Raw genomic sequence first — 144,179 nt, forward strand, 5'->3', positions numbered from 1 at the left:
CTGGGATAGGCTGCAGCCCTTGTGACCCTTAAGAAGACATGCGGTTAGGTAGATGAATGGATGGATGGATGGGAATAGAAACATACAATAGGCTAGGTACACAATAGTTGTGCTGTCTCTCCACTGGCATCCTTAACCACTTGTTGTGCACTAAGATCCAAGATTGAAACAGCTTTTTCTCTATGAGATTGTATGCCTTGCTTTATATGCTGCGATACGCCTCCATTTGCAGCTCAAACTAATTATTATTTAAACTAAAATTCCCCAGAAATGATTAGACAGCCCTGCTGATGAGATGTTCATTTACCATTGTATTAAGTCAAATTGTCATTTCAGCCATCCGATTTACATCAAAAACACTTGTCTCCAAACTGTCCATGCAGCATAAAGCCCAATGCTGTCAGCACCGCTGTTGTATGATAGTATAACGAGTGTTTAAGGTGGTTTTATGGTGTACTCTGGATGCCTTAAGACCGGAACACCCGACTCAAACCTCTCTCTAACTTGACGCTGCTGTCAGCTCGAACATATCAGTGGGGTGCAGCAAATGCGCGTAACTGCGCATGCCCGTCCGAAAGGTTCCGGTTTTTGCCGGTGATAGCCGAGGCCACCACCCACTCCGTCGAGCGAGCAGAGCTGTGGTGAAAATGATCACGTACATTGAAACGCACGGATTTCGCTTTAATTAATGACCTCAGTGCGGGTTAATCACGTCATATGTAGGTACCTCATTGAACAAACTCATGTGATTTAATTGGGGTCATCCCACCTATATGATTATGTGCCCTAAACACAGATAGTAGTATAGATTTACATGATAGAAATACAGTGTGAAGTAAAGGCTACAGTAGGACACATCATACTATAATATATATCAATTTAAATTGTTCAATGTCAACCGGATGCTGGGTGAAGGCACCCAACAGGGCAGAACTGTGTTGCACATAATTTATCTCTACTAAAATCCGACCAAACAAAAACTGGACCTACTGTAGGTACCTGCCTGATTTCCCCTGCAGCGCCACTGGGCGGCGCTGTTGCTCCACACCAACATGCTCTGCAGGCTGTGGCTCCTCAGGGTCTGTCGCTGTCCACGGTGCTGACACTCAAACCATCGTCTGGAAATGCACGACTGGTTACAATTAGTTAGAATTACAGTCCTGAAAAAAATGGTCTTATTCTGACACTGAGTGTCGTCATGGGAGATGACGAGGCACAAAAACGTCACTGTCAACTCATGCATGTGCATCACAGTCCCTCCATGTCTCTGCAGGCTTATTTGTGCATTTCCCATTAGCATGCTGAATGAGTTTTATTTACAGCTGCAGTGTAGCAGCGAGTGGGATCCAATCTGTTTCCCTGTAGTGTAGTTCTAATTAATGGTGCACAGGCATGTAGCAGGTTTTTTGAGGGGCAGATAGAGGACAGTTTACAGGATGCAGTTTGTTTCACTTTCACATTCCAGCAGCTCTGAAATCACTAACATCACCACAACTCCTGATGGTGGACAAATAGGCTTCAAGCCTTTCATTTATTTATTGACTTTGCAGCTGTTTACTATTGTGATTCATGTTTCTGTGTGGCATTCTCAGGTTTACTCTCTAGTACCACTTTGTGGTCACATGTGGCATTAAACACCTGATTTCTTAACTATAAAGTAAAGGCAGTTTTTAAAGGGGCAGTAAGAACTTTAAAACCTTTTCTTGAATGTACAAGCAGCAGGAGATGTAGCTAAAGACAGCATCATTCAAATTTATGTTTTGTTTATAATCTAAATTGTTGTAAATACAACAGTGATTAAAAAGATCTCTCAAATAAAGAGCTATAATGTAATGTACCACCTGGATTATCTAAGCAGCCTCGCACTGGATAATTACTGCATGGATGATTATTTTTCAGCTGCAAGCAAGTTATTTAACAGATGCAGTGAGTAGCTCCTCATTTCTTAAACAATCATATCTGAAGACACATCCTGTTGTTGTGGAAAAGATGTTAACCTGTTTCAGAAGGGTCAAATTATTGGCATCAATCAAGCAAAGATAACATCTAAGGAGATTGATGAAACTACTAAAACTGGGTTAAGAACTGTCCAATGGAAGAAGGTCATGTGGTCTGATGAGTTCAGATTTACCCTGTTTCAGAGTGATGGGTGCATCAGGGTAAGAAGAGAGGAGGGTGAAGTGATGCACCCATCATGCCTTGTGCCTACCGTACAAGCCTGTGGTGGCAGTGCTATGATCTGGGGTTGCTGCAGTTGGTCAGGTCTAAGTTCAGCAAGGTTGTGTGCCAGATGATTTAAGAATGCGGTCAGAAATGTTGTGACATTGCAGAAGCTTATTGAAACAATGCCACAGCGAATGCATCCCATAATCAAAGCTGAAGGCGACCCAACAAATTATTAGAGTGTGTGACTTTTTTTTTTTTTTGGATGGGGAGTGTCTGTCACAACACATACTATTATAATACAAATAGTACATTTAGCCATTATGTTTCTGCTGGCTTTGTTAACTCCTTACACTTACAGTGTTTTGTAAGAGACCTCAGAGCCTGGTGAGGTAATCACAAGTCATTTACACTGATTAACCGCCCTGCCAACCAAGCACAGGCGTCCCTTATGGTCGTTTTGTGCAATTATGCTCCCTTTGAACAATCACGTCCTTTAGAACTCCGTAGACAAATTCACAGACATGTGACGAAGTAAAGAGAGCGTGTTCAAAAATATTCAAAAATTCAGTACAGTCAGTTACGCTGTGTGATGTTAGGTTGTGACCATCAGGGGAATGTTGAACAACAATAATGTGCACGACCGAGCTGCAAGGAGAAAGAAATGGTTGAATGAGAAGAAATGTGATGCTTTAGGATGACTTGAATCGTGCAGAGATGCTGTGGAGGCACCTGAATCCGCCAGTTGATGCAAGGAAGCTAACCAACAACCCCTTAGGACACTTTGTCCTCTGTTTTAGCATTCTATATTTCTCTCTGTCAAAATGAACACTTGAAAGAGTGGATTCCTCTCTTTGCCAGCGTGGGTATAGTACTCGTATCACGAGGGTTTCTGGCATGGCTCAATGGGTAGAGCATGACATTGAAACACAGCTGAGTCAAAGGGTTTAATTGACTCGAGGTTCAGCTCTCCTCATGAAGCACTTTGGATAAAAGCTTCCACTGATTGGCAGATGTTTGCAGTAGAAAAGAACATAATAGGAGAGCAGAGTGGGTACCCAGCACAGGGAGCAGGAACCTATACTGTTATTATAACATTACACAGCGAGGTGTGCAGCCGTTAATCATCAAAGGGAGGCAACCTTTACCACGAGGACTGTTGTTCTGCTGCTCTGTGGTTGGATATCGCAGTGGGCCTGAAAGACGTGTTCAGCCAAACGGCGATGAATCCAATTTAAATGCAGTCACCGTTTCACTTCGCCCCAGCCACACTTTCAAAGCACCGGTTCTGGACAATGCTTCATGGCTTAATGGTGCTTTACAGCAGAGCATGGTCCACTGGAGACAAGGCTTAAAGCGAAGGCATTAACAAGTAAGACACCCGTCCACGCATTAGAATAATATTTTAATAAATAAATAGCAGCATCACACAAAAGAAAAAAGAAAGAAAAAGAAAATGTACATTGTGTGGATGATGCACAATCATTGTATGAACTCCAGGTGTATCTGTTGTAGACAAATATACACAATTGAAATGGCGTAAAAAAAAACAACACAACCACTGCATAACAGAAGAAGATTCAACATATAGAAAGATAGCTAACACACGAGCGTCAGATCGTGCACGAGCGAGACAAACCAGACGACTGCGTCATCAGACGAGTTCAATGCCTCATTGACGTTGGTGTTCATTGACGTTGGTGTTCATTGACGTTGGTGTTGGGGACGCCTGGTTTGTCCCGCTCGTGAACAACCTGCAGCTCTGGCTAATTTCAGAGCTGTTTACAGACAGGGTTGCACGCTGGGGAAGACAGGTGAGGCCGCAGTGAGGCTATGAGCAATACATTTGGACTGTATATTGCCTTTTGGTTTGCCTGCATGAAACACATACTGACGAAGCTTTTTTTTGCATTTGAATTTGACTTCATTGGTGAGTTATTATTTTACACTTTCCACCAATAAGTCATAGTTTGAGTGGAGTGGAAGCTTTGCCTGTCCACTCTCTGCTGGACCTCAGAAAGTTTGACATTCACTGTCCTGCTTTAGAGATAGATGAGAACATCAACCCCACAGTGATGCCTCTGTGTTAAATATTAGCAGCTGGTTAAACAGTGGGAAGAGATACACTCTGCTTAGTCCAAAGGTCTACCTGTTAACACTTCTAAAGCTAAGGTCCTTATAAAACTGCTGGGTTGTTGGATTTAATGTTTTTATTAGTAACATTTACAAGTGTCATTAGGTGATTTTTAAAATATCTTTGGACATAATCAGGCTACTGTAGCTGTTCCTCCACCTCCAGTGTCAATGCTAATCCTGGCGTCAGTGTCACCTAAACAGACATATGTGTGGTGTTGATCTTCTCATTTAATGCTGCAAGAAAGAGTGGGTTCCCTAAAATGTTTCAGTAGTCCTTGATCCTTACTGATATTCTGACTTTTTCAGAATATCATATCATATTTCTGCATAAATAGCCTCTATATGTTTTTGGAATATTGTGCTATTTGTGCATGAATTTCTATTTTTAAGCTCATATATTGTTAGCTTTTTAAACAGCAAAAATCTGTTGCACAATGGCAGGAAAAGGTATGTGAACCTTTTGGAATTAGATGCTGTTTTGTGTTATCATTTTATCATTTGTTAATACTCTCCACTAAGATAAAGATCATATCACATTTTGTGACAAATGAATGCAGAAAACCGCCGAATTTGTAAAGGTTCACATACTTTTTCTTGCCACTGTATGTTACACAGCATACCTTGCTGACACAGGTTTTGCACACTGCATAAAAAAAATTGTTCTGGAGGGGATAAACCCAAATCGCCAATCTATAAATGTATTAAAGTGAAACTCTGTCAATAAACAGCTCCAACTATTTCTACACACGCCAGTCATGAATTATATTGTTAGTTGAAATTCTTCCACACTTTCTCAGAGTGATTGCTTTCCTCTGTCTGCACCATGAGCCGGACGAGACTGGCATCTGCAGGGACAACCCAATTCAATCCATTGTGTCATACAATCGATACAAAACCCAGAAAAATTACTAAATCAGTCTCAGATAGCGATTTGAGCCCTGCCCCATACACACACAGGTACATGGGAAACGTACAGTTATTACATTGTGACTTACTGACTTGGCTGGTCTGGCTGCAGTTCTTGTTCACGTCCGGATGTATCAAACACACAACACATTCAACTACTCCGTCTACATTTTCCCCCTCATGTTTATGTTGTTGCTGTTGGTATATAAGGACTAAAGGCCTGCATGCTGTTTTCAATATGCATTATTGTTTTTTTTTTGTTCTTTCTTTCCTCCCTGTGCTGTTTCGTTCATTTTAAATTATTTGGAGAGAGAGAGAGAACAAAAAAAAGAAATAAATAAAAATAAAAAACATAGTGAGGCAGAGAGGACCTTTTGAATGACACTTCAAACATGCACAATATTTGCAGGTCAAACCACACGTGTTGGTTCGCCCACATTAGCTCATGTAGACCCCTTCATGTGAAGAGAAAAGTGGTGCAAATGACCACGGTGTAAGTCTATAGCATACAAATCGCGGACAACTTATGCAGAAATGCATATAATTAGAACGAAGTGACTCCCAGTTGTTGTGTTTCATTCTAATTGTACGCAGATATGGCTGCAGACCTCAGGCTCCGGGTTGAATTGGTCCAGTGCAGGCTTTGACCTTTATTTGATGTTGGGTAAAAACGTCGTACATTCAGGTGTTTTTACCGAAATGAAATGAAGTGAAAAGCCTAATATTCAAGCCATGATTGTGAGATATTGACACTTTCTGACTTTCAGACTCGAGTATGAGCCAAAATCTAAAAGAACAGCATTTCCCATAATGCATCTGAACTGGACACTAGACTCTCTGCCTTCCACAGTTCTGTCAACTGAATAACCACAGAAGTGGGAATGCCCCTTTAAGTGATCCATTGAACGGTCACTTTTCTCAGTGTATTTTCTTAAAGACCTTTAGCTCTATTGAACTAAACCTACAAATCATCTAAATGCATACAGTTTCTGTTACATCTACTATATTAGCTCCTTAGAATTTGTTGCTAACTTGGCACCACGACCTTTAACATTTAAAATCCACACAGCATTTTGACTGATGAAGATGGAGCGTGAAAGAATCACTAGGTGTCTGCGAGATGTCGATAAAATGCGGGATGAGGGAGGACAATAAAATCAGAGTGAGTGACAGAGCTGGGAGGGTTACTTGCCTGTCTTGATAGAGTCCGAGTCCGTCTCTTAGTGTATTGACTTTCTGTCCATCTTATGCGACAGATGAAATCTAAAGGTATTTGCTCACTCTGATGTGCTACCTCAGGCTAAACCGACTGTGAGGTAGTCAGAGATCAAAGAATCTCATTTAGAGGATTTTACCATCAGATTAAGGATCAGAACCGTTTGGACATACTGCTAAACCTTTTTTCTTACATAGACACCTCAGAACACACATGTAACTGTAATCCTGTCCATAATAAAAGCTCTTTGACAAACATGCTAATACATCAATAGTCTTTCTTTCCTCTTTGGCGTTCTCTGTACTGTCTTAGCAAATGTTACCCTGAAGCATGACAGAAAATCATGGAGGTGACTAATGGCCGACCTTGAATTCAAATCCTTCATTTGAAAAAGCACAGTTAAGTGAGAGAGAACGTGCTGCTCGTTCACAAATGTCTCCTCAAGAGATGCCTTAAAACCCACTCAGCCGGGACTTATGGTTAGAGATGACATGAATATGCTGACATGTAATCTGATGCATGTCATGTAATGCGTGTTTTGAGTAGGTCGTTCACTGTTTAAAGTGTACACAGGAATGTCATTGATGCATATAGAGTATTAGCAGGCGTTCATTATGTGTAGTGTAGGGAAATAAAAACCAGCTATCCAAAGAATGAGGTTAAATCCTTACTTACTGTACATATACAGTTGGTTTCACTATCATACTCTCAGTACTGGTATATTCTTGATGGCCACAATGATTTGAACTTTTCTACTAATGTTTTATTTTAATTCATGTGTTTTTAAAGAAATTCTGTGTGCGCCAAGGAAAAAACAAGACAAACAAGTGAGGCGATCGATACCACCACATCTGGTAAGGTGGGTTTTATATAGTTTAATGAAGGTGACTCAGTGGTAATGACGACTAATCAATATGGCTGATGTTGTCTTTTCTTCCCTCTAAGGCTGACATCTGAGGAGCACTGGTGCACTCCTACTAAAAACTACTTTCCACTCTCTGCTTTCTGTCATTTTGAACTGTATTGGTTGTTATTATACTTCAGAGGGTGGGTTGGTAATTCTTTCAGAAATGGTTGTGTAGCTTTCAAGAGAAGCGAGAGCCGACAGCTTTGTTGGACCAAAGGCCTGCGCCATGGTTTTTTAGCTCTTTTAGCCCCTTCTTCGATTCAAGGGGAGTGACCTGTCTGCGTCATATGGCCACCAGATGGCACTGTGAGTCCGCCTGAGACCAGTGGTCCTTGTACATTCCTTCATCTCAGTCCTCTCAGACAAACTGTGACTGCAGCCTTGAAAAGTTTCATTTAGAGTAAAAAAAGAAAACAAAAACATTTCTGTCTACGGAATAGTTAGATTATACATGCTGGAAGGTTCATTCACATAGGTTTTATGACTGTTGTCGTCAAGTTTGACTGGCAAAAAATAGATTTGGTTTAGTTTGCTCGACGTGGAGAGAATCCACTCAAACCAGAGCTCAGACTGCATTTTGACTTTGTGTGAAGGCTTGAAGTCGTAGCTTGACCCCGTTGACCTCAGCGGTTGGTGCTTGACTCTGTAACCTGCCTTTGTGGGACTCTCTGGAGGGCCACTTGTCTCTTTACCAGGCTAACAATAAGAAGGTTGCACTGTTTTACATCATTCTTCTCTGTATCTCAACCAAACCTTAGTCCCCCTGAAGTGCACGACACTTTGCAACCAATGAGCACAGTTACATATAAATAAAGGCCTTCATTCTCTATTGATGGTATGAAAACCAACATTTCAGCACACAAATAGAAAACAAACAAGTGGAATATTGATTTTCGTTCCATAACTGTAGCAGAAAATCTCACTTTTCACCCTTTAAGTAACTTCACAGACGTTTCTTACATACTGATGTAAGTAGTGCACTTCTGTGAGGGGATAAGGCCTCGTCCCTTTCCCAGTAAGAGAACCCACTGCAGGTCTACAGCTGAAACCAATCACAAGGCTGTAAGATCCAAGCACCAGCCCGTCAAAACGCTTCTCAGTCCAGCATCTAGGTTGAAAAGAAAACATAACACAGCAAGGAGCATGCAGTCACACGCTGCTGGTGTGTTCCTTGGAAGTGGGGCTGTAGCTGATGAGGGACAACTCCTGCTCCAGCTCTGTTTCCGGCTCTGTTTCAGAAAGCATGCCGACGTTGTGGCATTCGGACATGCTTTGCGACACCATTCCGATTTGTGTCCCGTCATCTGTCGTGTCCTCTGGGTCCACCGTCAGCCTCCCATTATCCCCTCTGCCTCCATTACGACAGTTACTATTGCGGTCCACACCTGCTTTACCATGACTACCCATCAGCAGGGGGGTAACAGAGTGCGATGGGCACGGTGGGGGGACCAGAAGGGTTTTGCAACTCTGTCCAGCAGCGTTGGCCCCGAAGTTATATCGGCACCTAATGTATCTGGAGAAAGCTCTTCTGTACGTCTTATTGAAGAGGGTGTAAACTAGAGGGTTGACTCCGGAGGAGATGTAACCCACCCAGACAAAGACATTGAAGAGGTCATGAAGCAACGACTTGTTACAGGAGTCCTTGCACAGTACAAAGGTGACATTGGTGATAAAGAAAGGACACCACATGATGAGAAAAAGGAAGAATACGATTCCCAGAACCTGAGGGAAGGGAGGAGAGTACAAAAGATAAATGAAGGAGAAGGAGACAGAATGACAAAATGTTTTGTTTTTACATGAAATCACTAGTACCCAAAACTGCTCTTCCCTTCAACAGTCAGTTTTTTGGGTGTCTTGTTTTATGGTCTGCAGCCTTAATGGCTCACCTGTCTCATCGACCTTGTTATGATTAGGAGCAGGTTGTCAGTGAAAAATACATTCACACAGCACACAGACAAAGTTTCCAACTAGCTAGTGAACATGTTGGAGCATCGAGCTGCCATACATGTTCTTATAATAAAACAGAGAATGATGAGACACGTAGCAGCTAAACACCCAAATGTGGTCCAGTGTCTACGGGGTGTCGAGTAGGTTGTTTGTTCAAGTAGTGAACAAATGCTATGTCTGCAAAATTTAAACAAGAGAAGAGAGAACAAATCTGAGGAAACAATAGATCCCAGCTTTCATATTTGATGCTATGGACAAACTCTGGTTGGTACCACACATAATAATAATAGCAGAGATTGATGCAGCTACCTCTGAGTGTATTTGTTCATATCCCAGCTGTTACATCACTTGCCTGGGAGACCTGAAACAAGTGCACCTTAAATCAGAGGGCACACACTCTGGCTCAGCTCCATCCTTTATTCTCACCTTGGAGGCCCGCTTCTCATTCTTTATGGCCTGCATCATTCCCCGTCGCCCGTGGCCTCCTGATGTGTCGCTCCGCCCTTGTCCCGCGGCTGGCGAGCTGAGCTGAGACGCTACCTCAGAACTGGGAATGATGCTTATGCTGTCTGATGTGGAGGCGCTGAGCAGTAGGCTGGGCTCTGCTCCCTTCAGACAGCTCAGGGTGTTTCTTCTGCTCTGAGGGGGTGGGGGCTTTAGCTCTGTCGGAGGGCAAAAAGATGGACCATTCAAAGATCTACATTACTGTATACTGTGTGTGGACAGTGGAGATAAACACCTGATTTATCAACAGTGTAGGAAAAATTAATTGTGTGCAAATCCACAATTTAGCTTTTGTCTGACATTAACCGGCCGTGCAATGCAAAACTGACTCCTTCTACCTTAGTACCAGGAAAAGTGTTGCAGATTTTACCCTGGAAAACGACCAGTGAAAGCATGTCCATTTTCGTGTTAACAAGGCTGCTTGACATTTTGCAGGGAGGAGGACAGGTGAAAAGGTTAAACACAAGGAGGATGTTTCATTCCCACATTTCTATGTTTGGGGTGGCAGAGGATAAGGTGAAAAATGGGTATAGACTGCCTCTTCATGCTCAGCCTGGAATCAGGAACCAGCTGACAAATTGATTTGACAGATAGCTGCCGTCTGCTCAAACCCACAGTCATAAACTACTGCTTAGAATTGATCTAATACGTCCCTTGGGCTGGGCTAATTTCATGTTACCAACTTTTGTGTTCCTCAATCGACTCCTTAAAATAAGTGCTTACAAATTGACTCTATTTCTAACAATTAAGACATGTTGCACTTTGTGTATCTTTAGATTGGTAGGCTGTGTTAGGCTACAGAGCTGATGTTTTTTTTTTTTTACTGTGCATCAACCAATTATCCAGCACATGCTGATTAAGGTTAAGATCTTTGCATTTGCATTGCATACATTATTGTGTACTTTATTTTAGGTATATGATACTCATTCTTGCATAACTAGGTGCACAGGGTGCACATCATTTATATTTTTCTTGTCACTTGTGTCATGATCTGGCTTATATTCTGTGCTGTCTTCCACTTCTAACACTACATCTGTTTCACCATGTCCTCTGTCCACAAAAGGAGAATCCCCATGCAAAATCAGTCGTTTGATCGCAGTGGTGCCACAGAATGAAATGCGAGCAATGCCCCGACAAAGCTTTATATAGCACAGCTAAGAAAAAGGCACTCTATATGATTGAAACAGTGTTGTAGTTGACTGCCAGAGCGGCAATATCCTCAAAGGTTATGGGTATAATATATGGTATACCAGGGAAGGGTGGTTCTTATGGGGTCCTCCAGGAAATGCAGGCATTGAGGTAAGCTCTGTGTTTGTGCACAGTTGCATGTGGGTCTGGGTAACTGGCAATCTGTGCGGTTTGATTGATGGACACGTTCCTTAACTCTCAGTATTATGCACCTAAATCTAGTGTCACTCATTCCTTTGCCAAATTGGTCACTAAAAATTTACTGAATATGGTCAAAATAGATTTTTTTTAATATTCACACTATCTATATGGAGAATACCATGAAGTCTTGGGTAAATCAGACACTTTTAAGACATAATATTATCAGAATATTTCTAAATCTGTGAAATGTAAGTAGAGCAGGAGGGAGGGAGTGAAATGTAGGTTGTTACTGCTGCTGTGCTATAATGTGCTGTAGTACACTGTAAAAAAAAAGTAAAGTAATGTTTAAAACTGTGGGTCATTGGCAGGTTTTGTTTGTATTACCTATATAACTTGTAACGCCACAAATTATGTAATATATTTAATTATGAGATTCTACTTTGCTTTGGAAATATTGTACCTAGCACCGATTAGTGGGACAGCTAAGCAATAGTTGTAGCTTATATTACTTACAACAGTACCACACACACCAACTGAATATGTGGCGAACAGGGTCGTTGTTATGGTTTCTGTTAAGCTCTTATTATACTAATTAGCCAAAAAAACATTTCCATTCCCCTCTCTGACCTTTTCCAATTACAGACCAAAAGTCTTCTAGCTTGAGCAGAAAAGAGATAAATAGAAAAAAAAACCACTTGAGAAAAACTAATAATAAAGAGAATAAAGTGGGTATAGAGGTTGATTTTGTTGCTGGGCTGCTGTGGGACCATCTTTCATTATTAAAATGGAAATATGCAGAACTCTTGCTTGTACTTCAAGAGTTAACTATCTATTTTCTAATGATTGTCAAGGCCTGTGAAGTGATTAAAATCACCAGAATGGGAAATAAAAAATGCCAACATCAGGGGAAAATCATAATAAGGAGTGAAAAAAGCTGCTACAAGTTGATTCAGTGTTTACCTTGTGAGTCTGGTGGAGCGAGTGTGATCTGAGGAAGGTGGAAGGTGCTGGGTGGAGGCTGCAATGTATTTGTCATTGCTGGTGTGTGCAAAGGCTGCTGGGAGGAAGTCTTTGCCTCGTATAGGAAGACAGTGGCCTGCCTCTGGAGCACCTGCAGAGGTGGAGGACAGAAAGTGAATAAAGAAAAAGAAGAAGAAGCAGTGAGCTGTGTGGGTGGTAAAGAATAAGGAAGGAAACACACTGACATCAGGACAGAACTGAGGAATAGTTTGAAGGTATAGGGGCTCTCACACACACACACACACACACACACACACACACACACACACACACACACAGGTACGTCTACCTGTATGGTGAGGCAGTATGTCACCACCATTATGACGAGTGGGATAAAGAAGGCCACGAAGGAGCCAATCAGCATGAAGCGCTCCTCGTTGAGGACACAAGTGCCATTGACGAAGACCTTGTTCTCGTTGTGGAGGCCGATGACTGGGATAGGCATCGATACCCCTAGAGAGGAAGATCAGAGGGAGACAGGAGTCGGCGTCTGTCATTCTTTATTACTTTGTTGAGAACTTTCCCTTTGTCGTCCTTTTACTGGTGGAAGACGCCACTTTGAATCCAGAACTTAATAGCTTGTTTCCTTGCTTATGAACATTATTGATCTTTTGGTAGTGGTACAAAAATATCACAATCATTTGCCAGCTGGAAATAAAATATAATCTAAACCAACAATCGTCATATGGATTCCCTCGACTTATTTATTTTTAAAGTTTTTGTGATCACTGTAAAGCAGCAAAGGTCCTCCTCTGTCTTCACATGCGTAGGCAACGTGAAACTCTCACTTCTCAGCAAAGCAGCCTTTTAGTGGAAATTATTCTTATTATCAAAGAAGAATCTGAGCAGTCATGCACATTCACTGTGAATGTGAAACACACAGTCTGAGTAGAAAATTATATTTACATATCAGTATTTGTACTTATTAATAGCCTTAGAATCAGAAAATAATTCGCTTCATCCATGATAAATAATTGGAGGCTGGGAAACCTTCTGCACACGTGTGGTGTAAAGAGGTTAAAAGGCTAACCATGTAATCTCAGTATAATCATCTCAAATATGACTTGGGACCTTTATTGCATCTTGTGCCTCTCTATGCTCTGGAAAAATCATCGTAAAAGAAATACTCCCATCACCATTTTAAGGTAATATTGTAAAGGATGGACTTCATTATGTCTTGTTGGTAAACATGGATAGTACTATTATGGTAATCACCATCAATCCTAATGACAAACCACCTGTTTCTACTTATTCTTCTGGTTAAATTATGTTAAACTAAACACTGAGACCCAAATTCACTACCTGAAAACACAGAGTCATTTTAGAGCAGTAGTCATAACGCACAGCTTTAGTTATGACCAGCCAGGAATACATTATATACATTTTTAACATAACCTGACATTAATTTGGGCTATAGATTGCACGCCAGAAAAGACAACGCTTATGAATCAGTATGCAGTTTAGAGTTGTATATATCACTGTGTAATGGGTGTTTATAGCATTATAACAGCCCCTGTGATTCAGTTAGAGGACGCTGCTGATAAAAGACCGGGGTGAGAACAAGCCTTTGAGAGCCGAGCTTATTTTCTGAGCTATTAATACGTATCTAATAACACTAACTAATGTGCCGCTTTTAAGAGCAGAAAGTGTTCATTGACCTTTGTTTCAGAGAAAGGGAGAAGGACAAACGCTTGAGGTTTCACAAACCCCTAAGCTCCTGGCAACAGGAACATTCAGACACGTTGGGACATCTCATTCCTCTGTGAGCTCCGTCGCGCCCACAGTGTCGGTTGGCTAATTCATTTAAGTGCAGGGTACATTGTTTTCTCTTGCACAGCTGGCGACCAGACCAACATCAAAATACAATTTGTTTCCCTCTTCAATCTCCCCAGTCATACTGGCTCAGCGTGTGAAGGAGACTTTAAAGGGCTGGTTCACCCAAATTGTAAAAAAAAAAACAGTAGCTATGATTCCTTACATGACATAATTCCAATGAAAACCTGCATGAACCTGAAAAGACTAATACCTGGATTCCTTTGTTATTTGGGTGAACTGATCCCTGAGGCCTATGACGGTGTTTACATTGTCACTTTTGAAAATCACAAGTTATACTTCAAGCTGAGCTGTTTAAACTATTCTCAAAATGCAGCATATTTAACTCCCTCCGGTGATAAAAGCAGTTATCTGCTCAAGCCACAGCTACTCACCCACTCTGTAAATCTACAGAGTGCACAACATCCAGTACACGAAAATGCGGTGAGCAGTCTCTCTGTGGCAGATCGCAGCATGGCTAAGCTGGAGAGGCTGGGCTGCTGGAGGAAGATTATTGTACCCGCAGAAGGAGATCTGCGAAATCATCAGGGTACGAGCTGCTCGGAAAATGTTTCCTTGAGTGAATGAGTGATAAACGCTGCTGTAAACCAAATAACCAGCAGCATACAGGCGAGCTGTAATGCAAGGCCCCAGCTATGTGCCTAGAGAAGTGAGGAAAAACATGGACAAGTGCCACAAAATATATCACAGCAGTGCAGTGGTTAGCACTGTCACCTCACAGGAACACGGACCTGGGTTTAGGCCTGCTGCCTGGCTGTAGCTCTTCTACAGCATGTCCTGCACTTAAACACCGCACACAATTCACTGATAAATCTAAATTGCCAATAAGTATGAATGTTGTCAGCGCTCCCTACCCATCAGGATAAGTGGTATTGATAATGGATTCACAGTTTGTATAAGACTCCGCACCCAAGCTGTGAATGTATAGACATATATACAATCGACCTAAAGGTCCGGAGGGAAACAACCTTAATCATACACAGTGGACAGCAAGAATGATCTTCTGTTGGGTGTTTCGTTGCTAATCCTTCAGCATTGATCACTGTAAGCCCTCTTAAACCTCAATCACAGCAGCATGTAGCGGTGCAGAACCTTCACAGGGGTCAAGAAAATGCCTGAAGCAAAGCAGGGGATTTCTTATGATTCAAGAGCAGCCAGTTGTGAAGGACTGCAGAGGAAGAGGGAAGGAAGTAAAAGTCTACCTGTTATCTGGAGGTGTCAATCATCTTGATCTGAGCCAAGTCATTTCTCACAGTAAAAACTACTTCAGAGAAAATGTGTTTTTCTTTGTTGTTTTGATTTGATCCAGGGAACTATGTGTCTTACATGCATCAAATGGAAGACCCTGTTGTTCCAGCCTCCTATCGTACAGAATTAATGTGACTTTAGGGAAAGATTGTTGCTTTTAATTATTCTTAATTAGTTTGTTAGCTAATTGTAGCCACTAGAACTGGACATACAGAATGAAACGCAGTACGATCGCAGCTGCATCAACTTTTTATTTATAAGACTTCTTTCTTTCAAAAGCTGCATAATCTTGCTTTAAGGCAGTTTTGCAAGTGCTTGGTGACAGATGTTCTTGAGCAAATAAAGATGCATGACGCGATGATACGGCACTTGAAACTGGAGAGCCTAATTGTAGTTGTTCTAAAATGCATATTATAGCCATATGCTGTTTTCTTAATTGAGGCCAGTCAGGTGAATCTTAATGAAAGCTGCAATTCACATCACGGATTTCACGGTTTCAATTTGACAGGCTGACAAGCAGCGCTATAGAACAGGTAGCAAGGCTGTAGTAACACAGTGTAGTGCAGTGGTTCTCAAAGGGTGGGACACGTTGCCACTAGTGGGCAAATGCAGTCATGAGAGGAGGGACACAATGAACATGCATCGTTTTTGTTTCTGTCTTCATTAAACTTTTCTTTGTCAAAACAAAGCAACACACAAACACAGGTGCCTAAATATATGTAAATTAAAACCATAGCAGTTAAGGGACTGGGAGGAAAATGTGGAACCATAGTGTGAAACGGATTAACATCAGCCTGTTAATTGCAGTGGAACATCACAGACTAAATTTCACACAGAACACCAGTCGTGTATGTAGCGGGCATAACAACGTCAGTGGATACATTTGTGACACGGACCAAAAAAACAAACAAACAAAAAAAAACTAAGAAAAAACACAGCAGACAAAAACAAGACAGATGGGAGGCCTAATCAACCAAAAGCCAGCCTCAAGGGGAGTGTGATAAAACGAAACATATCCTGCTCTTGGATTCACGGTGGGTATAGTGGAGCCAGAAGAGAGAGCCATGTGCGCTTGGTGTCATAAACTGCTGGCGGTGGACAGCATGAGATCCGACAAATTAAGACAGTGAAGCTGTTTTCACATATGAACTCTGGACAATGGCTGGAGAATCTAGTCTGAACACTGACCACAGTTTCTCTTTTACAAACTGTATACAGCACACAAAAAGGACATTGTCCATGTCAGTCTTGCTCTCACTTGGAGAAATAGTTGTGGTGGTTTAGCTACAGGGTGGCCCCCTGGACACGGCGTGCTAGAGGCACAATGCCACAAGAAAACTACTACACCGAGACAGTGTTTACAGCGCATTGAAGCTGCACCAGTCGTATAATAAGAAACAATGCATTATGTATAGAATTCTGATTTCCTGAAGGGGGGAAATGCGATACAGAAACAACACACCCTGTCATGCCAATGAGCCGCTCAACGTCTTTCAAAGAAAACTGGCAGAAAACCTTCAGCATAAAAATCACATGGTAAAATTTGCATCAGTGAACAGCAAAGCACAAATGGCTTCATTCTAAGTAGCATACAGAATTGGCCAGTGCAAAAACACACACAAACACACACTCAAACTTTGACAATCACAGTATACTGTATGCCTGTAAATGTGAAACTAAAGCTGTGGTCAACAACGGACCAAGGTAATTTGTGCATGACCACTACTCTGCATTTTAAATTTGCCACAAAAGAGGAAACTGTTGTGTCTAGATTGGTACTTCACTTTAGTTGAGAGCAGTTGCATCTGTTTCAAGTGGTCTGAAGAGGAAAAGACAGAGAAGCAACCCACATCTAAAAAGAGGCAGAAAAGCTTGTCACGCTGTATTAATACATCTTCTGTTGGATGTTTCACTAATCCTTTAACACTGATCGCTGTAAGCCCTCTCAGACCTCAATCATGACTAAATGTTATGGCGCACAACCTCTTGAAGGGTCGTGCTCCACAACGGGCACAGGAACACAGGTGCTTCTTATGATTTTTCTGGTTTTGAACGAGTGCAGAGAACGAGTAAAGCAAAACCTCCTGGTATCTGGAGGTGTAAGTCAACTCCAAATTTAATAAAGCTTTCAAAAAGGCAGCAACAACAGTTAGAAAAGGCATCTCAGTAGTGGTGAGTCCAGCTTTTTCTGTGTACCTGCTGTGGTCTAACACCTACATGTATGTGCATTTCCAAGCAGGTAGGACTGCAGTCTTATATTTGTTGTATAAAATAAGTTCAGCAGATTTTATAGGAGCTATTAACTGGTGAATTAATATATATGAAAATTCAACGAAAATACCTGGTTAAGACTATTAATTCAGTCTGATTTTAATATGAAAATCCTTTTGACACACAAGTGTTACAATACTTGAAAACTAGTTAGCAAGCAGAAGGGAAGAAGAGTCAGAACTGATGAAAATAGTTGCAACGTACAAATAAAAAGGACCCACATTATAACATAAAAGCCACCCTGCAGTGTTACCTGCACCCATTTGATGGGGATCTTGGAGTACTTTATAGAAAAGGTTAGGCCTGATGACCAGATGTGGGATCCACTACCTTTAGGCTGGCATAATAGTGCGACTAGACTATAGTAAGCATTACTTATTGTCACGCTACACTTCTTCCCATTATGAAATTAATGTACATTTTGTAACAGGAAATCACTTAATATGTCAAAGATCTTCCCTTCCCATTGTAGTGCTCTGCAGATGGGAGCAGCTCCTCTATTTCCTTTGTGTTGTGAGACAATAGAGTCCATCAACAGTACACTTCAAAGTCAAGTGTTTTATTAGTATGCAAATAGCCTTTTGTGGAGGTACTTAGAATACCTTTATCAGGGTTTTAAGTGTGTACATACTGCATATTCAAAATTTGCTTAGAATTGGCACATTTGCAAAAACCTCTATTTATTCATGTATCTCAACACAAGAGGCCAGCTGTGGCTAATTTGATATAGCAAATGTTATCTTCAATAATGGGGTTGTTTACTTTCAGCCAACTGAACTTTTGTCTGTGATTTAAGGAACTGATTTCATTTAAAGAAATAGTAGAAAGTTCAGTTGCATTAAGTACCTCATAGGAGTCCCAGTAAATTGTTATTCTAAATATATGTTAAACCACTCAAACTAAACAAGGTTTTTGGACTAATGTAATGCATGAACCAAATGGATGTTAGGCTAATGATACCCTCAGTCACTCCATCTGTATGTGTGTGGGTTTATGTGTGTGTGGCGGTGTGATGGTTAAGCCAGGGAAGCTCTCTCAGTCTCAAAGGGCACAGTCCAACATCAGCTGAAGTCTAAGGTCAGACAGACAGAGGGAGGGCCGAGTGAAAGAGTCATCCGAACACTTTCCTAACTCTGTTCTGCGGATAATATCTCTTGGCTCCTGCCAGTTGCCATAAATTGTGAGATGACAATATTCATTCATTTGCATGTTGTCATCTGATAGAGGATGAATATGAAAAGCCCTCTGGCAATTAGTAAAGTATATGATGCAAATGAGTTCCAACTGTAACAATGAGCTGCGAGGCGCTTTGAGCGTCAACAAAACTGAGGTGTGCTGGTTGGAGCTTTTCAGAAAGTGACAGAGGATCCCAAAAAGTCACCACAGTACATTTGATACCAGCCATTAAATTGCTAACTCTTTATGTAGGCATGTAGAGGTGGACAATTTAACAGGAACACCATAAAGTTAAATAAATCCAATAAAACACCAACAAATCCAGCATCACAAATGACCATAAGAGTAAATGAACCCCTCTCTGGCATAATGACAAAGAGTATTTTGTTCACCTGTGCTTTATCACAAGTGGGCATGTTATCTGCAAATGTTCTCATACAAGGTGTTTTCATTTTTTCAGTCTGATGCAATTCAAATAGAGGCCAGTAATTCTTTTTCAAAGATTTACCAAACAGAAAATAAAAACAGAATATCCAAATCAAAAAAACACTGTCCACAGACCCATTAACACCACCTAAAAGTCATTTTACCACATATTGAACAGTTATTCAATTTTCAGTGTTCAAAAATACAATTTTACCTGATAGTAAAAAGAGCAGCAGTACGTTTGGCTATGTATTAGATGATCATAATTTTCTGGCAGACAATTTGTCAGACAAGTGGAAAATCTTTGCTGTGAGCACTACAAACAAGATCCAATTCACCAGTACTGTATTAGCATGGAGGCAGAAAATTATATCTAAGCAAATCAAACCGAACGTAAGGGTTACAAACAGTGCCAGGGGATACATTGTACATGTGTGTTGCATTCTGACCTATCGATATGGTCCAGACAGCTGCAATCTTCATCATGGCTTTCGTTCTGGAGTTGAAGCGGCTGTGCTCTATTGGGTTGCGGATGGCGACGTATCGGTCCAGAGAGATAGCACACAGATGCATGATGGAGGCAGTGGAGAACAACACATCCAGGTAGATCCAGATTGGACACAGAGCATTAGGTAGAGGCCAGACATAATCTGGGGGAACACACAGAGAGAAGTGAATGACAAAAACAAATATGATTTTTCTGCCGTTAAATTTTTTTTCCATTGAAGTTGATGGTGTTTACTTTGAAAGCAATAATGAAAATGTGTTCAGCCTGATCTGAGGGCCTGGCTGAGAGAGTGACAGACATCAGGGCCAGCAGACAATGAAGGCTTAGTATGCTGGTGAGGCTGATTAAACTTTAATTAATTAGAGTACATCAAAGCAAAGCACATTTAACAGACAATAAATTCACCACGTCCCCAAAAAAGATCAGGTTTAGGTTTAAAATTTGATTTGATACTTTACTATAATTAGGATTACTGGGTAAAGGTGTTTGCATGACAAGACGTTCCCTTTGTTTGTCATATTTGATCGAACACTAGGAAGAAATAAAAGCTATTCAACAGCATGTCTAACTGTTTCACAAGGACAGTGTCTGGACTGTACATATAAATAGATATGAGGTATGGGGTACACTAACGAAGGATTGTGTTTGGTGTGTTGGTGCTGGTAGAGAGGTGGCTGGTTGGAGGACCTTAGAACAAATAGTTGAGCCTGTTATTGAGAGGGTGGCCACCCGATAACCCTGTAGACACGCCTGCAGTATCAGATGGACACGCTCTATCTATTTGGTGGCTTGTGTTATTGGTAAAACAAGTTATTTAGAGGGCTGAGAAGCTTAACATGTTAAGTCACGTCAAAGTATGAAAGCTTGGAACTATCGAGGTCTAACAATTCATTTTTGGATTTAATCTATTTCCTGTTTTTTATTAGTTGATTCCTCTTTTGGTTAATTTGCTAGTAAGTTATAATTAAACAATAATCATGCCTCAGCCCTACATTTAACTGTGTATTTTAGTTATCATTGCCAACAGGAAGGTAAAGCTTTCATTCTGACTTAATTAAAGACTGTATGAAGGCTGTTTTGGTGCAGGGTTACAATGCATACTGATAAATATAAGGAATATGAGAATAAATATGTGATTGTAGCTGTATGGCTTATTTTCTGAAAAATATAAAAACAAAGATTGATTTCCACACTACTACACACGTACTTGGACAATTCGAGTAATTAAATGAGGTCTGTATAAGTCTTGACTGTAGTTTTCTAACAACAAACATCATTTATGTTTTTAAAAGTATAAAATATGTTTTTCAACATATAAATATAACCAATGAATAATGAAGATCCAGCACGTTGTCCTCAGATCTCACACCATTTTATTTAGCAGATATTTTGATGCAGGAAAGAGCCTTCCAAACCAACAAATGAGGAGGCGATAACTTGTCGGCTTGAAATCCTTTTGGATAAAAACCATTTAATGAACAAAATGTTCTGGTTGTGAGCCTGAGACAGCATAAGGCCTCCAGTTCTCCTCTTTCAAAAAGTACCACAGCTTTTATTTTTAGCTTGGAACAAAGTTCTTGTGTGTATTGTATCTCAAACACAAACACATAAAAGTCAGTAAGAAGCTTGAATCATATATCAGATCACTTTGACCTTTGAACCAAACAGCTAATGCTAATGGCAGCATGCTGGCATGCTCATAATGATGATGCTAACATACAGAGATTTAGCAGGTAGAGTATATAAACCACAGCATTGGAATCAAAAGGTTGGGGATATTCAGTGATGATAAATAATATACACATTCATATTCATGAGGGGAACATGTATACCAAATTGAAAACAATCCTTTATTAATCTCAATCTAAATCATAATATGGACTGATCTGATTCGAGGATCACCAAAGAGTATGGATCCTTACTGTTCGATAACAATACAACAGTCTTCAAACTGATAATGTTGTGTGTGTCATTCTGTGCCTGCAGCTATTTACTGTATATGAGCAGTTCTGTCTTCACAGAGAACAAGACCTACGTCCAAGCACACACACACACACACACACACACACACACACACACACACACTCTTTCACTCTTTCATTTCATCGCTGAGTCGTAGGACAAGCAGCACGTATGTGTTGCATGTGGAGTGAATCACGCACTTGTTTGTGTGTGTGCTGAGTGGGAGGCAGCTTGCATAACTTTTTGGAGGTCAAACACTTATTGGGGGCACTGCATGAAACACACTCTTTCTCTCGCACACATGCACACACAATGACACAAGGTGTTACTTAGCTGGCTACCGGGTGCATCACATTTTTTGGTAAATGCACGGAGAGACTCAAATCTACTCTGAGTGATGCAGATGAACAGTGGCTATAAAATACTTAACTCACAACGAATCAGCAGTTTGGGATCATTTTACACCTTTAGTAACATATTCAGTTGAGCCAGGGTTTTGTTTGACAGTGCAGAACACAGGAAGGTTGACATTCAAGCATGTAATGGAATGAGGTAGTGGTAGGCTAAAGCAGGGATCTGAAGGAGTTATTAATTGGTTGGACTCTACATTTAAATGCACTATGACTTATTGGTTTTCAAGAAGGAGGTGTTTTTCTGAGGCAGAGGTGTAACACAAGTGTCTGTCTATTAAGGGTAAATGTTTCAACTTCGTCTGTGCCCTTTTTGAAGTTACACTTCTCTAAAATGTTCCAAATATCAATGGATTTCTAGATGGACTGACATTTCAAGCAATACACTTAATACTTCACTTGAATATCTGACTATTGTTCTCTGACCACCGTATTCAACAGCAGTACACTAGAATATGCAGCACCATGGCTGAGATTATATGGCTTAGGCCCTAAATGGTTTTTAGCAAGGCATGTGGGATTTTATTTTTGATTGACTGAATAAAAAACAGATCTCCCACCTCCCCTCCTTTAGCTCAGCCCTGTCACTGGAGCGGCCAGTAGGAGATTTTCCAGCTTTCAGTCAGCAGTCAGGCTAAACTGAGCCAAGCAAACAGTACGTGCAGTATCTGTTGGGCATCTCTAAAGGAAGCAAAGACAGTTTTGTGACAGTAAACTGTGTTTCAGAAATACTAATAGTGATAATTATTATATTTTTTATATTGAACAATATGTACTTTTGAAATATTTCTTGAATGAAACATGACCACAGACATTTATAATGGACACTTAACCCAGAGCAGCCCTTCTTCCAACGCATAAAGTGAACAGTTTTCACTTTACAATCATTCATTATACAATTTGTCGTTCTATCCTGTGTAGTGTACTTTTAACTTCTTCTGCATTATGCTACTTTAGAAGGCCCTGATGAACAGACTATAGTGCTTGTTAGCCTCTTATCTTGATAGGCAATTAGCCCATAAAGATTACAGCTGTACTGGAAATGGTACAATATATTATGATATGGTGCTAGCCGTGGTCATGATATAACTGCTGGAAAAGCCACGTGCTGGCCTATGGTTGAGCTGGTGGACCAGCATAGTTTTATTGATGAAATACTGTACAACATGCAGCCTCTTCTTTAATTTCACAGTCTTTGTAGTGTCAACTTCCTTGATCATTTGTGTCTATGTATAAGAGAATGGAAAAACAATGTAAGCCTACACAATATTTTGAAATTTATTTTATTTTAATTTCCTGGTTTTCTGACTCCACCAATATTGTGGAATGCATGAATGTCGCCTAATGCGAAATGCTCACTCATCTTTGAGATGGAAAACAAGCCTCACACTTCATGCTGTCATGTTGTGTTTTTGCTTGTATAACATGTTCTAGTGCAAGGATCATTAACTTTCAGAGCTGAGGTATTAATATAGCCTGTATCACAGTAACTGGAGCAAATGTGCAGTTATTCATTATAATTTAGAAGGTGTGTTCTGTGAACTTATGTAAGTCTGGGTTCTTGCTGGTATCATACAGTTTTTGGTTGAAGGATGGCAGTAAAATATCAACTAACCCCGAAACAGACGAGCAACATTCAATTTATTGCACCATTTCGCTCTTCTTCCCCCTCATTGTATTTCATTTTACAGTCCCGCTCAGGCTGCGACAAGTTGGTATTCTTTCACAATTCATTAAAGGAGAAATGACACATTCACTGTCCAGCAAGAAGTCCAGCATCTGCGTGTGTCTCTGTGTGTGTGACACTGTAAATCATAACATGCAACTTGCCGGCAAGTGTGTGTTTTTGCAATTAGGGTTCAATGCAGAGAGATAGCCTTCAGCTGGCCTTGAAAGTCACACACTTCTAGGCTGTTTGTTTCTATGTGTGTGCATTTAAGTGTGTGTTTATGTGTGTGTGTTTTACTTTTAGTCTGTAAGCACTCATCCTCCCCTCTCTTGCTTTTGTTTCCGCTCTCACTCTCTTACCTTATGTGTGAAACATTTATCTTCATAACGTTGTTTTTGTTTACTTAAGGTTTGAGGCTTAGATATATTCACTTGTTCCTTTTCTGTTTATGTCACACCTGCAATTATGAACAAATTAATCACTTCATATATTACCAGTGTTTTATTATCACTTATATTCTTAATCACAGTGCAAACAAAGAGCCAAGTAAGGAAAGTAGCCAAATGAATGTAAATTACACTCATTTGAAATGATAACATATTCCTCTGCCTTTTATGGCCAAGATAACATTTTGAATAACTGTCAGATTAGTGTTGAAATGTAAAATGGATTTGGAAAGTTAACACATTATCTGCGATGAAACACATTTTCCAGACATTTTGTGATTGCGGGAGATCAAATGGTATTTCATCATGTTCCCTTGTCTGTCAGAGAGCAGCGTTTCAGCGGAGGAAAAGAAAAGGGTTCAAAATGAGCTGGATTTCCGCTACAGTTGGGTCTGCTGAGGAGTTCAGGAGCACAAATTCACAGTTTAGTTCGCTGAATATTGTAGATCCTAACACGCTGTTTGATGCTCTGTCTGGATATCTGCATTTTTACTCAGCTACATATTAAACCACCAACAAGATACAGCATTCTGACTACATTTGGGTTAAAGAAATCCCAACGAGAACAACATCAGTGGAACAACAAGTGCTGCTGCCAAGTGACAAAATGACAAAAGTCGGCAGTTTTCCATTAAACCTAACCACGTTGTATTTGGATGATGATGACAGATAAAATAACATGTTTGTGTTGAGGGCTTAGAGGGTTTAGAAGGAACATGAAAGCATTAAAGAACAAATGTTTGCAATGTGAAGTAGCTGAGAGGCTACATCCTCTCTGACATCTCAACTCTCACAGCAGAGAAATGCACTGATTTAGCTTTGCACTCCTCTCACACTGTCAGACTCCTAATGGACACTTAAACAAGGATCAAAATGAATGCAGCTGACCTGACGCCTACGTTACCTGCAACGCAACCACTGACAGTTCCACTGGAAGTTTGAATGCTTCTTGTCTGTAGTGGCTAATGTAGCCTCAAGCTGAGCTGAGGAGTGGCATATACTGTTCAGATAATCAACGTGACTTACTTAGACTTCTGCAGACCACCTTGTGCTGGTTTCGGTGGTAGCAGCACAGATCTGCCCCTTTCTCCATCTTCATTTTTTTGTTATGTACATATACAAAATGCTGATGACATAAACCGAGTTCTGCGTATACATGGAAGACAGTTCTGCATTCATCGGGAGAAAGCTACTCTGAGAAATCAGGTTCCCCTGATCCACTACCCTAATTACAGAAACCAGGCTTCTCATTTACATAACAATTAACAAATCAGCTTCAACACAGTCAGCTGTAACCTGATTATTTAAGTGCACATAATGCAATGTAATGCAGAATGATGAGGCAGTTAGCAGGAGTTACTGGAACTGACCATAAACTTCCCTCTGTAGTGTGTGCGCGTTCGCATATGTGACATTTTTTGCAATGTTTACATGAATTGAGGGCAAATTGAGGTCATGTGAATTAGGTTATGTTTATGGTTTGATGGTGTGTAAACCCAACTAGAAATCAATGAGGACAGAATAACACAATTTTCCGTAATTATCTTATTTGATTTAATCAGGATGATCATAAACATTATTCCTATCCAAAAAACATTTAGTACTTCATTAGATGATTTTTAAAATCTGTTAATCTGCCTCTTGTGTTATTTGTGTGTTTGTGGTCATTCCAATTAAAGAAATTCCAAATTGACGAGCTCTGTGTGTGTGTGACTGTGCGTTTGTGAGCCTAGCAAGTGTATGCAAATAAAAAATTTGCTAAATTACCATCCACATCATCTTCCATTATAATTGCCTTCATCATCATCATCATCATAATCATTGTCACCACTGTTATTGCTATCATGCGAATGATTCACTGCTGATTTAAATTGTGTGAGGAAATTTCATGACGTGCCTGTCTGTGTGTTTGTGTGTGTGTGTGTGTGTGTTTGTCTGGCCCATCAGTCCGTCAGCCATATGGATCAATGCAGTCAAGTATCCCAGTGTGATGAATAACACTGCAAGTATAGATCCAGGCTCTAGTCAAGTGTGTGTGAGCATCTCTATGTGTGTGTTTGCAGGGACTCGCATTACTTTGCAGTTATGTATAAACACACACTGAGTGGCAGATTGTTATGTTCGTGCAGATGTTTGTGAAACAGAGAAAGGAGAAAACAGACTTATCAGCACCCCCCCCCCCACACACACCCCACCCCTCTCAATATGTGTCTAAGTTTGTGTGAAACATTGATTACTGCAGTCAGCAATCAGCACCAGCAGAAGCTCGAACTACCAGACAGACACAGAGTTAGTGAGCGAATGTGTCCATTGACCATACACAGCCCATTAAGCAGCAATCAACCTTCCCTGTCCTGTTTAGCATTCGTGAGGGATGCCTGACAGCTACAAAGCAGAGAAGCAAGTTTGACGCAGCCGTGCTGAGGATACAAAAGAGCTGCAGGGCACAATGTATGAAGACTATAGAAGGCATAAAGATTTCATGTCAGCACTCTTCACCCTCGATTTATCTTCATCATCATCATCATCATCATCAATTATATAAATAAAAAAACCTACAGAATGGTGAATGATTATAAAACTACAACACATTATTTCAACGTAATTTTTAATTTAGGGGGCCCACAAAAGTCAGGTTTAAAAACAGCTGTCTAAAGTAAAGCAGCAGAGGCTGACCTATGGATCAAGCACTAAAAAATACAGAATACTATATTTCCCATAATGCAAATAAAAGATCAGGGAGTTTGGAGTGAAACCTGTGAGCTTAGATGACCTCTGTAGCCTGTTTCTTTTTCTGTTGCTTGAAGCCCAAGGCTATATTGCCTACGAGTAGTATAACTCACGTCTCACTCACTGTAAAGTGTGGAATGTCCTGTCAAAGCAACTAAGGGTTTTATTGACAGGTTGTAGCATTAAATTAATATGAACATGAGAAAAAATAGACTTTGGAAATTCTACATCAATACATGAATAGATAGAATTCAGCATGTACATATTTTTTTCTAAGGCGATGTCAAGATCAAGACGTACTTTACAAAAGCTATAGAATATGGAAATTACAGAAAGTACTACAATTGAAAATTGATCCTTGTCGACACATTCAGTAAATGTTTATCCTATTTGTGATATGAGTGTTAGTCCTTTGTTCGAGTTTAACATCCATACAGTACATGACAAACTTACACAGTACAGTATGTCATGGTCTCTGTATTGCCACGTCAATAAAAGAATTACCCACATTCTCAATATCTCAAGTTAATCAAGCCAACTAATGAGTTCTTGACCTGTCACTGATCCATACTTGAACCTTTTAACCCCAATTCATCCGCCCACCCTTGACTCTTTCTGTTATTTCTTCTTTCTCGTGATGACAGTGTTAAAAAATGCCTATTGGTAAACTATTACACGTCACAAATGCATTTCTGCACTTTATCACTTATGCGTGGTAGAAAACCTGATGTCCCTCGTAGCACATTACGTATCTCAGTTTTGATGAGCTTAAATTAATGAAAATGTCAGCATAATCATTGTAATGTGCACAAAACATGGTCTTTTCTTGTACGGGTAGGAGTCTAGACAGTTTTGTTGGCCTGCTGTGATAATCACCATGTCAATGTGTTCATACTTCTCTCGAAATCCCAGACGAAATAATCAAAATGCTTGTATAATGGGCTCCAAATGGTCCCAGATACATCATCCATAGATACATTCAGGAAGAAGTGCTAGAATTTCTTGGAAGTCTGTAATGTGGACAATGACGGGGATTCAGAGGAACACAGCCTTTCTTATATTTAACGTTTTCACTCAACATTGGAAAAGACATTAAACACACAGCCTACGATATATAACCCGCCATCTTATTAAGCTAATGTGGGCGTTGACACAGAATCCTGGCACAGATATTGTAAGCAAGAACAGCAGTTGAGAGCTGGTATGATATTGCAATTATCAAGTTGGCATCCTCCGGCTTCTGAATCAGTCATAAAATGACAGTGTGCAATGTCTCAGAGAAGCAATAATTATTTCAATAACTGCACTGAAAAATGTTTTGAAATAATGGCAGCGCGCATGCCACAGTGCGCTGGCAACAGCTTGTGAGTGGGTGGGTACCCAAGATCACGGGTAGAAATTGGGGGAGACTGCTTAAATATCAGATGAGACCAATATGTGCCTTTTTTCTTTCTATGAAAAAACTAAATTGATAGTAATACAAACATTTATAGCAAGTTGGATCATGTGTTCTGTTCATTGGATATGTTTTCTTGTATGGTATTGAAGAGAAGTCTCCCTTTTCCCGTTGCAGGTATGTTTATTACTACTGTATAACTATACCAACTATAACTAAAACCTGTTCCAACACTACACAATGTCTTATGAGCTAAAAATGACTGAAGGGATTTCTGTTTTCATATTTACAGCTCATGATTATATACACATGTAGGGATAGTGCAGGCTTGTTCAACATCATCTCCCTGTTCCTGGGACACTTTACTCATGTATATTATATTACCAGCCCGGCCCTGCATACATTTTTTTATGAAACTGAACTTAGAAATTAGTTAATTACAAGGTTAAGAAAATAATGATTGTTTTTGAGTAATGCTATAATTTATAACAATCACATAGAAATAAAGAAGGGAATTAATATTAGTCCAGCTGTGGGAGGCAGCAATTCAATAAACTGTGCTTAGTCCGCTGAAAAGACTTCAAAGCAAGTATTATGAGGGTTCAGTCACCGTGATGCAATTCAGCCCTGACAGTTCACCAACACAACACAATTGAAAAGCCGGCCATTGCCAGTGTGGTGAGAGGAGTACTGGGTAATTATAGCTAACTGGCACAAGGAGCACTCTTGCTGGTGCACGAGAGATGTAAGGAGTATAGAAAAAAAGGCATTTGCCTCTTACTCATGTGTGTCGCTAACTTGTGTTTCGTGTTGTGTTTTGCAGGTTCTCATGACTCACCATAGAGGATGTTTATGAGGGAGATGGGCATGACCAGGATACCGACGAGCATGTCCGCCACAGCTAGTGACCTCAGGAAGAAGTTGGTAGCATTTTGGAGTTTCTTCTCCAACGACACTGCCAGTATCACCAGGATGTTGCCACCTATCGTAAGTGCAATGATGATGAGAATAAGCAGCGCAGGCCAGTTTTTCTCTTTAATCATCGTGCTGGTGACAGACTTCTGGGTGAAATTGTCCAGACCTGCACTCATGGCTGCCACACCTCCACCTCCAACATTCCCCCATGACAGGGTTTGGTTCACATCCATGGGGTTGTTGCTTGGCCAAGCCATCCGACCTCCAACCTCCAGAGATGAGGTGGTTGTACCAAACCCACCAAGGAGAACCCTCGCTGGGCCTCCCATCACAAAGACAGAGCCTTACCCTATTGGAGGTTGAGAAAAGGGTAGACTCCCTTGTCAGCAGGGGTAAGAGCAATGAAGGCAGAGAGCTTGACAAAGCATTGGGGATTTTCTGATGAGTTTTAAAGTAGGCCTATTGCATTCTTAACCAACAGGACATCATTTGGTGGGGAATGACAGGGAAAGTTAAACAGAAGATAGGGAGCAGCTGGCTACAGGTGTTCTGGGGTTTATATTGCACTCCCATTAAGTCTTGCTAGCTGTAAACATCCTCAAATTGTTCAGTAAGAATTGAATCTTCCATTTCTTGCCAGTAAGCTGTTGGCAATGAGTTCTTAGAGTGTACACTGAGCCAAAATGTCCTGTGTTGCTTCTTGGTGATCAGTCACTGTCACCGCCTGATGTGTTTAAGAGTCCCTAATTTAAAACAAAAAGGAGGTTGTCCACATCCATGGCTGGTGGTGCATGCGGTCTCCAACTCTCCACAGAATTCTTCTCTCGACGGTAAATCTCACTTCAAGGTGTTGCAAGTGACTTTTCTTCTTTCCGATCAGAGTTGAAGATCAGCTTGTTCTGTGAAAGAAATCAACAACAGGCAACAAGAGATCAGATTATCCACTATGTCTTCACATGTATTCATCTTTTCAACCTTCTCTTCATTTATACCACATTCTTTGCAGTCATTCCTTTGTTTTATTTCCCTGTAATTTGTTGTTACATTGTTAATACAGAAATTGTATATACCTTAACAGTTTCAGAAAATATTGTTCAAAAAGAGTTTTAGCTCATTACTTAATCTGGGTGTATTGTACTATATGAAGTGATGAGTGTGCTGTTTGAAATGAACAAATTAAACTATACCAAGTGTTTGCCTGAACACATCCACATCCCCTCATCAGCAATGCAGCTTCTGATTGGCCATTTCTAGACAACTAGTCTAGACAGGACCCCAGCCTGTTTCAAGATGTAGAGACACACTGCCATGTTATCTTCACCATTTTTCATTTCATCGATCTGTGTCTCAATAATGGACCGGTCGAGTAAGCTGCAGAGAAACACATTTCTTTATGGAATGAGGGAATTTTATCTTAAGGCACTAAATAAACAACTTTAAAGGGTACAAATGAAACAGAGGCTTTATTGGCTGTCCTCTTTATTTACCCTTACTACTGCTAGGTGATTTAGCACCTCATAAGTGTTTTTAATGATAGGGGGAGTCACAGTGTATGCTTGTACGCATTTGTAGGTGCAGAAGAGAATGTGAAGTTAACATCACACTGCTGTGGGGGGATGAAAACACAATATCATGCTATATATAGCATGCTACACAATCTGTTTACCCGTGGTCGAGATTACTTGCAGACTTCTGTTTTGTTTGGCTAATAGATTTACGCAAAGGTTGCTTAACAAAAATTATTGTGAATAATGTATCAGCTGAGTATGCTTTGAGGATTTTACAAATCCCTAAAAGTTTTTCATTGGCCACCAGCAAGATTTGCTAATTCACAGGCCAGCAAACAGCATCAGAAACACAGCATGAGCATCACAACATGGTACATGTAAATTCAACACAGTGTGACGTCACTTTCACATTCTCCATATTGTAGCAAATACAACAGTTAGTTGTATTCACAGTATAGCAACTGTAAAGCTACTTTTCAAGCATCACAAACACAAGGTAAAAAAGATGCTGTGTGACTGAATAGTGACTAGATAGTGTGAGTGCACATTGGAGACAAAAGCTCCTTTTACACAACCCATTCGAGGTGGAGTTACCGTGCTAATATGCTCCCTTACTGAAGGAGGAAGGCAGCATACCTGCTCCGGGGATCTGTGCTGACCCTCCTTAAAGTTTGCCGCACCAACTGTGTAAAAAAGACCCGAGGCGGCGATTGATATGGGGGTAAGGGTGTGAAATGTTGAAGACATTGTTTCTCCTGGGAGACTCACAGCATTTCAACACAATTTCTGCACTTAAGTACAGTGCTCATATAACATGACACCATCAGTCCTGGCTACTGTACTTCAGTGAGAATACTCTAACCTGAGACAGAGGGTAGAGTTCAGGTGGGAAGCTGAAGTGAAGGCTTGTGGTGATTTTGGTTTAGTAAGACAGATCTTGAAAAATGGTGAAAACCAATAAAACACTTTAGAATGCGTGGGCGCGTGTTTAAGAATGAAAAATGAACGAGTATTTGTGCTTCCTAGTGTGTCCGTGATTGTGTGTCCAAGATAAAATGCGAGTACATCTCCAGACGGAATCAGGCCTCCAGCTGAAATGGTTTAGTGGGCGTTGAGTCTATGATAACATCAAGCAGCACAGAACAGGCACTCTTAATGTGCGTGTATGTATTTTAGTCATTGCTATAAGCTCAATAATACAACTATTGCTTTGTATTTCTTCACTCTGCGCGGGCATGTTAATATCTGCATTGTTTAATGTGAATCTCTTGTACCTCAGTTGTGTGTATTAATTTGTCTGTGTTTTCCTTTTGTTTGTATAAATGTGTATGCATATATTGACTGCCTAGGTGTGATTATGGGCAAACATTATGATTCATTCAGATTATTTATCTGGGTGTGTGGGCAGACACATTTGTGTGTTCCTGCCTGTGTTATCTGCAGCATCCTAGAAACGACAAATTATAACGAGCTGTATGCCGCCTCTTCCAAAACAACCCAAAGTGTATGACCTTCAGAAGTGACTCATATGACTGTTTTCCTGATCTGCAACCTCTGTAGTTAAAACATTAGCTTTTAATTTTCTTGCCAAGATTTAACCGAAAGGATCAATATCACTCTTGTGCCTAAATATCAACTTATTCATCTACGCAGAGTTTCTGTAAAGCACTTCTGCTGGTTTCATAGTCGTCACTTGATTCTCTAAAATGTTAATGTTTTATGAAACACTGCTCCACGATCTGCTTATTTACTACAGACGTCAACACAACAACATTCTCCTTTTCACAGGTGAATGAGGACTATAGTCAAAAACTCAAGAGACAAAACTTCCTTTTTAATGAATCAAACTAAAATCTATTTGTGTCTATAGAATTATGCTAAATTTCTATTCTAACAAGAATCTCCAAAGAAACTAGAAAATGTGCAGGAAAATGGTTGTATATGAATTAAATGTTCAAGATGTAACAGCTTTGGTCCATGTGTGTCTACACAGGAAGTGTTTGGTACCAGTACAAAGTGTAGGAAGTGCTCAGAGCCCATCACACAATCACTGTGGTTATGTGTACAAACGCAGCAACGCAACTCTTTTATTACTACTAGTCAAATGTTTGGTTAAGGTTGGGCAAAGGAAGCTACTATGCTAAGATTAGAGACACTAACACTGGCTGGAGGTTGGTGATGTTATGTGAATCACAGCCTTCGTTGTAGTCACGTCCACATCATGTTGTGCGTCCACATATTGTACCCTTCTTCCAATTAAGAAGCTCTGCAGCACCTCCTTCCTCATGTACTTTATGTTGATTGTGTCTTTTTTCCCGGTGTCATGTGCTATTGCGCTGCTACAAAAATAATTGCCCCCTGGGGGCAATAACGTTATTGATTGATTGATTGATTGATTGATATTTTGGAGGAAAGTCATTTTTCACATAGCTACAATATGTTTCTTATCAAGAAAAAGCTTTTGATGTTTGACCATATTAACACATATACTGAGAAGAAAAGTGTCCAGTGTTTACTTACTATGCTATTCCTGTGTTAAACTCAACTTGTTGAGGCATAAGAAGACAGTATCGTTACTGCTCTTCCTATATATATGATTTAGATGCTTTCCATCAATTATAATGCAGCTGTAACCACCAGTAAGTTCAGTTGCACAGAGCCTACCAATCAGCTTTGTTTAATTCAGTCCAATTAGGACACCATTTAAGCTTCAAAAAAAACAGCTTAAAGGGTTTTGTTTTTTGAGAAACAGGATGCTCACAGTTGACACATCAGTATCTTCAGCAGGCTACAAACCATGTTTTCTATCAGGATTTATTGATTATTTGTCTTGGTCATGTCAGGACTTTCAATAAAACAGTAGAGCAGTGTGGTTTATTAAAACGGAGGCCACTGATACAATGAAATTACACTAAACAACATTTTAAAAAATGGATAAAATGAAATGAAGATGAGGATTTACAGTATTGTGTACATTTACATCTAGGAATGAGCATGCGTGCGATACACCTCTAAACTGCTGAGTGTGCAATAGACAGGGTGCTTTTTATCTCCTCTGCTCAGAAAGACTATAAGCAAAGTTCACAAGAAACTAAACAGCACTGCGGGAGAATGATTTAAGTGGTCTGATAAGGCAGCAATGCATCACAGGAGTAGGATAAGGTAGATAATGGTGAATAGAACAGTGAGGACCAGTGTGAAGGTTAGATGTAGAAAGGATCTGAGCGATAGAGAAAAAGTGACTGAGACGAGAGGAAAGAGACAAAAGAAAACAAATTAAGAGGTAGAGGTAGAGAGAGCCGAAGCTACACGCTCACACAAATCTCTCATCGCTACAGGACAGGAAGTCATTATCCTAACAAAACGCTATCGTTTCCTTTTTAATCATCTCATTTCGGTCTTGAACCTGGCTTGAAACCATATAGTTCATTAGCATTCAGCCTAAGATCAGACGCAGCCCGTGGAGTGAGTGCATGCATGTCTCAGCTACAACCAATCACATCATCTGTAAATTATAATTGGTGTTGTGATGGTAAAACATTTTCCACCCCATTTCCTAGAGAGAGTTACACATATACAGCTGGAAACTCAGGAAGGATCACACCGCCAAAGCCTAGTTAAGGCACAGATGTCGCTTTGCTTTTCACCACAGGGACAAATTGCTGCTGCACTTACGTTTGTTTAAGCCATTTCTGCTCTGCAAGATAAAACAGTATAGGGTGGCAGGGAAATGGAGTGAGGGGATTTTCTCCTTATTGAACTGCCCTACAAACAACGCTAACCTCTTTTATTTGTGTCGTTCGAAGCTTAAAATCCAAGGGTGTATATTTCATGTCCATAAACACCAACAGCCAAATGCTGTTAAATGATTAAATACCAAGTTCTGTAACAACTACAATTTGTATCGGGGCAGCAGATCATTTGTTTCTCAGTTACACTGCCCACATTTTTGTTTCTTGGGACAAAATCAACAGCTACTGTGCTGTAGGTTGGTGGAACAACAAAAGTTTTTTGTTTATCCAATGTTTACCTATGATGTTTTATTGCACAGTTTTGCACTATTTCAAGTTTTACCTATAAAATTATTATTATTATAGCTAGTGTTGTATGATTAGTAGTTGAGTCTCCCAGTCACCATCAACAGCATCAGGGTGCAGATTTGTAACGTTAGTGGGTTCAACTACTTTTAGAACTATATGAGAAGTGGTTTCAATCAAAAATATACATTTCATATCTTTTTACCAGTGCGTAGTGGAGAGAGGCTTCTGGGAGGCTTCGGAAACATGCTGCAGGGAAATCAGTGAATGTCATTGTTAGTGGCAGGGATCAGCTCCAGTGACCATGGTCGACATACTCAAGTCTGTACTGATAACTGGAAAGTGTTGTTTTCATATTTCAGTGTTATTGGCACCCTTAAATGAACATTTCCTTTAAGTCCAAGACCTTTGAACAAATTGAGGTGGTACGGTTAGAACAGACATGCCGGCAAAAATTGTCTGTGTCGAAAAGATGTTAAAATGTAGTTTCCCTCCATCCATTGTGTGAACCACTTATCTTGTTAAGGGTGTCAGGGATGCTGGAGACGATCCAAGCTGCAGAGAACACCCTGGACAGGTGGACAGACTATCTCAGGGGTTTACAGTACATTTAGAGATATACAACGGCAGATAGCCATTCACAGCTTAAGGCCATTTAGGGTTACCTCTTAACATAACCTGCATGACTTTGAATTGTGGGAGGAAATGAGTGCACCCGAAGGAAACCCGCACAAGCACATGGTAAAAAGTGACAGTTTATTTTAGGGTAAGTTAGTAAACACAGTTGCCAAAGAAATAGTGCAAGTTCTAGGCATGAACTGTACAGAAGTCATGTGTTAGAGCTTATTGGGAGATGGAAATAAAACTCCCTGCATTTTGTTTTAGGACCACATCAGTGTGTCTGATGATGCAAAGAATTTTTTATTTTTTTTTATTTCTTAAAAGGTTTAATAAACATCTCAGTTAAAAAAATCTGAGTTTTCTGTCTATTTTTTGATTTGTTGGGTTTAATTGAACTGACTCAACAGTTGGTTCACGGTTGCGATATCACACAATACTGTAGCACTATATCTTTTACTTTAAAGCTTAGACAATGGCACCGTGAGACACAGCACAACCACTACAGGCATCCGCAACAAGTGCTGTGCTGCATTGCAAGTGCAACTTTGAAGCTACTTCACTCAGAAATATTGAGCCCTTTGAGCTCTGCTGGTGTTACGTGGAAATGTGTGTGTTTTACAAAGCGATAAAGGTGCTGAAAGATAAAGAGTGACTGTCAGAAAAGACAGAGAAGGAGGCAGCGAGAGAGGGGGAATGTAGATTCACCAATAAAGTAGTAAAAAGAAAACGAGGAATATAAAGAGAAGAGACCACTGTCATCCCACTATCAGTAAATTTACTCACTTACTTCTCATGGTTCCCAATCGATGTGCTTGACCTTTTCCCCTGTTTTCCATCACCAGCGGCTGAGACCCGTTCCAACATTCCCTCTCGCTTTCTTTCCCGCTGTATCAATCTGTCCGTTGCCTGTCACTCCACACCTCCTGAGCGAGGGATCAGCATCATCCATCTACCTGCAGAGAAACAGAGAGAAAAGAGAAAAAAGAAGAGACTTTGACTTTTGATGCTCTTTTGTGGAACGTTTCAGATCCAATCTGAGGCAAAAAAAAGTGACTGAAAACCTCCTGAAACCACAGTGACTCCTACACACTCACCCACACAGCAGCAGCAGCACAAGTGAATGTAGCATTAATCTTCGGTTCTTTCATCCAACACAAGCACCCTGACAAGAAAACCGACACTCCAGATCCACACGGTTTGAAGTGACGTTTCTCAAATTACGTTATGATTTTATTTTACGTTTTCCTTACTGAAATGTATAATCCATATAATCCATACCAGTATGTCTCACTGTAAACAGATACACATCGGTTATTCCATTGTATTTCTGACAAAGTAGCTTATTGAGTCAATTATCTACTCGTGCTGTCACGTACAGTTTTGTTGGCCTGCAATGTTGATGCTAATTATTTTTACATCAAAATTCATCCTGTATATAGTGATATTGGTGAGCTTGCTCGCAAAAATGTAACAGGCGTCTGCATGTTTGCTGCCTAAAGCTTACTCAAATGGGATTGTTGGGTTTTTTGTATTTTTGTATCATTTTTTTGTATAATTATTCTCTGTAAGGTCTTAAACCTTAAACACTGTTAAGTGCCTTGAGATAACTTCTGTTGTGAATTGGCAAAAAAAATAAAAAATAAAAATATAGTATAGTCTTTGTGTTTCACATCTATGGTCTATCCACAGAGCTGAATGTGACAGTATTAGGGAGCTTGATAGATTTATTCCTCTAGTCTCTAGTTTCCCTTTAATCTTTGCTACAGTAAATTACACAGTTCCTTTGAGTACAAATCACATTTTTGACTAAATCTTGAGCATATTCTTTGACTAAATGTGAAAATTATATATGGTAATATCCCATAATTTGCCAAGACGTTTTGTAAATCAAACATGACTGTCAGTAGTAATTTGACAGAACTAGCAATGCGGTCTGTCTTTCACATGAATATAAATATAAATCATAAATATCATACTGAGCCAGGTTATTTCAGAGCAATAATGTTGCAAGACATTCAAATGACATAGTGACAGTAATAGCCAGCCTGCAGAAATGTGGAGAGAAAGTGTCCTGATGTCTAACAGCAATACTGTTTGGCTCAGATCTGGCATATGAGTTACAGTTTAGACCCTGGTGGTAAGTAGTGCGGGTTCAGTGTTTGGATGATGATTGACTCTCACGGGGTCATTTTCAGCAGCGTCGGCAGATGAAGAAGGTGATGAAGGTGAAGATCATACTATATCTTCCCAAACATTAAAGGCCCCAACAAGGCTATTACATGGCTATGTACATGGATTCCATCAGAAGAGGCCTTACATCACCGAGTGAAATGATCTATCTGATTGCACTGGCCTCCAAAGACCCCAGGATTATGTATGACCCCAGAATGTAAGGAGCACTTTCTGCCTTCCTTAAAACAGTGATTCGTTATCAAACATTTACAAAGAGCACTGAAAAAAACCTTCAAGATGTTCCGATGAGAGGAAGTAGCAGCTGCGGGGGAAAGAAAAAAAACAAGACAATAGACCGTGAGGAAGAAATAATGGGAGCAAATTTTCATTAGAGCAGGGAAAGTCAACATCAGACATAATGAAACTGAGAGAAAGAGTTTTCATTTTATTATTTTCTCAACAGATGGGCTAAATAACGTGTCTGCAAGAGGTATTAAGACAAAGAGAAAAGAATATTTTCATGCCAGATAGACCTGAAAGAAGATCACTGCTACTGTTGCTACTTAGCCCACCTTATTGAAAACTAAACACTGGGGAAACAGTAAGCCTAGCTTTGTCCAATCTGTACAAAACCTAAGGTTTAATTTACACTTCTATTAGTTAAAAAGCTCAGCTAAGATAACTGGCTGCTTGTTGTAGCCTCATATTGAATGTACAGTGGCATCGATCTTCTCAGGTAACTCTCAAAAAGAAAACAAGAAAGTCAATTTCCCCAAATGTCAAAGCACTGCTTCAACAATAGATGTTTCATGATGTGAAATATTAGATTAGATTAGATTTCTGTTAGCAAAATATCACAAGGTAGATCAAGAATCTATGATTAAAAAATAAATTCCAATTCCAATAAAACTATTAAAACAACTGGTAGAAAATATAAGAAACTACATGTTTTATATTAATAATCTAATCTTGGCATTTCCTCTTGAATGTATTCATGTTAAGTTGGTTGAAATGTGCTGATTTTAATTTAATTTAGCTGACATTTCAGAAATTTGAAAAGTGAAGTGCAACAGTTTCACAGGACATAAGTACGAAGATGTGATGAAACAAACCAGTAATAACATTGATGTAGAGTGAGAGACTGAGGGATACAATAGACAGAAGGTTGAGTGTGTTTAAGGAATCAAAGCTGCAAAGTTTATTCTCTGCTGGATGAAGTAAAGGCCATTAACACAGAGCTGCACTGATTATGTGATTCCACATAATCCTCCCATTTGCATGTGTGTGAGTGTGTGTGTGTGTGTGTGTGTGTGAGTGTGTGTCGGAGACAGAGAGTAGGAGGGATGAGTGAGTGGGATGGTAACTCAAAAGACTTCCAGTCTGTCAAGTGTAACTTTGGATGTATATGCAGTACATCTGGCTGTTTCTGTGTTTATGAGTGTGTATCAGTGTGTGTGTCTGTGTGTGTGTGTGTGTGTGTGTGTGTGTGTGTGTGTGTGTGTGTGTGTGTGTGTGGGGGCACATCAATGTGTCAAAGGCATTACAATGCAGCGTGTATCTAGCCGGGCAGATAACAGATCGCAGCGTGTTCGCGCGGAGACACAACGGAAAACAGAACAGAGCATTCTTTAAATCAGTCGCAAGTCTCAAGATTATACAGAGTACACACTCACACGCATACAAAGCCAAAGAAGAAGAAGAGACAAGTCTCTGGGCACTGCAGAGAGACAGAGACAAGAGAGAGCGGGAGAGTATAAAGACAGGGAGAGAAATGAATGGTTGCGAGGGAATGACTGCACCGGGAGTAAAAGAAGGGAGTGCAGAAAAAGAAAATTAATGGATCTCGATGACAGGGTTTACTACTATTACAGTACAATTTAAAAAGAGGACAAGAATAAGAAGTGAGGGAGGAACCAAAGAGGGTGGGGATTTACAGAAGAAAGCGAGGACACAGGGCGAGTCAAAGGGAGAAGAGGAGGACACAGGAGCAAAGAGACAAGAAGGAAGCAGGAAAGGAAAGAACTAAGGAGACAAGGAACAAATGACAGAACAAAACCAAAATGACTGGGAATGAAAAATCAGAATAATAAAGGAGAGGGGGGCTATGAAGTGTTAAGACAGAAAGGAGGAAAAGGTGAAGAAAGTATTCGGTGTGCTATACTATTCAACAGTATCTGCCTTGACATTTGCTGAAAATGTTATTCAATGATACACAGTTGGAATATTTTAAATTCTCATTGCATTTGAAATGACAAAAAACTTATGCAAAAGACAAGACAAGAACATTGTTTGGTTTTCCCCTTCATTAATGCGAAATTCGACCTAACCACAAATACAAAAATGTCCCCATGTATGCATATACAAACACATGTTGTTGTTTGACCCACTAAAACTGCATTTAGCTACATTTAAACATTGTGGGCATCTTTACTAAAACTCAGTGGGACGTTAAGGCATCTTTGATCCCCTTGGAGCGTCTCAGTATTAATAAAACCTCTTACTGACACCAGCCCTTAAGTCCTGTTTATCTAGTATTATTTACCTGGAACACAAAAGTACTGTCTGTGATCTATTTAAGCTGTGTGTATTCACCATCAGGTTTTAAAGGCAAGATCATCCTTGTTCTATATAATCCAGGTAAAATCAACTAACAGATTGAGTCAACACATACTGTACTGCAGCATATTTTAACTTCATGTCTCACACCTTCACCGAATTTCCTTCCGTCTCTCTCTTTCCTTTTTTTTGCACATTTCCTGTGGTGTGAAATCAACTCATCCACATGTCTCTTTGATTTGGCACTGTCAATCATAAAATACACTGCTCAAAAGTAAATAAATAAATAAATAAAAAGACACACTTAACACTTAATCATCCCAGTATAACACGGAGTCAGTTAAACTTCAGGGATATCAACCTGTCCATTTAGGAAGTGAAGTGATTGTCTTGAAAGGTTCAACAATTAAGTTGCAACAGGAACATGTTACTGAAGCTTGGCATGTAGATGTCTACAAGGTCCTGAGACTTGTAATGCCACAAAATAACCTAAATCACCACTGTGGGTCTTTCTGATTAGGTCTAAGCTACTCGTTGTAAACCTGGTAAACAACACAATAAAATGCTACATGGGTGAAACATGATGTGGGCATACCGTATTATTAGCTTCTATTTAAGTTGGGCTGGTTTCCACTAACATCTGACAACTTCATCCGTGTGCTTTTGTGCTGTTTTCACAATCTAGGTTCTACAGCTGTCTCTTTTTGTTTGCTATTTGACCGGTGACTTCATACTTTCATTTTTCTGCTGCTTGCTGCAGCAGTACCAAAACAATGAGCTGAAAGATGCTAAAATGCACCATAGATCTAAGGGGAACTACAAAACTGGATGATTAATGTCTATAGGTTCATCACAATGTGCAACCTCTATCATTTAGGAGTTTTGCAGTGTTGGGGTATGTGATCAATTACAACCACTGATCTTGTTCCAACATATTTTTTAGCATAGCATTTATTATGTATCCCTCCTCTATCATAATCCATCAACCAGTTAACAAAAAGAAATGCACTCGTATTTTCAGAATGAGCTCATCACAATTTAGTTGGTAACTCCAATATTTTCTTAGGGACAGTTATAGTCTCTTTTCTCCCTTGAGGATTTAGAGGAGCATTGGGTGAACAGAACAGAAATCAAGGACAAACCTGTTATAAAACCTTTTTGAGATGGTCAAATTTCTCTGTAATTGCCTGTATTTTACCATGTCACCCTGTTAGTGCACCAGTTTTTGTGCCTGTGCTGTTGATGCATGCACTGTGCTTTAATGAAATTCTTGACAGCAGCATAGCACAGGGGGTTATAGGCATGCACTTCCACACTTAAACACACATACACATACAAGAACTGACACGGAAGAGGAAACGTATTGTGCACACACTCAAAATGCTGCACATTCAGCTGCATTACTCCCTTTTCCTTTTTCTCTTACACACTGTTGGTGTCATAACTTTTAGGCAAAGCAAAAATTAGTCAGCATCAGTTGCTGCAGAAAAGCAGCTGTGCATCCCTACATACATATCGTCTTGTCCACATTTACTCCAGGCCTCGCTTCTTTCCTCTTTTTGACTGCATCACAAAACAGGACTTCAATCTGCATTTCATCTGCGAATCATAATATTTCAAAAGAGAAAAGCCGGGTGGCAAAATTCGTTCCAATTTCCCGAGTGTTGCAAAGCCAACATTTACATTCTCATGAAAGCAGAAATTGTCACTGTCAATGAATAAATTGTATTATAAGCGCAGATGGAATTGCAACTGTTAAATAAATTATGATGATGGCTTGGAGCAAGAGAATCTATGAAGACTAATTGTATAAGAATTTTAAAAATGGCTAAAAGTCCTTTGGAAATGTGTTCTGTCCACAAGCGCCTGCAGAAATGTTAAACCTGCTTTTGCACGCATACGCAAGTCTTCCTAGAGGTTATATATACTTCAAGTACTGCATTAACATATTGCGGAGAGCATCCGTCCAAAAAAAACTACACTAGTTGACATTAGAGCACATAAACATTTTAAGTTATATTAAAGACTTTTTAAAATGTAATGTTTCAGAAAGGGTTTTTGTTGATTCATTATTTCAACCCACCTCATGTAAGCCGCCTGCGTTTTCTTTCTTGACATTTCTAAAGTTCAGCGGCAATCTGTCTAGTGTCTCTTTCTATCTGCGGCTTAATTAATCTCTTCCAGCGGGAAGGCGCTTCTAAGATTCACAATTCATGTTCACATAATACCTCTTCCCTTTGTGTTTATTCACTTGTTACAGTATGTGTCTCCCCTGCCGTCGCTCTCACTCCTCTTTCTGTCATTTGCTCCCTCTCTCTCAGTTGAATGATACTGGCTGATCTGTTTCTGATTAATAGCCAAATGGCCTTTCAGAGAACATAATGAGTTTCTCAACAAGTAAGCTTATAGCAGTGAAAAATGCTCCATTTTCATTACCTCACTTATCGCCTCTGAATGACATTTTTTCATTTCTTCTCTATTCCTGTATTCACTTGTTTACCTCTGTGTTCACTGCCGCCTACCTTCATCGTTTTGTTTCTCTGTGTAGAGTTCGGTATACAAATTGCACGGCTAGACACAAGTTGTATGAACTAAACAGACATCAACGTGTCTTCAAAATAATTGACAGACAAATGAAGCTGAGCAACTAAGTCGCACTTTTGCAAAACTTTAGAGTTTGATGTCTGCAATGCTCTCAAAAAAGTCACTGAGACGTGTTTACCGCTGTGTGAGGAGACTAATTGATTCAGGTAGCATTCAGGACTTTAGCTGTGACCATAGTTGTTGTTGTGCTGATTCCCCTTTCTATGATGTGCCACACATACAGTCACATACATTGTTAATCTGTCTGTTAAAATCCAATCCATGCAATATTTCCCCTGACATTTCTTTAGATTATAGGTATTTTTGTATTTTTTTTTTACCTGGATGATGTATTTTCAGCCAAGCAGCTTCCAATCAGAAGCTACACAGCTGCTTATTGGCTGAAAACACATGATCCAGGTAATCAGCAGAGTGAGGGACAGGAGCAGTTGGAAAAAAAGCAGGACGGTGGGCATTGAGGACCAGGGTTAGGAACCACTGCTAACTAAATGTCTAATGGTGGCTGCAGAGTTATCTATGACCAAGAAATTAAGAAAACTCTGAACATAAAGTTTGAATTAATGTTTGAATCTCATGTTCACAAACCTTACTAAACATACGATATGTGATTGTGCTGGAGAACACGGTTAATCTTACTGCTTTCCTATCACCGTTTTAGATTCTATGACTCGACCAAAACCTACTTATGGATAATTCTAACACTGATCCAATGAAGAGCTATGATTAAACCTTGAAGGCAGCTGAAATGGTCTAATCAGACAGAATGGTCCACTGAAAGCCAAATGAAATATTGAGCATTTCTGCTTGAAAGAAAACCATAGTGAATGTAATTAAACAGTAGATGAGTTTGTACAACAGTGTGCGAAATGGTAAAAAAATCAAATTCAGTGAAACCAATACACATTAATCAAAGACAGCACAAGTTTTCAATCCCTCCATGAATCCTCTCATGCTTCCACTCAGCTCTACCATATCATCTATCAGCTACGCTGTGGTTCTCTAGCCCACAACTCAACTGTTTTGGTTCGGTTTCAGTGCATAATAAACTAATTTTCATCGGGTGGACAGAAACACGACTCAAAATGAATGCTATTGTTTCTGCTGGATGTGTACATATTTCACCATATTAACTTAAAAGATAAAATGTCAGTGTTGAGTTTGCAGCAAGTTTTTTACTGCCCCCAAGCGGCCTGCAAGATTTAAGGATAATTACAGTACTTTACATTGTACCTTCATTGGCATCAGTAGTAAGTAACTACTAACACAGGGAACATGGCAGCATCACTAAACACTAGAGTTGTTAACAGAGCTTTTTAATCAGAAAACAGTTTCAGCTCTGTTCAACAATGCTAATTTTAGCATTCATCTTGGTTTTTGTTTTTGAAATACCTTTGGCTTAATTTGATTTACATTAATGTGATGTCACTATTATAACTATATAGTGAATGCTGTTATTAAAATACAAAAATGAAATCTCCATTTTACCGAACCAGAATAATCGTGTTGATTCAACAGATGCCTCACGCAAAAAGGAATAAAAACATAAAGGTACACAATGCAACACAATTTACAGATGACGCAGATCTCGCCTTACACAACTTTCAATTCAGCATGAGGTTAGGCAGGACGTCCTTGGCTTTTTATTCAATGATAATATAGTCAACAGTGAGCAAGTGAAAGGAACCAAATACAGTACTGTATGTCTACAAAGTGTGAGTGTGTGTTTATGTGAGCTTGCCTTCTGCACAATTTGTTCCGCATCCATGAAAGTTTCTCTTATGCCAAACAAATCACAAGGATAAAAGCTCTTTGACTTGAAGACTTTTATAAGGCTGCCATGTGTGCATGTCCATTGTGATTATGTCAGTGTTCGAGTTTGTGTGTGTGTGTGTGTGTGTCTCACGTACATTGTGCTAAAAGTGCACAGAAAGCTTATCAGGTTGCACACAGCTGCAAGGTTAACAGCTCTTTCATGCTAATTCTGCTGTAAATATCTGGCATGTGCTCTCAAGCACAACGTAGATTTGATGTGTGTTTGATGTCTGTGTGCGTATATAAACCCAATTACTTTTTATATATATTCAAGTTTGTCCATAGAATACAAATGAGGCAAGTGGCATTACCTTTTTGACACACACACACCCACACACACACAAACAGAAATTCCTGCAGTGATAAACAAGAACAATAAAAAACAGAAGAAAAAGATAGATACATTTTGTTCCTACACAGGGAGCTTATATCATAACATTATTATCCCCAGTTACAGTGATTATGCCAAGGCTTTACTTCCATCTATTTATCTTGTTTTTACATCCCTTTTTTTAACTACTTCTTTCCTTCCTCTATTCATTCAATGCCCTGTAATGTTCTTCTTCTTACTGGATAAGTAAAAATGATCCTTTTTGCAGATGACACTGTCCTTGTATATGAACACAAACACAAGTAAACAGCCTTATTTGTAGCTTCCTTAAAATTAATTGCAGCTTTATCTACAGGTTTTCAAATGATTTCAACCCACAAGAATTTATTCCTAATCTACATTGTAATCTGTAGTCTTTATCTAGTAGCAATTTAAAAACATAAAAAGGCACATCAATCTAAGATGCATGTTCTAACCTTTAGCCCAAGCTCGTGACAATTTTACATGTAAAAACAAAACAGACTCAAAACAGCTGGAGAGTTAAACAGGGACTTTACAATCACATTCAGAAGATAGCTCATGAATTTTGGCAACATTTTAAACTAATCAAATAGCAGTCATTGGAATATCAAGTCATTATCTCATCCTCTCAGCCAGCTGGCATAAGACCCCAGTGATGTGTGTGAACACCCAGCAACTGAGCGGAACACCATGAGCCTGAGTAAAGTTAGGCAAACTGACTTTCATTTGTGACAAGAATTAACTCTGGTTTCCGTTTTTCTGAGCACTTCAATGACCTTCAAGTGCGTAATTGTCATTTGTGAAACAGAATTAAGAAGAAATTAACTGAATCATAAGAAAATGTTAAAAAATGATGAAGTGACAGATAGATGCAAAGGACAGAGGATCAGAGGCAGAGAGAAGAAGAGGCTGACATGACTAGTCTTTGTGCAAGAAAAGCTGTCAAGGTGCTCTTTGCCCTTGAGTGGGCAGCGGCACATTCCTCCATCTCCCTTTCTCTCCAACCATCCAGCTCTCCCCATGCCTTCCAGTAAATTTTAAGTGGATGAGAGGAACTGAAAAGCAGACACTTGAGGTGGAGTGACACATATTGCACTTTTACTCTAGATATTTATATCTCTATTCCCCACATTCCTGTTTTTCTTCAACCTCCCTCACTTTTATCCCTTGCCCTTCACCTGCATCTTACTTTATATAGAAGGTGCTGGGACAGCACACGAGGTGGCTAAAGGGTAAAAGTATAAAATGGTCTAAAGGTCTATTTAGGTGATTGTTAAGTATTAAAAGCGTTCAGTCTGAAGGTTAAAAAATAGGTTTAATGAAACAGAAATATAACCATAATTAGCAGTCTTATGTGTTTGTTTACTTCCTGTTGTTGTGATCTGTCTTTCACTGGACTTATTCAGTCTCAGAAACTCTATGTTAGTATCATAAACATGGTTCTTTGAAACCTACAGTGAGATATATTATATTATTGTCATTGAGAAAAAATATACCTCTTAGGTTCCCATTGTTGCAGATAGATCGCTTAGCCTACTAGCTATAAGTGCAGAGAGATGGACCATTTCTTCTTCTCTTTTATTTTTTTTAAAAACGCCTCTTGTGCTGTAGAAAGGTGTAGTCGATTTATGATGCCTCCAACACACACACACACACACACACACACACAGGTAATGCATACTCAAATACGCTGGTGTGGAGGTCAGGTCTCTGTTGAAGGATAGGCGAAGGGAATAGCGATAAGTGCAGATGCACAGACACATTTAACCTCCATTTAGCCATAACTCCAAAACACTTATTCAGTCCATCTTTTTTCCCCCTCCTCTTTATCTGTCTCTTTTCATCTTCTCCACTGAATTCTACCCCTGTAACCTCCTCTTTATTGCCTCCAGTGTGTTTCTAGGCCAATTCAATATACTACAGCTATCATTATTCATTATTGTGTCAGGATTTCCTGGTTATCCTTCCTACAGTTCATCCTCACTGTCTGTGTCTAACATGCTTTTTTTGCCTATCTCGAGTTCTTTTTGTCCTCTCTATTCATTCTCTACTTTTCTAGGCTTTGTGAATTATTTCAACGATTTCTTCATTAGTGCTGGTACCAGGTAATAAAATGGTAGAAGAGTGAACTGAAAACTGAGCAATGCTGAATTATTAGCAGATGGTAACAACTCTACTGTCTAGTGTTATGCTATTATGTTCGTATTCGGACATTTAGTAGTAGTACTAGTAGTACTAGTAGTAGACTAGTATTTAGCCTAATACAGTACAGTACAGTCTTTAATTTCTGCAGCGTGTATTTATCTGTTCATCTTTCATCTTCTCCTTCTCCTAACTTTTAACCATCCTGGTCTCTCTCCACCTGTCAGTCTTTCCTTTCAGCTCAGTTTTCACCATCCTATCTTCATATCTTCTCCCTGATTTCTCTTCATTTCAGCTTCATTGCTGCCCACCACCTCTCAATACATCAACCCTCTCTTCCAGCCCCTTTTCACCTCCATCTATCCATCACTATAATTAGTCTCCTGGAGGTCTTTGACCATTAGGATCCCTCCAGAACCCACTGATCGCCCTTGACTCTGCTTGACCTAAAACACTTCTGCTGCTTTGACTCCCACTAATCAGGCCACAAGAACGATGACAGATGGCAGTGAAGAGCCCTCATGTTGAATCTTATTAAGATGTTGAGATGAGTATCACAAACACACAGAATAAATACACATACACATAAAGAATAGGGACACACACACACCTCAAGACCAACTTACACAAAAGGCTATAAATAATCAGATGGTGGAGAAACACAAAAACCAAATGGATTTACATACAAACACATAAATAAAGGACATAGATACAAACAAACACACAATTAAAAGAACAGACAGATAAAAACACATACACACAAGCACACAGGTGGGTGGAAACCAGGTCATAGGCTGCAATCAGCAGTGATGGAAAGTCAGAAAGTAGAAAGGAGATAGTACAAAGAGGCAAAAATGAAAGATGAGTCACACGGATAAAAGGAAGACAGCAGCAAACACCCTTATTTAGACCGGGAAGAGACCAAGGTGCAATGACATAACATTTTGAAGAGTTTTTGATCATGCTGGGTGTCAGTTTCTAAAGAGTCATCATCAACTATGTTTGATTTACAAGTATATTTCATGGACAAAACTATTTGTACAGCTTTCTACACATTTTTAGTGATATATCCCAATCTGGTGTTGTAATAGCATCTTAATGCCTATACAGATTGGAGATAACAAATTCAGCATTCGCATACTGTGGGACACATACTTTGTTCGGGTGACACACTTGAATGTGATGTGCATGATTATCTATGTTGAACCACAGGCGCACTTTATATAAAAAATCAGAGAATTCATTGTTAAATCTTAACCACCCATGTCATGGATTAAACTGATCGTATAACATTCATCCATCCACACTCATCTGCAAACTGCCAGGAGGCCCTGGACCCCATAATGTCGTGTTCGAAAGCTGTGTTGTTCCTCCTGAAATCAAGGTTCCACTATCAGCTTGATTCTCCTCTGCAGCATCTGGGATAGACTTTCCTGGGTTGGTTGAGAACTGGGTTCCCTCTATAATTGGAGCACACCCTCCACAGTCTCAAAACATCTAGAGACTTACAGTACTTAGGTGAATCTCATCCACCCCTGGAGCCTACTGCCTACCTCAGTGACATGTTTGCCCTGCCAATAGTCATCAGCTGCCTCAGGAGTCTCACGAGCCAACAAGGTCTCCTTTTTCAGCTTAACAGCATCCCTTCGTTCCAGTGTCCACCACCAGGTTCACAGGTTGACACTAAGACAGCCACCAGAGACCTTGCAGCCACATCTCCCAGCAGACACATCAATGATGGAGGCAGAGAACATGGTCTACTTGGAGTCAATGTCACCAACCTCTCTGGGGAACTGGTTCAAGCTCTCCTGGAGCTGAAGACCCCTCTGACAGAGGATTCTGCCAGACCTTTACCAACAGACCCTCATACTGCGTTTAGGTCTGCTAAGTCTGTCAGGTGTGCAAGACATAAGGGCGGAGGTCAGATGACACAATCATAAAGTCAATCATAAACCTCCATTCTAGGGTGTCCTGGTGCCATGTGCACTGATGGATACCCTTATGCTTGGTCTGTGTACATGGTGTTTGTAATGGACAAGTCCAATAACAAAAACCTTACTTAGGTTTCATTCAGGGAGGGCGTTCTTCCCAATCATGCCCCTCCAGGTATCACTGTCATTACCCTCGTGGGTGGTGAAATTACCCACTAGACCGACTGAGGGTCCAGTCGGAGCTCTACTGTATGCAACTGTCGTCTAATCATTTCCGTCTTTTTTAGCAGCTAAATCAGCAATAGGTCTTGTGTGCATTAAAAAATATGTGTTCCATTTGTTATCAGCCATGTATTTTAATCGGAACATCATGTTTCTCGGATGTGTACTATTTTTTCATGCCAAATATTTGACTATTGCAGCTCATTACATCATAAAGCACGGCATTTGCTTGGCCTTCAAAATCATCCAATAATGTAAATAAATGAGTTCAACTCACTGTCAGCTGTCAATTCTTTTACAGTACACCATTGTCTTACTTTTGTTTGTTTTAACTTTGACAACATTGTGTTTTTCCTTTTTTCCACACATTTCATTGTCTCTCTTTCAGTGATTGATTTGTTTCTGAGCCTCCCTCCGTGTCCATCTTGTCTTTGTCTATCTGCGTCTTGGCAGATTTGTTTAATTAGTCTTTACTGCACAAAACACAAAACAAGATAAAATCCAGCCAACAAAGGATGGAGCATTATACTACATCTAAGACCAATCTCTTGATCTGCTTGTGTATCTCTTAGTTTACCACTAACACTGAAAGAAGAAGATGTAGTACACTCTGCATGAAGTATTATGTACATTTTACTTCACGTGAACAGAGGTGCACAACCCTCACACACACAGAGGTCGGGGGGTAATGCACCATGAAATGAAATACACAGCAGGGTTTTGGTGAAGGCCTTACAATCACTCAGAGAACTGTCACTCTAACCAAAAACAGTATGTATATGTGTGTTTACTGTTGTAAATCTTGTGTATGCATATTCTGTCTTTCTGCGGATTGTGCATTTACTTTTTGTGTATGTGTGTGTCTTTAGGTTTCATTGCTTACAGCACCTTCCTCTTTTAGAGATCATGCCAGGACCACAGTTCATGATCCGTTTAGAAAGTCTCAAGAAAGTTGATATCAGTGTTAAAAGTTCTCCTCCTCTTTCTTCTCTGTGTTTCAGCTTTTATTTAGAAGTCTTAATGGTCGTAGGAGACGAAATGGGATCGAGGTAGCTGCAAAGGTCAACTGAGTCCAAAAAAAGGAAATACTATGAGAACTTAAACAAGCTATCTATTATAACTAATATGCAGATACAAAGGAAACAGGAGAGTTACAAGGAAAAACGACAAGGCAGAATGAGAGGAGTGTTTCATAAGCCCAACTTTACAGTGCTTAAAATTAGAATTCCCGTAATAATTTTTTGAAGGGATTGATCATGACTGTGGCATTTTAAGGTGCTCTTCCTGGTAAAAGCTTAGGCTGAAGGTTAGAGTGGTAATGAAGGAAGGACACTGAGAGGAACCCACCTTCTTAAATATATTCATTAAGGCTGCCATACACATCCATTACGCTTAGCATGAGATGAATGAAGAGAGCTACAGATCAGGGAGAGAATGTGATTAAAGAATCTAGACAAATCAAGTATGGCAGTTGTTTGTATGCCCCCGAGGTTAGTAAACAGCAGCAGGTTGGCTATGATGGATCACTGTGACATTACCTGCATAATTCAGCAGCAGTGAGATATACAAATGCACACATGTACACAAGCATACTGCTGCAATTAGGCTGGCTGTGCAACTGATAATAGTAATTATATGGCCACATGCTGAAATCTTGACAATTTTACATAATATACTGTATACCTACAGCTCCTAAACCGCATTTATGTACAATTCAACTGCAATCGTAAATATGTTTTTTAAGAATGAGTGTAATTACAACTATTATGTTTGTTATTAATGACCATACTGTATCTTGGTAGATAACATATATGGCAAGTTGATAAGTACATTTATACTACAATGACATGTTCCTAGACAACATAGATTTTGTCTTTTCTGCCAAAATATCAGATTTTGTTAAAAAAGTTAAGTAAGCTACATTTTGCCACTGGTCCAGGTGGTTGGTTAAGTTTACGTGGAGGATATTGTGGTGGGTGGTGAGATGGGTTGTTGAGGAGCGTAAGCAGGATGTGTGGGGACCTGAAACTGTTTGGCATTTTACTTTGAGCTACTACAAGTGGCCCTGTTAGATGAAATTCTCAAATTAGCAGGCATTTTAAGCATTATAATAATATATCACTTAAATCCCTTACTTTGGGGTGGCCCATAATAAATGGATCTGAAAACACCTCTAATTTGAATTTACTGTATCTTAGATATAATTTAATTGCAAAGCTACTGTATTTATCACAGCTGACCTACCACTTGGATTGCTACATCTATTCATTATTCTATTCATTTGAGGGAAACAAATTAACTCCATATTGAAGCAATTAAACAACCTCATGTAATACAATATTTAAAATGTAGTCTTTTACCCCGAGGGCCAGACTCGCTGCATGAATTTCAAACTGTTTCATTGCAGCCTAAAAGATCATTCGTGCTGCTTTTGGTGTCTGAAAACGAAAGGAGCATGTTTGACCAGAGGACTTGTTTTGTGCAGATTGTTGTTCATTACTGAATAAACTCCTAAGGCAGAAGAGAAAAGTATTATCTGGGAATCCATAAGCAAGCTGACCACACTGAGCAGAATATGCATCAGTGAATCACACACACATCTGCACACACAAACGCAAAAAAGTCACTTGCGGTAGAGCTCGTGTAGATAAATTCTTGCAAACACTGTTGTAGAAGGCAAACAATTTATGGTTGGCAAACAACAACGCACAAATTGCTGCATTCTGTCGTTCACACACACACACACACACATTTTAACCACTCAGCCGTAGGACCATCAAACTCAGTATCCACAGATGCATCTGTCGGAGCCAAGAATGTGTCAGCATGACTGTGTATGTGTTACCAAATGGTCTCACACATTCTCTCCCTTCACACATCACAAAAGGTGACCTCTCCATACAGAATGAGAGAGTGAATAAAAAAATAAATAAATAAAAAAAACACAAAGATGAGATGGATGGGGTGATAACCAGCATAATGTTCATACCACGCGCACACAAGAGTCACACAGGGACGGCTGAGTAATAAAAACGCTCATTACAGAGCAGTTTTCTGATGCATGCATTACCGCTGAAGACGGTCTTCCTCGCTGTCATACAACTGCTGCTTTTTTCTGCCCTTTTCTGCTCTCATCGGTCCCTCTGTCAGTCAACATTTACATTACTCGGGCTCGTATCCAAATAGATTCACCCTACTGTTCAGGCTAAAAGAGGACACGAGAACTCGCATACATTTTCAGCAAAGTGGGAGAGAATGAGGTGAGATGGGAAATCAAAAAATCCTTATTGCCACTTGAAGTCAAAATTGTTCCATTTGAATTAAATATTTTCCTGACAAGCCGAAATGAAAACGACTCATCTCCAATGTGGATTCAGTCATTCAGGTTTGCACAAAATGTGTTTTTGTGCGTTTGAATCAGTGAAATGTGTCTTTTCAGTCGTCTAATGAAAACTCTACCTTGAACAGTGGATGGCCGCTCGATAAACCTTCGCCACAAATAAGGCTTTGCACCATAAAAAACTTGAACCAGATGGAACTCAAACTTGTAAAGTATATTTTTATTGTCCTTTATTAATGAAATGATGGTCTTAAATGTTTTAGTGGACTGCACTATTATTTTTTGTTTTGACTGCCAATAAAAACTGGATCATGGATAATGGAAATGAACGGGCTGCAGTAAACTTATTAAACCTTAGAGTTTTGCAGAGGCACAGTTACCTTGTTACATCACCTTTCCATTAAAGTACACATTTTCATCATTTGAAAATATTAATTGTGGAATATTTCAGGTGCTGTGATCAGACTGTGGTCACGTTTGTCTGATTGTCGTCTTCATGATACAGCGATAGAAGACAGATCTGGACTGCAGACCAGTTAAGCAAACTCAATGTGTCTACGAAGAAATGCTGGTGCAGCACATGCAAAATGAGGCCTGGTATTGTCCCGTCATTGCCTTGATGGTAGCTTACGGCACGCCTCTTTAAAATCCCATCATTTGCACAAGACTTATTTTGCCTCGGTGCCCACTTTGTTTGATTGTGCTGCAGGTATCAAACTCTGAATTTAGAAAATACACTTAAGTTTAAAGAAAAGACAGTCAGATAAATAACGGTTCAAGTGAACAAATCACAGACTTGTTTTTATTGCATTTTACAAAATGTCTTGTTCTGACTGCAAAGTATTTATACACAATATTTTCAAATTAAAACAACCAAAGAGAATATTCCTGACCAAATATTTCTGACACATCTGTTTTCTTTGACTTGTGAGACACCTGAACTCTTAAAATGGCACCCTGTAGTTTACCTGCTTGGCATTTTAATTGCCAGCTGCCCCCCCCCCCCCTTTAATTCTCCCATTGCCTCTTATACCACATTTTTAAAACTCTGGTCAGACTAAGACGAATCAGTCCAGTAACTTCATTGCTTAATAAAGTTTTAAATGCTCTTCTCCTTCTCTCCGCTCATGTAAAAGGCAGAAGGTTACAGAAGGACAGAAGCGCATCTCCGTCATGATAGACAATGCTTAAGCCTTCACCTTCAGTTCACACACACACACACACACACACACACACACACACACACACACACACACACACACACACACACACACACACACACACACACACACACACACACACACTCACACATGTGTCAAGTGACGTCTTCTAGCGTTGTGTCTCATCACCAGTCACTTTAAGGGTGAGGGCATAAGATGAGGATAAAGATCAAAGATGACAAAATGCAGAAACAATGGAGGAAGGAAAAGCAAAGATGAATAACTCTATGACCTTGCTGTCTAATGCTGTTGCTAAAAAGGAGATAAAACATTAAGTTTCTAAATAGAGAAGCTACTGTAGCGTTTAATGCAGTGTCCACCTGCCAGACAGTTACTTCTCTCATCTCTTACAGTGCCCATTATTTTATCCTGTCAGTAGAGTTTGATGCTTTTGGTTTGTTAACATTATTTCCTCTTAGTTTTACCTAAGACAGCACAATGTGTGATTTTGATTGTACGGTTTGCATAATTTATGTGAAGGGGTGTGAAATTTTGGTGATGTTTTATTTTGAGACCAGAAGCTGTGGTTGTTATACTAGAGGAGAAACACATGGCTGCAGGAAACTGAATCTGGGACCATAATAGTGGGTGTGTTTAAAAGCGCAGTGTAAATAGGTAAAGGCACCATCAGCTATCAGTTGTGTGTTGAACACAGTCTGTTAAACTCGCTCCCCCTGCCCCCACCTCCCATCTCACTCATGCTCAGATGAAACCCGGGATAGAGGCTTTCATCTGCGGGTGAAGCCACCCGAGTGGTAAAAAACGTAGCCCAGATACTTTAAAGAATTAAAAAGTGTCTGGCGTCTGGCGTTGTGGCTTCAATGAAATCAGTCACAGACCTCCTCATTCAGGTGGACCAGAGGGTCTCATTAGTCCTGAGCCTACCCTCTAAATTCATTTAGCTCTGGAAAATGTTCCCGTCTCATGTTATATATAGCAGTATACAGTATTGTGTAGAGTGAGAGGCCTGACAGTGTTTTCAGTAGTCATCATGTCTCCATAATGAGCACTAAAGTAATTTTTAATGATTCACTGACAATCAAAAGACCTTTTATGATGCATTTGTTTCTGTTTTTAGTATCATTTCTTGAGTTATCTGGCTGCACTCCACATTATAGTTTAATGGTTAGCCCATTAAAATAAAATGTGTGTGTTCTCCACTATTATTCTTAGCTCAGACATCTGCTAATTAATAATATATTTATATTACAAATCATTTTAAACCTTTATTTATTCTGGGTATTGTGGGTTATCTACCAGCAGGAACACCCTGATCACAGTTTCACACAGTCAGTAAACCACAGTCTCCACTGGAGATTAAGGCTCTTTCTCAAGGACAACACAGTAGTGATGTCAGCCGATGGGCAAACAGCGATTTTTCACCTGCCATACCCATCCCGCCAGGTTGGAGATTCACATGGCAATCGTCCAACCACAAGCTTGCTTCTTCATCTATCAGACTAGCACTGCCCTCAAATCTACCTGAAATCCACAAAGCAGATAAAGAGAGCACTAGTGCAGTTATCATCCAGAATAAGGGGTAAACTGGAGGACAAAGGGACTGGTGAGAATAAATCAGCACAGAGAAGAAGGCTCTGGATCTGAAAAGGTGAGAAGACAGTAGGAAATAGAGTTTCAGTCAGACTGATGCTGAAAAAGATGCTTAATGGAGGAACCCAAGGTAATTAAGAGTTCAGAGGATGGGTGTTCCAGGGGCATGACATATTGTGGAAAAGGGAAAAATGCAAATAATTGCAGGAGCACATAGGTTATAGAAGACATTGTTTTGGAAATATTAACAGTGTAAAACGCTCGTGAACGTGATGCTTTTATGCCGCAGCTGCCCTAACAACTTTGTCGGCGAGGCAGATTAAGAGCTGAGAGTTTGCTGCGCAGCTGTAAATCTTCTCCTGACAGCTTTGCCTGCTTTTCTCAGCCCATTGCTTTGAAGCCAAATCACAAGAAACAAAAGAACCTGCAAGATTTTAGCTTTGCTATCTAAGAGGCGACAAAAGAAAGCTTAAAACAGCTGCCACTGAAAAAAAAAAAATGCGTCGGACATTGTGCTCGTAGGGAGCTGCAGTGACTCTACAATGCGTCGTGTCTTCCTGTGTATGCGTCTCTTTCCGTGCATGTGTCTCCAGAAGAGGCAGACACACTCCTTGGCACATAGGGAGAAAGTAAAAGCAAGTCATGTTGCCCTATGCAGACACCGTAGCTTTCTCAGAGCTCTAAAGCGGAGCAGCACGCGAAAACAGAAAGGGCTCTCTGTAGCTGCGTTGCCATCACAGCCGATTGGCCTTGGCTGTTTTAGTGTGTATCACTTTTAATTCAACACCAGTGATGAGAGTGAGACTAGAATTCATGCGGAAAGTTATTTTTCATCCCTACAGTTCTCACCTACTGTCATTTTCCTTTCTTTATGTTTCATATTTAACGCACGTTGTTCGGTGGGAAGATCCTGTTTCCATTGTTTTGACAGTCAACAGGGGAGATTTCTTTCTATAATTTATGGTAATGATGCGAACATGCTATATCCATTTATCACACTTGAGCAGGACCATCACTTCTCTTTCTCCCTCTCCTCATGTCCTCTACTCCCACTCTGCTTGAGCTGAATTTTTAAGAGACCTTGTCCTTTTGCATTATCACAAAAAAAAAAAAAAAAAGACTTTGAGGAAGAGAAGAAAGAGGAAAGAGTGGGAGGAGCGATGTGTGCGTGTGTATCTGCACTGTATGTGTGTCCACATTGTGCCTGTGTGTAGGCAGTCCTCAAGAGAGTTTAACTCAGCGTTCTGACACAGCCCTCCACTCTTAAACAAGAACATTATTGGAGATTAAACAAAAGGACACACAACACACTTTCCCCCTCCCGTGCACACGCACACACTTCCATACTGACACTTTTTGATGTGCCTGCCTCCTTTATAAAAACTACTTAAACCAAGTAAGGCTGACAAAACACCCAGGCCCCCCTGGGGAGGAGCGGAAGAGAGGCAGGAGTGAAGAGGAGGAGAAGAATTTTTCCGTCATTTTAATTGCAAAGCGTGTTAGCTTTTTACTGTTGTTAGTGCCTTATTAGCATGTCATTATAAAGGCAGACGTGTTTGATAGACAGCCTGGAGGGGAGCAATCACTTTGAGGGTATACGTCTGAGTGTACGTTATGCAGAAAGCCAGTATTTTGTGTTTACTACGTATTAAGACGAAGATTTTAATAGTTTTACTGCAGCGTTTTTCTCTAACATCCTGTCATTCATTCAGCTGCAGTAAACGTACAGGTTCGGTGCTTTGATCAAAGGCACATCGACTCATTTGGTACTCAATGTGGACAGATGTCTCAGCTACAGAATCCCACTTGCAAGCCCTTTGTTGCTGATGTTTTGAAAATTAAAACTAGAGTAAAAACTAAAACTATTTGTGACATCTACTTCGTCTACTTTTTTGCATTAAAAACACAGAAGGTGTGAGGAAAGCTAATTTGGGTAACATGGCGATGGGTTGTCAACCGTGTGTCCCAAGGTCAGTAAACCCATAACCACTGATTACCTTTATTTTGGGAAGCCTGTGAGGCCAAGCAAGAAGCTAATTAAAACCTGATTGCCTACTTCATTAGCAAAAGAAATGCTTCAGAAATCCAAAATAGTGCAACTTGCATTTGGTTTCCAGGCCTGTCAGAAACGAGTAGGGTAATGCCATGTCCTCCTCACTGAAATTATTGGGAATGAGTGCAGATTCTGTGCAGCTACATGCACATCTGTGGTAAAGGTGGATAGTTTCTCTCGGAATAATGGCAAATAATTGGAGCCATGCTATCTTTATATAGAAATTCAACTAAGGCAAAAGATGTGATTGTGTGTCAACAAGGTCAGTCGATATATAAAAAAAAAATATATATATATATATACACTTTAAATTATGCAGAAATGTTGAATTAGTAAACATTTATGGTCAATTAAATGTAATAAGCCTAGTGTGATAAGTATGTTGGCATCAGTCAACAATATGACCAAACTTCAGTATCAGCCTCTGAAAGACCCAATAAGAATAAACCCAACCGCTGCAGCTACATTTGAGACTCAAATGCAACCCAAGTATACTTTTTCTCTAACTTTTAAGGCTAATGCAAAACATTAGCTACACTCTTTTCACTTGATGTCTACCTGACATGCAGGTAGACAGATGACTGTCAGTGATAGAAAGAGCAAATGGCCTGGACCCATTCTGAAACACAAAAGTACTTTTTCACGGTAGCAGAAATGCAGTATGCTTCAGGGATAAACACAAGTTCACTTCGAGTTCAGATTACCATTTTTAGTGATGTTATAGTGTCAGCACCACACACACTGGCATGGCACTACATGGAAACTTAATATAATGCCCACATATTCATCCGCTGCACAGTAATTAAGTAAAACCCACAATGTATCTGAGCTCGATTGGACCATATGCACAAACCACACAATGTCCTCAGTAGGAAGGTGTGACTTCAGATAAAGCTCTACACGCTGTGGTGGTTGGCAGACACTTGAACAAATACCAAAAGTGTGGGTATGTTGTGTGGTGTCAGTGTCAGCACCATCAATACTATCATAATTTAGCAGGAAATACACCTGTTAGGTAAAATGGATCAACACATAGCATAAAACGAAGAGTGAGAAGTGATAATTGATGAGGAAAAAGAGAGACAGAAAACGGTTCAAAAAATGTCTTTATAAAGCAATTTAAAACAATTAAAGCCATTGAAGTGTAGTTATGTTTTAAGGTTTTCCTCCTCAGATACTGTGCACCAACTGAAAAATGATACCTTTATAGTGTCTGAGTCTAGTCCAAGTCTCCTTCTTGACCTTTCCCCTTATATTGAAGTTGCCACTGGTTTAAAGTAGTGCAGCAGAAACAGATTGATGAGGGTTAGTGAGAGAATATTTCTGTTAAGAAAAGGGACCATTAGTTTCTTTGTGGAATGAATGAATAGAGCTCATGGCACCATGTACCTGTTTAAGCTGAGAACAAAGTGTGTGAAGGACAAGTCATTGTGCCTTAGCATGAAAAAGAGGGTGTCTATTCAAGTAGCACCATCTTACATCTTCAAAACTGCTTATGGAATTACATAGTTGATAGTATGAGGGGAGCTTAAATAGGCATTGCCACACTATATCTTACAGGTATAATTTAGAGTAGTAATCTGGTGATGTAAATCTGCTGAAGTACTGTTATATAGTTTTCTGAGACATGACCCAAAAACACCTAAACAGATGAAAAATAATTCAAATACTAATGTTTAGATGTTGAGGGGTGTGAAACTGGCTCATGACATCTGCATTTTTATAAATCTGTCCGTGGACCTGCATGAAATGCAGATGAAATACACAAGCAGTAAGGTAGAAAGAGTAATTCAATTTCAGCTCCTCTCCGCACTCTCCACAGGTGTGCAGAGATAACAAAATGAAAGATGCGAAAGTAAATTTGCAGTGTACAGCGAAGAGGTTCAGAAAACACAGATAATCTGTAGGTAAGCATGTGTTTGTCCCTTGGGGGAGTTCGTTGACTCACACAGTTTCTTATCAGGGAGATTCACACTTCATTATGGCCGATACCTCCAGCCAAACACACACAAAGCACAGACAAAACAAACTGACTCTGGCTTTAAGATCATTGATATTGTGAATACGCATCAGGGGCATGTGTGGCTGTGTACAAACATTTTGTAAAACAAGAGGGAAACCAAAGAAAGCAAGGCATAAACGCATGCAGAGCAATGTTAAAAGAGGTGATCTGGCCTTCACGCTCTGGTGGCTGAGAGTGAAAGTAAAAGAAATGGGGGGGGGGGGGGGGAGCAAGGGAGAGATAGAGAGGGAGAGGAAGTGCAGTGAGTGAGAGAGAGTGGGGAAGACATGGAGCAAGAAGAGTAAAGCTCCTCCAGACCTGAGGGCTAGAGAGACTAATTAACTTGAGAGACATGACCTTTCCTCCTCCTCCCTGACAGAGAACATGTGTGTGTGTGTGTATGTGTGTGTGTGTCAATTCAAGGACATCAGCATCACATCCTCATGGACGCAGCAGATTATGTCCCATCATCACACCAGAGGTAGTTAGAGATAGAGAGGAAGGGGTTTTAAATCCTGACACTGTGAAATTATATGATATGACATGTCTGAAATGTTTTATGTATAGTGTGTGTGTTTCCTTTTTACAAGCAAATATAGGCATGCGTATCCTACCTTTAGGGGTAAGGCTAACATTGTAACAGCAAAAAACCAAACCAAAAATCGTGTCATTCAAAATCACCGCAGTGAGTGGCTACAATAGCCTCAGGCACAGAAACAGCTTGGCCTTGATCATGCTTCAGTACAGAGACAGACAACTGTGCAGAGATTGTGGACTGTGCAACTGTGGACACTCGACACACTGTGTGTGCTGCACGTTTGCCACCTGTTGACAGAAAACTGAAGAGTTCCTTTGTTGAATTTGATCAACATTAAAAAGTTATTTAAAAAAAAAAAGGGAAAAGAAACTAATGTGTGATTAAAAAGAACAGGATTAAGACTGGGGAACACAGGAGCTATCTACAGTGCATGAGATAAGAATTCAGCTTGTTTTTTTCAAGTGCATATGCAACGAGCATACATGTAGTGCAGGGCTGCACGCGGAGAACTAGTACCCGTGCTGAATTCAACAGTGAATGAAACTTAGCCTCACAGATGTGGAAACTATAAAGTCGACCTCAAGGTAAAAGAAAAAGGACTTTGTTACAACAATTAAACCCTTCTAATCCTGGAACAATAACTATTTGGTCACGGATGAATTACTGAATCCAGGAGGTCAGGAAGCCTCTGGATTTGTGGCTAAGTATGATCTGAAAAGTTTAAAAAAAGACCCTTGGTGACTAAAAATACACATTTAGTCGACATAAGTTAACCACTAACAGTTAAAAAATGACTATTCAGAAACATAAAGAACTACAAATGACATTTGTTGGGGAGTTACGTCTCCGTCTCTCACGTCTGGAAAAGCTAGAGGGCCTTTTACCTGTGTGCGCCCAGGGGCCCGTTTTCTCATAATGTGTCCATAGGCTTGGTTTAAAAAACCCAACTTTGACAGCTGCTGAAAAACAAGAGCAAACTTGTGGTCTCCTGCGTTAAAATCTGGCCCTTTCATGTCCCTGCTTTCCACCTTGGGGTCGTCCCCATGCAGCGGGTTTTGGCTCTACAACCATGTCCGACAAGAGTCGTAACTCCTGCAAATGTTGTTATTCGGGCCAGTCCAGCAGTTAGCTACTAGAATTATGCCAGTGAGGGCATGCGACATCCTCACAAGTACTGTCACTCTCAGTCGTGTTTACTAAACACTGAGAAAATACAGCAACTCCTACTTATCAAATAACAGCAGGCGCCACTTTGCTAACTAGCACAAACTCAAGATGGGGAACAAACAACTCAGTTAATTAACGCGAAGTTGTCAAACTTGGTTGGAAGCTGCAACTTTTGGAGAGCGAAAGACACCCTGAGAGCGAGGTGGGCAAATAAAGAAAGAGAGAAGTGAACGTGCATATGCATCCTTTAAATAGACATCAGCGGATGTTGTGGGGAACTGAGACGAGACAGAGGTGAAAGAGACGGAGGAAGAGAGGTGGAAATCAAGCATCCGCTGCAAGAGGATAATGACGAGATCTGAGTGTGTGTGCATGAGAGGAACATGTGAGTGTATTTGTATGTACTGTATGTCTGACTGTGTGTGTGCCTTAGCGTGTGTACACATGTCCTCGTGTGGAAAACCTTCCTCCTCAGGGACAGATGGTGCCACAAATGCTGAATGCTGATGGTCCCTGTCTGAATGAAGCACTAGACCTGTACCTCTCAGCTGTGAGGATTGGTGTACAAGTCACTGGACTATTGGCTTGTTGTGTGTGTGTGTGTGTGTGTGTGTTCTGATGTACTCACCCTTGCTAGAAGCTGTTTTGATCTTCACATGGATGAGCTTTTAGTCTTTTGTTGCATTCATGCACCTGTTGAACACGCTTCATTCAGACTCGAGACGTCCAAAATCTGACTTGAGCTTTTCAGTCTGAAACAAGAAACAAACAGCCCATGACTTGAGACTTCATAAAGCTAAGATTTAGTGTGCAGTGTTGTCAGATCACATATCCACGCTTAGACGAGAGCCTCACAGTTCAATCTCACGTATTTAGTGGATTTACCCCCTACGCATCAGCTCAGGACGTTCGACTCGTCTCAAGAACTGCTGGTCCAGTTCCACACTTCAGTCACTGGGTCTGTTCTCTAAATATCCATCACTGTCTGGGTTGATTCATCCACTAAACAAGACAAGCAGAGACTGCAACACACAGTCAAAGAGAACAGATCTAGTTTCAACTTCTTCCCTCTGGTTGGCGCTACAGATCACCATACACACTCATACAACCATACAGTATGTAGTCTTCTTTCCCACATACTTGTACATAATGGCCGCTACGTCACGCTAAACTAGGTTGAAGTAAACCACAGACGTACACAATCATTACGCCTAACATCAGCATTTTTGCATCATGATTGTGAGAATGTAAACATGCTCTCGGTAGCTGCCATCCTTCCTAATCTACACATAAAGAGGAGAGAACGTTTTGATGGTAAACTATTGACTGTGTTGGCTGCCTGGGTAAAATGGAGCACGCTTGCCTGAAAATGCCACTCCCTTTTACATTTACAACTCATTTCCCCTTCTTTCAGAAAAAGCCATTTGCAGCAATCCATTCTTGCTGAGTACGATAAACAGCCTCCACAAACCAAGGTAATCCATCACAGTAAACATGAAGCCTTCATTTGCATTCGCCATAGTGTTGGTTTTATTGTTACTTCATTATCCCAGAGTTGAATGTTTTCTTATGAGTGTACTTGTTATTTCACACTCAGCTTACTGTCAATCACCTGACGCTCAAAGGAAAATACGTGAGTGACTGAGAGGAAATAATCCATCACAAAATGTTGCCTTCATAGTTAATGTCTGAGAAATAATAAGAAATTACAAAATGTAAATCGAAACTGCACGCAAACCCACTTGTGGTAATTGTTATTCATCATTAAACAGATTTATTTTACACAGTAATTCGTGGAAATAATATGGGTACAAAAACCTGACATTGTGCCGACAAATATACATTTTGTGACTTTGTCACGTGAGTTTTTAGTGAGATTATAATAAATCTACTCCTGTAAAGAGCTGAGAGGCCCTTTTGTACAAGCATGTAGCTTCTGCAATACCAGAAGCTACGTGCTAACAGGAATATCAATAAAGTGTGTCATTATTATTTATTTATTATTATTATAGTCAAATTGAAATTTACTTCTGGTGATGGGACTAGATAAAACGTCAGTGGATCACTAAATAAACTCTACCTGAGGGGAATGTGAATGTCTGCTCCAAAGGGTTTGCTCATACATCCCACATTTTTGAGACATTTTACCGTAAATCCATAAACGTGAACCTCACAGCGGTGCAGAAATATCAGAGGAACATTAAACAGGTCCAAGAAATTCAATCCGTTCAGTAGCTACACTACTCTAGCTCCACTGTACTGTATGTGTACTACTGCAAAACATGTACATATTCAGGAAACTCAAATTACATTTTAGTTTAGTATTTTATTAGATGTCTTATAAGCGTTGTTGATTTTGAATAAAACACCTGCAAATCAATTCATCTTGTATACACCAACTTAAAATGTTCCACCACTACCTAAATGGTATTTTGAAAAACCCCCAAACAAAATGTCAGACAGACTCACATCACTGTGTGCACGCTTGTCTGAAGTACTGTAAGAATCTAATAAGCACAGCAAACACGTTCTCATTCAAAACAACAACAACAACAACAACAACAAAATAAGTTTGGCTTCGTTTTGGGGTGTGTGCATTCATGTATTGAATGTATTTGTATTGACTTCTAAAAAAAAAAAAAAATCCCAACATATATTGATTCCCTCTCCAGCTTTGTCGATCTCCCTTTCTCTGGTCAGTTTATTTTTTTCAGTTAATTGTTGAAGTCAACAGTGAAGCCGCATAATAAAGTCCAGCTGAAATCCCCCCAGGGCAGCCGCCTCAGACCTGGGCTATTATTACAGGAAGGCACAATCACAAGCAGCCAATATAAGGAGCAGAGGGGTCAACGCCACAGCGGTGGATGTCATTCTCACATTCATCCGAAATGAAGAAGTTCTCAGTATAGATTTCCAAGTGCAACTTTTTAACCTTTAATCATCCAGGGAAATATAAACCCTGCTTAACATTCACAGGGTAACACGCTCAAAAGTTTACTCTAAATGCATATTAAAAAAAAAAAAAGACAGAGAGAGAGAAACAAATAAAGTTTGCTAATTCGCTAATTAGCTCCCCTGTCACCACTGGTGCTGGCAAAACTATGCTTTATAGGAATGGAGTATGCTTCAAGCAAATCTCAGCTGAAACAATAATAAACAATAAACACTGCGTCCACTGGGCAACACAAGTGTTTCCTCAATCTTTAAAAAGCTTTAACGCCTTCAGAGCTGTTAAATAAGACCTCAAAAAGCGGCACTCGGGCTCTGATGTAACAGCGCCGAGGGAAGAAAGCACTCAGTCTGTAAATTATCTAACTTGGTTTAATTTTGGTTTTGAATATGATTGAGGTGTAATTAGTCTGAAGTCAAAATAAAACACTGCAGCCTCAGTGTCTAATACTTTTGGGGACATTTAATTTCTAATACATTGCATAATTTGATTATAGAAATCTGAAGTTACATTTAATTCTATAAAAGATAACCTGCATATCTCTTTGCTGCGTACAGCCTGACTTCCAGGAAATTAAAGGTGCATATCATGTTTTTTAAGCATTACAGTCATGAACACATTTGTATTCTGTGTTTAAAGCCGGGTACATTACCAATACACTGCAAAAATCAACTAGCACAGACTTGCTTATGGAAAGGTAATCCATCACAATGAGCTTTTAAATTGCATTTGCTTCTTCCTCAAGGTTACTGTATCAGTGTGGTAATGCAGCTGAAAGCACTGGTAGAATTGAAAAGTCTGCTGTTATTGTTAGTAGATTCCTAACATTAGTGTTATTCAGTGACCTGAAGGGAGGTTGTGCTAAGGAGTACTTTACTGTCCATCTGTGTTTCCATTTTAAATAACAGTCACGTAGAGCATCTGTCTGGGACACGTCTTCTCTGAAACATAAATGGATTAAAGACAGTACTGTATGCCTTCCCAAAGAATAACCTTTAGAGCTTGAACAAATAAATTCATTATTTAAGTCGGGGAGGGGGGCGTTGGGATTGTGGTCAAACCGCAGCACTACAGCTTCAGCACTAATCAAAGGATTGACACTGGCTAAAAACACACACACTCTATCTAAACCTTCTCATCAGCCCTTATCTACAAGAACAACATCAGCAGAGTTAGAGAACAGATTGTGAGAGATATTTAACCATCCAGGCATCACAAAGGAACGTTTGTGTGTAACTACATCCTTCTGTAGCACCTATGTGAGACCAACAGCAATCAACATATTTTCATATTGTGGACTGTAGGCTCCCTTGTAGGTGTTACATACATATACTATAAGAGAAAAGAAATGTTCACACACGTTTCTTCACAAACACACACACATATACAAATTTGTAACAATTCCAGATAAATTATTGTATGGGGTTGCTAAGAATAGGAATAGGGAAAGAAAGAAGAAGAGAGAGTACAGTACTGCAGTGGACACAGCAGATGAGGAAGAGGAGAAACTAAAGTAGAATATGGAGACAAAGACTGAAATGCAAAGAAAAAAATAGACTGAAGGAGGGTAGAATTTGTTGTGATATGGTGCAGCATCAGTCAAGAGCAGACAGCGTAGAAGAGATGAAGACAGTGAGAGGCTGAAAAATAGATGGTATCCCCCGCACACAAACAAACCATGCCTTACTACCCATATACAGTATAACAATACATTTTTTCCTGCACTAAGAGAGATGTTTTTTCAAGATACACTGTGCAAAATAACAAAAACAAATATAAGCAAGCAGTCACACACAGTATTCGTGCAAACACTTGATTCCAGTTAAGTAGCTTGGTCCTAATGGCACGGTCATTCTTCAGCGATCTCTTGTTTAAAGGTGTGGTCAACAATGCCCAATTATTATACACAAGGTGTACAATTAAAAGACACCATGTCTTTTAATTGTTTATGTGTACAGGCATGATTTGAATCAGATCAGATGCCACTGTGAACTAATTCAACTTCAATCACCGAAGAAATCAATTCTGAGCACCTTAGAGCATTTTAGGATTCACTGAAAGTCATGATTTAAACGGCTTTACGGAAACAGCAACTAAGCAAAAGCACTGAAGTTTTACAGCCACATAAATATAAAGCACTTAAGGTAATCTATAGAAAGGGCTTAGTTGGTGACCGAGCAGGTCCTCCAGTAAAGACCTGCCATTTCCTGTGCCAATAAGAACAATTACATTTGTGCAGTTTTAACAACCCTGGCGACTTCATCACCCTGAGCTGATTTGAAAACAGTCCATCACTGGTCATAGCCATCAAATCAATATACTAGCAACTATATGTATGTGTAATGTAAAATTATGTCCATTTCGCTGACATCCTAGGTATAGGTACGTGGAAAACAGTTAATAAATAAAACTCAATAGCCATAAGTGTTTCTTGGGAGGAATACAAGACAATAAAGACACTGTGTATATACAGTATACAAGGTCCTCGTTGGTATAGTGAAGGAAAAAAGGTTGTATGTATGCTGGTCACACACGGTGCCCATCTGACAATGTCCCGAGCATGAAAATGCTCCACGAAACAAGAGGTCAGCAAGAGTTGAGATTATCATTTCCGTAATATACTGTTGTAGTATAACAAACTACTGGTAATGTTCCCTCTGGGCTTAGTATTAGAGTAGTGCGCAGTGTGTATTGACCCAAAGGAGGAAAATATCAATGATTTCACTGTGCGTGTGGGATCGATAACCACATAACCTATTCATCATATCAGATTATACATAATAAGCCTGGCCTAGCTTTAATGATATTAAAGGAATGCTTCACCATAAAAATCCATGTCTTGAGTATCCAATACCCTCTGCCTTCAAAGTGATCAACTTGGATCAACAACTGTTTCAAAGGACTCCAGTGGGGATCCAAGACTGTGCTACTGCAGAATATGAGTCAATAAGCCATTTGGTTGGGTCACAAAACCCAGGGGTCCAACATTTGAGTCCAATGTGAAAGATTTTGAGTTTTAACAATGACATTTTAAGCTATAATATGCAACTTGAACTAGCGTTAGCATGGGCCCTCAAAATCAGCGCACTCTACCCTAGCCAGACCTTCCTCTCCCTCACCCATATGTTCTTCTACCATCTGTTACGCTCCCCCAAGCTCTGCGAAGCCCTTCAGGTAATAATCATAATGAAATTAAAATAAATAAGTGTGCTGCAAAACATACTGATGTTGCAACTCCACTGCCAGTGCTGTTTTTGAGCCTGTCTTCACGGGAGGCGTGGATAAACAACATTTATCCACAGTTCCACTTTTGGGACATATTTATTCTGAAAAACATTACACAAAACTTGCATACTGTAGCTTCAAGGCAGAATTTATTTTGACTCAAACCATGATTTATTTATTTTTTTGCTAACCCTAACCATGTAGTTTGCATGCCTAAATCGAACCACCAAAATGTCCACAAAGAAAAATTAAATCATCCTCTACAATTCATGTGTACATTGTACACAGTATTTCTACAATATGGCTGTAACTGTTTGTTTGTTACACCACTGTCTCTGTAATATCCTTTAGGAATGTGTATTTCTATTAGAATTTATATTGCTATTTTATTTATTTATTGTATTTTAAAGAGTCCCGTCTGATGTTTTTCTGTAAATTGTCTTTTTTCCAGGTAGTTTCTGTTGCTTCTACTGGCACCGGACACACAACACCAGCAAGGTGAACAACAAAGTCATGTAGCCACAACACCAAATATATGTTAAACTTGGCTTTACTTATCAAACAGATAGTCAAAGAAGAAATGCTCTGAAAAAAAACACGGAGGAACATTCACCAATTTAATGACTAGCAGACACAAACAGCATCACGTCGCTGAGAATGAAGAAGCTCAACTTGTCGCGTGGCAGCTGCTCATAATGTAACATTTTGTGAAATATCTGTGAAGGTGTGTTAATTTACTTTTGTGTGTGTGGATTGTGATCTAATGACTAAGGTCTGTTCGGTGTCTCTTCTGGACGTATGAAAAACTAGTGCGCTAACCCACAGGTGCTGTCAGTTCAGTTGTCAGTGGCAACTGGACTCGGTTTAAAAACAGATGCTTCAAGCACATGCACACAAATCTTCAGGACCTCATACACACACACACACACACACACACACACACACACACACATGTCTTTTTCTTACGTTTGATTTGCCATGCAGCACGAGTGAGACAGTAATTTTAATGTCAGCTCATTATTCCTCTTTTTGTCATTGTCCCTTTTTTCCTCCCTCCATCTCTACCTTTTCTGTCCTCCCCCTCCACACTGTTCCTATCTTTCTCGGCCTTCCTCCAAGTCCATTATTTCTCCATTAAAAACCAGGATGACCCACGTAATTGCCTCCAGTGACTGGATTCTAATGAAAAAAAAAAAAAAAAAACATTAGTGGCAAGATGCCATGTGTGAGCCAGTGTGTGTTTTTGCATGTCAAGCTGCCAGGCATTGACCAAAGAAGATCATATTTTCTGTCAAACCTGCCTGTTACAGCCATTTAGATAGCACCTGTGTGTCTGTGTGTGTGTACTTTAGTGTGAGCATGTGCCAACCTGCTAGAGCCCTGACCAATGCAGATAATATTCTCTCAGACCCTTTTAAACTGACTATCTGTGTGTGTGTATGTGTATGTGTATGTGTGTGTGTGTGTGTGTGTGTGTGTGCGTGTGTGTGTGTGTGTGTGTGTGTGTGTGTGTGTGTGTGCCTCAAACTGCATTTATAGACATGCATAAAATCAAAGTCCGAAATGCTTGTATGAGGCAGTTGATGACAGAAGAGAGGCCATACAACCATACTACGTGTGTGTGAGTGAGAGAGAGAGAGAGGGAGATAATAAAAGAAGAGAGAATTAGGAAGAGAGCAGCTAGGAGAAGAGCAACATCTGCTGAACAGACAGCTTCTATATATCCATTGAAATACATGTATTGTTCTCTCTAGCTTAAACACACACACAGACACACACAATAAAATGCTTTTGTTTGATTTCTCGAAAGCCAGAGCTGAATGTAGTGTAAAAAGATAGAAGGGGAAGGAGGAGACGCATCACAGGATAACAGCACCTGCTCAGCACTGTTCATCCTGCTCAGTCTGGGCAGACGGCAAAGAGAAATTAGCGGGGTGTTTCATCCTTTCACCAAATGAGCTTCACAAGAGACACAGGAAATGTGTCTGCTGCGTGCACGTAAGGATCTGCTGCAGATGGCAAGCAACAACTAAAAATGATATATCATAGTGATATACAGTTTGTGTACGTACCCCTGTGTGTAGAAGTCTAGACTAGAAGCAGGAAGAAAGGTTTAGGCAGCACACGTACAACATAAAATGCACAAATGTTAGTGAGTCATTACATGCAATGCAAGTCATTACAGTATAATTTCTAAACACAGAAAAGGCTGCATTAGTTGCTACAGTCATTGTTGCAACAAACAATGTCTCACACTGCACTTGAACATCTGTCTCCTGTGAGACAAGCATCATAGTCTGATGCACTGGGACCGACACCAGGCTGTAATCAGATTCATGTGGGAACAATGGGCAAACAAGACTGATCTGAAAGCACCGCTATCAAAAGTCAAAGCTCTCAGGTGTCCTGGATGGAAGTCAAACTTGCAACTGCACTTACGTTTCCCTTAGCTACAGGCAAATCTATTTCCTGCACTGGCACTCAACACTGAGATTGGCCGAAAATAAAGTCTGGAATCATCCAATATGGATGTAATCCCAAGGTATGGTGGGCTGTTAGAGCACACGATGGATATGGTTCCTTTTTGAGAAAAGGAAAACAGGTAATGTTCAGAAAAGTCAAAGAAACCCATCTTAAAAACCATATTTCTACATTTTGTTTCTTATTGGGATTTCACATTTAACATAGATATCTCTTTTTGCAAAACAGTAACTCTTTAGAAACATATGTGATCTATTATTATTATTACAATTTCAAACAAATTCAAGACAGTTTTTATTTCCAGTGTTGCTAACAATTTCCAAAGGGGAATATGACAGAAAGTGCCCATGTGATTCAGCTCATTGATTTAAGAGACAAGTGTTTGGAAATGAACTCTCCCAAGTGAGAAGGAGGAGGAGGAGGGCAAATCTTCCTTCAGGCAAAATGCTGCATATTACCTGTAAATAAATAAATAGATGGATTGGAATGGACAGAGCTGCAACACAGTTAAACTTTAATGATAGTTGTGGGACACCGCACCACTGCAGCAATGTGATATAAAAACGGACCCTTCCTACTTCTCTATCATCCTTTCCTCTGTCTACTATATCTAAAAAAGCGAAAATAAAAGAGAGAGGCAGTGTTAGAGAATTAAAGCAGCAGAAAGAGGTAGTAAACAAAGGTCACACAAGAAATAAACAAGGTAAGGAGATTTACTGCCTTTATGGTAACAAAATAGATTTTGTGTACTAATTTTTGAAGAGTTCATTTAATTTCTGTTACCGAGCAAAACAGTGACATAATGTCGTGACAAACTCTGGGAGAATGGGACAAACCTGCAGCAGTGGCAGAAGCTGCTTGTTTGTCTGTGATGTCTGGAGGCAGAACTTAATGCTCAGACAGGTGCCGCTGTCAGCTCCCAGGCCAGATACATGTTGTAAATGTTTATGTTCAATTGGACCAGGGCCAGGACTAGCAGTTTCTGAACTGTACAGAAAAGATGACGTTATGGTTAAGATTAGCTTTACTTTACCTTCATTAGGAAAGTAAAGGGAATTTCTACAAAATTGCAAATAACATCTGCTTGGACTCAAAGTTGAAATAATTTGACATTTTGGTGGTCAAAGGTTGAGTTCACTACAACCTCATGTCCATCCCATTGTTGTGAATGCGATCCAGCAACCCAGGTTGTATAGATATTTACAGTGGCAAGAAAAAGTATGTGAATTTCATGGTTTCCTCATTAATTTGCCATAAAACGTGATCTGATCTTCAAGGGAGTCAAGAGTATTAACAAATATAATGTGCAAAAGAAACACTGATCAATGAAGTAAAGAAACTCCATGAGACAACCAAAGATTAAACGGCATAAATGAAACTGGCTAACATCAGTGCTCATGAGTCTACAGTAGGTAAAACATTGAACTATCCTGGTGTCTATGTCAGGACACCACGAAAGAAGCTGCTGCTTCTCAAAAAGAACATTGCTGCACACCTGAAGTTTGCATAAGAGCACACTGACACTGCACAGCAGTATTGGCTAAATAGTTTTGTGGACTGATGAAACTATATTAAACTTTTTGGAAAAAATACACAGCACGACAATTTGGCTTTAAAAGGTCACTGCATATCATCATGAAAAGATCATCCCAACTGAAAACCACGGTGGAGGAAAAATCCAAACCTTATTTGGACCTGTTTTGCTGCATCAGGGCCCGGCCAGCTTGCAGTGATTAGGGGGAAAATGAATTCCCACGTGCATCACTAAATTCTTCAGGAAAATGTGAGAAAAGCCTGTACATCAGCTGAACGCTGTAGAAGTTGGATGATAACAGGACCATGACCCAAAACACACAACAGAATGGCTTCAGAAAAACTAAATCGACCTTTTGGAGTGGCCAAGTCAGAGGCCAGACCTCAACCCCACTGAGATGCTATGGAACGACTTTAAGAGAGCCACACAAAAGAGCTAAAGCAGTTCTCCTAAAATGTATTTACAACGATGTGTGTTTTAGGTTGCTTTTTAACATCTTAGCGCATTTGATTTGGTCCGAACTAGTGGATGAGTTTGTAAACTTGAAGCGTTTTCCTCATTGAGAAAAATCCAAGTGAACTAATATGAGTCACATTAAATCTTGTGAACTGTCCAAAGCCATTAAATTAACCAGACAAAACGAACCGCACCAAGAGGAAAAACATACTTGAGTTAGATTTAATGGGACTAAAGCCAGTAGGTGTGAAAGCACCAAGCTTATGGTTGTTCTCAATAAAGAGAAAGACATTTTTTATTATTATATACATTATACTTGTTAATACTCTTGAATTAGATGAAGATCAGATCACGTTTTATTACAAATGAATACAGAAAACGACGACATTCACATACTTCTTCTTGCCACTGTATCTATCTAGACATTGTCTGTCTTACTACCGATGCTCTGTAGCAACAGAACTCTGTCTTGAGCACAGTTTTCCCCAGACGTTCCTCATTTATTAATTTTTTCCTTCTCTTGAATTTCTCCCCTTTTGACTTCACCCTCACTGTTTTCCCTCTGGGTTTTGAGAGGGTCATTAATTCTCTCTCTCCTTGCCTTTGCTTCTCCAACCATCAGTTGCAGCATCTATCTTTCTTGTTATAGAAATGAATTTTGTATATGTGTGTATGTGTGTGTGTGTGTGTGTGTGTGTGTGTAACTAGTCAATCCATCCATTTATCCATCACTTTTTTTGCCTTCATTCCCATGTTTTCACCACCTCTACCCCTGTTTCAATAAGATAGCTAGAGTTTGGTTTTGAAAGAAGTCTGAAAACATCTTTAAATCACTTCCTCCTCCAACTTTCTTCAACCTTTTCACTGACTCCTCTTCCATCATTCATTGATGCCTTCATTATTTGCGTGTCACTTTCTCTTATATTTCTCACGGCCACCACCATCCTATTCTCCGAGGTCTAATTTATGGCACTTGACTTTTCTACCATTAAGCTTTCACCATCCTTAAATCTTCTTCCAGCCCGCTCTTCCTCTGTTTGGCCCATTCACTTCATTTCCCCTCCATCTCCCTGTAAGTCCCTATATCTCCCTCTTCCTAAAAATTGCTCTGTCATTTCTCCGCCACATGGCCCGTCCTTTTGTGTTTATCGCTGCATCTTGCCTATGTTCCCTTCTCGTCTTCCCCCAGAGAGCAAACCAACAGTTGTGCTTGAAGCTGTGGCTCATCTTTTGTGAACAGGTGTGACGGGAGTCTGTAATCATAACAGTAAATAATACACATAAGGCTTTCGGTACTTACTTCAAGGAGTGCATGAAATGTATTTTTTTACAACTGGAGACTCGTCCCTTTCTCATCTTATCGTCGATGCACAGCCTCAGGAGTAACCTCATATCACATAGTTTTGTTACAGAGTTTTCTGCAGCCATATTTCTTCTCAGACACATTGTTTTTATTAAAAATGATGGACACATTAACCCACGTTGCCCAAAACAACATAAATAAATACGCAATGGCCGATTTGTGGTGCACTGTCTTTCACATTCTCAAATTAAACTCAAATTGTGTTTGGCATGTTGAGGTTCTTTAGATTTATTTTCTCTTCATACTTGTCTGTCTATTGCTGCCTCTTGGTCTGAAGGTCCACAAAGACTGAGTCAACAGTGTTGCGAGTTGTGTATGAGTAAATCTGTGGCCATCTGCCAATTACTAAAATGGATGCTGGCATGGACAGAGAAAGTTTCACACTTTGCACTCTGGTGCAAAGTGTTCCTGTTCATGAGGATATTTTGGGATAATTAAAAACAGACTTACTTATAAGACTCTATTTGACTCTCTACTTCTGGGATAATGTCAAATAATTTGGTATTTTTTGATGACATTTGACAGAATACCCATGTAGAAAAAAAGCTTTTTTTAAACTGGCACTAACAAGAACACAGTCGTCTACATTGAACTAACTGGATTGGATGGGATACTGTGTTAAATGCTGTAGTAAACCAGAGAACCACCGCTAAGACAGTGCTCTGTTACAGATACCTGCTTTTGCCTTTTGGACATTTCCCTCTGGGCATTTTGTACCTGTAGTTGTCCTGCTGGTCTTTCTGAACCATGACAATAAGTCTGGACTAAAGTCAGAAGAATTAAGAGGGCTAAAATTAGATGACGCACAAGTGAGTCCAGAAGCTGGATTGGCCAAAGCCTGTATTACATGCAGCGGGGTTAGTGTGAGTATCTGAATGTCAGACTGTATGTGACCACCTCTACAAATACAACAGCTCAGCTGCACTGAGATCTACTAACAACGCTTTCAGGTACTCTTACTCAACTCATAGAGTCCAGGTTGTACTCTGTGACATTTCCAGGTTTATTAGTGCCCCCAAACATACAACAAAGCATACATATTGTTTGTGCCACACCTAGCTAGATCATTGTGGTGTGGATTTCATTGATCTAGTTAAAGTGAGACATGGGCTTGAGGTTGCATCCAAAATCCAATTTACAACGTGGTCATGCGATATATAGTGGCATTACAAGTTGACAGAGGTTCCAGGTCCCTCTTTAAAACAACTGACTGGCACAGTGAATAATGGGATGCTGAAGGCCATGAAGAATGTCAAGTTCATCCTCGCAAAATACGACTGCATTTATTGATTTGACGTGAAGCTGCCTTTGGAATGGGACAGACCTTGGCATTAAGGGGTCATTCTTGACCTTGAGAACAACAGTCCACACACCAGTCTCGACAACAAGTCTTTTCAGTAGCTCTTCGGGAGCTTTTAAACATCACAACTGTGCATGTGTGTTCACACCATCTTAATTGCTACACTTCAGTATTTGCTACTAATCTGGTGGCAAGGGGCCTCAGTGCCCAACAAAGGAGATTACACACAGAGACACGCTGAGCTAAGTTAATGTTAATCAAAACCATGGTGAAAGAACAGAAGAGGAAAAGATGCTTGGCATGAAACAATGAGAGTCAAAGATGAAAGGACACATGGAGAGTGACAAGGATGGAGAAACACACCAAAAGATAGAGAACACAGAGCGTGCTTATTGCTGTCTGAATAATATGAAGATCATACAGGACAAAAAAAAAAGCAAAAATTATTGAATGTGTGATCAAAGGGAGTCATACTGTTGAAATGCATGGCGTTTCACAAATCTCCCTGCTAAGTGTGTGTCCTTTCATGTGTGTGGCAATGCTGTGAGTGAGTGTGTGTTTTCCATTAATCGCCTTTTATTTTGTATCAAGCCTCACCGTGGTTTCCCTCAAGTTTGAAGAAGCTGTTGGAGAATCAGTAAATACGGATTGCTGATGAGAAAAATTACACTGTCAGAATTTATCAGTGCAAAAATCACCCCAGTGCAGTGCATCCTCCTGTGCATGTGTTCATATAGTGAAAAGACAGAGGGTTTTCTTGCCCGGGCATATGTCCGCATGCACGTGCGCGCTTGTATGTGTTTCGCTTCGTGTGTGTTTTTTATCCCTCCTCCGGGAAGGCCCCACGCACCGTCTGTCTCCGACTGATTCAGTATTCATTGCCACGGAGAGAAGGAAAGAGACGGTGTGAGAGGAAGAGGTGAATATGAGGAGGAGGAGGAGGAGGAGGAAGGAAGGAAGAGAGTGATTATGTGAAGCAAAAGTAGAAAAAGCCAAAAAGACCAGCAAGAGGACGGAAAGAAAGAAGAGGAGTGAACATATTTATGTAAAAACGAAAAGATAAGAGTGTTGATGGTGTTGATGCTAAGTCGTTTCCATTTTCATTCATGATTCAGTTGTCTAAACAGATGCTCCTTACACCTGCCTCCTTAAATGCAGCTATTTTACATCCCGACGCTACAGTACTGTAGATGTCACCTGCACTCTCCCAAAAAGATTTCCCCATCATATCTGCAGCCATTTTGTAAGACCAGGTGCTGAAGATTTTCTATTTTGTTTTGGATCCTTTTTTTTTTTTATCCTCTTCCCCAAATGGTGGCTCCCACTGTGAAAAAAAAGGAAAGAAAGAAAACAGAACTGCTGGAGAGGTGAGAGGGGCGTAGGAGGGAGACAGGGAGCTTAGAGGAGGCGGAGAAAGGATGGAGAATAAGAGGATGAGGGAGGGAAAGAAAGAGAAAATGGAGGCTGGAGGAGGAGTGGGGAGGTTTTCCATCCTGTTTGTTTTTCATTAGGGGATTCAAATCTAATGAGAGGCTAAGAGGGAGACATGAGGGAGACATGAGGGAGACAGAAGCAAAAAGGTAGAACCCACTTGGAGATTATGGTAACTATGCAGACACACAAGAGGTGAAGAGACACATACGACGCCCCAAATAAGATAGAGGAGACAGGAAAATTATGAATAGATAGAAATAAAAGAAACAAGACAAGATAACATGCATTAATGGATAGAGGCATAATAATAATGAGACTCCCAGCCTTACTGGCACTGCATACAAATCTAACGCTCAACACAGGGAGCGTGTATGCGTGTGATTAGAGAAACAGACAGAACAGACGATTTGGAGCTGCGTTGCTGCCAGCTGGACCTATAGGTAGAAATGAATTCACTAGTTCATCCAGGTATCCTACTGGATAATGTCAGGATGGCAGTCTGTGAGCTGAAGCTCAGATGAAGCTGGGTGATGCAACACTGAAGTAAATCCACTACAGAATTCACCTTTTTGAGTGATCCAGTCACAGCCCAGACCTCAGCCCAACAGACGTGCTGTGGATTGACTTGCACAGAGCTGTTCGCGTCACATATTAAGCATATGGAGGAGGTTCAACCAGTTATTAAAATGCTGCTGCCACTCCTTTTTTCTACTATATTTGGTCACAAATATCAATTTGGTTGGCGATGCTCAGATCAGAGTGCGACCATTGCCTTTACTCTTTCTTTCCACCTGCATTTACATAGAAGAAATATGAATGGCAGATGTACAGTGCTAATTATTATTGGTTTTGATTTGTTGACAGGAAAAATACAGCCTCGCTCACTCACTTGCTGAGTAGTTGTACGTGCACGCATTGGACCTAGACATTAAAAGTAGACTGTGAGTGGGCAGGCGGTTCTTGTGTATACTAAAAAATATAATCATCTATGTCACCCTAAAATTACCGCAGCAGCAAGATACATCATTTTCTACTTGTAGTGTAGTCTAGTGGCTATGGTGAAACGAATGGACACGTCTTTCTTTCAACTCATTCGATGTCTTAACACTTACGAGTGACATTTTAAAGAGAAGATAGGGGTTTTATCCTGCTGTAAACGCCACTTCCAAGGTTTTAGTGGGTAGAGTATTTTAATAAGTTATATGTGCAGTGGGTTTATGTGACGACCATCATGTCTGCTGGAAAGTCACGGGTCACAACTAGACCAGAGGCTTCTGGTAACTTCATTGCACAAATTGAAACATGGTCATTTAATGTTTTGAAAGGTTTATGTATAGCTGAGGATATTTAATGAGACATCATAGGATAATTCATGGCATAAAGTCCCAAAATGGTTGTACCTATATCAGATCTATAAAATACTAAGATGAGGATGAATATTTTATTCAATAGTAATAATTTTGCAAATGAACAACACATTTTCTCCATGTCCATGAAGTCTACTATTAAAGAAGAAATAAACAAAATAAAAATCCAGTTAAATTTATTTACAGTGTATAATGCTACATATACTAACATAAAATTACATTTGACATGAGTTCATTATTAATCTGAAGAATCAAAGATTAATTAATCACAGCAAATACACAACAGTGGACAAATGTAGTCCCCTCTTCAGATCAAGTATGCTTTATTAATAATATATTTTAATTTGTAGATTTATTGCACTTAATGATATTCACATGGTAATGATAGCATCACTTGCCCTATATGCAGCGATTGACTTTGTCCCATATGTAAGGTTGTTTGAGTTAATAATATTTGTGATATATGTTCTTCTTCTTTCATTTGAAACATGATCCTGTAATGAGTCGTGCACATATGTATATTTGACAGTGGTTTTCATCCGTCCATACATTTTCTAAAGTGCTTTCCCTTTCTAGGGTCATACTACATACAAAAGTCAAGGGTATACACTTACATTACATATTAAAGATAAAGGGAGGGGCTCGGTATTGACTTCACTGTAAATCTGAAAATGTATTCTTGCCGTTCATTGCCATAGTAATGCTGGTAATGTCACATATTTTACAGTGATCTTCTCCCAAAACTGAAATGATTAAACTGATAAGCATTGTATAATCTCCCTGCATAGATAAATTATGAATTCATTTTTTTCTATGGAGAACACAGATGATATTCCTCTGCATTATGGGTCCTCCCAGTGAATATTTTATTTGTGCAGAAAATTAGCATCAGGCCCCCTCTGTTGGATGGGAATGTCAAGGGTTCAATAACACCACAGCTGGACACCAAAGAATCACGTGTAGTTTAACACTGATGTCTATGGGACACCCTGCGCACCTCATACAGTAGGGCCCAACAAGGTATCAGACTGAGAAGAGAAGGAGCAAACGGTGAGAAAACAGGAAGTGTGACAAAACTGATCAGTTCTGTCTTTGTGTTGTTTTGCAGCCTGATAATTGGGTCAAAACATGAACATAACCAGTGTCAAAAATGTATTTTCCACAAGGCCAACTACAACTGAAGCTCTAAGGCGCTACACTCTATTGTAAGGTTGGCCACCAACAGACAGCAAGGTAGTAGTACTAACTGTCCCACCTGAGAACATCAGTCATTTTGTATTTTGTAGAATTAAGTTGACAGCTGGAGAGGAAATTAAAAACTAAGCTATTAAGAAAAAATGTACATTAGCCAAATATCTCTGAGCTAATGAGAGCTGAGATTGAAGGTTAAAAAAATGTGGATGTACTGTAGGGCAATCAGAGTTTGACCACCACACTGGACACTGGAAAAAACTCTCCTCAGCCTTAAGTAGATGACACCCTGAACAGCGGGAGCATAAAAGTTAAAAGAGCAAGTGCTTGTGATCAGAAGGTTGACAGTTCAATGCAAGAATTAAATCTGGAGCCTCATGTAGAGTCATCACGGAGAGATGATGATAACGACTGAAGTAGATCTACAGAAGCTGGAGAAAACTGAATGCCTTCATCTCTTCTACACACCTAATCAATATTTGCTAAGTGGGAGAGCCATTTTGAGACATCAGTGATACACAAAGTAAACTTGTCGTATTTTACTATTGATGATGTTTCCATGGATCCCAGATGAGGTACTTCTGCTGCATAGATGGTCACAAAACTGGAATGTCTGGTTCTGGTTGAGCAAAAACATCTGACAGCATGAGCTAACTGTAGCACTTACTGCTCTACTACCTTTTTTGTAGCTGGGGATTCGATAAGGGGGGACGACATCTGACGAGTTTTCCTATAGAACAATACTGAGATCCTTAAATAACGTCATAATTTGAAAGGTGTAGTTGGAGGCCAAGAGCTGACGTGATGTGTGACTTGTTTGTGATGTGATTCTAATGAAGTCTAATGGGTGTCCGTTGGATGTGTGATGTAACTCATCCTCCTCCATGAAACATTGTCCACAGCAGGTTTGACTGCACTGTCACCCGGTAACTCATTCAGATGTGGTAAATGGACCGGTGCAGGAGCATCTTCACAGCTTCAGTTAGCCTTCTCGGAATAAATGAACACTTTGGCCGTGCATGTGAAGAATGATTGTGTGTCTCTGCTGCACAAATTTCCTTTCTCTGTGGGTGTTTTTGTTAGTAAACTATACAATGTTCATCAATTATTAACTAAATAAATTGCCCCTGGGTAAAATGACTAAGTTAGTGAATCCCCAACCTGTTTTCTTTCCTCCCTCTCTCTCTTCTTTCACAGTCCCTTCATTTCTTTTAACCTAGACAATCAACATAAAAATGAACATAAGACGATATCAGATCCGGTTCTGGGTTCTGGGTTTTAAAAATGCCAGGTGGATTATTCTCCTGAGATTGCACAAAAAGAAAGATCAGACTTTAATCTTTTCAAAGAACATTCTGTGAGTATATTGCATTGCACAAATAACACTTTAAAACCAAACCATATTGTGTGACCTGTCAATATTACAGTCCTCATGCAGAATGCATTTCTTCAGTTCGCTTCTGATAGATATAAAATCAGCCTGGCTTCTCCTTTCCTTCTCTAGATGTGCTGGTGCAAAGACAGCTGCTAACTATCGTACGATCCTAAAGACGTGGATGTGAAGGTTTTTCAAAGTCGGACAGTTTGTCACAACCTAAAATGAGATCATCCTACTACAAACCACTGTGAACCAGAATTTAACTGGCATTCAACATGCACCCAGCATAACAAGCTCCTTTTGAACAGCAGCTCCCAGCGGTTATGCTTTTAGAGACGCCCCTGCTGTGCACCCCATTGTTTCTGTTGGACAACCCCATTGAACCATGACACTATTTGTTGTGTAGGTTTTTAAAGATTTCCATTTTCTTCAGAACTCCCTGAGCCTCCTCTACAGAGTGTAGAGCGAAGTGGACAGAAATGCAAAACATATATTTTAAGATTGTTATTGTATTTTAAGGAGAACACAGTTATAGCACTGTATATGTAAAGTGTGTGATTCTATTTGCCATTCAGTACAATAGGTGAGTGCTTCCGGTTAAGTGACTCCTAAATCTTCCTATGAAGTCTAATAAGTGGATATCAAGGATGAACTGCGCATTTGGGTGCAAAGGTCAAGGTCACGGTGACCTCACATATCCCATTCTCATCAACGCAATATCTCATGAAAGTATTTCATTACATCTGGCCCCGGCACTTACTTTGACTAATGGATGCACTGATTAGAATATGAGTCTCAACAGACATGCACACAAACTGCCTCTTGATTGGCTGGTGGAGATGTACAACTACAAAGCGGTAATCACAGTTTATGTTGTGCTAAGTCAGAGTAATGGACTCGTATATGCAGTATATTCTGTCCCCAGATAGGCAATAAACTGCAGAAAAATGACAAATAGACATGTCGTTCCCCAATTTGTCTGTTTTCCACTCAACACACTGCAGAGTCAAGGGGGTTGCTTAATTAGCAAGTCTTACTAATGTCTGGCTGAGCTCATTTACATCAAGTTACATATTTTGTCTGGTTTTCTTACACTCAGTCTCTTCATTCCTCATCTTCTGTTCCCCTCTTTTCTGTTTTGTCTCTCCCTTCACCCAAATGCCTATTAGCCACAAGCTATTTACCTAGTGGTACTCCCCGTGGGATTGACTGGCCCATATTAAGCTAATAACCATGCACCTAATGGACAGCGTTGGCTCTGCAAGTGGAACATGGACGACAGACATGGATGCAGAGGTTAGATTAGAAAGACTGACAATGAGAAGCTGTAGCAGTGTGATATCAAGCAAACACTGATTACATCATATCTGACTGATTTTTGTGTCTGTAAGCATAACAGACCAGACGTACCAGGCACCAAATTGCCCATGTAGTTTGAGCCTATGCTACATCGGATAATGTCCTATGGCTTTGTATAGCTTGTCATCTGTGTAGCACTAAACAGAGGTCTTACATGGGTTATCATGTTGCTAGAGCTCCATGGTGCCTGTGCAGTGCAGCAGTGCTCCAGTAGATAATAAGCACTACCAAAGATAGCTTCATTTTTTCTCTAGTGCCACATAGGAACAGGCCTGTCCCTCAGACCACCCACTTCTATATTGATTGCAGAAGGAGAGGGACACTGTGGTGACCTAGAGACAAAGCAAAAGCTACTTGACTTACAGGGAAAGTGATGTAAAGCTGTGGTCAGTCAATAGGGCAATCTACAGAGGGTGTGTGTCATTGTGCTAGTATATTTTAATGAGTGTATATGGACATTTCTATAGGGTAGAAGAGAAGAATATGGACCAAACTGCAATCACATCTTTGAATAACTCTGTGCATATCCATGGGAATACAGTAAGTGCTTGTATTATGTGCTGTTGTTTTATTTGTCTCAAGTGTCCTTGAGAGACAAACATGCACAGGGAAAGTACTGTATGTGTGAGATGTCTTCGCATGTCTCAGCCTCCACATTGCAGGCGCTGTGCGGTACAAACTGAGATACACACAGCATGCACAATGAGGAGGCCTCAACACACTGCTTTATTGGCAGTATTACAGGCTAACGAGGGATTTGATGGACTAACAAATTAGGCTGACCTGCTGGTCAATGAAACAGAAAAGGAGCAGCCTCCATGATAGGAAGCCGAGAGGCCACAGAAGAGTATACTGGATTTGAATTTGTGTCCCTTATTGTTTGCTGTGCTGATATCAAGTGGACATTATGCCTCAAATCTTTCGAAGTAGAACTTGCTAAGCTTAAATGATCATTTTCTTAAGTATCTCTCTGCACAGAGCTACTTCTTTGCACTTCGGCTACTATAGAGCCATTGGCTCTATATAGTATGTGTGTGTACTGAGTGTGTCAACGTATCTGATGGACATTAAAAAGGGATCAAGTCTACATTCGTAAAGTAAAATCCGACAGTTTTCATCCATCTATCAGTTATACTAACTGCTTTGCTTTGCGTTGCAGGGATGTTGGAGCCAATTACTTTGTTTCAGTGGCCTAATCACTGCTCTCTATCTTTTATGATGAGCCTACAAAAAAACACAAGCGTTGCACTGTGTTTATTTTTTAAAAAAGTCCTGTGACAACAGCTTCTCATGTACCCCTTAATGAGCTCCATTCCCATGGTGTGAGCCCATGCTCATTTTGATCTTATGTCAAAAAAAATATACAGAGCACAACCTGCTATGATATGTCGAGCCTTGAGGAACTGTATTGCTTACTAATGACCTCTCCATGGCCCTGCTTGTGTACAATTACAGCAATTGTGAGACGTGTGAGATGTTCGTAGTATAGCAGTCCATCTCTTTTTAAGCAATATTAGCTTTTAACATTGAACAAACACCAGAGCAAAAAAAATGGCCCACCTGGAAATTCCTTATTATGTTACATAATTTGCACATTTATCTGACCAGATGTGTGTGATGCAGTGCACCTCCTCACGACTCCACATACTGTATGTCCGCTAGTCATCTTGAAGCAGGCATTAGCCTGGTTCTGCTGGGGGTTTCTTCTGTTAAAGCTGGTTTTCCCTCTCCACTGTCTCTGAGTTTGATTCAAATAGAATAAAGCCTGTATGTGTAAAAGCACAAACTAAGACTAGTAAGATCAATGTTTGCATGTGATGGTAACATATGACAACATATTTCATACACACATGCAGTACATTTGAACAAACAAAATTAAAATCAATGCTTTTATAGTGCTCTCTTGGCCACCACACATGTTCCAATTGCCCACTAACAACCAGCACACTATGACAGGTGGAGAAATAAATTTCCCTCCACGTCAGGAGCTGAGGAGGAACACTTTCAGACTAATTGGAGAGACAAAAAGTGGGATGTTCACTTTATTGTGACAAGGACAGGGCATCCTTGTTAAACTAAACTTTCAGAGGCCCTTCTCATTCTCCACCTGTAATCACCAAGACTCTGATAATTAAACCTAAAACTATTTGAAGAGAATGTGGTACAGGAAAATGCTGTTCTAATTATGTAGTAATTATTAAACCAGTAGAGGATCCCTCGCAAATTTCCACATATTGTGTTAGAAACTACATCTCATAGGTTTTGTTTGCAGGAGCCATGGCATGATGCCAGGAAAATACACGTTGTAGCAGCTTTGTAAACATGGAGCAGAAAGCTCTATGCCAAATCAAAGTGACATTTTCAATTAGTATTTTTGATGTTTACCCACAGCTGTGGTGGTACTTTACTATACACTGCATGTTGATATGTTTGTTCATAATTCCTCTCTTGCCTGATATATATTACATATCAAATATTACATTCTCAACCTGTACACACCTTGAGTTCTTTGTGTTTTATTATTATGGATGTAATTAATATTTTTAATGAGGATTATACTCCTTAAGAGCCACAGAGACACTGAGGCTATGTTTGATTATGATGTTCTGTGCTTATGTAGATAATAGCAATCATGTAATTTATTAGGCAGGATTTTTTTGTTTGCTGACATTGCATTACTGTTTGTGTTTCAATTCAAACATTTATATTGCCACATTCTTTTCTTATTTATTTCATTAGTCCAACCAGAGTATCAGTGTCTGAATCATTCAGAAACTTGGTTCTCTTTGCTCATCGTCAAGTGCCTTTACCATCCCACCTGGCCTTCCACTCAATGATTCAAGACTCCCAGACGATTTTCCTCCGGCCATAGACTGTGTGGGTGATGCAGTCTGAGTCACCGTATTCAGAAAATTTGTTTGCATTCTATTCATAGTATAGTGAATTCTGAAAAGTTACATCTGTCATTCCTCTTGGGCCAATGAGTGTAATTCAGAAAATGCTGCTCATTTAGTCAAGATAACATCGGGAACGTAACACCTGGATGAACTGACACAAACACGTACAACAAAAAAGCATATGGCTTGATCATTACTGACAAAAGTCAGTAGAGCTTTATCAAAAAAGATAGGATGAAGTGAGCACTTTGTTTCTATAACAACCAACTGCTACTGCCAACAAAGAGTACTTCAGTCAAACTCTAAAATGCTCTGAAAAGTCCCACAGCACAGCCAATGAGCTTTCTACTTACTTTTTAGGATCTGAACAGCAAGTGCTGCCAGATATTTTACCACTACTTTGTCACTTTTTTGTCTTTTATCCAAAATGAAACACGTTAGCAGCTTGACTCTAGGGTAGGAAATGTCAGTCGGCTGTTCAATCCACCTCATTCATCCAACTACAGCTATCAGATGGACTGGCATCAAATTTTGTGCAGAAATTTGTCATCCCCAGAGGATAAATCCAAATTACAATGGTTCTCATCTGAATGTTTAAGCTACTGCCACCAGCAGGTCAAGGTTTTGACTTATCCAGTGACACATCTCAACACCCTTTTGGTGATCCAAGGCATGCAATTATTTGGCATGCAATTATATCCAAAGAGTCTTAAAAGTGAGGTACAAGGCAAATAAAATATCTAAGCAGATATGACGACGGCTGTCACCATCACCTCTGAATCAGCTGTCTATCCCTAATAAAGAATCCATAATGTCCACTACACTGAACTCTTCTGACTTCTGTCTTCTGACCATCCTGATACTTTGTTGTTCCATTACAAATGTGGAAGCAGTAGTCACAGTGGTAATTTTCATAAATTTACATTCAGCAACAAATTCATTGAGCAAGTTCCTCTGCTGCCTTGAAAAATGAATTTAACTGGAATGCAATAGCTAATTCAATGTCAATTTCAGTTCTTTGTAGCCATGAAGAACGTGGAGCTGTATCAAGTAGTAAGACAACATCTGACGCTGTGCCCACTCGCATTGTTATTTGTCTGGTTAAATTGAACACTAACCTTTATCTTACTTGGTATAAAAAAATTGTATTTCACTAAACACATACAGAAAGTTTCCATCATCATTTAAACTAGTCTTAATTCTGCAAAGGTCAACTAGTTTTGTTTCTCTAAAGAGAGAACTTGCAGAGAGCCATTCACTCAGCTCATTTCAAGTTGAAGAAGAACTTTCTAGTAAGAAGAACGAATATTTCTAATTTATAAGGGGTCTTTAAATGAAAAGCAGACATTCTGAGATCAATTATATTGAAAATGCTTAAAAAGACAAGCTTAGATGATTCCACTAAATTCCTGCATAATGTTTTACAGTGTAAGTACAGTTGTTATTCTTTGGGTGGACGTTTTGTACAAAGAACTCATTGGAATACAATATTAATAAGGAGTGAATTATTCCAGTGGAATAAAGTAAATTGAAATTGACGTTGGTGCTGTTTGCATCTTTAGTACTGAGCATAAATTGTACATGCTGCTTCATCAGTCAGACCTGTGAATCCTTGAATACAGGTTCGGCACCATCTCACTAACCTTTCGTGGAGGTGGATGATGAATCCAGCAGCGCTGAGGGAGCAGCACTGTGGGTGTTTCTGTCAGTGCTAGACTTTAATTATGCAGCAGCAGATACAACAGGATGAAACAGTGTGCTTCTGTCTTACACACTGCATTTAAAATAACAGCATCAATCTTTATTTCTACTTACATATTGTTCCTTTAAATCATACTTATGAACTGTGATAGGAACAAAAGTTTCACGACCCTAGTGAGCCATAGATGACAAAGCTCCCTGCATTCATTTTGATTATTCCATCAAGGTGCCTTAGTTTTTAAAGTGATCTTGTTTCATTTTGGCATTTAAAGGAGATTTCATTTTGTCTTTTAGTAGCTTATCATGTCAAGTTGGTTATAAACCTTGTAATCTACCACTTTTTATTATTTTAGATTTTAGCAAATGTGTTAAGAGAATCCATCCATCCTTCGAAACTTCTTGTTTTTATACTGTACTGTATGTAAACACGTGAATGGGCCAGAAAGACCAGTGCAATAAGGTCTTCAGGGTAACATGATCAAACTAAGGAAAACTTGTTTCAAATATATGAATGCAAAACTAAACAGGTTGTATGAGTTTGTGTGATATTATGTCATTGCAACGTGTGTGTACGTGCGTGTGTGTGCGCGCAAGAGCTAATTCTCTCACTTGACCTACAGGGTCAAAAGGTTAATAGCAACATAATAGTAAGCTATGAGTGAGTCACGGTCCACCTCCAGGCTGCTGCAGCATCCCTACAGTAATTTGCAATTATATTAAAAGCTGCGTCATAGTGCAAGTTCCTTGTATTGTTTTCTGTACTATCCAGTTTCCAGTGGGAACAACTGAGTCATAGTTGATATGTGTTCTCACATAAAACAGGTAAGTGACGACAAGCTTTCAGCAAGTTTCCCTTCACAACCTGGGTCTTATTTAGTCATAGACACTGTTGTTATTGATTATTATAATATTTTATTCAACTATAAAACACAGATGAAGATCACCAACCTTTAGCTTAGCCTGAGTCTCAAAGTGTGCAGATAGATGTTCTATAGACTGACCATGCAGTGAACAGTTACTGTTAGCACTGAATAACTTCTTTAGCAGCTGGAGCCACTTAAGGCAATATGAAGAGGGGTTAGGATTTCAGTTTTAAAGAAACTGTGTCTTTTTAAATCTAAAACGACACAGACACACACACACACACACCTTCATTCTCTGAGTCATCCTACAGATGGGTTTAAATCTTGGCAGAAGTCTCATCCAGGGACCTTTCAAGAACCTTCAAGTATATTTATGGTGCGTATGATTTTTGGCGTTCCAGACGGCCACGTCCTTCTCTGTTTTGAGTCAGTGGGCCTGGAAGTTTCTTGCTGTAATCTCCTTGACACAGTCTCTCAGCAACTGAGGACGTCGGTTTTAGCAAAGCGACGCCACTATTTGGTGCAAAAGCGTGGAGAGTGTGAGACGTTGCCAGCCTTATGAGCTTCTCTGAATACACAAAATGAGTGCTAAGAACCGTGTGGAGGTGTGGGTGCGTTTTTGTTTGTGCGAGTGGGTGGAGGTCGTCAGGTGGAGTGCTCTCAATGCATTTGTAGAGATTACCTGTTTGTAAGTGTGTGTGTGAAGCCTGAAGAAGTTCTCAGGTGTTTCACGGTAAAAGATCAAACACTTGAATTCTCTTTGTTTCATCTGTGGGTTGAGAAATGTTGGTGCATGTTTAAGAATCCCTAATTGGTCCGGTTACCCGTGAAGAATATTAAACACGTCTCCGACACAAACAGCTCTCCATTCGATCACTGAGGCAGCTTTGAAGTAAAGTAATGCCATACTGACAGCATGAAACTGTGAGAAATAATTGTAGTGTATAAGGATTTTTACTAATAATTATATATGTATTTTTACGTTATTATCATCAGTATTAACACTAGTAGACTATATGTCACACAGCCGAGACACAGAGACTAATTAGACTGACCTTTTACTCACAAGACTAATAATTTGTCTCATTGAGGACAAAGAACCGAAAAAAGTTACATATCAGACATAATGGCCTGTACCAAATGGCTTGGGTTGAATAAATGTGGCCATAATAAAGACTCTAATACACAGAAACATTAAAAATAACTATGAAGGAAGGTAACTCAATGAGGCAGACATTTATGCAACAGAGGCTAAATGTGATGTCTCACATTTAGCATAGAAAGCATCATTATTTTATAAAATCTTCATCTAAACCATGAGCTCAGAACTTTCCTGAGACAAGCAGCCAACGCAAGCGAGTTAACACCACTCATCTGTGTAAAAGACATTGATCTGTTCATTGATCGTGAATCAATCAATAAGCTTGTTGAAATGCAATACGCATACACACACACATCTCACTGACATGCATTCCCTAGACTCCTAGCCAATGTTAACCATCATAACCCTAATTTTAACCTTAACCCTAAAACATATAGCGTTAACCTCAAAGAGGGTGAGAGAGGCGATCAGTGCTGTTACTCATCTTGTTTCCTTTATGACTAGTGTTGTATGGGCAAATGAGTCATGTTCATTGGTCATTAAGAGTTAATATTATTCATACGTTCTCTACTAACCACGGCAGGCTTGTAACATACATTCATATATTTGTTTCAATGACATGATCATAGCAAATCTTCAAAGTCTGTTCGACTTGCTGTAAAATAACAATTTCATTATTAATATCAAGGGAAGTACAAGGATATTTTAATTTGAAGTCAGATGAGAACACTTCTTTCTTGTTTTCCTGTCTGTCAGGTGTTATCAAATTGTTCTTGCTTCCCTGAAAATGGGCTTTTTCTTTATTTCTATAAACAGTTTGATTGGATTTTCTGTTCCACAATGTCTTTAACAATGTTATTTCACTCAAAGGCTGCAACTGTGCAACTGCTGCCTTTAGCTGTAGAAAAACAGGACCATGTCCAGCAATTATCCTAATTCATGAGACTGGTTCTCGCCTGTTTTTCTCCAGCTAATTGTAATTAATTACTTTGTAAACTAAAGAAACCCTCGAGGGTAGTGCTGCTTCTCAGCAAAAGGAAGAGTAGTCACAAAGTAGCTAGGCTCCTTCCCAGTCTCTTTTTAGAGAACAAGCCAGCCAGTTTTTGCACCAATAGGCTGAATGTGCAAATGTCAATAACCATTATGCTGCATTGTGTTTGTGTGCACATAACTATTGGAGATGAAGTACTGGATTCAATCCGCAGAAGCTTGCCTCAGCGGGGATGTACAAGCTAATGAGCCTCAACATGCACTTTAACTGCTACTTCAGTGTCTGTTCCCTCATTCCATCCATCTGTAATTGTATGGCTGTCTCTTCCTCTGTCTGTTGCTCTCTTGCTCACACCTTCTGTGGTTGTCACATATAGCTGTTATCACAGTTTTAGCTAATCATCACACCTCCAATCAGTGATTTTTGCAGTGTGATGTCGCCGTTGCTCCCCGGGTAATGGCTTAAAATCAATGAAAACTCCTGCAGCAACTGGAAGTATTGATGAAACCACAGGAGAAATACGCCACTCTACTTCACACATACACTAATTCAGCTTTTTATATAGATAGACAGATACAAAGGCTAAATATGAATCTGTGTTTCAGTCTCATCTGACTGGAATCAGGAGAAAAGTTGTACAGGTTTTAGAAAATGCTGATAAAATTAAACTGGTAAATATAGGATTAGTCAAATGTCAAGGTCACTGCGACCCCACATAGATCCCATTATTCTCAAAGGCAGAAAGGCAGCGAGGAAATTTATTCGCATTCACCACCAACATTCACATTCACTTGTGGATGAACTTATTTGAATGATAAACTTTGTAGTCTATATACACACACAGTCATGCAGGTCACACAATAATTCACACTCACCTGTCCATTACAGTTTCATAGAGTACAAACAACTGTACACACACATGCACGGCATACACAGCACTGCGTGATTGCAACAGTATAGTGGAGATTTCCATGACAAAACGTGTATGTGTGTGATTGTTCATGGTTGTACACAGAGCAGAACCAGTTTGAAAGACCTGTGTAGAAATACATTTCATAATATATCTTATAAACAAACCTATTTTCACAGTATTAGTGTTTATTTTAATAATACAGTGTAAAAAGAAATAATTTTATGTCTTGTTTGAATTTTTAGTAGAATTGAATACATTCGAATGAGACTTTATGGATCTAAATATCATCAATGTCATACCTCCTCGCTCATCACACACCACCAGCACAGTCTGCTAGTACACTCTGCCACACTTTGAATGAGAGGGAGGAAGATACACAGCAGGGACGTCCATATGGTGGAGAGAGTTAGAAGTATCAACGCGGAGAGAGTGTAACAAAGAAAGTGCTGTTATCTGCAAAAACACACACATCCAGGCGTGCACACACAAACACACACACATAAAAGTGGGTGAAGAGTTGTGGAGGGCAGACTGATGACGTTACGCCCTGTTGGTTTGAGAAGTTACAGCCAATTCCACGGTGACACATCAAGGTGAAGGGTCAAACTTGTTCCTTTTCATTGAATCTCTAACTGGAGAGCTCATCACTCGCCATCAACCCCTCCCTCGCTACACACACTGTGCCAGCATGAATCGAGAAAGATCTGCCTGAGGAAATCTACAGTAAATACCAACACACCATGCAGTGATGTAGGGCTCGAAGTAAACTTTCGTACTGGGTCATATTATGCTTTTCATGTTCTGATGTTCCATGTATACACTGGTGAAGTTGGCTGGCTGGAGGTGAAACACCCAAGTTTCACCAATTCTCTTCATTCTCAAGAGTTTTTCTAAAGACGCTTGCTAAATAGTAAACCATCTGATGTCAAGATTCATAATTCGCCACCTTTTTTGGCTCTTACACACACTATGCTACATTACATGTCGTCCCACCCACCCTCTCAGGTGAACTGGCACAGCTCCGCTCATGGCCAGAACTAGTTCAAGTGTTCATGCACACATCGATATGTCCCAGAGACATGTTTGAGCAATGTTTTTATATGTTAAGAGAAAACGTTTTCACAACCTGCCCCAGTATGCTGCAGGACATTTGGCTAGACTGTTGGAGGAATCAGAAGTGGGAGCAGCAAGTTAAAATATATTTACCTGTTATATATATATATATTCAGTTAATTTATTGAAGGGCTCGTGAATTACATGTTATTGCTTGTGTGTTACTCTAAGACACAGCACACGTAGTTTAGCTACAAGAATGATACAGTAGACCTACAACTGTGACCAATTAAGAAAAACTTGATATGCTTTGTGTGCGTGTAACTGCCACTTCGCTGTAAGAAATTAGTTGAACAATCATTGTAATTATAAATCTGTTCATCTTCTGTAGCATCAGATTCTGGATCTGATTCTGGCTTGAACACGTACTGTATGGCTGGATTTCTGATTTATAAATATATTAAATATATTTGTGTGATATTATGCTGTTGTAGTTAAGTAAGACATGGGTTTGAATCCCAACCGTGGCTTTCCTTCCTGTCCTGACCCTCTCAACACGTATGTTTTATTATTGTTTCTAATTCAATTATATTAAAACAAACCTATCAAAATAAAGTGATTTATATTGAAAGCTGATTATATAAAGAAATTCCAAAATTGTGTTGTCTGGTTGTGTCCTCATATTTTATGAGCACCATCGAGAAAACATGCATCATGAGCAGCGTTTCATATAATGAGTGGGGAAAAAAATATTGGTGTGCATTTGGATACTTGTTGTTTTTGTTTCTTCGCATCTTTTGTGTCATTTGTCACAAATACAGTTCGTCTGTTTCCTCAGGGGATTTTTTTAGGAGTGTGGAAATATTGATGGTAGAAACTTACCCTTCATCTAAAATAAAATATGAACAAGACATTCTCTCAAAGTCGTTATTTAGCCCGCTTCCATCACCTTTTTTCTAGATGAGTTTCTTTCATTTTTCATTATGTCAAAACAGGTCGATGGACACTGCCTTTCACTATCTTTACTATTACACTTCAACTTGTTATTTCCAATCCATCTCCCTCCTCTGCTTTATCAGCCTCTATTCCCTGAGCTGCTTCTCTGAGCTCTCCAACAGAAACTCTTCACTTCTCCCCCTCGTCTTCCCTGTCATCTTCTTCTATTTTGCTACCTCCTCTCTCATATACATGCAGTTCATGCTCCGTCTCTGAAGTGCTTCTCCCTGCTTGTCCATCATTTCTTTCTTCATTGACTTCTCAATCTTTTTCCTCATTATTTCTACCCATACCTTGCCTTGACTCCATTAATCTTCCCTCCTCCATTGGGTGGTTTCCTCTGGTGAACCTGAAACATCTGCTGCAGCTAGATCAAAAGATTCTTGATGGAAGATTTGAGCATCAAACAAGAGAACTGACAGTAAACTAACTAAAAAAGAAAAAGGTAGATCTAGTGGGAACATGATTGTCAGCTTCTAATTTCCAATACTGGTTGGCAGCTGCTGAAAATCAGCATGGGACCAAGGCCTCTCACCTGTTTTATTACTTCACAGCTGGCAGGGTTTCACCAGATCAGTGCAAAAGTCACTCATATTAATATTTCCTATCAATCATCACAAGTTCAGTGCTTACAAACAAGCGCCGCTTTTGCTGTGTGCAGGCCTGACATCTGTGCAGATACTGTATGAACCGTTAGCGGAGCAGCCCAGTCATGTGCCTCTTGCAGATACTACACCAGCTGTGTACACTGCTTGGCCCACGGTCAAGCAGAGATGCGAGAGCTCGTCAGTGAACCCATCAGGTTTAGTGTTACATGTGCATGAAGTGCACGCAGCTTTTGACATTTTGATGATGAGCTGTATGTCAGTGTAAAAAGGAGGTTAGTTTACTGTCGTGAATTCTGCTCTTTGTAAAAGAGTCACACAAAAGTCACAGAAAAAGATGGCTTCAGAACTAGCTCGCAAAATCCTTTTTCAAACAGCGACAGTGTGACGATACACCTTTACTGTGGAGTTCCCATGACATTTAGCTGCCGTGAACGCCACCATTTACCCACAGTGCTTACATAATGTTTGTGTCTTGTCTGTCAATCTGCCACTTCATTATTTCCATCGGGTACCCAAAATGCTGGCACACAAACGATTTAGAAGTAGCCGGAGCATCTTCTATGCGGATTTCACCCTCTTGCTTCTGCTCTGGTTCTGTTCTACGTACTGATATTGTGAGATAGCTTTGTGAGTCAATAGTGCTGTCTATATCTTTTAAAAGTAGAGTGTATTTAGGACACCACTTAAAAAGGAAGTACATTCAGAGGAAACTAAAACATGGAAATTTGCCTTAAATAGTATCTTTAAAAAAATTCAACTCAATTTCATGTAGTACAACTACTGAAGTTTGGACAACATTTTGCTTTGAACAAGGGCAGTGCATGTTGTCTGCCATGCAGTATAGTGGTAATCCAGGTGAAACAAGCCAGTGTGCAGAGCAAAAAATGTTCAAGACCTCATGTACATGCAGTATAAGCTCCTCAACAATTAGCTTCTCTCATAGTTTTATTGTATTGTCTTTACAGTACATACGTTAAGTGCATACATTGATCAAATACGGTAAAAACTATATTTTCCCATAATTTGAGGCATCTTGTACTGTTTTGCAGAAATATACAGTGTCAACATTGCTTCATTTGTTTTGTTCAAGGTCAGTCAGATCCAAAATCACTGATTGGTCTAGGCAAACAAGCACAGGTAAGACGGCAGGTAGTTTGTTTCCTGCCCGAGTCGTGCTCAGCGACTCATTATGACCGACATTATCACCCAACACACAAACACCGGTCATCAACAGTTACAAACCAGATCTGCCTCTGTCAACATAACTTACCACTTACCACTATAATAATAAGCCAGTTAATAGGAATCATTTTATTAACTGGCTTATTATACAAACTTAACCTGGCAATCAATTTTTTGCCTCAAGCTCTCAGAGGAGAGAGAGTATTGACAAATGCATACTTCTTGATGAAATCCTCCTCCGCATCTTTATTGTGCATCAGTACTGCAGACAGTATAAATCACCACAGAAATACTCCTTCCTCAATATATCCTGCACTGATGACACTTTTTTTTTGTTAGAGATGAAGCCAAAGACCAAAGTAATTAAGAAACGCTGAAGTGTAAAGAGGGTCTGAGCTTTTGATTTGTATTTGTTTGTGCAGAAAGTCTGCAAAGCCAAACGCAGTGCACCTTGTCAGGAGCACAACATCTTTTATAAGACTGCCAGGAGCTTGAGGTGTGCACAGTACAGCTCTCTGCAACATGTTATTTTAAGAGATGTATTGAGAGAGGTCAAAGGGCACAACAGCAGCTGCTGTTTTTTTTTTAATACACTGTAAGGTCAGGCCACCAAGTTAGAGAAGTAGAGAGAGAACAAGTGGCAGAGGTCACTTAGGATTCATGCATGTGGGCTTAAGGAAACAATGCTATAGGTTGGTTTACAGCTGATTTATAGGGAAACCAATATGTAAAGCTGTATGGTGAATTGTCCTTGCTGCATACAGACGGCGCCTAGAGTTTAAAATGATCATGACTGCTGAGTTACGCTAAGTTGGTTCAAAGTCAAGACACGTTTTGATCCATTCCTAACATCCTTCAGACAGAACTGAGAGAAATTAGAGAGACATACTACTCACTGAAATACATATTTGGGACTGAGGATTGGAGAGTGACATGTCTATGAGTGTGTCCAAATTCTGGTCAAACCAAGCACATCAGGTCACAATAAATTGTTAAAAGGTTTTTTCAGTCTAATGGCACAACAATTGCAGAATTCATTTTAAGCCTGTTAGTGGTTTTAGATGGCTGAGTTCTAGTCCTTTCAGTGCAAGAGTTTGGGTTCATGTAACTACTTTGGGTTAAAGTTAGGGAGTAATTGTGGTTCCGGTTAAAAGGCACAAAAAGCAATGACATTTTATTTACCCATTCAAACTCAAACTCCCTGACCTTCTCCCTCTGTGGACTTCATAATCATTTCTACAAGACTATAGAAGTGATGGACATGGCCTAGTTGGCAGCACAGTTGTTCATGAATGCCAGACGGATGGTTCAAATCCCAAATCCTCCAGGCTAGATGCAAAGGTGCTCTTGTGCTCTAGATGCAGCCACTGTCATCTATCTGCAGCTATCCAAGCACCATTTCCCCATGGGGATGAATAAAGTAGTTAAGAATTTAATTATTTCACAAGCTGTCATACGTTTTGATATTCATAAGACTGATTTTAAGAGTAATTCAAAGACGTGACAAACTTCTATTCCACTCTCCTTCCCTCTTTGAGGCATCACCTCCCTCTCATCTGTCATCCCCCTCTTCTCATTTCTCCATCTTGTCACCACTCCATTCATCTCTGCGCCTGTCCATACATTCAGCACTTGAGACGACCATTCGCTCCCTCACACACCGACTCCTCTTTGAATCAAAGCTTCATTGCTATTCGCCGTGTGCTCTTCCCTCATATGCCGTTTGCCTCCTCAATCAGTCGTTTTTCACCCCTGCTGTCGTTACTCACTTCATTTATGACGTTTATACCATCTCCCTCCCCTGTTCTCCCCCCATTCTCGTCGTCACACTATAATTTGGTTTTTCGATCTCAAGCTGAATTGGAGTCACTTTGCTTGCCTAGAACAATAAATGCATGGGGGTTTGTCTTGGTTGGATGACAAAATGTATGAACCATATGACAAATTCAATGCAAACTGACATGGAAAGGACACTATGGACAAAAGACTGCCTTTTTCCATCACCCAATTATTTCCATCATCCATCTCTCTCCCTATCATCATTTCTCCATTGCTTTGCATCATTCATTCTCCTTTCTCCTTTTCTCTGCAAACAACCTTCATCCATCTCTAAACCTCATACCGTCACTTCTCCCTTTCTTTATTATGTCTTTAGTGGTTCATTTCTTTTCTCTGCCTTTGCTTTGTTTGCCATTTTCTCTTACTGTCCTCCAAGATTATCACTTGCTTCATTGGCTTTATTTTTCATTTGCATATACTTTTCAGTGAAAGCCCACAGTTGCCCATGAGGTACTTTTTTTTCACGAAATAGACCAGAACATTAATACTACTTTCAATTTTTGTTAAAACCGGCACAGGAACAGTTTCGTCCTGCAGTCAACAACACTCATCAACAACTGATCTTGTAGAATTACTTCAAAGCTACTACTTCTGCTGTACTGTCAACACGGGACATACTAATACTCAACCACTATAACCTCAGGGACTAATGCTAAGACTAATAATGCAATACATCTGTTATTACAGACAGTACACAGAAATGTGAATTATATCACTTTCACCTCAGTGGAACGCAGCATAAGTCTAAAGAAGAAAGAGTTAAGGCTAAATTATTTTTAACTATACATTATATATATAAAATTAACAATTTTCCCAGCACGTCCATTTTAATACAATTTAAATACATTTGTTTAAAAACTATCTGTTCCTTAAGGAGCATTTAAAGGCAGGCTGCCTTGTAAATATGAGTAGGAAAGGGTGACATTTGAAATAAAGAGTTAATAAGCGACGTCATACTTCAAGTATGAACTTACCTGAAATGTATGCAAGTAACTAAAGTGGTAATATAAAATATATAAAGTAACAATAGCTATGAAAGGTCAGCCAGTCAATGATTAGAGTTTTCAAAGCAACACAAAATCCTATCTGTGCTAAAACTGCATCTGCGTCAGTGAAAAATGCTAAAATATCTAGTATGTCAAGGGAACCAGTTTGAAAATCAATCACAGCAAACACCAAATGCAATAAACTGCTTCACTGATTACAAAAGCTGCTCTACGTCAGAAATCTAATCTGACCAACATGTTTGCCGTAGTGATGATATTACTTCAAATTTAAGGCCCCTTTTTAAATGAACTGCCATTTTATCCTCTGCAATACTCAGGAATTAGTGAAGTGCCCTTCAACAGAACGCTGACCTCTCCATCATGTATTCAGGTGCCGCCCTGCAGCTCACTTTGACTCATCCAGAGAAAGAGATTTGTTTGTGTTGGAGGCAAATGTGAAAAGCCAGGATCCAATTACGCTGTGTAAAATTGCTAATAAAGTTATCTGCCTCCTCTGCAGTGTGAAGGTGGGTGGTGTAGGAACGCAGGGACAAACACAACAGATAACGCTAATCCTTCAAAACAAAGCAGAGAGCAAAAGTGAAACAAATGTGGGTATAAGCACACAAGTTCTGATAAGAGGATGACATTTCAGAAAAACACCTTTTGATATGCATGTATGTGTTCATCGTGTTATTTTTAGTTTTGTTTTGCTACTTACTCGTTTTCAATCTGCTCGGAGATGGATAACATCGATGCAACAAGGAGTACAATCTGAAGCTATTCTCGTACCATATAAGAGTGTGTGTATGAGTGTGTGTGCACGATGCTGCTCGCTGCACTGAAGTGTATCAAAGACGTCCTTGTACCTAAATTAAAGTTAGAGAAGAACGCCGAGGCTAGAGTGAGATACTAGACATTGGTGTGGGTGAAACAGGCAAACAAACAGTAAAGCAGTGATCAGAGGCCATCCACTGTGGTGCTTTGATGAAAGGACTGCAGAAAAAAAGTCTAAATGAAATCCAGAGGATGACTTTGAAGTGAGACTGACCTGTCTGAAGCACCGCTGTAATCACTGTGTTTACTTTTATCATAATTTCTGATGGTGTCAAAGCATTCGCCTGCTGAGGCAAATATGTGAACCAGCAGGAGATCAAAGGAGAACAGGTGGCTGAGGGGAGAGGAGAGGAGAGGAGAGGAGGGGAGAGGAGAGGAGAGGAAAGGAGAGGAGAGGAGAGGAGAGGAGAGGAGAGGAGAGGAGAGGAGAGGAGAGGAGAGAGGAGAGGAGGAGAGGAGAAGAGAGGAGAGGAAAGGAAAGGAGAGGAGAGGAGAGGAGAGGAGAGAGGAGAGGAGGAGAGGAGAGGAGAGGAGAGGAGAGAGGAGAGGAGAGGAGAGGAGAGGAGAGGAGAGGAGAGGAGAGGAGAGGAGAGGAGGAGAGGAGAGGAGAGGAGAGGAGAGGAGAGGAGAGGAGAGGAGAGGAGAGGAGAGGAGAGGAGAGGAGAGGAGGGGAGGAGAGGAGAGGAGAGGAGAGGAGAGGAGAGGAGAGGAGAGGAGAGGAGAGGAGGAGAGAGGAGAGGAGAGGAGAACAATGATGTCCTTTATATTTCATCCCATCATTACAGAAGAGCTGAAGATAATGTTTATTTATGTTACTGTCAACTTTACCAGTACCTAGGAACTGGTTGCATAACTGTTCCAAATCTAGCTTCATCTTTTTTCTTAAAACAAAAAAAAAGACTCATATCATGACTACACTTAAAGAGAGTTTTTAGTCCTGATAATGAGAAAGCATCCTAGTATCTTATACAGTTCCCTCACAGCACGTCCTAGCACTTTACACTTTGTTTTTAGGACAATTTGTAATTTCCTTAGCAGATTTGACTGTCATCAGTCATTATAATGCCCTTAGTTACCTAGCAGCTATTGCCTACCAGTAGGCCACTAGGTTTACTCTCATCTATGGTGGTTTGGTGACGTGACTCAGAGAAGACACACTAAATATGACAACCCAAGTGTTTGCACCCATATGTAACAGTTGTAGCTGCATGTTTACTATTAAAACGATGTTACACACACATGTCTGTATCTATGAGAGAGAGACACAGGGAGGCTATGTTCTACAAAAACCAAGATGGAGTCATTCCGCACACTGACACTTTTTCAATGACCAAGTATGTGATTGTGCGCATTTCACTTACTTGAGTGAGAGGTCAGACTAAACACATTCCTAAATGTCTGAGATTAGAGCGATAGAGTGGACGTGACTGTGCTTATCAACAGCAGAGCGAAAGCAAATGTGAGTAAGAGTTTCTCACCTAGACAGATGGACAAACACACACAGTAAGAGGGCGTGGGGTGAATGACTGGTTCACTGCAGTGTCTTGTTCACTGAAAGAGCCTGCCTTTTTTTTCTGACCACATCTGAATGTGTAGAGACAATGTTTCTAATGGTGACGACCTATATATTCGTGTCTCTAAGTGTCCATACATATAGCTTTTCATGGGGATTTTAATTGCCATTGCTTTAATCCCCCTGCACTTTGGCCACAGATGATTTGGCCTCTTTGGAGCTCCCTTAATGGCTGCTTTAAAATCTCACACCTCAACGTGATGATTGCCAAATTATGATGATTTCCAGACCTTTTCATGGTTGACAAAAGCTGCTAATTGGTATTTAAGCTAAAATTGCCAGGCTAATTCTGATTAAGTTAGCTCAACCTCCTGGCAAATTGGAAGGTGGAAATGGAAAAGGGTTTACAAGGCTATAGGAAAACGAAGGATTAATTCCATCTTTAACAATAGTTGTGTATGTTTTTAGAAATCCCAGGTATTTCTGAACATCATTTTAGATTTATGAAGGAACATGAATTTGAGTAATAATGCTGGAAAAACCCTGAGTGCTCAGACTGTTGATGTATGCACATCAGCTGGAAGTCAGGCCAACTTTTCTGTTTTTCTCTGGATGTGAGTGGGTATAAAAAAATGTGTGGAGAGCAGACAGAAGACATCTGTGCACACAGCCAGCCCAGAAACACACACACACACACACACACACACACACACACACACACACACACACAAACCTGGAGTGAGAGACGAGACAGATACACACAAAACTGCGGATGTGGATAAAAACCCACATACACATTTACACACACACACACACACACACTAAAACCCAAGTTGAACCCTGTGCTCCAATTTGACAGGGTGAATCTGGCGAGCTAAGACCTACAAGGTGTGAGTGTTGTTTGTTTGTGTGTGTAGGCAAGTTGACGTGGCTGGAGGGGCGGTGACAGCAGGAACAATTGCATCAGGCTGGTCATGTGGTCATCTATACCTGTCTTCTGCCATGCCATCAGCTATCAGTGTGTGTGTGTGTGTGTGTGTGTGTGAGGTCGTGGTGGGGATAGAGGGCTACATTCTGGGCACGTACTCTTAAAGCTGCTTTTTTAGCTAATGTCACAAGAAAAAAGTGTCTTGACAACACAGACAGGAAGACAGATGCATCACCGTCAGCTCGGAGAAACACAAACGCCCACACGGCATCTTGTATGTCTCAGTGGCAAAAGCCGAGCAAACTGTGCCCAGGGGTATTGTGTGAACTTGGCACCAGGAGAGAGCTCAGGATGTGACTTTAACTATTTGCCAAATGCACTGATCAGCTCGCACAGCACTACTTAGTATCTGGACATTTTCATTGGGTCTATTAATTCCTGACAAAGAATGAAGTGTTCAATTAAATAAAATGATGCAAGCTTAATTATTGAAACAACACAAATGCTGAAATCTTTAAATGGAAATAAAATGCATGGACTTACCTACTGTACATATCTAAAGGAATCCATTTTGATCATGTGACTAGTTTTTGATAACAGCTGTAGCTGTGTTGCTCAGTAACGAGGATACATAAAAAGCAGTTGAGTGACATTTTTAATTCATCCATCTCACAAATGTCTGACAGACCAGATGCTGTACTAACAGCCACCTGAAGTGAAGCCTATTTTATTCTACATAACTCTGGGTGCTTCCAAAATGTGCCTAACCTGCACTCAATACTGTGGCTAAACACAACCTTTGACCACTTTGAGATGTTTGTGCTGCCTCTGCTAAAGCCTTCTGTGTAGACACGGTGTGTGTAAGGATCAGTCAGTCTGTCAGACTTAAACATACAGTATGTAACTTTTTAATTGAATTATTTTAACTTCTTGTCTTCACACGGGAAGGTTGAAGCACATAACGGCACTGCCAGCAGTGTCACTGAGCCTGTTAGAATACTGTTTTTTAGTTCAACCACTCTAGTTGAAGACAGCCGCAGCAGCTGTTAGTGTGTTTTTGTTGTCCCAGCAAACTCAACGGACTTAATTTCAGATATATTTGCTTTATTGTAGACCTTGAGACGCCCATCAACTAGGTGTTGCTGTTGTAGCTCACAGACTAACGCACTTTGTTATCTGCTGGGTCTCACTTTTTGTAGTATACTCTACTCTGCTGTGGCACCTGAATTCTGCCCTCAGGATCAATAAAGCGCTACCTACCTTACCTTCTCTTAAAATTACTGTGAGACAGTGTTTTCAGCTCAATATGGCCCGGCTAAATTACTGTGAAAGCACAGATCACACACTTATGGAGACAGCCTCTGGGAATATGGATGTTCCTGAGTCTCAAGCGTTGGTTAGGACATTGGGAAATGACAGTCAAGTCCTGTGTCAAGAAGAAGAAATAAACTGACTATATTGGACTCTTGCTATGTTATGACAAAAAAAAAAAGTTTTGTTGGTTTTAATTCTTTAAAAGTAAATCATTTTATGAAGGTGTAGATAAATCCAGATCTCCATTCTGGAGACAAAGGGGCGCTACCTACACAAGTGTCTGTATAGTCCAAATGCTCACTTCCTCTCAGCAAGCAGCTGCAGGTTTTTCAGTTAATCTGTCAATTCAAAGTGAAGCCCTGCTGTTACAGTTTAGCTCTGATGCCTGTGCTACACAATTCATTTTGAAAGGAAATAGCAGGGAGCTGCTGTCGATACTGCCAAGACATTTCTTTACTCGTTTATGTTTTACCCAATACATGAATTATTTTTACCGACTCCAAACTAAATGTCAACTCAAACGAACTCCCAACTGGTTTCAATAAAATTTATATTGAGTGCAGCCCTTTTAAATCAGCTTATAATTGGGGTCTGGCTCTGTTGTGTTGTTATCCAATGTGATGCAGCTACACATGCAGCAGTAGGATGGGGTGAAATGATGGTACTTGATAGGATGCGACAGATAATGCTGTTAGGGAAGGACAAACGAGTGTGAATAAGAAACTGACACAGAAGAGACCAAATCTTATCTCCTCCCCCTAGCCTCTTCCTCCTGAGCTTTCTGTGCCTCAGGGTGACCTAAAGCAGACAATCCCAGAGTGACAGGAATTAAAAGAAAGACTCAGCCGGTCGGCTTTCTACACCTGGTGTCTTATTCCCTCACAGAGACCATGTTAGGATTTATCGACTGGTAAGGACAGGGCAAGTAAAGGTGAGACAGAGAACGACTACTGAGGGATATATGGAAAAGCCACAATAGGGGAATAAGGTAGCAAGCGTAGCAATTGAATAGGGAGCTTGAGTCGACAGTGAGAAGTTGGTTGGAGCAATATTGAGAGAAAAATCAATCAGAAAGTAGGCAGAAAAAAAGAAGAGTGAGGGCTAGTACTGGGTGCCAATTTTTAGATAATAAATTTGTATTCATCTACTCTCCAGCACCAAATGATTTCATCTTTAATGTACAGACAAAAGCGCTTTCTTTACTCCTCTCAACCCCCGGGAACGTTTCCAACAGCAGCTGCTGTACAGAGGTTGGATAAATAGATGATCTGTCACGGTGCATTGATTATCATTAAAGAGAGACCTTCTGCCTGTTTAAGTCCACTATAGAAAAAGACAGCACTGTGCCATCAAAGCCAATGACTAGCATGAGATGAGCATAGTGCACGGAGACTGTAGTAAGAAACTGCTGTAGCATCATAATAAAATCAACTTTTTTTCCCCAACGTGGGCAATATTTTAGATTTCTTTTCTGCCTCTACAACTTTGTTTCTAATCTGAAATAGACTAGCAGTAGCATAATCCTGGAGCCATGCTAGAATTTATTAGAAATTATTCTTTGTTCAGTGTTTTTTATTAAATGTGTCACATATTATTGGAACTTTCGCAGTTACAGAGTCAGGTATTTCTGCTCAGGAGGTTGAAGTTTTAGCCAGTTGAGATGAAGGCAATTTAACTTCTTTACCTCCAAATAGGCTCTATTAAATCTATATTGATCACATTTAAAGTTGCAATGTATTCAATTCTCTATGAAATATAGTTGACTAAGTACTACTACTATATAAGCATACTGTAGACTACTGCACATGTGCTGGATGTCTAATTCCCGGACATCTTACACTTACCTACCACTGATATGTTTCTTTTCTTGATTAGCCTGTTGGTTTTAGGAGGCAGCTCAGGACAGTTTAAGTTTGAAGCGGCTGATTCACGGCTGTTAGAGAGATGTTTCTTTGAGAAGACCTTGGCTTATGGTTCGTTTCATCTGTCTGTCTGTCTTAATTTCCTTTGTATTCCTGTTATTCGTCGTCAGTTTCTTTGATTCATTGCCCTTGGCTTTTTCTCACAGTTGTTTTCTTTTCTCTCACCATCTGTTGTTTTCTCTCTTTCATTGATTGCCCCTTAATTCCAAAATAGGGAATTACATGACACTTTGATTTGCAGGTTGAAAAATAAATTGGAAGGATTTTCTTTGTGTTGTTGGGTTTTTTTTTTTTTTTTCTTCTTTTTTGTTCTCATAGTTTGTTTTCCTAGTAATTTGCTTTCCTTTCTCATTCTTTACAGAAAAAGAAAAGAGCAAAAAGCAATTTATTAAGCTACATTAATTCCAATGAGGCTGCTACATTAGTATATATTCATTTACACACACTGATTGGACACTACATGGACAGAATAGTACAAATAGAGGTGTTTATGCTTGATGGGGTTCATGATTTGTACAATACATAATACACTACAACACAATACACATATTCCTTTTGACGGCTGGTGAATACTTCCAGACTCTAATCTTTCTATAAATCGGCACTGCAGTAAATCTATTTGAATTTATCTCTGTAGGTGGTTATTGTTGGCGTACAACTTCATGTCAGACAGTGGCAAGGCTGTCCCCTTTCTTTTTACACTTCACAAACCAAAATAGCATAAACTTGTGTCGCAGCCTGCCAAAGATTTAAAGTAAGAGCTAAAATCTTCCTAAGCCCTTCCAGAGCGCTCGCTTTGGTCTGACTGGGGGCCAGATGTAGAAGGGATTTGACTTTTGGGAATATTAGCCAGCTCTGCTGTGCTAGGCACAATCAATCCTGGAAAAGAAGAAACATTTGAGGAGATTTCCAATTGTTTAATACATGATAGTTGGCATGGAAATCTGTAAGTAAAAGAAAAAAGCTTAATCCAGCATTCAAGCTTTATATATTACAATGCCTCATGTTGTGTTTTTTTAGCCTATTTTAAAACTTTATCCAGAAATGCTTGCCTGAACACAAAAGCTTTTTTCTAGCAACTGTACTTTGCTCTGCTCTTGGGCAGCACGACAGGAAAAACAGTAGATTAAAGAGAAATATGTAACAAATTACTCCCTGAAGGAGACATAAGTTAAGCTGAAACGCAGCGTAACAAGAAAAGTTACATTCATTTTTGTTTTCAAAGACTGCCTCTGCTGATGCCGAAAGAAATTATTATACTCCCATAATGTACAAAACACAAAAAGGCTACATGTGTAGGGTTATGTTAGAAGGATTTATCAGTCAAATTGCATATTCTCAGAGCACATCACAATGTCAGGGATCAAAAGTCAACATTCTCACTCAGACAGAGGCTGCAAGTAGCATTAACATTAAAGTACCAGTACCACTTCTTACCCAATAGAGTCTGCATGAAGTAGAAGTTTGAAGTGGCATCTTTTAAGATAAGCAGGCCTATATAGTTTACACACGACTGAGAGATTTTAAGGATGAAAACAAGGGTAGAAATCTGCTTCCTCCTCCCACAACTTTCATGGGTGAAAACCACTACACATCACATACTAAAAAACTTTTTGTAGTACAGTAATTACCTGCCAGCACCCATTTATCCCTTTTGCGTTGATCCAGGATTCTGGAGCAATGACCTTAGGTCACGCCGCTGCACATGAACAACTCTCAATTCCTCTACTCTTACACCTGCTAGCGGGTACTTCATCATCACGTTTAGCACAGCACCAAACACACAACGTTTTCATGTTTACATTCACGTTTGATGCAGACGAGCGTAGTCAGCTGTGACAAGGAAATCAATGCAAAGACTAATAACACCGTACTGTGTTGTAATACCCAAACTGGCCTCAAACAATACATCTGTGAAAGAGAACTTGTGTGTGAGTGACATCATCAAAGGTTAAGTACCTGTGATTAATGGACTCACCTAAGCAGGCTTAATGGAGTTTTTATATCATGGTTTAATGCTGCTGGAAAGGGTGCTAGAGACTGGTTGGCACTTTCACTGGGAATTGAATCTCTATCCCTGGCAGGCCCATCCATACACACTTTAATGAGTGTGTGTGAGACAGACAGAAAGAAATAGCAAAGCAGACGATGAAGGAGTTGTGAAGTTGATAAACTGACAAGTGCTGGAGTGTTTTAGCTGGTAAACTGCATTTGGCAGCATATATGGTAGTCGAAGTGTGTATGTGTGTGTCAAACTGTCAAACAGCAATGGAACAGACAAATCCCCAAAGCACATCACCTTCAAAGGAAGACTACCCCGGAGAGCGTGTGAGCACAAGTGTGTGTGTGTGTGTGTGTGTGTGTGTGTGTGTGTGTGTAGCAAGTGTATCAGAAACAGTCACACTGGAGGGCTGTTCCTTAAGAGTTCAGAAGCGAGAAGAGAGGTGAGTGGAATACTGAGCAAGAGAAGAAGCAAACGAAGAGGAAAAAAAGGAAAGAAAAGCAGGCATGCACAAAGGAGCAGCTAAGAAAAGAGGGGAGGAAAGGTAAAACTGAGCAAGGACAAGGATGTGAAAGAAAGGAATCAAAACACAAATTAAGTGTGCAGGGGTGGAAGAGGAAGAAGAATTAGAAGACAGGATGGGAGGCAAAGGATGAAATGCAAGGAGGCAAAATGGATTAGGGCAAAAAAAAGGATGCATGAACAGAATAAGAGAAGGGAGAAAAAATCCGAAATTGAAAAGGTGGAGTAGGTACAACAAGGGAGAGCACGACAGGCAGGGAGGTAAGGATAAGGAGTGAACAGAAGACTACAGTGGATAAAAATAATAAATGAGGGAATAAAAGAGCAGCGAGAGACATGAAGCCCTGGAAGGTAAGGAGCTGAGGGGATGAGAAGAGGACAGAAGAGAAATAGGAAAGTAACCAAAGAAGGATGAAAAATTGAATTATGCAAAAAAGAAGGATGGATAGGAGGAGTGCAGGAAGTCAAGACTGGAGGAAGGTAGCTGAAGCTGGAGAAAGGAGGGATGGAGAATGACAAATCTTCACTAATAAGGCTTAGGGTCAAGAGAGGAAGGGGATGACATGATGAAAGCAGCAAAGAAATGAGGCAGGTGTGCACGAGGACGGAGAGAAAGAAAGTCATCACTGTGAAAAAGATGAAAACATGAGAAAGAAATGATTGTATGAGAGGTCAGAGAAGAAGCTGTGAAGAGGGAGGGAATGAAAGTGAAGAAACAGAGAAGAAACCAGGACAGAGAGACTCTGGAATTATGGGAAAACTGAATGGCGGGGAGTTTATTTACAGAGTAATTGTCTTACATGATTGTTTCCCTGTGCCCTTAGGTTAGCAAACACAATAACACTGTCTCTTTCATGCTAATCACATCACGACATGCTATAACAAGACACAACAAGACACATCTACAATGCACAGACGCAAAGATTTCTTTTTTTTCCAGCATCACAAAGTTTTTTTTATTATGCTGTTTAATTGAATTTATGCAATGGGCTTAGAGTCTGCGAGCGTGCACATTCATATATATTTTAAGCTGCTCCAACACTTGATAAATGACATCAGGGAATAGTTGGAATTCTCAGCGCAGCTTCCACAGCAAACCACACACACACACACACACACACACACGCAGATATGCAAACACACACACTGACAGGTGCAAAGCAAACCCTTTTCCTATGTTAACTCCTAGGAAACCCTTGGGACATACAGTGGCATGTAGCAAGGCGCAAATGTGTGTTAGAACATGTGTGTGTGTGTGTGTGTGTGTGTGTGTGTGTGTGTGTCTGTGTTTATGTTAGCCAGCCAAACCAAGACGCTGACAGCAAGAGTAGCATTTATGTGTGCATGAGCACGGGTGCATAAAATCTTCTGTCATGGCTGCCTTCTAAAATGACAGTCATGTAACTTTCCTTTGTGTGTGTGTGTGTGTGTGTGTGTGTGTGTGTGTCTGGGTAAATACAGCTGTGACGTTCTGCAGGAGCATGTAAAACAAACACTGTGACTTTACAGCTGCAATCAAAGGGGAGTCTGCTAACCTCGAGGGCATAGATTAATGAGGGGAATATGAATCGTATAAATGCACTGCAGTTGTTTGCAGCTGTCATGATCACTGTACTGTACAGACAAACGACAAGCGCCTGGGCATCATACAGCTGGGTGATAACATGACAGTGACATCGTATCAAAATTAGCCAGCTTGCGTGGATTCTGTTCTTATACATTCATACACAAAAAGTGTCCAGACAACAGTAAGTGCTTCATTTCCATTAACTTCCCTCAGCTACTGTTTTGGCCCATATATAACATCATACTTGAAAAGTTCATACATTTGAAAACTACATTTGATATTAATAACATCACACTATTGAATAATGTCTAACAACAATACAGAACTTTATTTCCAGGACCTCAGGTGTCGTCTGGGATTGATTGTCTTATGTTGTAGTTGCTTAGTCAGGGGAAATGCAAAGTGACAAACATGGTTAAGTCTTGGATTGCATTATGAGTTGCCCGTAGCATTAATGTTGCTATGCTCAGAGGTATTTCCAAGAATTTTGGAGTATGAATAATGCAATTTCTTTCGCTGTATCTTACATACTTCAAGTTACGGGTGCTGCTCGAGGCAACAGTTATGTAGCTTCCTATGGACTGGAGTCGAAGAGAAGAGAGAGAAGATGAAGAACCAGCTGTTGTGCAACTAAAACTTTAACAAGATGTTTCACAATGATAGGATAGTGCTTCTTAATAGAGGTAGCCAAAGGTAAAAAGCTTAGCTGTAGCTTACATATATTAAATTCCTTTAACTGAGTGACAAAGTAATGTCTCAAAAACAGTTGTGTACATACTTAGTGTGGTGTTGGTAATAATCTATGACAACAGACACCAAATAACTCATAGTGTAACTTTATAGAGAGGCAAAAACACATCTTGAATGATCAACAGTGACACTCTTCAACCCCCACATACAGTACTCAAGCACTAATGTTCTAGTTATTTACAGCTGAAGCTCTTTTCACACATATACTCTTGGTCATGAGTGGCCATTATGTCATCCTATTTATTGATGTCATCGACTTTCACCTTTAACAAGAACATGAACCATGTGCCTGTCTCACCACCACTTCTCACCTCCCCTTCATGTCTAAGATGCTCTTACACCTGTCCTTCTTCATTACACATACACTCCACCCACTCTGCAGTGTCTGTTTCCAGTGACTGTCCTGCAGAGAGGGACTGTGAGGAGATCAAACATGAAGGAATTTGTGAAATAACAGCCCTCGGAGAAGTTCATATGAATGAGGGCAGATAGTGGTAGCCACATTACACAGCTAGAGAAATCTGCAAGGACCCATATGGGAAGTAATTCACACTTTATCTCTCACTTACATATGATTTCTAACCACGCAGCAGGAGCAGAAACAACACAATGTGATGGGAGAGTATCGCCTCAGATTAGATAACATCTTGGCAATGATATTGTACGCTTCTGGGCTTTTAAGTGTTCTGATGTACGTGTATCTTGGTCTAAAACATTTTTCTTAAGAGTTGAAACAACAATTTAAAAAATGAGGTAATTCTGAAATTGAGTGGCAGTAACACATCTCAAGAAAGTTGGGACAGGGTCGTGTTGACACAGTGTACTCTAGCACCCCCTCTTCTTTTAACGACAGTGAGATCAGCATATAAAATATATTGCTCCAAAAATTGTTGCTGTTCCCGATTGGTGGAGTAAGTAAATATTACTTACACAAGTTGTACATTTTTGCAGCTTCCTTTATTGCTGAATTACATTTATTAATGTAAAAAAGAATGAAAACGCAGAGCTCAGGCTTAAACTGAAATTGAAATGAGCTGATCTTGTTTGCTCTGTCATTACTGATAGTTTAGAAAATCCACTCGAAGTATGTAAGAGATGAAGTCTTTTAATTTCAGCATGATAACAAGTTTAACACTGACTGACAATACAAAACAATTGCACAGCATCAGTTTGCTTGTTTCAAGTATGTTTGTTCTTTGTTTTTTTGACTGAGATTCTGGTTTATTACCTCATCTGATTGTCCCAGTTTGCATTGTCCAGCTAAACGCTTAGGTTGGACTTACTCCAAAAGTATTGGAACAGTGAGGCCAGTTCCTTTATTTTTGGTTTGACATCAAGAGATATGTATGAGGCAAAAGTTTAACATTTCAGCCTTTATTTCCAGGTGTTTACATCTGGATCTGATGAACAACTCAGAAAATAGCATATTTTGTCTGAACCCACCCATTTTTCATGTGAGCAAAAGAATTGGAACACGTAGACTTAATTTTGCTGCTGCCATCATGTGTTACATCATTAATGTAGATTAATGAGACTGTCCCAGAAAAAGCCATGCAGCCCAGGCCATGACATTACCCCCACTGTTCTTCACATCTTCCTCCAAACTTTAACATTTCCATCATTTTGGTAAAGCTCTCACAGTGTTTCTGTCTTAAATTGCTGTTGCTGTTTATATTCTATCAGTTCAACATCTGTTACTTAGTCCACCAGTGGTTTCTTTCTTCTATATTCCAAATGGTTGTACTGGCTATGGCCATTGTCGTTTAATGGCTCTGATTGATTTTCTATCTTCTCTTCGTTTTGTAATTGTTTGTTTTTCACCTGTAGACAGCTCTCTGGTTTTCATGTTGGTTACACCTCTTAACTATAAATGCAGTCCAAACAAACAAAACCAAATCCAAAACTGAGTGTAGACATTCAGTGCCATTTTTAGTTTGAATATTGAATGTAATACACTTTTGCTCACATGAAAAATGGGTAGATTCAAACAAAAGCTGCCCGCATGGTTTTAGTTTACAGCAAGAGTAAAGAACCTGGCCTCACTTTACATGGGAACCATTCAAGTAAAACCCAACATTCAGACAATCAACAACCACTTAATCATTCTTCTGTGCTTCGTTTTATCCTGTTCTTTTCCATTCGTCCCTTTCTCTTTTTTCTCTCATTGTCCTGTTCTTTTTACTTCCTTGTTTCTCTAATCACACTCCTGCATGTTTACTGTTCTTTCACACAGATTAAATGTTTCAGACAGATAAAATCTTCAAGGTCTCTATGATAAAAACAGCTGAATGTACTACCTGGCTCTGCAGTCATGTATTTGAAGGTCTCGGCAGCTTTCAGAGAGCTTTTCAATGTAGGCCTTTTGAATATTCAGGTGAAACTATTCAGAATCATTAAAGTGTAAGGTGATGACGCAAAAGTGTGAACAAGTCTGATAATACCCATTGGAAAGAGGTGACTTTACTAAAATAAAGCTTTGAAGTTGAAGAAATTCAGTAACTTAAACCAGGCTTTGATGCACGCTTGCTTCATTTTTCTCCACTCTTTCAATATCAGATTTTTTTTTTTATTGTCTCTTCTATCCACAAAAGACTTCAGAGGATTGTAATATCTTGGTTATAAAACTACAAGATACTAAAATTTAGAACATCTGCAATTATTACCAAAGTATATAGTGTGATGTGTCACCGAGCCTCACACAACCACGTGTGGTAGGAAGTGAGGATGCCTCTCGTAAGGCTTCAAAATTCATAATAAAGAATTTAATACACAAAATAGCCTTGAGAATAAACACAAAAGTGGAAATGCCTTCAAATGCCAAGTTGTTGACTTACAAGTCATGCCCACGCACATTGTTCAGCAGGGCACCTAATACCTACCAGCAAACAAATAGATTACGTCTCGAGAGCATTAAAAAGTACTGCCAGGCTGCTTAAAACTTCTCAAAAATGTAAAAAAGTTGATTTGCCATGCTAAATATAAAATCTATCAACTGTCAATTTTATGCCACAATTTCCATTTTCTATTGCATCTAGTGGTCACTAATCAATATTTAAAGGCCACAGTTAATAGCAACAGGACAGAGTGACTCTTGAATATAATTAAAACTCATCAGTTAGTAAAAGTGTTTCACTATGTGGAGGTTTGATCTTATTTCATAACAAAATTCTTTAAAGTTCTGCTTTTACAGCAGTCTCCGTTTTTTTGACAAATTCATTTTTGAATACATCAAGATCCTCTTTAATATCAGACGAGAATACAAAAAGAAGCAGTTGGAGAGACACCTTTCTGTTCTGCTGCAGAATGAATTTTACTTTAATTAAAGCAACTCAGAAGAACTTTGTTTTTGCTCATTTTGGATTGCAGCCAGCCTTTTTCAGCCAGTCAAAGAGTGGAAATCTTGATTTACACACACATAAACCAATCCCCTTGCCATTATGACAAAGATTTAATCAGAACCCAGAGGCCTATATTTATCTCAGTTTTCCATTTACAGCAAGAAAATCAATGTAGAAGTAGCATCTAGAGGGACTGATTCACAATTGATGAGGTTTGTCTATTGCCAACCCACCATGGGGGGTTAAAGCTCTGATCTGTGATCAGTGATTTGCCCCAGCTGACAGGTTGCCACTCTACAGAGAAGTGAAAGACAGTGGAGGCGGCGGTTGTTGTTGTTGTTTCACATGACTGATTGTCACTTTAATCTTGTAAGTCCTGGCCAGGAAATACTGGGGCAATTCAGCAAAATGAAATCCTTTTGCACTGAATGACTGAATCAGGCGCTGGCTGAACACAAACATAGAATAGGAGGGAGGATTGGGGGGGTCTAAAGCTGAATGGATCTGATTGAATGTGGAACATCATCAGAAAGCTCTCATGCAATCAAGATTCATGTTTCTTCAGATTTCTTCAGTCATGGAGACACGGAGAGAGTTGGGACAGATAAGCTCACGGTCCATAAAGTGTTTTTTTGTTGTTGTTGTTGTTGTTGTTGTTGTTAAAAATCTTTCTACGCTGAAGAGTTAAAAGCAAAAGCAAAGGTTATAGTGTATAATTATATTATATCTGCTTTAAAACACTTACTTTGTACAAACTCAAGACATTAAAACTAAGTCCATACAATTAAGGTGGGGTTGGGCACCAGTCATTGATATGACAGCCACAAACCATGACCCTGGCTTCACATCTTCAATCTCAAGCCTGAAAACGAAATGTAGGCCTCCAACAGACCCAGGATACAAGAATACACACACACCTGGCCTACACACAATATTGCACATACACACGAGGATTACTGCATGCAGACACACAAACGATGCTCACAACGCTGTACCAAGTGTATGCATGTGCATGACGTTGCACGCACTTGCACTCACACACACGTTCTCATGAGCCCACCACACAAACGCGTTCCATTTCATTCCCTGAATTACCGGGCTCTCCCTCAAAATCTATTTTCCCTCTGGATTCCAGCACTCAGATCTCATCCTCTACAGTTACAGTTTTTTCCTGTGCAGCCATTCGGACTGTTTATTTATTTATTTTTTTCATTGTGGGAAAACAGTCAGCGGCCACATGTGAAACCTGCCGATCCACTCTGATTAATTCTGTAAATGAGAAATGGGTTGGATAGATGCAGCGTTGTCAACAGGGCATCCAGAAGCGAAAGGAATCGTGTCTCTGTGTGTGAGACAGGAACGTATTTATATACCAGCTGTCTTTCTTTTAATGTCTCTGTGGTTAGCATGTGTTTAAAGTTGCATATAACATTCTCGCTCCCTCAAGACATTAGTCTGAAAAACAAACAGCCATCATGAATCAAACTGCACTCTTTTGGTGGGCATCTGTCCTTCAACAATGAATGAATGTAAAAAAAAAGGAGAGGACCGAAAGATAAAGATTGTCAGTAATACAGACTTTCAGAGAATGGTTGTAAGAATAATTGTACTAGAAGATGGGTACTGAATAAAACGTGCTAAGCAGAACCACTAATCACTGAGCATGACTGAGTGCCTTGAAAAAGAAATATAGACACAAAATTGGGCAGGGGAACTCTTTGAAGGTAAGTGGGAATCAAACCCTTCCTCAGGAGTGAGGCAGCCATCCTAAACCAACAACATCAAGGAACAACAGCAATGCAGAGATGGAGTGAGGAACACGGACCCTGTCTATTTCTATCTCGATGCTTCTCTGGTCTCTATTTCCATTTTCATGCCAGTAAAGCATGTTGAATTGGAAATTTAGCTTCAAGTGAGAGTGAGGATGATGGACAGTCAGAGACTGATTGACTTCAACTGAACGCGACAAAGAGAGAGTGAGTGAAATGACAATCCCATTTCTTATCACACCGTCGAACGTGGCTTTGCCCTGTAACAAACTGCATACAGATGAGTTCTTCATTTAAAAGACACCTAAATCTACCTTATTTCCTGGTGAGACTGTAACACACTAATTGTTCTGCCACAGTGCCTCCAAGCTGACACATGTCAGAGTTTGACATCCCATCAGTGGGGCCAACCAGCCTTGGCTACTAAAAATATTTGCACTCAAGTCACAGCCAGGCGCTTTGGATAAACGCCTCCACCACAATGTTGCGCATGAAATAGCACTTGTGGCTCCATCTCTGGGGTGTAACTGAAATAATCAACGTTTTCCCTCGCAGATTATGTTGTTGAAAGGCGGAGGAGAAAAGGAAAAAAAAAAATCTGGTCCCAAATTGTCCCAAGTGCTCTAATCCTCCCTGGAGACAGGTGGATTAGCGGGACATTCATTGAATAAATACGCACACGGACACACAGGGGATAACACACACACACACACACACACATACACACACACACACACACACACACACACACGCACAGCGCTAGATTGAATTCTCAGTTTGGTGCAGGTATTTACCGCTGAATCCCCCTCCAGCCCCCACCCTCCCGAGCTCGGACGAGACGCAGAGACGGACACGCCACACCCTTCCAAAGAAATCCAGCATCACAGAGGCACAGACTCGAGCAAACCCGTCCGATTACAGCAGCATCTTAACGAGCCCTAACACCCCAATGCTAAGTCTTGAACTGTGGCTTTTTATTCACAAAAACAACAAGCAAAAACGACTCATTTGGACGAGAACAGAGTCAAAGTTAAGCTTTAAGCGCAAAGTAAAATCTTTTCCCCCTGATTGTGGAGCGTTTCTCCTTCACAGTTTGACACTTCCATCACCTGAGCAGGGTGTTTATCAACTCGTGAGAAGGTTAAATCACTTAAGATTGGTGTTTTTTGGGTGTGTTGTCAACACCTCAGCTCTTTGATTCACCTGTAAATCTGTATCAACATCTGTATTTTGCCTCACTTATCTGTGTGAACGATGGTGTGGCACAGCTCAGTGCCACTTCTTACATGTTCTCAACGCGCACCACTCTTTAAAAGACCAGAAATAAAAGTTTATTCCAATCCAAACGTGTTCATCCCTCGACGTGCATTGGAGCTATAACACAGTATATAATCAACTTTCACCTCCCATGTCACCCAAGAGCAGTCCTGACCTTAATCCCCTGACCGTCCGTGACAAAGACGCAAGGGCGCGCAAGCATTTCCCATGTCTCGAGTCACTTTGAGGTTTGTTATTTATACGACAGACCACACATTCACTCACCCGTGATGTCCCCTCTTCTTTGTAGCTACATCCTTCTCCTTACGTTTCAGCGCCTGGCTGCATTATGTCCATGTCCTCTGATCGGGTTGAGAAATCAAACCTCCGCCTGTGTTTTATCTTGTGAGCGGAGGCGCAGACAGCTCCAAAGCAGTGTTCAGTGTGGGTTCTGTCTGTCTCCAGTCGGGATTTCTATCAGTCTGTCCCGCACCTAACGGCAGAGCGCCAGGGCGGACGCACCGGACTGTCTCTGCGGTCCATGTTGGTCCGGTGCGCGCTGACACGCGTTCTGCACCGATACAGAGAGACAAAAAATGAAAATAAATCCTCTTAAGTTCCACACAAAACAACACAAAAAAAACTTAATTTGTTAAATCATTGAGCTGGGCGCTCGAAGATCGGGGTCTTTTTATGAAAACTTGAAACATCGGAGAGCAGAGCACGGAGGGGATGAGAGAAGCGGGGATAAGTGACTCCTTATGACTGGAGCTGAGAGAGAGAAAGAGTCAGGGGCACGTCAGAGAGAGAGAGAGGGTGAGAGAGAGAAGAAGTGAAATTTTTGACATGCAAACCAGCTCCAGCCTGCAAATGCAACCCAGCTGCACAGTAGCCAAAGGCTCTATTCGGGATTCTTCTTTTTTATTTATTATTATTATTATTTTATCTTATTTTTATTTTATATTTTTATATTTATTCATTCTGTTGGGATGGGATGTCACAAGCAGATTACATTTTACAGTTTTAGTGGCTTGATTCCCAACAACTATGCTGTTTCTGAAACCATCAGGTTCATCGATGGGCGCTCATTTCTTTTCCCCTTTAAATGTATGTGCTGTGTTTGGTTCATCAGCTCTTTGTTTTTCAATAATGAGATTTCAAGGGGGGGGGGGGGGGGCAATTGTGCAAAGGATCTAGCAGCGTGCAGGGTGGAAAATCAATCTATGTTCAGACTCACAGTTTCAGGGTTCACCTTTATTTAGCTCCGACAGTGCAGATGTGCCTGGATGCCAAAGAGAAACACTCATGCAGTGCATTTGGAAATATACTCAAGTTACTGTTCTAGCACTCATTGTCATGTTTATACACTAAAATGTTCTCTTCTCACTGGGTTGTAGTCAACATACATTTATTACCTTTTCAGTTTATTATAAATGTTTTTATTATTAGCCTACTCATGCACTACATGCATAACATGACCCGATAAGGGACCCCACACACCTATACGCCACCCCTTCAATCTGCTGTCTTGTATAAAAGATATGGCCAGCAACAACTGTCATTCTTTGTGACAGAGACTTTGCTTTGCAGCTGTCTGCACCCAACAGAACTCATCAGATTCAGGAAGAGCCCAGCTACACGTGCGAGGCAAGTTGAGGAAGGCTCGCCCTCGTGCAAATATCTTCTGACGCAGTGCAAGCAACAGACAAGCGTAAATAGCCCAACAGGCCTTTTTAGCATGAAGCCTTTTAGCTTGTGATAGGTGATAAATAGGCGCTACTAACAATATGTACCTAAACTCACTTTGCAAAACTGTCCTCACAAAGGTATAAAACTCAGCGTGGTCCTCACAAACATAGCAGTAAAAGGTCGCACATACACACACTGAACTGCAATACTGTAAATTAAAACAGGAATTAGCGTCTCATCTCTTTAGCTTCAAAATTCATTATTCTTTAGCAATGAATCCCTTCACTTACACTGTACATTATACACACATACACATACTCTGATGACTGGAAAAGAGGATTCGCGTTCTTACCTCTCTCACTGTTCAACCACCTTCTCCTCCACGTCTGACACTGTGCACTGACATCTCTTCTCACTGCAATGGCTCAAATCCCGAGTTTTAAACCCTTCATGCTGCATTGATTCTGTTTACTTGTTACTGTTTATCCCCCACACACACAAACACACAAACACTATATGCCAATTGTGACATTTACATCATTAGTGCATGTGTCAAAAGCAGACTGCACTGTATCATTCTATAGTGTTGTGCACAGCCTTTACTCCAGTAGCCATTATGGTGTTACGCACACGGTGTATATAATTTACAACCTTAAAATGCTGTCAAACACTGCAGAACCGCTGAATTTGTATAAAAAACAGAGGCTTATCAATACGTTCCCACCCTGTTTTCCCCCTTTTCAGAAATAGCTTCTGTTTGCTGACATCTTGCACATAACCCATTTCAAATGAAATTTTAAGTCACAAACTGCAGGTTAGCGTCATGTTTGTCTTCACAATGACTAGCTATTATCTTTCCATCTGGCAGTAGTATATGGGACTCTTGTGCAATATTAAAATGCAGGGGTTATCAGAATTTCATTAAATGTCACACACACAGAATACTGCAATAAATTATACAGAATTTACATACTTTGTATTTCCCCCATAATCGTTACCAATATCTTTCTGAAAAAATGTAAGAACTCAAGCAGCATGAGAGCAGCTTTTTTTTCTGTTCCTGTTACAGCACGTTACATAGCATTAGTTTCTTAGTGTAGAGTCCCCGCATCTCTTTTACATACTTGTATATGAACAATTCTACAGACATGGAAAATTACAACTAGAGTATTTAATGCCATTTAAATTCACATATAAAACTAAATTATAAGATCCAGTGCTGTGGTTGTTCACACTGGTCCTAGTGGTGTTGATTCTGTACTACCAGATATATATATATATATATATATATGTGTGTGTGTGTGTGTGTGTGTGTGTGTGTGAAAATTATGTGTCATGCTCCCGCTTTCACAATTTGAGCCAATTGATTTCACCAAACGATTAGGTGATCACTGATCATGCCGATTCAAGATATTTCTTCCTTGAAGATGATGGTTCCACCCTATTCTTCCAGTTTTTAATAATGCGTTGCAGTTCTTTTTCAATTTTAGTAGTTTCAGCAGTCTCCCTAGATTTTTTACTTTTGTTGGTAAATAGCTAGAAATGGTGCAAATATTTCTCTGAGTTCGTAAAAGAAACACACTTTGCAAACTAAAACATCCTGGAATTGTTTCATACCTTCTCATAGTCAATTACATTTATCAAAAGGTTTTGATTAGCTAGTTAGCGACTGTACTGAGATCATTGGCAGGATTGAGGGTTTCAAATTGGGAAGCCACCTAAAACTGATAACTTGGTATGACTATATTTTTTTGTTTACAAAGAGAGGGCTCAACTTCACAGATGCTTCCCCTCATTGTGTTTTCCTTATCACCAGACTTCAGCCTAACTAACAAACTGCTTAGCCATTAAATCTGTCCCTTTACCATTTTTCTACTTAAAGTTTAACAAAATCAGAGAACATTTCTGTCTGTTGAGCAGATCTAACCTCAAGAAATGTTTGCATAACTAAAACTCTAATATGCATCTGTCTATAATTTGTTAACATCCCCTTGATAAATAAAGGTTTAATTATCATGTTTCTTGCAGAGCAGCTGGTTCAATTTTCAATTGAAAGAATGAATCACAATGTTTAATAAAATTGATGCAATTACAATTAGGAGCAGAATGGATCTAGAAAATTCTGATTGAAAAATCTAGTTGCAAGTGTTTCTACTGCTTGGCACCATGTCAGTGTGATTTTGCCCAAATTTCACAACTAAAAGCTAACAATCCCTGCAGTTTGCAACTATGCACAGTATTATAAGCATGAGGAGCTTAATCATTTGTCTATTTCATCAGAAGCATCATTTGAACCCTCTTTACCTTTAAGTGTTGGCCTGTTATCTATTTTTGGTGAACCGTGTCTCATCTTGGGTCCTCTTGATCAAAGATATCTCAAACAGTAGTGCAGCTCTGTTAAGCCCATGTCTCTGACCAATAAGAGCTCCCTATGGAAAATCTGTATGACCTTTTTCCCTTGTGTCTCAATAGTTATGTGACCATAGTTATGTGATTGAAGATTTTCACCGCTACCTGAGGTGAAAACACCACGGAAATAGCATTTAGATATTTTGACAGGTAAAACACAGACAAGTGGAATTATTTAAGGCATGAAAGCTCTAAGACAAAAAAAACCTTCTTGAAGTATGACACTTATTAAGCTAATGTGCAAAGAAAGATTCTTTTCATATTACAAGTTTAATATAGCTGAATTTGATGGTGATATTTAATTTTTAATAAAAATCTAATATGATCATTTTAGATTTATCTGAAGCAATCAACAGTTATATTTGTTCTGTAATGCATTAAATATGAGTGCGATGACTGAGCTCATTGATTTTTCTTTTCCATATAAAGCACATTTTTATGTTGATACACACTTTATACTTAATATTTTGTCTTCTGTATGTAAAAAAATAAAAAGAAAGAAACTTGGTGTAAAAACATAAAACATTAAAGACATATTTCTTACATTTCATACAAACGGTACTGTTTCAGATAATGTCATTCATTGTATGGTCAGCCTGGATATTTCCCATTAAAAACATTTGGAATGTGGCTCAGCACAGGGCTTTATTGTAAATGGTGGATTTAAACAATAACATTTGCCAAACCAACCCATATCTAGATTTGTTAAGCATTCTCCAATTTAAAGTCAAAACACAGTGGTTGAGATCAGGTCTGATGAATACATTTCAACTTTGTGTGGCTTGATTTAAAGAGAGATTCACTCATTTTCAAGTCTATCTTAGGTTACTAACTAACAGTTAGGTAGCCATATCAACACCGAAACAGATTTTACATGCTGCAATCTTATCGTACTGTCCATGGTGATCTTTAAAGTGGTCATATTATGCTTAATTAATTAAAATAATTTGGCTTTACATTTTACAATGGGGCTCTGTTGACCAAATGTTAGCCTTGAGAGTAAAATGGCTTGTTTGAGCACCTGTTTCTTTAAGGTCTCTCTTTACCCCTATATCACTTTAATCTGATTGGTTTACCTGAGAGAGTTAACCATGGCATCCATTAGATCACTCAGAGGGGCTCCATTTAAAATCCACAGTCCTGTTACACGTGTCTTTATCTGTAAAACCTTATCAGAAAACAATATGAGACATTAATTTTTTAAATTGGTTACATTCTCTGATATCTTCTTTATGTTCTTTTATCCATTGAAACTCAGGTAAACGAGTTGAGGGATCTTTTTTTTTTTAAGTAAAAAGACTTTGTCTTACGTTGTTGAATCTCCAATGGCTCCATGGTCTGGCATTTTTAAGTTGCGGTACACATTTTACAGGCGGCAATAATGAGATCATTACAACTTGCGGCACTAAAATGAGGCAAGGAAGAAGCTTGAAAATGTACTTAGGCAAGCTGCAGAACTAGCTTTTTGTCGATTACTTTTAGCAGGGACATTAATGGGACGTTAATGGGACGTAATGATGAGAACCAATTGATTTGTTCCAACTTCCAGCCACTTGTGAAAGCTCTTAGAAGGCATCATGGTTTGTCTCTGAAGTTACAAATGGGATTATAGGCCTAGTAAATAATGTACTTGGTGGTCAAGTGGTGGAGTTGTAAAAAATTAATACCGTGACTAATGAGTAGGGTTAAAAAATACTAAACTGTAACATCCTTGCGTTTTGACAACTCAACATTAACAATAGTATGTGCGACAACTTAGCTTCTAGATTTTCTCTTATAACATCATAAGTAACAGATCAACAGGTCACTCCACTGGACTTGTCTTGTAAACAAGACTCCATGTGTAGGCTTTCGAGAAACCCACAGATTCAAAAACTGCATCTAGTTTTAGCTTGAATGTCATCTATCTGTGACATGGATTTGAACTTGACACCATAAGACGTCAACGTTTCCACTGCCTGTTGCAGTACAGATGCATATAATAAGCATTTTCATTAATTATTCTATAAATATAGTTAAGCCTCTCTCAAATATAGTCTCACCTTCAAGCATCAGCTCACATCATGCATGGAAACATACTGTAGGCTTTTATCAGTTCACAGTTAGTTGTTGGCAGTAGTGTAATGTAATGTTTGTTTTTATGTCCATGTCCATATCTCTATATACAGTAAAATCACAGAAAATTTAAGCATCGCTACAGACAGGTCTGAAGGATATCTTTTTACATGGCATTGGTCTTTGTTTTGCTGTTGCTTTTAAGAATCTTTGGCTCCCGCTAGACAAGAAAGCAATATCTGCTCAATCATTCTTCTCTCTCACATATTCTTTAATAATAGTTTGACCTTGACTCTGAACGCTGCTACAGTAGCTAGTAATAGCTACCCACCCCACTTGTTCATGACACCTGTAATAAGCCATTTTTCTTTTAATATGTGGAGTTTATTTTTTCATAAAGCAGAGGTTCGTGAGTTATAGATGAGAGGTTCAAGGTTACAGTCATTATAGCAAAGTCTGGATTTAATAAAGCATCTTTGTGGCTGAAAGATGCAATCAATTAGTTGAGAGGAAGGTTATTTAGCCAACACAAACTTACAACAGCAACCCCTAACACATTTACACTCAGGCCAAATTCCAACATCAGTGACAATGTGAGAATGATGAGGCTTGGTATGTATAATGTAATGGTTACCATATTCAATATTACAGTTTAAATTTTTCTCATTACATTTACATTTGGAGACTTTGTTATTAGTACACTTTTACACATTTGGCAACTAAAATATTGGAAATATTAAAATTCTGGATATGGGTGTTAGAGTAAATATGATTTACTCTCTGGGCACCAGATAAAAAATTAAGAGATCACCAAAGTTACAGTATTGTTATCATGTGGGGAATAAGGTTATCTGTAAGCCTGTGAAGATTCTCAGTCATCCCGTTGGACCTGGATGTCTCAAAAAAGGCGTCTGTAAATTTCTATACCTAGGCCTCCACTGGCCTGTCTGACAAGGTGCGCTTCAAGCCCTCTGTCGGAGCGAGCTGTTTTTAAAGTGTGTCCCAGAAGACAGGAGATAAGATAGATAAGATAAACCTGATTAATCCCTGAAGAGAAATTCAGGAGTATGCAAATGAGATGTGGTCCCCACGCCTCATCGTGGAAGCACGGATGCTGATGTAGCAGAGGTCAGGTTCAGAGCGTCCTTCTTGTCACCCTAGTAACAGGGAAGTGGGTTGTTCCATTTGCAATTGATTTTTAATCATTAGGATCAGGTGAATGAAAGTGTGAAAACACTTAGGGAGTGATGAAAGAACTGCATTGTTACACAGTGACTGATTGTGACTTATGTCAAGCGATTGTCATTTGACCTTGACAGCTATGTCTATGTCTTCACATCCCTCATGAACCACACATATAAAACTCATTAAAAGTCAACTAGTCTTTGTGATTCATTCTTTGGGCACCAAGTTTTTCTGTCCACAATTCTGAGTCGGTCCATCCTGTAGATGGTTAAATATGTCAGTCAGGGAATTCCCAAAATTTGGCAGGATTCATTCTCAGTGCATGGGGGACTGACTGATTGATGTCATCGTAATGTAGAAATTGTGCTTAAATGCACAGAGGAAAAGGAATGCAAAGAAATCTTATATTAATAATAATGCTTATATTAATAAAAAAAAACTGTACAGGAAGACAATAAAACAATACTAAAGGAAATAACAGAGAGACAGAAGCAAGAACAAAGAGTTGAGTCAAAGCAAAGGTCAGCTCCATAGTGATCTGGGGAAATTTGATAACCAAAGACTCAGTACAAACAAAAGAAGAACGGAAGGTTTTCTCCTTCAGTGACAAAAAGGTTACATAAGAACATAGAATAACTTTGCACAAATACGTTGCTTTGGAGCTCATGCAGAAACACATCTTTACATGGAGGACAGGACAGATTTGAATGTGAACAATGAGCTGCACAAAACAAAATACTGTATACTGATCATCTTATTAAATGTGTTAAGTGTTCTTGTTTCTATCTGAATTTGATGTGTCCTTTGCTGCTGTGACCTTGTAGCCAGCATGTTTCATTAAAAGTTTCTCCACACATTTACAAAGCCTATAAAGGCTTTCTGTTCAACTTCAGCAAAGAGGAGGAACAAAGGAGCTGATGCTAAGGCAGCTAATGTCATGGTAGAGGTTGTGTTTGTGGAGATACCAAAAGGTAAGGGTAAAAAAAAAAAAAAAGATCAGATTGGTCAGATGAATGCAATTTTTGGTGTGGAGCAAAGCAGAGTCAGTTTGAGAACATAGTCTCTGCCCATCTCTGCAAGGTCAGCTGCCTCACTTTCAATTTTCAACAACGTGCTGAAAGCAGAACTCATCCGAATCTTTCTCTGCACTTAAAACCTTAAAAGAAATAATAAATCTTGCACTCATACCCCATCAAACTGAAACAGGTCTTTCTAGAGCACCTTACTTTAAAGTTTGTCTCCTTGGCTTAGTGTTTTGCTTGTTTTGTACCTCTCTTGTAAGTCGCTTTGGATAAAAAATAATTAAATGTAAATGTTGTACTACAGACATGACGACCTTGTGGCTTATACCCAGGCACTAACACGCTGTAGCTGAACTCCCATCCTGTCCAGCACTCTAAAATTATTCAGCAGGTAGTTGTTGTGGGTATTGCAGGAGGATTTCAACCGATCACACAGAGAACTTACGGATGCTCATTTCTCCCATGTTTAATATTTGAGGAGTGCAGGTAGCACTTCATCAGAGGAAACCTGACGCAACATCAGAGTGATTTATTCAGTTCTGGTAAGTTTGATTTAATTTGATATTTCTTTTATATGCTGGAAAGCCCCCAACTTTTTTAATGCTCCCCACGGCTGTAGAGCTACAGGGGGCTCAAGATGAGTAGGGTTTACTGCTATAGAAAAATTCACATCCTGTCAGACATTTCATAATAGCTGTCTTTTGAAATACTAATTTGTGTCATTTAGATACATGATCTACTTTTTTGTTTGGTGATAAGGTACTGGATCAAAAATATTAGTATGCACATGATAGCAATTTTACACTTACCTTTGAAGATTTCATTCATTACCAAGACCAAGGTCAAAACATCGAGGCTCTGGGTGTATAACTTTCTTCTTTTTCATCATATTTGCTCTTGTCATTGCGTGTCAGGTAGAGAGAAATCCTCTCTACATTTCAAGCTGAAAGAAAAATGGCTGGTTAGAGCCTGGCTAGAGGCTGGGTAGGAACAGCAACTTAAAGGTCAAAAACGTTAGAAGTTTGCATTCAAACATATATATACAGTTATATAAAAATATAGATTTACGTTCAAGTGACGTAGACTTAAAAAAAATAACCCAGAAATGTCTAAATAACAACAAGATCGGCCTGAATGGATAGTTAAGCGACACAGTATGTTTACAACATAATTAACACCTGGGTCTTACAAAGAGTCACATTGTTTTTTTTTTCATGGTTTCTCTGAAATAAATTCCCTGTATTAATCACTTCCTGCATGGAAGTGAAAGCAATATTTTAAACAAAGCGTTAAAATGTCCTACATGGTGTATAAATGGCTACTTGAATAAAATGTAGGTCTTATATATTGCATTACAACACTAACTGTTTGAAATATAACCTTGACTGATTTTTTTCCATAAAAGTACTGCAAACTGCTGCCTCATATTTTCAAGATCTGGTGAAATAAGGTTGACTCAACATAGTCCACTGAGTTATGGGAAAAGGTTTTGCTAGATTTAAATGCATTTTTATTTACTGCAAAAATATTAGCAGAATTAACACAGTTTTAATTTGTCTGCTCCTAAAGATCAGTTAAATCATTTTTTTTTGCATTTTAGGGTTCAGGCAGAAACTGGGGGAACCAGGTGTCAAATCACCAGCCCTGGAGTTCAAAGGAAACATAGACAATTCTCTAAAGTCTAAAAAAATTGAGTTACATGTTATTAGGTTAGGTTTCAATCAATTAAAGCCTAAATTTGAGTTTAAATGACACAGAAATTAGAGTTGATGTAAAATCCAACATCATTACATCACCACACTTCATTAAAGAAAGTTTCTTTTACTTCAAGTTGGGTGTTCAAGCATGTGAACATGTCTTTTTTGGGAACATATGTCTAACAACAAAAACAGCCCTAATGCAGACCATCAGACATGGCACAGGTGCATGGGCGATGAGGCGGCACAGGTCAGTTGAGGCTGCAAGCTGCTCCGTCATGCATCGGTGGCCTAATTGACAAAGCGAACCTCCTGACGCTGATGTTTGACTTTGTCAGAGAACAAGCTACTATGTACAAGTCTGTCACCATCACTCATCACCTGTGACACCTTGTACAAGAGTAGCTGTGTGACTACAGGGGAAATATGATGAAAAATGAATGGGGCTTGAATATGTAACATTATGTGTGGCTAATGTTACATCACTGATTCACACTCTTCTTTTTTTGCCAGTGTCTCTCTCTGTACGTAGCATTAGAGACACCTGGTGCACATGAGGTTACTCTAACAGGATTTTGCAGCTGCACCATTAAAGAATCTGGCTGTACAAATCAAAAACACAAAGATTTGTTTAAAGAATATAATGCAAAAAATAAAAAATACAGTATGCAATGTTGTGTTGTTGTGACTCTCTCTACGATCCACCCATGCAGCCATCCAACATTTACTTCACCATTCACTCATGGGTGGGTTGCAAATCAAGCCTACTGGGCACAGGCCCAGGTGGCCATAACCTCTACCTTATTGGTACTCAAAGCACTTTCACACTTTTCTCATTCACCCCTTCATGCACACGATCACATACACATTAACACACTGAACCACAGCTGCCCTTACCTACAGTACCTGATGTGTGAGACTTGAAAAGCGAAGGGAACAAGTGGTTGGAAAATTGTGAAAGGCTTCACCGGAGTCAGCATTCGCTCTTTGCCTTAAAGGAGACATATTTGGTCAATTCTTGTGGATGGATAAGATTTAACAGGTATGAAACAAATTTAGTCTCAATAGGGATGAAGGGCTGTGGTTCTCAGCTGAGGATAACCGGTCGAACAAGTTATAATAATAAATAATAAATTTATTTATAGAGCACTTTTCTAAACATATGTTACAAAGTGCTTAAAGTTGTGAGAACTTACTGGCGAAATGCTTCTATGAGGACACTGAACTGTAGATAAATGAAATTTATAAATGCAGCTGTGCTGAAACACAGCAGCGGCGGAAGTTTACATTCATCAGTGAGCTTACAAAGGTCACTAACACAGGCAAGTCAGACATGGCAGAACAAGAAACTAATGAAAACTTCTACTTATTCCTGGCCCCTTCGAGCGTAATGAAAATGTAGTCTGACAGAGTTAAAGGTAGCAGCGAAATGATGAGAGCTGGTATTTATAGAGTAAGAAAGGAGAACATTTGCTTTGTCCATTTGCCTCTATGTTTCTGACTTGTTTATTGTACTGCTGGCTGTCCCCACGATCACGACGAGAAGGGTTTTAATGAGCAGCCAACTCTTCAGGTCCTGTCTTTCCTTCAGAATAAAGGCCAAATCGTTCTTGTTTGTTAGAATCTAACAATTGAACTTAAAAACTTTCAAGACAGTCATCTTCTCATTATATCCCGTGGTGAAAACGGGGGGTTTCTTTTTCTACGGCTGCGCCATCCCAGACAGTTCATAACCTGTCCCATTAAGTGTCTGCAGCATCCCCGTCTCTGTCCACAAGTAAAATAAGCCGAGCGGAAGGTGTTGTGACTCAGCTGCTGTTGAGTCACAGAAAGCATGCAGGAAGTCATGAAAGTGTCTGATCTGAGCAGACTGTGACTTTAATAGGAAAGGAAATCCAAATAAAGAAACATGATTGAACCTTTTGTCCCCGTCATCTAAACATATTCCACATCTTCCGGCGTTGCAGCAGGTTCAAAAATGAATCTGAGGTACTCTGGTTAAATAGATGGTATTTTATCGCTGGGGTGATTAAACTGAAATATCCGCTGGCCATAACGTCTTGTCACGCCTACAGTCAGTCTGCTACACTATATTGGGTTTCTGACATATTGGTCTGATATGAGGCTTTAATTAAAAATGTGATTCTCGACCATCAGTGTTGTCTGCCTAAAACATGTCTCATATTTAATTTAATTAAATCCATTTAGTCATTATTTTTGGACGTTCATCAGGTCTCAGTGTCCTTAGATGGTTCTATGTTAATACTATGATATGATTAATGTGTTAATTCCACTCATTGAGTTTTAAGGGGATTGCACACATGCAGTTTAGTTCAATTTATCTGTTGATCAAAGGAGCAGGCACTTCTCCCACCTTGTGCTTCGCAAACATACATCTGCTGGCCTGCGTAAATAGAGGCATCAGCTTTAGAGTGTCAGTCGCTCATGCAACAAAATCCGTCAGACAAATATTGTTTTCCCTCAGTCGTCCTTTTAAGTTGTCATATTTGTTTGACTGCAGTGTTACCTGGACGTTCAGAGAACATTTATCTGACTTCAGCTCACACAATTGACAGCAGTTGCACACGCTCCAGCTCACATGTGGTCTGGTTGTGGGCTCTGTCAAACAGTTCAGCCCCTATCTTCCAGTTCCGGTTTTAACACATTTGTCTATGTGAAGGTCAGTGAAACTTTTGTTTAAATACCATACATTAACTTAACACTTAAATCCAGAGTCCAGGCTGTGTTTGAAGCATGCTGTTACACCAATAGTCCGGGTAATTTTGGTAATGCTTTTCCTTAACTTAAGGGCAGCACAGACCTAACGACTGTACAGCTGATTATGAATATGATTTGGTCGTGCTGACTGGTCAAACTTAATTGGGCTGGGTCTGTTCCAGCCTGTGCAGAGAGGCAGCAGAGAAGGTGTGCTGTGTAATAATTATAGTCTCAAGATTCAATAATTGCTAGTCATTCTCATAAGGATTTCTCTTTCTGAGTTATTTATATGATATTATGACAAACATTGGTGACCGGTGACCGGTGGCTCGTGGTTGGACTGGTCACCGTCCGTGCCGACCAATGCAACGTTTTGCTGATGGTTTTGTTTTTTGGAATTTGATGGGTCATTAAAGCTGGTTTCTCCACTTTCACCACACATACAAATAAACCTACTAAAGTGTATTACATTTACTATATACCTCCTGCTCAATAATTCGGCCACTACACTCTAATACAAGTTTGACCCGCTAGTGTGCTGCTTTGCAAAAGTAAACAAAGAACTTCTGGAAATTCATGTGAATTACTCATGAAAAATCAATAGGTAAAAGTGAAAGTAGGTAAGACCAAAATAACAGTGTAAAAGGTTTGTTTATTGAATTGGTACAGTTGGTTGAATACAGTGATCCTGTTAAAGTAGCTCATCACTCAATGTTTTTTCCCTTTGTTCAGCCAAAGTTTATTCACTTTTTCTGAAAAGAGAAAGATACAAAGAGATGGAATTGCTGTCTCAGCTGGGAGAGATTGATGATTTTCCATCAGTCCATCTATTCTCTGCTCCATCCATCTGTGCAGCAGTCAAGTAACAGGGAAATGGCCTGATGGTCATGTGCCAGTGCACTGTCCTCTGTGTTGGTGCAGTTCAAGGACACATGCTTTCTGAATCATTTTAATAAAGAGAGAAAAGCTAAATGTTTGCCATGTTGGTTATATTTCTTGTAATTATGATAATAATGAAGTCTGGGTGCGTGTGCTTGGTCAAAAAGTATAAAGTCCGGGGTTAAGGAACTGTGTGTGCCTAGTGGTATTTCTTTCTGAGCTGCATTTAAAAAAAATGTCCAGCTCAGATCTGCTGCCCTGTGTTTTTCTGTGGAAAACAACACAAGACTTGCCCTGCTGGAAATCAACGAAGTCCAATTCTCAAGAAACCTGGCATTATATAGACAACACAGAGGATGACATGCACAGGCATGCGCGTGCACACACTCATAGCCGTGCAGTTTAAGTGTATGAACACAAAGACAAAAAGACGTCAACTTGGTGGCAGTCCACTTCCCTTGGGAGGTTTTATTTACTGAGAAAGCGAGAAGGCAGGAGGAGGCTCAGGAGCCGTGACAGAAAATAGAAGGTTGTTTTCTTTTGCTAAACCAGCAAAAATGGGAATTAGTCATAACTTCTGATACTTTGTTCTCTCTCTTTATGTTCCTCATCCTCCCTCTCTCAATTGGAGGAAACCCCTTCTGAATGTGTGAATGAAGATTTAGTCATTACATAAACTTTCATCAACAGATACTTACCGTCACATTTTTTATTGACAGAATTACCTCTGATATCCATGTGGGCTTGCGACTATTTTGAAAAACCGCAGTCCAATGCTGCATCCAGAAATGCAACCTGAAACTCTGTTAAGCAAGAGAGAAAAGAAAGAAAAGAAAGCCATATATCAGTTCTGTGCAGAAGCACTGCAGTTTGGTGGTTCGATTCCCAGCTGCCACGTCACATGCCAAAGTGTCCTGGGGCAAGATACTAAACACCAAGTTGCCTCCGGTGAGTCAGGTCAGCTGCATAGCAGCTCTGCCATCGGTGTGTGTTTGTGTGTACGAATGGGTGAATGAGATGCAGCGTAAAGCGCTTTGAGTACCAGTTAGGTAGAAAAGTGCTATATAAGTGCAGAACATTTACCATTTACCATTTCTCTGGACCTAAGCACATGTCAGGTGGACTGAAAGAGAGTGCAAACTTGCTTTGTGGTTAGACAAGTCCACATTTGAACTGTGTTTTGGAGAAAGGGACATTGAGTTTTACCAAACATCAAGACTGACTGTATCTGTGATGTATATACAGTAGATGCTTCAGTGCCCGTCACACTGATCAGTGATTATTTCAGCAGGACAATACCAGACATCATTCTGCACTCTGCTCATGGTACAACAGCCTGGTTAGGGGAATCTGACAACAACAACTGACTTGGTGTTGAGCAGTCAGTCAGGAATCCAGGAAAGACAAATATTCCACTTACAAGTTTAAGTTATAAACATGCCTTCGGTCCAAACTTTTTTTTAAATGTTTGGCATCGAACTCAGAATTTGCTTATATTTCTAAAATACAATGAAGTTGGCCTCAATCTATAACCTGACTGGGAACAGTGTACCCCTGGGATTTCTAGTAGTAGAAGTGGCGGGTGGTTTTGTATTAGATGAAGCCGATGTTTGATTGATCATTTGTGGGTTTTGATGACTGGTGGAAATTGGTATCGTTCAGCTCTAGCTCAAGTACTATTAGTTTTTATCCTACTGCATTTTCCCAAAACTCAGTTTGTTGAGTTTCAATTGGATGTTTTTACTGTTGGTCAAAATGTATTGTGTGCCTCAATCTTCTCTACCTCATACTGAGGTATCAATTAAATTTGATATGATATGATATTATAATTTGATATTTGAGCCCAATTCACACTGGATTTGTCTTTTGTTTGCATAAAACACTCTGTGTACACTCTCTCTCAGTTCATTGAATCCAATATTCATTTCTTTCTATCACGGTTTTGTCAAATGTGATAATGGTTTTCTGTTTGTATTGTAATGATATTTACATGAGCCACAGGAAAACCTTTCACCCCCTTGTCTACATCATCTGACTTCAAACACACACACACGTACACACCAAGTCACTGAAAATTAAACACATCCTGACCCCATACAAACGCCCACACAGAGATTAGAACACAGATGTGATACACTTGCAGCAAGTCACACAGAGTGTGACATTGAAAGCAGATATACTTATTCACACAGACTCCTACATGAGGAGAGCGTAGGGACCGATTATAGCGTAATGAGCTTTTGTGCTAGTGCTGTGAGCTGGGCTTCATTGTATCACAAGAAATTAAGGGTAATAACAATGAGAAATGGGTGGATGACGCCAAATGTAAATCATGTCTGTGGAATGACGACAGATGGCTCAAATGTGGGGCCCTTAATGAATGACGTGGTGGCGTGCGGCTAATGATTTTTATTCTGCACATCATATCAGAAGTGACTTATGTGCCAGTATAAGTCATAAAGTTTGCCAGGTTCCAGGTTCCTGGCAAACTTTATTACAGCAGACAATGATTGTAGTCTGGTTTATGGGCCACAACATTAGTTATATGTGAGTGGCCTTTCAAAGTGCACTTTAAACATTTATTACTATCACCTGTAGGCTGACATTGACACCTGAACTGTGCTTTCAGGAACAACAGGTCTGCAGAGAGGGAATTGAAAATCCTAGCAACTGCTAATGTGACTAGTATTGTTTTTTGGAAAGCTGTATAATATAAAACCATTTAATATCTGTAGAAATGGCCATTTTACAAAGTTTATTGTGTTATAAAAGGTTGTATGATTTAGTATGCTTACTGCCTGTTATTGTCCCTATGTGAATATTCATTAAAAACTCTAGTTAGCTGCAATTAGCAGCCAGCTGTGGCGTAGCTGCTGCTCAAAATCACTTTAAATTACAGGACGAGTAAGGTGTTATTGTCTTTAACATGTTATACTGCTTTTTGAATGCTTTTTCAGTCAATTGCAAAAGAACATTTGGTCAATATGTGTGAATGTTTTAGTTGTGTAAAACAGATGCTGAGGAAAATCTACAGTATCCAGATGTGCAGGCTGACCAAGACTGGGCCACACAGGGTCAATGTTGTAATGACTGCCAAAGGTGCCTCTACTAAATACTGATTTAAAGAGGATAAATAATTATGCAGCCGCTTATTTCCTGTTGTATCACACTGTTAATTAGCTTAGATTAGAAATCTGTTTTCAATTCGACATGAAGTAGTCATTTTCAGCTAATTAGCATGATCTGCAAGAGCCATCACTGAACAGAGAAACAACAGTGCAAATAAATGATATTTCATTTCACAGAAGCCAGGTCATTGATTTCTGTTATTAAACTTCAAATTTAACTATGTTATTAGCCTGTATCATAATCACATTGTGGTAAGATGTATTTCTACTAACTGCAATAGCTTTGTTTTCATTTTGTGTAACTACCATTGATGGCAATATTCATCCCTGTGAAGCCTAGTTTAAATTTTCAATTGTTTTCCTTGTTTCCTTCAAGCATACAGCCTGTTGTGTATATAGTTTTGGGCTCGGAGCTTTTCCTTTGTATTTTTGTGTGGATAGACTGTATCCTGGACATTCCTCCTTTCCATGTGTAGACAGTTTTCCCGACACAGGATGAGTGCCTACGTATGGAGCAATGAAAATATAGAATTTGTGGTAATATACATGTAAGAACACAGTTACAAGGAGTGATTCATTTACATTTAGTCATTTAGCACTTTACACACAAGCAGCCTACAAGTGACAACCTACAACAGCATCTTTTCCAAGGACACTTTGACATGAAGACTGTCACACTGCCTGTTAAGCAAACCTTTCTGCACAGTAGGCCTTTGCTTTCCATTAAATCACATATACGCTCTCCTCCAAAAGTATTGGAGCAGTGAATCCAGTTCCTTTATTTTTGCTGTAGATGGAAAACAGTCGCGTGGGGAAAGAAAGAAATGAGACAGCAGGTAGATACCAAGGATTTCAGTTGTTCGTGTGAATACTGAGAAGCTGTCTGATGACCTTGTGTTACTATTACTGCCATGCACGCACACACGCACACGCACACGCACACACACACACACACACACACACACACACACACACACACACACACACACACACACACACACACACAGTAACAAACATCCCCATAACTCCACACACAAACTCTTTGTGTTTCTCTATGTGTGTGTGTGTGTGTGTGTGTGTGTGTGTGTGTGTGTGTGTGTGTGTGTGTGTGTGTGTGTATTGCCAGCTTCCAACTGTGGGCTACATTGCCTCACCAACACTTCCTTCCTTTGGTCTAATTTAATTTACATCATTTGGGACACTTTTTTGTTCAACAGCGGGAAAGGGACTGACAGGACAACAAATGAAAAATGGCTCTGGACCAGCAGTTCATAAAATCTGTGTTCACCCCTTCACTTGACTGCAGAGAGCTAAATTGGTGTCACGCCACAGCACGCCATCTGAATTTTCAGTGAAAACATAACATTAAATTTAGGCCTCTTTTTAAATTTAAGATCTTACTTAGTGCTAAATATTGACAACAGATACAAGTCAGACATTGAAATCATCAACAACAACAAACAACAAATGTATTTTGATTATTATTAAGGACATGGTAAGTGTGTGATCGCTCTATAAAAGTAGTGTTCTTCATATGCTGACATCTGAAGCATTTGATCCACCTCAAGAGAAGAAGAGCACTTTAGTGTCAACAGACATGCACACATGGCTAGTTTCTAAACTAGCCCCAAAGGCAGTGCACCTGTGGCAGAGCTGAGACTCTGCAGCATCTTATTGTGGCAGGATTCCTCGCTGACTCGTCAATCAGGCTCAGGATAGTTTCCTTGGGCATGTGAACTTGACAACCTGACAACGTCCTACATTTCCAAGTTTTTACTGAACTTCCTCCCCTTTCTCTTTGCATAGTGCAAAACATTGTCAGGAAACCACAAGTTATGAGCCTTTTTTTCTTACTTTTAGTAATTTGACGCCACTCGATAGCAATGACAGTTTGTTAGCACAGAAATGTTAAAGCTCTCAGTTTTAATTAAACAAGCAAAATGGGCTGCTAGCGTTATAGGCCATAAATAAACCTTTATTTCAAAGGACAGTAGATTTGTCTTCTGTTCAAGATTTCAGACCAGTCTAAAACATCTTGAAAGAGTCAAAGTGGCTCTGGGACAGTGAAGTTATGTGAATTGTTACTAAATCATGGAAATCATGTGATCAAAGCTTATATATGTTTTACTTAATTACATATATATGTTTCTGTATTAATAAATTCAGAATGTCTTAAGTAGATCCATACTACAAAAATTATTATTGCTCCATTTTCCATTCGCCAGTCAGTTAGCTGCTGCACCTGTGTTTCCATCATCTTAGACCACCAACTATCTTAGGATCTTGTTCAAGAGTGAAGGAAAAGTAGAGAATGAGATTGACAGCTCGACTGCTGTGGCGTTAGTATTAACACAGGTGCGCAGTGTGTTGATAAAGCTGAAGCAAACCTTTTGATTTACTAGTTGATATGTTGCAACCTTTAGCTATTGTCATAGGTAAAGGCTGGAATAGGCTGCGACCAAAAAGACAAGATTGTGGATATAAGCAAGAAAACAAGTTTCTTCTATGGGATGGCTGCATTCAGCCTGAGAGAGAAGGCGAGAAACTCAAACATGCAGCCGGAGCTCAGAGGAGAGTTTATGCTCCTTTGTGTGAAAAGGATTAGAGGGGGGGGTCCTTTTGAAGATTTTCTGGCCACATCAAATGTTATAGATCTCATCTAGCCTGGGAATACTGAATCAGAGTACAGAAAGACATGTTTTACTGGTAAAAACAGGAGTACCTTGCTGCCAATAAACATGAGACATGTCACACAACTGTTCCCAGTCGCTGCCTCCATTAGGTGACAATCTCTAACACTTGCCTAGACGATATTCAATGAAAGCAGATTGAATTTGAGGTAAATATTGTATGTAATATAGCCAACCATTATGAAGAAAGACAAGTGTGACGTGTGAGTGTAACATGCTGTAAATACAGCTCATAATATGACAGCTCCTCCATGTCAACTTCATTAGTACTGACTGCTTCAAGTTAACTTTAAGTCCAACTTTCTATTAGTAACTATTTAAATATTAGTGTTATGTAATTCGATTAAAAATTAAAATGTAACTCTAAAATATGTAACAAAATTACAGTTACTAGTGAAAATGTGTGATATTAAAGGCGTTATCTTTATAAGAGATTCACTCAGCCCTGCTCTCACCTTCCCGCTCTCCCTCTCACATCCACAAACAAAGAGCCAGTTTTATGTGATTTAGCCTTCCGTTTAATTTGTTTCAAATATTTCCAGGCTTCAGTCACAGTTGCTGTGGCAGCTGAAGCAGCAAGAGGGGATCAGGAGGAGGTAGCTGTAAGCTAATGAAAGAGAAAGCTGCAGGAGAGGAGGAGGAGAGAAAAGCCTGCTAGTGCAGACACCACAGAGAAGTAGAGAAGCAGGGAGGTCAGATAAGCAGATATCTCTGGAGAAGGGGCCTCATGTCTATTCTTCATACCTTGCCATTGTTTAGTTACTTAAAGACTTGGCAATTAAAATATTGCAGCACCTTAACATATTGCCATTACAGTATTGTTTAGTAGGGAACATAGTAAGAACATTACATTACATTACTGCAATTTGTTGGCTGTGATCTATGTAGTTGGGATTGTTTTTGCCGGTTGTGTTTGTCTGGAGTGAACAGAAGAGATGAAACTCAAAAGAATCAGAGGGATAACCCACTAAGACAACCTGCTGATTCACCACTTGCACATTGCTGCCTAATGCCAACTCCATATTTCATGGGCTTATAAAAGTGTTCCACTTCATTTTCTGTACATTTTGATGACAAAGATCTGACCATAAATTAGTTTTATATAGTGCAGCTCAGACTATAACGCTTTAAGCATCGAAATAGACAGGAGGCATAAAGACTGTGGCATCCATCCACTGGTCAATGCCACCGAATCGTTCAACAAGAAAGCTACCATCTTCACTCACACAGCACGTGTACAGGACTGTAAAAAGTTTCTAAGAATGATTTATACCTATGCCATATCTATCACCAGGCCAGGATCGTTTCTCGTTGATCAAAGCTAATCAGTGAGAAATTACTCAACATCTATTTTACCATGTGCCAACACTGTCACTGGCAATGTTCCCAAAGTCTGATCAGGTGTGGATCAGCTCCACTGATGCTGCTGAAATAACTATATTGCATCAGTGCAGGACAGTGATTACACACAACTTTAATTCCTAAAGGGCACCTGACCAGATTGAATTATTGCAGTTCAAACATACAGTCCTGTTAACAGCAGTGTTGTGTCACATTACAGTGATTTTACACATAATATATTTTCTTTGAAATCAAATGGATTAAAAAGGTTTATCCTTTTAATAAGGAGGAGACCTTGACCTATAAACGAGACGTGTTTTGGATACATTAATTACAATCACTGAAACCACAGCGTGTTAATGAGGACAAGTGATTTTGCCTTTTGTTACGTTTACAACACAAAATTATTATCACATTCACTAAAGGGAAATATGAGAAAGAGGAGAATGGGTTGTTTGAAGTCATGTGGCTCTGTGTTATGAATGAATGCAGTGAACTTTTCCCCTGAAACTATTGTTTGTTTAGGACTGTTTCCTGAACAACAGTACTGCAAAGGTCTTTGATACACAAGGGTTTTATTTTCTGAACTGAACTGATGTGAGCAAATGGATTTGAATGGAAAATCTTTCATTTTGTGCACAAAGTGGAATTTTCGTAATAGGAGTGATGCTGAAAAATGAAAAAGGACGACTAGGAAATCTGGATTGAAGCACCAGTTCTCTATAACTTGTGCAGCAGTAAACAATATTAAACATTTAATTCAGGAGGGTTTTGTTTTAATCCTGTCGGCCGTGTTTGTGGACAACACACATTTCTGTCTACCTGTGCCTATACTAAACGTTATTGCCACTGCTAGTTCTCTGCTTAGAATTAGCAATTAGCAATTAACAGAAATGTATCTCAGCGCTGCGGTCCCTCTCACCATTAACGTTATGGTCCTTTACTTAACACAGGTTAACCACTTTCAAAGTTCACTACAATCCCTAAATGGATTGAGTTGAGCAACCTTAAACTACACAAAACATAATCATTTGGGGAGCTTGTGCTCACAATGTAGAAAATCAATCCCTGCCCTCCGGTTGCGCCATAGTTACGCCGTGTCGTGATGTCACGTGCAAACCACTTACTAAATCAAAAACACAAACTTTAAGGCTTGTTTTGTTTATTCTAAGTTTGTGTGTTTATTTTCTTAAGGAGGCATAATTAAATTTCCGATGGAGTCCTCTGTGCTCGCTACATCTGTTTTAGCAGTGGATGTGCCAGCGTGTCCTCGAGACACAAGGTGAATTCTCTGCAAGGTGGCTCTATCATCAAATGTGACACTGAATTTCAATTGAAGTCTTGGTTTCCACAACACTATGTGCACAGAATTTAAGGAACACCCCCGTGGTGCTAATAATGGTGCCTGCCACGGCTGAGGACAATGACAAATTACCTCTTTCCAGGCAACAGAGATTGTCAGCATTACCAGCCTTTATTTCAGTTCTTTAAGAACGATTCTCAGTTTTTTCCTGGTAATTATTAATACTTCTAATTCACATCCGGTCTGTTAATGTGCTGAAAAAATTTATTAAAACATCATTTTTAAAAAACTTAAAGCCTTGATTAGCAATAAACTTGAAGGAGATTTCAGTCAATAAAGAACCAAGACTTACCAAAACTATTGAGAGCACTGCTATCTCTGCCTGTTAATACAAATGCATGTTTAATGGTGATAGAAAATTTAATTTAGGCGGTGTTATATTTTTTACACATATATTTGCTGCTACAAAGTCAGTAGTATATAAACAATTTCTAGTAGATAGGGCTGAATATTCGTGTAAGCAGTCAAGAACACATGACATAAACCTCCTAATAACTCCATAATCTGTGTAAATGACAGGATTTGTACAGGAGAGCAGTCTGTTTGTGAGGGTGCTCAAGATTTAATGTGTTCTTCCCTCCTTAAAATGATATTTTCCAACCATTGGTCAGAACCAAATGCAACTTAATGTCTCATCTCAGTCTATCTTTGCATTAGAATCAAGTCTTTCCATGTGTTTATTTTAGTTAAAGTCAAATCAAATTTGCAATATAGTGAGACGGTGTATATTACTATCTGAACATAATATCAGGAAAGTGGATGGTGCCTGTCCTGCACCAAACAACAATGTTAGTTCATATGTTTAAGTTAAGAAAAATAACTAACTGACAAGCATAGTGGAGGATCTACAAGTTAAAAGGCAGATATTTCCAACAGGTGTTAGTGAACAGCACAGCTGAGTAAAACATAATGACTTTGATGGAAATGCCAATTAGCCATCCAACTAACCTGCAATTCAAACCAACTGCTCGAGGTAGAATGAAAGTAGTTTGGATAAAAAATTGGGCCCAATTAGGTGTAGTTTCCACCGAATATTCAGGACATCTTTTTTCCACAAATGTTGCCATTAAGCTTTTTAGATGCAAGTTTTCTGTCCTCTGAGCACCACAAAATAAAATCTATTCAACTAAATTTTACAGGGGTTTATGAGAAAGATCAATAAAAACATAATCACCAGCATCAATAAATGCCATCAGGATGTTTCTCCATTAAAGGAAGTAGTTCAGCATCTTAGGTAACACACTAATTTGCTTTCTAGCAGAGAGTTGGATGAGAAGATTGATTGATGCCGCTCTCGTTTTTGCCTGTTGGTGTTTGGTAAGTTGTCCAACAGATGTTTAACTTTCTTATCATCATAACAAGTGCATCATCAACTACAGGTAAGCAGAGCTGGTAAAGTATAATTTCAGCATTAAATGTGGAATCTATATGCAACTTTATACTGTACAATGTTGGACAGCTTGTAGGAATAATAATTTAAATACTGTCATCTCCTGCATAACAAACAACTAATATGAAACAAAGAGGATCACAGCCCAGTACAGCAACAGACAAGTGAAGAAAACTAGTTGTGAAAAGATACAAGGGGGATTTTCTCCCAGTATATTAACACCAGACATTATTTTGGATGGTTTATTTGGACATGGGGGTATCTGCTCGTTTAGTTTGTGAAACGTGAGAATAGGGGTTCACCAGCAGCATCCTTTCTAAATTCTAATTCAAATCTGTATCTACAGAGCCAGAGGGGAAATGGCATCCAACATTTGAACAGGGTTATAATAAGAACAGGCCTGAAAATGATACAGGAAAAGGAAATCCCCCATTCTACTATAAACTCCTACAAATGACCACATTAGAAACGTGACATCCAGTAACTCCACGATGACCCATGATCCGCATGTTGTGAAAATATCAGTGCATGAATCCAGATTCGGCGAGTTTTTCAGTGCTTGTCACTGTAGTGTACAAGGTAATGTGCAGCTTTAAATCAGTCAGGACGGAGGCCTGTAAACTTTGTACATGGCCTCCAGGAAGATCTCCTACTCAAAGTAAGGTGCAAAGGGAGGAATATACTGTAGACCACCACATCCCCTTTCTCTTCCCTCATTGTTCCTCAATCTACGCTGTCCCCGGATGTTGTTCTGGTCCCTGCTTCTCTAAAGAGAAGCAGGGACTTATTTCTCATGTTACTTCTGCTCTGATTAGGGAGAAGTGACGTACAAGGCAGGATCTCTGAGGAGACAGAAGCAAATGCACACGAGACCATCCCTCACATAATAGATTGGGAAACCGAATCTATTACAGATAAGATGCCGACACAGTTTTTAAGGACGCACCATTTAGTTGAAATTTGTACATCGTGTTAACTTCTTCATCTACAATTATTTCATACTATGAATAATAAAGTCAGGGAGAAAATAGGATTCAGTAATACAGAATTCAGGTTTGTTATTTTTCAAATAATTTTTATTCAAACATTCAACACTTTGTGCTCATGACTGGGCTCCTAGTTATTTTTTGGAGAGTTTTTACTGTACAGGCCAAAACTTCAAACCAAAAAAATGTAACCAGCACATTAATGACAGTCGGACTGACCGCTGACCCAGCTGAGCTGATGTCATCACAGACAGACATGGCAAGAAAAGGATGCATCGTTCCTCTAAAGACAAGACAAGACAAGTTTATTTGGTATCTTGTGCCTTCAGTGGAAGGAAGGAAAAGATGCAAGTGAGGGAAACATAGATGCACTAAAGTGAATTGAGGCGTTCCCCCCTCACTACTGCAAGGTGTGAAGCTCCTTACTGAACACAGCTTGTGCCAACAAGCTGTGTTCAGGTGGAGCTGGGGCACGAATCAATAATGGCAAAAAGGAGACAGCTCACCTCTATGAAGGGCTTTATTTTAAACATTATACAAATATACATTACACTTACTAATATAAATTACTATAAATATGACAAAGATTAGCAGGCAACTGATCTATACTGATACTATATTGGTGCAGCAACTGCTGCAATATCTGCGAGCTAGTCAAATAGCAAAAGCAGAACGTAAGAGAAGAGCATACGAGCAATACTACACTTAAATGCAGAATGTACATCTTTAAGAATATACGTTTGATGATGCAACTCGCTGCTAAAAAATCTATAAAGAAGAACATTTGGATTTTTTCTTCCAGGAGAACATAACAAAAAATATAACAGGTCACAGTTGACGTTTGCGAGGTGAAAGCCTCTCCCTTTGTACAATCAATGCCATGACATTTTTGGTTGGGATTCAGAGATGCTACTATTTCTGCCACTTTGACTGATTTTTATTTGGTATGATCAAAAATTATGCAAATTAGCTCTAGGGCCCATGGATTCCCATGACAGATACTCACATTACACATCGCAATACATTCACTACGTGTCAAGATGATCATGGATCACTGCCTCTCCACTTCCAGAGATCTGAAAAGGTGATCAGAGGCTTTTCGGTGTGACAGGACTATTATTATTCAGTCTCGCACTCTCCATCCTGATGTCTCATTAAGTTACACTGACCTAGCTGCAAGCCTCTTCAGAGTGATGAAATATGAATAAAAAGCAGGTTTTTCATGATTTCAGGTGTAGTTTAATGGTGACACCATCCTCCAACACCTTCACCTTTTCTAGTGATGAACTCCTTTTGAAGTTAAAAAGAGCACAGTGGGGATCTCTCACTTCTCGGTTTCTGTTACACCCACTTGACGTGTATAACTGGTTATAGTTGGCCACAATAACATGGGGACTCAAACCACTTACTGACTTGTACTTTACAAGAGGACACACTGTGCCCATAAAGGGCTCAGTGCAGTATAACATCCTTGTGCTATTACTTACCAGTTGTATGGTTCAAAAATGTATCCACGCGTTAAAGTAGTTTCCCAAAGTTTTATTGCCATCTGATTGGTGTAAACTATAATGTCCAAACTTACTGAACTGGGGCCTGTTTTAAAATGGAACTATAATTTCACAACCATCAGTAATGATTTATATTTATAGGAACTAATGGGCTAGGGGTTGAGTGCCTCTTTCTGTAGGTTGGGAAATAAGAAAGTAGAGAAAGGACATATAGTATGTGATGCATTTTGTCCCCTGGGAATTTGTTAACTAATAAATAATATATGTAGAGCAACAGTACTAGTATACCACTAGTATTCCAGTATTCACCTTGTCTTTCTGTCATCTTAACTCTTCATGGAAACCAAGAAAACAACAGACTTTGAACAGAGAATTTGCTCTTTTATGCTGATTATAAAATGATTGGGCTAAGTTATTGAGAAATGCAATGGTCACGATGATGCAATGGTCGCGATGATGCAATCTTTAATAGTAAAAGCTACATTTTAATGGCAAGAAAACAGAAAAACAGTGAATCATAAGGTAGGAGGTAGGCATGACTTGTTTTAATGTTTGCAAAAGGCACAAATCAAAGTCTACACACACACACACACACACAGACATTGATAAAATGCTGTGTTTTGCTTTTTTCATACAACATTGTAGATTTGAGAAGGTGTTTGTGTGTGGACATGCCTAAGTATGTGAATAAGAGTTTGTGTGCACACATTTTGAAGGTTCCCCAGAGGTGCAGATTGAGCATGACTGAGTCTGGTTGGAAAAAAAAAAACAAAAAAACATACACTCTAGCTAAGAGATCTAGACCTGGGGACAAAAAAAGACATAAAGAGAACTAACAGAAAGGGGTAGAAATGGAGTGAAACAAGGATAAAGAATTCATGGAGCGAGAGAATATGAGCTGAATGAAAAGATGCTGCCCAAACACACTGAGAGCAAATGAAGTAAAAACAAAAAACGGACGGGAGAGACAGAGAGTCAGTGCTGGCAGTAAATTGGAATGAGCATGTTTCAGGGAACACGCTGTAAGGCTGAGACAGGACGGGGAAACCCACACAACACACCAAGTAAAGAAGAGAGAAGGGCTACAGCCTCTGTTCTGGGTGGTCCGATAAAAGAGCTGGGAGAGACGACTTCTTTGTAATACTTCTCAGATGTCTTTTCTTCAGGGCAAGGCTTCATAAAAACACATTTTGGTGGCACTTTTTTTTTTTCCTTTCAGTATCATGACTGGATACAATAATACTGGGTGCCCCACTGGGAATTCAACCCTTTGTCCCTCGAGCTATTGTGCCAATGTTTGATGTCAACAGGACCAAATGCCTTGCAGCAGTGTCCTTTCTATATATACAACCTTTGAGTAGCCAGTGGTGCAAGGTGCTGGCAGTGTAGTGTAGTGACATACACATACTTTGGAATAGCTTTAAACCTTATGTGAGGGAGGGAGGTTATTACAACTACAAGCCAGTGTACTTAAACACCATGTGTGCTGTATTTGACACATCTGTATCGTAGGAAGAGTGACATATATATATATATATATATATATATATATATATATATATATATATATATATATATATATATATATATATATATATATATATATATATATATATATTCGTTATTATTATATTATGAAAATATCTCCTCAGCATCACATAGGCTAAATGTATGATTAGTGTAATTTGACTTAAGCCACACAAGCAGTGTAACACACTAAGTAATACTAAAGAAATGGGAGCGTATGTAGAGAAAAGAATGAGTAAAACTGATGTCAGGTCTATTAAGCTCCTTGGTAAAGATGCTAAATCAGGTTCGGATTCATAAATCTAACTGTTGACTCATGCAGTTCATTGTTGCAGCAAATATATTGAAAATCAGGCCTTTTTCAGTCTCTAAAGGTAAACTGACAGCGAGCCTCATGACTTTAATGAAACACATTCTCGTCGTTCTCCCTCTGGGTCCTCACACGACCTCCTGACACTTCTGATCTTGGCAGTTTCAATTTGGGAAATAAAAGTCTGAGGTTTTCCCTGAAGTTTTGATCCCGGCTCTTTTCACAGCACAGCGACTGCCTTCTTCATGGTCTCATTCACTTTCCTATAAGGGGGAACTGACAGTGGGGGGGGAGTGAGACTGACAGAGAGAGCGCAGAGGAAACAAGCCTGAAGACAGACTAGGAAGCGGGAGACGGGATGAGAGGCTGACGCCAAGAGATCTTGGAAACAGAGGAGAAACAGAAAGCATGAGTTCATCATTTTACCCGACAGACGTACTAATCACTGTTTGCTTTTTCAAACATGCTTCCTATCTGTTCTACTTGCTCTTGTCCTCCTTCATCCACCTCTATTCGCTTGCCCCCGCCATTTATTCCATTTGAACTTGTCTCTTCCATTTTACAATACATTTTCTCTTTCTCCTTTTCCTATCTCACTCATTTTCCTTCTGTTTCATCTTCATCCCTCTTCGGCTCAGTCTTCCCTCCTCCCACCATTTTCTCAGCGCCTCCTTCTTCCTCCCTCCCCCCTCCTCCCCCCTCTTCCTCTCGCCTTTGAGCCATTCTGAATAATTGCTCTGCGGCACTCTCTTTCACTCGGTGCTTATCAAGATTTGGCTGCTATCTGCACACACAGCATGCCCGAACAACACCAAAAACTATTTGCAACCGCACATGTGGACATGTTCACCCATCTACTGTCAAGGAAAACCGGGGTCTGTCTCGCGCAGCGGGACCAATCGCACACTCAGAGCCACTTACGATGCACCAATCAATGGCCCTGCAGGTGTGTGTAGGTTTTCTTGTTCACCTCCCTGGTTGCACCTCTTTCTCTTTCCCATTAATCCATCCCACCGTCTATCGATCACTATTCCCCTAAACGGATGAATGAGTCACCAGTGATTCATTTCCTTCTTTCCTCCCTTGTACCTTTCCTTCTGCTTTCTCTTGACTTTCCCCTTCAGCCATCTCCTTTCAACCATTTATCTTTATCTAAACTTATCTAAACTTTTTTCAAGACATGCTGAGCCTGTTCAGGAGCCAAACAGAATTTAAAAGACTGAAATAAATCTAAATGGGAATAGCACGGGAATTATATCAGAACATGAATAGAAATGATAATAATACCTATTTTTTTCTTTCATTTTTCATGCCAGTGTGTCTACAAGTTTTGGCTACCATCAATAATTTATACATCTTTGCTGATCATTTGTGAATGCGGATTGTTTATTTATTTATATTTTAGGTATAAATGACTAATTCAGTAGCACGGTTAGCAAAATGTTAGGAGTTGGGTCATAAACAAAACAAACCAAAACAAAAAAATTGTTAAAAACAGTAATGCTCAGACAGTCAGCTGAATGTTTTCACTGCTTGTAACAAATCCTTACTCCTCCAGACTGGACTGACTAGACACAAATATCATTGTCACTGAGCTCTTGGTACTGTTGGTAGCTTGGCTGCAGAAGAGACTGCTACTTCCTAGTTTCAAGCTATTTAAGCCAATGATAGTTCTTATTCTAACAACGTATTAATCTACCATAAATATGCAACTTAACTACAAACACAAATGTGGTTTGCAGGAAAGTGATAATTGCTGTTTGGATCATGTTCCAGTGCAGCTTATTTTTGACAAATGAAGGGCTTGTAAATGCAAACAGAGTTGGAAGGAAGTGGTTGGCGTGGATGGAGGGCATACAAAGCACACAACTCGAAAACTAGAATACATTTAAATGCTAACATTTGAGGCGCTTTCTATTCTCATCACACTTTCCCCTCTTGATCTGTCAACAACAGTTGTACCCTGACAAATGTTCAACAGAAACAGAGCGATGTGATACAATTTTTTCCCCTCAGCCCCACAAACAGAGCTGAGCAGACCCCTGAGAGCATATATTTACAGGGGACATTAGAACTGTGTGCATAGTATGAACACCCCATACAATCCGCAGTACTGCATCAAAAACCACAGCAGCGGTAGTACCCACTCCTCCAGGACAGGCAGCAGAACTGACCTCGTTTTCACTGCCATTTCAAACAAACCTCAAATGCAACTTTGTTTTATTGTTGTTGTTTTTTTTATTGTTGTTTTTGTTGCCTTCGAATGCCCGCGGCCTCTTATGCAATTAGTGTTTAATTGTCATTTTAAAGCAGGAGTAATGCAGCACTTTATATCTGATGTGCTAATGCACCCGTGTTTAAAGAGAAGCACTGATGGTTGAGTTTTTATATTGGTCTGATCCGAACCACAATCTGATGACAGACTGCAAGTTTTGTGTACAAAATAAT

At 39.7% G+C, this 144,179-nt stretch overlaps 1 protein-coding gene across 3 annotated transcripts; it reads right to left on the bottom strand.

The window, feature by feature from the left end:
• Positions 1 to 5,451: 5,451 nt before the first annotated feature.
• On the bottom strand, positions 5,452 to 114,551 carry htr2cl1 (5-hydroxytryptamine (serotonin) receptor 2C, G protein-coupled-like 1). 3 transcript variants are annotated; one of them, XM_026352419.1, is made up of 10 exons: positions 114,120 to 114,551; positions 61,575 to 61,698; positions 36,072 to 36,237; positions 29,285 to 30,017; positions 29,042 to 29,185; positions 19,532 to 19,732; positions 12,418 to 12,581; positions 12,069 to 12,219; positions 9,702 to 9,937; positions 5,452 to 9,050 (listed from the first exon to the last, which is right to left on the bottom strand). In XM_026352419.1, exons 4-10 carry the CDS (start codon positions 29,445 to 29,447, stop codon positions 8,478 to 8,480), a joined length of 1,632 nt encoding a protein of 543 aa, XP_026208204.1. In that variant the 5' UTR covers positions 29,448 to 30,017; positions 36,072 to 36,237; positions 61,575 to 61,698; positions 114,120 to 114,551; the 3' UTR covers positions 5,452 to 8,477. The 3 variants fall into 3 exon arrangements, with proteins under 3 accessions (XP_026208204.1, XP_026208202.1, XP_026208203.1); XM_026352417.1 differs by having other exon boundaries at positions 29,042 to 30,017; XM_026352418.1 differs by having other exon boundaries at positions 29,042 to 30,017; positions 36,068 to 36,237.
• Positions 114,552 to 144,179: the final 29,628 nt, after the last annotated feature.

The sequence above is a fragment of the Anabas testudineus genome, chromosome 18, assembly GCF_900324465.2.
Source record: "Anabas testudineus chromosome 18, fAnaTes1.2, whole genome shotgun sequence".
Classification (NCBI taxonomy): Eukaryota; Metazoa; Chordata; class Actinopteri; order Anabantiformes; family Anabantidae; genus Anabas; species Anabas testudineus.

Bases quoted from the DNA above. Each gene is read 5' to 3' on its own strand.
- htr2cl1 (XM_026352417.1), bottom strand. From the start codon at position 29,447: ATGGGAGGCCCAGCGAGGGTTCTCCTTGGTGGGTTTGGTACAACCACC. The intron at 12,220-12,417 runs GTAGACGTACCT...CCACCTCTGCAG, and splicing joins CATACTGCCTCACCATACAG to GTGCTCCAGAGGCAGGCCAC. The intron at 9,938-12,068 runs GTAAACACTGAA...GCCCTCCGACAG, and splicing joins CGCTCCACCAGACTCACAAG to AGCTAAAGCCCCCACCCCCT.